We start from the raw sequence: 141781 nt of genomic DNA on the forward strand, positions 1-141781 counted from the left end.
ATTTTGTATTTCAATAAAACAAAAATTATTACTGGTATCCACACACCCAACCAATGTAAATGTCACGGACGGTGTTAATTAGCTCCTTAATCACCATTACTTATTATATTTATATTTCACTTCACTTTATGCAATATGGCTTGTGTATTTTGTTTGGTTCTATATTGCCATTATTTTGTGTGTTGATTATCTTTCACTTTATTGTTTAATTTGTTATTCACTTAGTATTATTTTGATTGTTTGCACGCGTGCCTTATTATTTTTGTTTCTTCTTTCTTTCACAACTCACCTGGGTCCACCTGCACTCTTCACACGCGTCCCCACTTAATCACCCTGCCCTGGGAGAGGAGAGGATTATCTGCTGTAGTCCACTTTCCAATGTGGGAGGTCTCTGCGGCTCATATCTCATTCAATTATTTATTCATTTATCCTACATCAAGTTTATTTATTTTCCCACGTTTCATTCAATCACCATCAGAAGCTCTCTGTGCTAAAAGTGGCAGCACATTTGTCTCACACACATCAAACTCACCTTTTCCTGCTTCCCAAGCCTTATCAACTTACTCAGACCCTCGTCAACTTACTCAAACCCTCTTCAACTTTGGTTAACATTGCTCTGCATTCTAACAGCTATTCTTTCTCCTATTCTTAATTTCTTACAAGAAATGTATTCAGGTTTTTTTATCAATATGTTTTATTTATATTTATACAGATGTCACTCCATTATTCGTTTATTGAAGTCATATATGTACCTAACAAAATATTAGCCAATAGGCCATTGATCTCAATAATGATTCCCATAATCCTAGGACACCTTCTCTTTTACTCTTCCTTTCCATTCTTACTTTTCTCCTGTAAAGCATTTTATATTACTTGAGCTTACTTATTCTATAGTTGTAATCTTATACTTCTGCGGTATCTTACCCTTTTCCTACATCACTCATCTTAAAACCATGGTCTACTTTGACTTTCATTTCAGGTATTATATGCTAGGCACCAATAACCAAACATTTTCTGAAAGACTGTAACATGTCACCAGACTGTTTACATTCTCCTGCTTTCACAGGCTGTCAGGGCTGCACCAGGCTCTCTTCTAGCCTTTCGTTTCCTTGAATTTGACTTTTGACAGAGCTTGTCCATAACATGATGTTTAACAAACAAATTCTGGTTCTTCTTGTGGAGACACCATGACTATTTATGTATTACTATTATTATCCATCTGTTTATTCAATGTATATTTTGGATTACTTTTCTTATAATAGTCTTTCTTTCTGATTTCTGATGCTTGAGGCACTCTGTATAGAGCCAAAGATCCTCATGAATATGATAAATCTGTTGTTACATTTTTAAATATAATTCTAAAATGATTGCCAAAACATAGACATTTACCTTATATCACCTTCAAACTATACATATTCATAAACACACAAAGCACATACACATTGATATCTAAAGATAATTCAGATATCCGATCTGTGGCATGTTTTATTGACCCTGCAGTGTCTCAAACAGCCCTTATAACTTATTATTTAAGCTTATGATTATTTAGAATAAAATGTCAAATAATCCCACTCGATTATTTCATTATTTCACTATCTCAGTTTTCTTGATCCATTGTGAAAAAGTTCTGTTATTTCCTCCTCATCTGTAGAGGCTACATTAGCCCACTCCCCGGTCTGATATTCTCGTAGTAACTGTATCCAAATGTTGGGCGGACATTTAGCCTTCACGATGATGTGTACATCGTGCGGGTGAAGGAGGTGAATAACCATCTTTTCATCTAAAATATCCCAAAAAGTTGTGTTACCCTGGTTTGGTTTTAATTTTGGGAGGGACACCCATATCATTTCTTTTTCTCCTGGGGAGAAGGGGACATGGGTTTTAGTCGTATAGACTATTGATTGACCTTCCTCTTTACTCTGTCTAGTTTTGACTTGCATGGGTGCAGCTGGGACCGTTTTCAGAGCGGTCAGATCTGGATACAATGTATTATTATAACCAAAATCAGTGATTGATTTATATTCCGGATTATATGGGGGAGGAGCGCTAGCAAAACCTCCTTTTTCATATTCCCATGCTTTGCGATCTAAATCATCCCAATCGGGCCTGTCGTCCTCGGAGTGATCTGTGTCGCGACGCGCTGCTAACACGGCAGCACATCGCGCACCTACACCTTCACCTTTTCTGACCACTTTTCTTGCCCTTCTAATTTGCCTTGTAGTTCTATTAATTCTATCGTATTTTTCACAACTTCTTCTCTCAATTCACATTACTGTTTATGATGATCTTCCATTTCTGTTATTTTCTTTTCTTGATTCTCACCAACCTGACACAATATCACAATTCCTTTCTCTGTCTTATCTGGTTGTTGTTGCTTCCACCAGTCCCAGTGCTCCTTCGGAGACCAGTCTTTCTCCCAACTTCCTTCCAACATTTTCTTCTCTACATTCTGTTTTTTTATTTCTCAAAAAACCAATAATGCTGGTGTCACTCACTGTGACGATTTATCTGAAATATTACATTATTATATATTATTTTATGTATATATATTATAATAAAAACAAACACTCCAGTAAGGTACGGACACCCGTACATGACACTGGCTAAGGTAAGGGAACCCATAAACAACCATAAGCACCCCCGGACCTAGGACAGACTGTAACTTGCTAACTTGCTAACTTGCTAACTGTTTTGTTTGCTTCACATCGTTTGCTGCTAGTTGCATGCCAAACGAGTTCGTTCTGTCCAAAATATAAGCTTTTTTCTTCTAATAAACTCAATAAAAATACAGTGCACTAGCAACTATTTCCCTTTCAAAAGTTGTAGTCCCGTTTCAGTTAAAACAAAATGTGTTCTTCAAACAAAGAAAATACTTGTGTTTCTTTTCCCTCTTTACCTGTTCTTATCACAAAGCTTCTCAACACAATCTCAGGTGCAGGTGCACTCTGCGCTATCCTTTGCCCGAGCTTTGTCCAGGAAAACTCACTGTAGCCATCTTAGTTCAACACGGGCTCTCCTTACCTGCGAGTCACACGGGTCCAGTTCACTTTGCAAGTGAACAGTCTCTTCTCAGAAACAATAAGGAAACTTGGAAAGAAACACAATCCCAGGTCGGTGTTAAAAAAAAGTTCTTTGTTTTCATATTAAAAGAAAACATTTGTATTTTCTCTGCACACTTCACAGCTCCAATTAGCACACTCAACTAATCCCTGCCCCCCTCAGAACCGTCACTAAAGAAAGGTACTCACAGTCATTTTAAATATGACATCCTGTAGTGTTTCATTTCAAAATATGATCTTATTATCACTTGAACCAAATAAATCCTTTGACCCACTAATACCAAATTACAGTTATGGGGGCCACAGATGTGATTTGAAAATACGATCTTCCATGTCTTTCTGTTGTGTTTTGACCTGGGGATCTGTAATTGTCCAAGTGGCTACTGCACATGTACTTATTTAATATTAAATGTGTTATTTAATTAGGCTTGGTTCTGGTGAGCATGTACAAGACGTCAGCTTTTTAAATAACTGTGTGTATTGGATCATACACATTTTAGAAATACTCTCTCAAACTTCCCGCATTGGTACCTCACCAGGGAGGTAGAAAACAGCAATAGCATTGAAAAAGTGTGATTGTAGTTCTGCTCTTCTGCAATATATTTCTACAATATCTTTAACATCTTCTTTAACATTGTTTTAAAGGCTGGGACCAATATGGTGGAATATCTCCAACACACGGACATTGAGAGACTCGACCCCTTTGTGCTGCTGCTCAGAGACCAACTCTCAGTTGTCTCTGAGTAGGCTATGGATCAACTTCCTTTCCTAATATGAAGGAGACCATGGATACAAAACCTATGAAAAACAGGTGATTATTGTTATTCTTCTCATTATAAACTACTTAATACATCTCTCCCATAAAGTACAACAGGATAGTGGTGACGTCATTCAGGATTGGATTGCCATTGGTCAAAAGCCCTCTGAGAGAAATTGTGTGGCGACACTCCACACTCTTAGAAGAAATTGTTCTGCACAGAACCATAAAGGGTTCCTCGAGTAATCGCTCTGGTGGATCCCTTTATGGTTCTATGTAGAACCCCTTCAAAGGGGTTACATGAAGAACCCCCAAACATAGCGTTCTACACAGAACCATTCGTTTTAAAATGTTATATATAGAACCCATTCAAAAGGGGGACACGTGCTATACCTGAATTTGTTTTCCAAATACAATCTTTAAAAAATGTATGAGTTCATATATACAAACACACATACACAACGTAGAAATCGCACTACTAGTGAAGTAACTTCATTTACATTATATGCCACAACTCCTCAATTTGGAACGCAAAAACAAGACATCTGATGTAAAAGTGTAAACTAATTACGAACAGCACTTTTGATTTTTATCTTCAATTCAGGGGCTACTTATTCGAACAGTAAACTGTATTCTCTCTTCAGAGTGACTGGAATGTTTTTGCCTACATTCAACTTAAATATGAAAGTTTCCAAAAACGGCATAGTTTTCTTTAAGGCTATTCAATGCCAAACACAAAATTCTCTCTGCTTTCAGTGCTTGTCCTTCAGCACAATTACACAGGTTCATGATGTTCTCATTTCAATACATTGTTTTCTTATTTAAACTATTTGACTTTGAGCTTACATTGAGAATAAAATCACTTTTGCAAGTAAAACCTGGCCAAGAAAGGAAGCAGCACTACAATAAAACAATACACAGAATACAAAGCAGTTCCTTCAAAAGTGAAAGTGATAAAGAGTGATGTCTGTCAGTAAATTACGTTGAGATACATATTGGTTATTTTGAATTAGGAGTCCAACTTCAATAACTTCTATTAACAAGCCAAAATACAGATCAGAATTACGGGTAATTGAAAATAATATGTAGCGCCTAGGTAAGCTTGGATGTGTTCAGAGAAACACTAAAAACGGACCTTCCTCACACCCGTCTTGTTGAGGTGGACGTGGTCATACAGGTGATGTGGCTGGATGTCTCAGTGGTGTGCCAGGTGGACGTTGGGGAGGAGGGCACATCTTCGGGATACTTCTGCGTTGATGGCCTGGATGATGTGCAGGGGCACGTCTGTGCGGGGCAGCAGTGTGGAGATGGTGATTTTGGCAGTTTGGAATTCCTCTGTGGCTTTCTTTGCCACCTGTCTCAGGGCTGAGGCCACATCGCCCCTGCGGGCACTCAGGTCGTTAGTGCCGGTGTGGATGAGGATGTGTTTGACCTGGCACAGCCTCCTCTTGGAGAGCAGCTCCAGGGCTCTCTGTGCTGTCGGGCACCAAAGCTTTTTCACTTTTCGCCCAGGGAAGAGGCGCCTCTCATCCAGGAACTTCCCATTGGAGTCGCTCAGAATGACCACCTCTGTGTTGACCTGCCACTCCGGGTTTTGCGTCGGGAGTGGTGGGGGCAGCGGGTGTGTTTTAGGGGAGTGGCGTTTCAGGGGTTTGTGTATTAGTGGCAGGTCTGGTGATAGTGGGGGTGTCAGGAGTGGTGGGGAGTGTGGGTGGATCAGTGGGTGCGTCAGTGGGTGCGTCAGGGGTTGTAGGTGTTGTGGGGTCAGTGCAGTGCAGTCTCTGTGCTCCTCTCTTAGCTTCTCCAGCTGGCTCTGCAGGCTCCTCAGCTGGCTGTGCTGGGGTGTCCTGGTCAGCTCCTCCCTCGCTCTGTGCAGCTCCGTCCTCAGGGTTTGGCTCTGCTCCTCCTGGTCTCTTACTGCTGCTCTCAGCTTATGGATCTCAGCCTTGTGGTGCATCTTTAGTCCCTGAACTCCGCAAACTTCAGCTCCAGCACTGATAGGCATTCCTTTAGTGTTTTAATGTTGCTGGAGAGTTTTGGGGAGACAGGGGGGCAGTCTGTGGGAGATGGGGCAATGTCTGGCTCCGTGTGGCTGGGGGCAGACTGCAGGGTGGCCGGCTCTGGCTCGTGTTTCTCTACCTCAGTCTGCTGCTTTGAGGTGTGGAAGCCGAGAGATAATTGGTCCAGGCTGCTCTCGCTGTCCTGCACCATGATGGTCCCGTTGTGGTATACATTAAAAGTGAGCATCACACTGTCTGTGTCTTTCTCTACCAGCACTGAGATCTGCCTGCCTCTGCTAATGCCCCTCTTGTTGTTATTGGGGTATGTCTGGCACAGGGTTTTGTGAAAGGCGGTGTAGAACAGTAGATTGTTCTTGACCCTGTTTTCTCCTTTACCGGTGTAGTCTAGGATGAGGGTCTCAGGAGATGCTCTCATCACAGCTTGTTTGTAGTCCTTCTTAGCCTGTGCAGAGCGAATGTCTTCAGGGTATCGGATTTCAAAAGGCAGCTCTGCAGTCAGACTGCTGTTCGATAGATTTCTATCAGTCTCAGTGGCAGTTGGGCTCTCTCCTACTGTCACTCTATTCAAATTGGAGCTCTGCATTTTCATTGGCTGAGTCAACTACTGAGAATGCTTATTTATTTTATTAATACATATTTTTTTGTTTAATTATTTGTCTCTATAGGTGAAAGGTCTTACCTCCAATTCTTGTCTTCAGCTTTTCTTTTCTGACTTTTCTTCCTGAACTGTCTCTCTGCTTTCTTCTTTTTGTGTTTCTCTTAAAATTAATATTTTTTGAATACTTTTTCTTCTGAATTTCTATTCCATGTCTTCTGTGTATGTTTATAGTGCTATATATTCATTTGTAAATGACAAATTAAATCCGCTTATGTATAAAAACAAATGTTTTTTAGGAGCTCATATTCCTCTCTCTCTCTCTCTCTCTCTCTCTTTCTCTCTCTCCCTCTCAATTCAATTCATTTGTATTGTCAAAGCAATTGGACATACATACATATACATACATACATACATACATACATACATACATACATACATACATCTACACGGAAAATAAATAATAGAATTATGAATCACAATAAGATGTAATGAAGTACAGAAAATGAAAATGTAAAAAAATGTGATCTTTAATACATACAAATAAAGAAAATAGGTTTACTATTTCCAGATTCCTTTTTTGAAATACAATGACATGCATAACAAACAAGTATTTACATTATATTTACAGCCGGTGCTCGTGTGTCACTGTGTCCCTCAGGCTGTGGTAGGCGCTGACATATTGGGCAGCCAGGGTGGCTGTGTGTCCCTCCCCCAGGAGGACTGGCGTTTTTCTTTTTTCTCAGTTTTGTCACAGGTTGGGTGGGCATCCATTATGTTGTTACAGAATTTGTCCCTTATTTTGGGCTAAAGCTTTCCGTGGAGGGGAACGTGGATCAGTTTGTACCATTTTTGGGAGAATCTGCCTTGTTGGGGCGGAGCTGTGACCAGGTGAACAGCAGATCGGGCATAGGTGGGCATGTGGGCAGAGGAGTTGGAAGGCCGGTCAAGCAAATAAGCTTGCTAAGGTACGCAGCAGCAGCAAGCATCCCCCACATCCAGCCAGCCAGCCAGTCTGGCTGGCGGTGACTGAGTGGTTGTCAGACGGCAAGCAACGGAATGTACGTGCTCTGTGATGTCATAGCAGTCAGCTGAGAGAGGCTCGTGATGTCATCGCTGAGCTGGCTGGCTGGCTGGCTCTGTGTGTGTGTGTGTATGTCTGTGTGTGTGTGTGTGTGTCTGTTTGTCTGTTTTTCAGTCTGTCTGTCTCTCTCTCTCTCTCTCTCTCTCTCTCTCTCTCTCTCCCTCTCAATTCAATTCATTTGTATTGTCAAAGCAATTGGACATACATACATTCATACATACATATATATATATATATATATATATATATATATATATATATATATATATATATATATATATATATATATATATATATACATACATACATGCATACATGCTAGAAAGTCATTACTATGTTATCTTAAAGGCTAACTAAGCAGAACATATATCATTATAGAACAGAGTCCATAGGTCTACACATGGTTTTAGGGAACAGGCACGTAGGTCATACCGTTTGACATTGTTTCCAAGGTTCTCATCGTAAATAACAAACAGAAATCAAACTAGCTTCTGGCCTGACCTTCTAGCTTGACTCTATCTTTCCGCCTTATATACTTGGTGAATAATTGAGGAAGTAGCACCAAGTGACCACATTAGGCTGCCTGAGGGTTTCTGGGGAGTGTAGTTGTCTAGGGTCGGTTTTCTTCCCTAGAGTGCAGACCTTGCAGCAGACCTGGCCTGACATGTCTGCCATGTATGACCCTGCCCCTTGGTTTGTCCCACATCCTCCCCCCCAGCTGCGACCCCATAGGTCGAGCGACAGCCGCAAAAAAGCATGCACCCGGGACAGCCCATCAACATTCCCCATGGCCTTCCCTGGCCTGTGCTGCAGGGTGAAATGAAAATGTTGGAGACTCAAAAACCACCTCATCACACGGGCATTCCTGTCTTTCGAACGATGCATCCAAGTGAGGGGGGCATGGTCAGTGATCAGGGTGAAGTGCCTGCCCAACAAATAGTATCGAAGACTGTCCAAAGCCCACTTCACTGCCAAACATTCTTCTTCAACTACCAAATAATTTATTTCATTGGATTCCAACTTTCTGCTAAGGAACAACACCGGGTGTTCGTGATCACCCATTCTTTGGGACAAAACCACTCCGATCCCCACCTCAGAGGCGTCCGTCTGGACTATAAATTCTTTCTGAAAGTCAGGTACCATTAAAACGGGGTTGCGGCAGAGCGCCTCCTGTAGGCTCCGGAAAGCCCGGTTTGCTGTATCACCCCATCTAACCATATTGGGTTCTGTAGCCTTAGTCATATCAGTCAGAGGGGCCGCTAAGGTAGCATAGTTGGGAATAAACCTCCGGTAATACCCAGTTAACCCTAAAAATGCCCTAACCTGCTTTTTATTGACAGGCCTAGGCCAAGAGTTTATGGCTTCAACCTTGGATATTTGGGGTTTCACCATACCCCTCCCTACTGTATAGCCCAAGTATTTGGCCTCTTCCAACCCCAAATTGCATTTGGTTGGATTAGCCATCAGGCCTGCTGCATGTATTGAATCCAATACCGCTTGGAGCTGAGACAAATGTGATTCCCAATCTGGACTGTGAATGAGCACATCATCTAAATATGCTGCCGCATACGTCCTGTGTGGTCTAAGTATGTGGTCCATCAACCTTTGAAAGGTGGCAGGAGCACCATGCAGGCCAAAGGGCATCACTGTGTAGTGAAACAGACCATCTGGGGTTGCAAAGGCTGTTTTTTCTTTGGCACCCGGGGTCAAGGGAATCTGCCAGTAGCCCTTGGCTAAGTCAATAGTTGAAATATAGCGAGCATTCCCAATATTCTCTAACAATTCATCTACTCGGGGCATTGGGTATGCATCAAACTTTGAAATTTCATTAACCTTTCTAAAATCATTACAGAATCTCCAGGAGCCATCAGGTTTGGAAACCATGACTATAGGGCTGGACCACTCACTGTGGGATTCTTCAATAACCCCTGCCTCCAGCATTTCCTTAACCTCATTTCTAATAGTGTTCCTGCGAGCTTCTGGTACCCTGTAAGGCCTCATATTTACCTTCTTTCCTGGGAGAGACACAATGTTGTGAGAGACTAAATGGGTACGCCCCGGTATGCCTGAGAAAACTTCCCTATTACGTATTATCAAGTCGTTCACCTCCTTCAACTGGTCAGGTGACAAGGCAGCTGCAATATTCACCTTCGGTGTCCCTAGTGGCTGAGGGGGGTAAGTCAACATCAACACTTCCCTGTCCTTCCAGGCTTTTATTAAGTTGACATGATATATTTGTTCTGGGGGTCGGCGGCCGGGTTGCTGAACCTTATAGTTCACTTCCCGTATTCGCTCTATAATCTCATAAGGTCCCATCCACGTAGCCAGAAATTTACATTCTACAGTGGGAACCAACACCAACACCCTATCACCAGGCTGGAACACCCTCAGTGTAGCCTGACGATTATAGGCGAATTGTTGGTGTTCCTGTGCCTGCCTTAGGTGCTCTCTCACAATGGGAGTGACTGTGGCTATTCTCTCTTGCATAGCATTGATGTGCTCGACTACACTCCGGAAAGGAGTGGAATCGTGTTCCCACGTTTCACGGGCTATGTCTAATATCCCCCTGGGGTGCCTCCCATATAACAGTTCAAAAGGCGAAAAGCCCAGGGAAGCCTGTGGGACTTCCCTAATGGCAGACATCAAGTAGGGCAGCATGAATTCCCAATTTTTCCCATCCTTATCGATTACCTTTCTTAGCATGGACTTCAGGGTCCTATTAAATCTCTCAACCAACCCATCTGTTTGTGGGTGGTAGACTGATGTTCTCAACTGCTTAACCTGCAACAATTTACACAGATCGGTCATAACCTTAGACATAAAGGGTGTGCCCTGATCTGTTAATATCTCCCTCGGTATCCCCACCCTACTACACATCAACATTAGCTCTTTTGCAATACCTTTTGAAGCCATGGTCCGCAGTGGAATGGCTTCTGGGTACCTGGTGGCATAATCCAAAATAACCAGTATATACTGATGCCCTCTGGCTGATTTCGGGAGAGGTCCCACCACATCCATAGCTATCCTAGCAAAGGGGGTCTCTATGATGGGCAAAGGGACCAGTGGGCTTCTGAAGGCTGGTTTAGGAGCATGTAGTTGACATTCAGGACATGAGCTACAATGTTCTGTCACGTCTGCATGTACGCCTGGCCAGTAAAACCTCCTCAGGAGTCTATCCTTGGTTTTGTCCATCCCCAGATGTCCCCCCAGGATATGCCCATGTGCCAGATTGAGAACTGTTCGTCTGAATGGGGTGGGAACTAGCAATTGCTCCACAATGTCCACCCCTATCTTATTTACACGGTACAATAGGTCATTTTTTACCATAAAATAAGGATAAGCTGTTGGCGGGTCTGCAGTAGTCATAGGGGTCCCATTTACTACCTTCACATTTTCTTTAGCATAGTGTAGAGTGAGATCTCGCACCTGTGCGCTGCCAAAATCAGTGGGGAGTCCCTCTAACACTGACACTTCTACATTGTCAGCTTCAGGGGTCTCTATGAATGGATTCTCACCCACCCTGCTAGTGCTGGGTTCCTCACCCTCCATAGGGTCATCTACGTCACTACATTCCACCCCTATGTTTTCAGTTTAATTTTCCCCAACCAAAACCTTCACTGTCGACTCAACTGGAACCAGGTCTACTTTTAGCTCTAGTTGTGGGATCGAGGCAACTTCTGGCTTACAGTTTTCAGTGTGCATTTCCAATTTACTATGTTTTCTATCTAGTTTTCCAAAATTAGGAAAATATCGTCCCAGTATCACATCATATGGCATGTTGGGTACCACACCGACTTCGTAATCTAGTTTCCCGGCCTCTGTCTGTATGTTTACAAGGGCTGTGGGATAGGGGCGTGTGTCACCATGTGTGCATGTGATACTGAGCTCCTGATGTCTATCCAGCTTGTTGGTCGCTACTAATTTTTCTGTGACCAGTGTAACCATACTGCCAGAGTCGAGTAGAGCAGCCACTTCTTTCTCATCGACTATCACTGTACACATGTGTTTTGGATTAGGTACTCCGCCTATGAAAACATCCGTCCCAACAGGGCAGGCATAAAATACCGGTTTCTCTTTCCCCATATCACACACATTACATTGCATTGGTTCCTCTCTACCTGGGCAGTGGGCCGCAATATGTCCTACTTTGTCACAATTGTAGCAGACAATTGGTTGTGATGGTGACCCCCTATAACCCTTAGTCTCGGCTTTAGGCCCCACCTTTGCCCCCCCCAGTCTTGCTCTTTTCTTCCAACCCAGCGCGTCATGTTTCCCAGAGTACTTTGGAACCATCTTACCCGGTCCGCTGGTTCGTCATGGCCTGGGGAACGAGTTTTTAACCTCCGGTACATGCTCTGCTGCTCCGGCTGTATAGAACCGCTCTACAATGGCCACCAAGGTGTCAGCGGACAGCACCTCATTCTGGCCAACCCAGCGTCGAACGTCCTTGGGCAAACAGCGTTGGTAGTTGTCAAGGACTATGGCCTCCACCACCTCGGCTGATGAATGGACCTCTGGCTGTAGCCATTTCCTGGCCAGATGGATCAGATCAAACATCTGCGTTCAGATTGGTTGTCCTGGTTGGTAGGCCCACTGCTGAAACCGATGTGCCCTCACTGCGGTGGTCACGCCCAATCGGGTCATTATCTCCGCTTTCAATTTATCATAGTCCTGGGCGTCCTTCAGCTCCAGATCAAAGTACGCTTTCTGTGCATCCCCTGCCAGATAAGGTGCCACAAGCCCTGCCCAGGAATCTTTTGGCCATCCCTCTCTCCGCTGTCCTCTCAAAGGTCATAAGGAAGGCCTCAACATCGTCCTGTTTTGTCATTTTCTGCAGAAAGTGATTGGTGCGGGGAGTGGAATGGGTTGCAGCCCCCTGTGGCCCAATCCTGGTTGCAAGTGCTTCAACACTCTCTTTCAGCTCTTTAGTCACCTTTTCCTGCTCTTCTCTAAACATTTTATTTGTATCATGCTGGACCTGCAGTGCTTCCTGATGCATCCGCATAGCATCCTGGTGAGCCACCTGCTGCACCCTGGTCGCTTCCTGTTGGGCTATTACAGCCTGTAGTTTTTTTTTTTTTGGATAAAAAAATTCACTCAGCCAGTCTGGGTTTCATGAGGTGCTGCCCGCATTCTACACCAAATGTGACAAAACGCCTTGGCTGTACACATGTGCGGGTCTTCTCTGTGATCTTCTTAGGAGTAAAAACCAGTCATGACCCAGGGAGGAGGTTGCAAATACAGGGCTGTGCCTGTATGTTTACTTCAAACAAAACAAATCTGAAAACAAAACCTAACTCACACTGGAGTTGTAACTAATCTTACATAATCATTCTATTTTAAACAAAGTCTGGAATAAATAAGTCTTGGCTTTCTCCTTATGAGCTACCTCTGTTTTCCAGATAACTCACCCTATTGTCTCTCACTTCTCTCTCTCTCAGGCCCGCCTTATATACCTGGTGAATAATTGAGGAAGTAACACCAAGTGACCACATTAGGTGCTAGAATGGCTGCCTGAGGGTTTCTGGGGAGTGTAGTTGCCTAGGGTCGGTATTCTACCCTAGAGTACACACCTTGCAGCAGACCTGGCCTGACATATCTGCCATGTATGACCCTGCCTCTTGGTTTGTCACAATACATACATACATACATATACACGGAAAATAAATAATAGAATTATGAATCACAATAAGATGTAATGAAGTACAGAAAAAGAAAATGTAATAAAATGTGATCTTTAATACATACAAATAAAGAAAATAGGTATACCATTTCCAGATTCCTTTTTTGAAATACAATGACATGCATTACAAACGAGTATTTACATTATATTTACAGCCGGTGCTCGTGTGTCACTGTGTCCCTCAGGCTGTGGTTGGCGCTGACATATTGGGCAGAATGTGTCCCTTATTTTGGGCTAAAGCTTTCTGTGGAGGGGAACGTGGATCAGTTTGTACCATTTTTGGGAGGATCTGCCTTGTTGGGGCGGAGCTGTGATCCAGGTGAACAGCAGATCGGGCATAGGTGGGCATGTGGGCAGAGGAGTAGGAAGGCCGGTCAAGCAAATAAGCTTGCTAAGGTACACAGCAGCAGCAAGCAGCCCCCCCATCCAGCCAGCCAGCCAGTCTGGCTGGCAGTGACTGAGTGGTTGACAGACGGCAAGCAACGGAATGTTCATGCTCTGTGATGTCATAGCAGTCAGCTGAGAGAGGCTTGTGATGTCATCGCTGAGCTGGCTGGCTGGCTGTGTGTGTGTCTGTGTGTGTGTGTGTGTGTGTGTGTGTCTGTTTGTGTTTGTCAGTCTGTCTGTCTCTCTCTCTCTCTCTCTCTCCCTCTCAATTCAATTCATTGTCAAAGCAATTGGACATACATACATACATACATACATGCTAGAAAATCATTACTATGTTATCTTAAAGGCTAACTAAGCAGAACATATTTCATTATAGAACAGAGTTCATAGATCTACACATGGTTTTAAGGAACAGGCACGTAGGTCATACCGTTTGACATTGTCTCCAAGGTTCTCATCGTAAATAACAAACAGAAATCAAACTACCTTATGGCCTCCTGACCTTCTAGCTTGACCTTATCTTTCTTAAGTATACAAGAGAGAAAAACAGGTTTGAGAAAATCATTTCTAACTTTCCTTCCATACAATAATACATACATACATACATACGGAAAATAAATAATAGAATTATGAATCTCAATATAATGTAATGAAGTACAGAAAAAGAAAATGTAATAAAATGTGATCTTTAATACATTCAAATAAAGAAAATAGGTTTACTATTTCCAGATTCCTTTTTGAAATACAATGACATGCATTACAAACGAGGCTTAGGTGGGCATTTGGGCATAGGAGTAGGAAGGCCGGTCAGGCAAATTAGCTTGCTAAGATACGCAGCAGCAGCAAGCAGCCCCCCCATCCAGCCAGCCAGCCAGTCTGGCTGGCAGTGACTGAGTGGTTGACAGACGGCAAGCAATGGAATGTACGTGCTCTGTGATGTCATAGCAGTCAGCTGAGAGAGGCTCGTGATGTCATGGCTGAGCTGGCTGGCTGTCTGGCTGGCTGGCTCTGTGTGTGTGTGTGTGTGTGTGTGTGTGTGTGCGTGTGTCTGTCTGTCTGTCAATTCATTTCAATTCAATTCAAAGGTTCTTTATTGGCATGATCTATCACAATATTGCCAAAGCAGATACAAATGTTCTATCAATCAAGACAAAACATTGCAATACAAGATTCAGTGGAACAAATATAGTACACATTGAAATAAAATTAAGTAGGATATAAACCATATTTGTTGTTTGTATCAAAATTTGTGTCATGACATCAGAAAAATCACTGTTTTTATTTTGTTTTGCACAGGCTGGTGTCTACACACTGTCTCGCAGGCTGTGGCAGGTGGATACATATTGCGCTGCTAAGAAGGCAGTGCGCTCCTCCTCTCCCAGCAGGACGGGGAGTTTGCAGCAATCGGGGATCATGCTGAACTCAGGGATATGCATTTTTAATATTTTAAAGTATGTCTCCCTGATTTTTGTGTATTTAGGGCAGGACAGCAGGAAATGCGCCTGTGTTTCGACCTCCCCTAGGTCACACTGGCTGCACAGCCGCTCTTCTCTGGCAACCCAGAATTTTCTGTAGCGGCCTTTTTCAATGGCGAGGCTGTGGTCACTGAGCCTGTATTTAGTTAGATTTTGTCTCTCTTTTATATTTTGGATTTTTAAGTATTCAGCCAATGTAATGTTTCTATTCAGGGCCCGGTAGCATTCCAATTTGTTTTGTAATTCTAATTCGTGTCTCTAATCTTTTGTGTATTTGCTTTTCAGGTACATGTCAATTTTCCCAATTGTTGTTGTTTTGGTCATTGTGTGTTCGGGCTCTGTGAGCCTCAGAGCCGTGGGGGCGTTTCTGTGTACGTGTAAGATGTTTTTATTAAATTCTAGGTGGAATATTTCCATGGGGCTTTTGTCCCAATTGTTGTTATTGAGGTTCATGAGGGGACCCCACACTTCGCTCCCATATAGCAGGATTGGTTGGATGATGGAGTTTAATATTTTAATCCAAATAGTTATTGGTATTGTTGTTTTCCCAAATTGTGTCTTTATGGCATAAAATGCCCGGCGTGCCTTGTCTTTTAATGCGTTTATAGCCAGGCTGAAGCTCCCTGACGCACTGATGGTCAGGCCAAGGTAGTTGTATCTGGTGCAGTGCTCTAATCCAGTGCTGCCCAGAGTGAAGCGGTACCTGTTTCCCTGAGATGGGGCTTTTTTCTGGAAAACCATAACTCTGGTCTTGTCCAGATTGACTGCCAGGGCCCATTTCTGACAGTACTGCTCTAGCAGCGCCAGGTTCTGCTGAAGCCCCTGCTCTGTGGGCGACAGCAGCACCAGGTCGTCTGCGTAGAGCAGGAACTTGATCTCTGTGTCATGGAGAGTTAGGCTGCGGGCGTCAGACTGCTCCAACACTGTGGCCAACTCGATGATGTAGATGTTGAACAGTGTTGGACTCAGACTGCAGCCCTGTCTCACTCCCCGCCCCTGAGTGAAGAACTCTGTTCTTGAGTTGCCAATTTGAACTCCGCATTTGTTTTCAGAATACATTGATTTAATGATGTCATAAACTTTACCCCCTACACCACTCTGTAGAAGTTTATAAAATAATCCCTTGTGCCAGATTGAGTCAAATGCCTTTCTAAAGTCTACAAAACAGGCAAATATTTTTCCTTTATTGTTTTGGGTATATTTATTTATGAGGGTGTGTAGAGTGTAAATATGATCGGTTGTGCGGTGTTTTGGTAGGAAGCCAATCTGACTCTTACTCAGGACACTGTGCTTGGTAAGGAAGGCCAGTATCTGGGCGTTGATGATACTGCAGAACACCTTCCCCAGGTTACTGCTCACACAGCTGCCCCAGTAGTTATTGGGGTCTAATTTGTCTCCACTTTTAAAAATCGGGGTGATCAATCCTTGATTCCCGACCTCAGGGAAACACCCGGCTCTCAGCACCAGGTTAAAGAGTTTGAGCAGAGCCTCCTGCAGCTGCGGGCTGCTGTGCTTCAGCATCTCAGGGCTGATGCTGTCGGGGCCGCTGGCTTTCCTGGGTTTGAGGATTTTGAGTTGATGTTTTAGTTCCTGTATTGTAAATGGGTTATCTAAGGGATTTTGGTTATTCTTAATGATTTCTTCCAATTTATTTAGGTTTTTTAATATTTTAACCTGTTCTGGCTTTGGATTGTTTTCAACATTTTGGTAAAGTTTTTCAAAGTGTGTTTTCCAGATTTCTCCATTTTGAATTGGTATTTCATTTTTTGTTTTTGGGGTATTTATTCTGCCCATATAGTGGTCTTTTTTCTTACTGAGGAGTTGCTTGTAGTGCCGCAGGGCCTGGCAGTAGCTGAGGCGAGCCTCCTGGTTGTCGGGCTCTCTGTGTTTAGTGTTGGAGAGATGTCTCAGGTGTTTCCTAGAAGTTTCACACTCCTGGTCACACCACTGTTCTTTTTTTCTTTTAGACGATTTCATATTTTGGTTTTTAATTGTTTTAATGTTTGATTTTAAAGCCAGTCTCTCAAATATTTCATTCAGTGTTTTGGTGGCTGAGTTTATTCCGTTTTGGTTTATTTGATAGTGTGAGGATTGATATCTGTCTAACATGTTTTCAATCTCATCACTATTCAGGGCTCTTGTGTAGTTCTCTGTGCTGGGCTCGGACCATCTCTAACTGGGTGGCAGGGAGACCAGTTTTGTGGGAAGTTTGGCTCTGACTTGTGGCTGCGCTGATCTTTTTAGGTAAAGTGTTATTTGGCTGTGGTCTGATAGTGGAGATTGTTGTCTGACTATAAACGCATTGTTGGCTTGTGGGTCCAGGTCAGTTATGGCGTAGTCCACCACACTGCTGCCCAGAGCCGAGCAGTATGTGAATCTCCCCAGAGAGTACCCCCTGGTCCTGCCATTGATGATATATAGACCCAGGCTTTTACATAGGCGCACTACCTGCTTCCTGCTCTTGTTTACCACGCTGTCGTGGCTGTGTCAGTGTGGAGGTGTGTGTGTGGCACAGCGGGGAGTCTCCGAACAGGTGTGTGTTCCCCTCTGTATTGATGTAGTCCATCTCTCTGCCAGTCCTGGCATTGAGATCGCCACACAGCAGTACAGAGCCCAGGGTCTGGAAGTGGCAGATTTCGTTTTGAAGCTCATGAAAGCCTTCCTCATTATAGTAGGGGGAGTCTGCGGGTGGCATATAAATTGCACATAGGTATATATCTGTGTTATTTTGTAGGGTGTCTTTTCTGATTTTCATCCACAGGTGTGTGTCTCCTCTCTGTACTGGGCATAGGGCTGCTCGGAGCTCCTCCCTGTACCACACGATAATCCCCCACGAGGCCCTGCCACACCTGACTTTGGGTTTTTTATAGGAGGGCACAATCAGCTCCCTGTATCCATTGTATCCATCCAGTGTATAGACATATCTGCACAGCACCAAGTCTCTACAAGAATGAAAACATCTGAACTATTTACAGTGTTGATCAGTTCAGGGCCTGTGCTCTTCATTCCAAAAGTTGAGGAGCGTAAACCCTGCATATTCCAACTGCTTATTTTAAAGGACATGTTAATATATTTTATTATACTTGTCTCTTCTACATAAGAAAGTTTAATTTGTGGTCTACAACTGATATTATATTACTACTAATAATTATACATGGATATACATAATAATCACTCAAAGATTTTATGTTTGCATCAAAATATCAGAATAATTAAATCACATTTTTTCTTACTCTCCATCTCCACAACCATATATATGTGTGTTGAGGCTCAGTTAACTCAGCAGTGTGGAACAGATGACACTGAGGAGTTGCCTTATCTGGGCCAGCTGGGCAGCATCGGGCCTCCAGGCTCTGGAAGCCGCTGCTGCGTGGCTGTGTGGCTGTGCTGGTCCCCGGCTGTCCGCTCTGCTGTGCTGGACGGGCCCTCTGGGGATGGGGGGGTGGGGAATGGGGCCGCGGGGTCTCAGGGGCTGGGGCTGGGGTGGAGCCGGTGGCTGGGGATGTGGCCGGGGGCTGGGGGGTTTGCTCCTGGTCTCGAGGTGGGGGTGTGTGGGGTTTCGGCCCAGGGTTGTGTCCTTGAGGACCTTTGAGATGATCCTCACACCCGTCTTGTTGAGGTGGACGTGGTCATACAGGTGATGTGGCTGGATGTCTCAGTGGTGTGCCAGGTGGACGTTGGGGAGGAGGGCACATCTTCGGGACACTTCTGCGTTGATGGCCTGGATGATGTGCAGGGGCACGTCTGTGCGGGGCAGCAGTGTGGAGATGGAAATTTTGGCAGTTGGGAATTCCTCTGTGGCTTTCGTTGCTACCTGTCTCAGGGCTGAGGCCACATCGCCCCTGCGGGCACTCAGGTCGTTAGTGCCGGTGTGGATGAGGATGTGTTTGACTTGGCAAAGCCTCCTCTTGGAGAGCAGCTCCAGGGCTCTCTGTGCTGTGGAGCACCAAAGCTTTTTCACTTTTCGCCCAGGGAAGAGGCGCCTCTCAACCAGGAACTTCCCATTGGATTCGCTCAGAATGACCACCTCTGCGTTGACCTGCCACTCCGGGTTTGCGTCGGGAGTGGTGGGGGCAGCGGGTGTGTTTTGGGGGAGTGGCGTTTCAGGGGGTTGTGTATTAGTGGCAGGTCTGGTGATAGTGGGTGTGTCAGGAGTGGTGGGGAGTGTGGGTGGATCAGTGGGTGCGTCAGGGGTTGGAGGTGTTGTGGGGTCAGTGCAGTGCAGTCTCTGTGCTCCAGTGATGTGTAGCTCCTCTCTTAGCTCCTCCAGCTGGCTCTGCAGGCTCCTCAGCTAGCTGTGCTGGGGTGTCCAGGTCAGCTCCTCCCTCGCTCTGCGCAGCTCCGTCCTCAGGGTTTGGCTCTGCTCCTCCAGGTCTCTCACTGCTGCTCTCAGCTCATGGATCTCAGCCTTGTGCTGCATCTTTAGTCTGTGCATCTCATCCCGGAGCTGATCACACAAGGAGGTCTGGGCCAGGGTGCTCAAGGTCTGCTCCCTGAACTCCGCAAACTCCAGCTCCAGCACTGATAGGCATTCCTTTAGTGTTTTAATGTTGCTGGAGAGTTTTGGGGAGACAGGGGGGCAGTCTGTGGGAGATGGGGCACTGTCTGGCTCCGTGTGGCTGGGGGCAGACTGCAGGGTGGCCGGCTCTGGCTCTTGTTTCTCTACCTCAGTCTGCTGCTTTGAGGTGTGGAAGCCGAGAGCTAATTGGTCCAGGCTGCTCTCGCTGCCCTGCACCATGATGGTCCCGTTGTGGTATACATTAAAAGTGAGCATCACACTGTCTGTGTCTTTCTCTACCAGCACTGAGATCTGCCTGCCTCTGCTAATGCCCCTCTTGTTGTTATTGGGGTATGTCTGGCACAGGGTTTTGTGAAAGGCGGTGTAGAACAGTAGATTGTTCTTGACCCTGTTTTCTCCTTTACCGGTGTAGTCTAGGATGAGGGTCTCAGGAGATGCTCTCATCACAGCTTGTTTGTAGTCCTTCTTAGCCTGTGCAGAGCGAATGTCTTCAGGGTATCGGATTTCAAAAGGCAGCTCTGCAGTCAGACTGCTGTTCGATAGATTTCTATCAGTCTCAGTGGCAGTTGGGCTCTCTCCTACTGTCACTCTATTCAAATCGGAGCTCTGCATTTTCATTGGCTGAGTCAACTACTGAGAATGCTTATTTATTTTATTAATACATATTTTTTTGTTTAATTATTTCTCTCTTACCTCCAATTCTTGTCTTCAGCTTTTCTTTTCTGACTTTTCTTCCTGAACTGTCTCTCTGCTTTCTTCTTTTTGTGTTTCTCTTAAAATTATTATTTTTTGAATACTTTTTCTTCTGAATTTCTATTCCATGTCTTCTGTGTATGTTTATAGTGCTATATATTCATTTGTAAATCACAAATTAAATCCGCTTATGTATAAAAACAAATGTTTTTTAGGAGCTCATATTCCTCTCTCTCTCTCTCTCTCTCTCTCTCTCTCTCTCTCTCTCTCTCTCTCTCTCTCTCAATTCATTTCATTTGTATTGTCAAAGCAATTGGACATACATACACATACATACATATACACTCACCTAAAGGATTATTAGGAACACCTGTTCAATTTCTCATTAATGCAATTATCTAATCAACCAATCACATGGCAGTTGCTTCAATGCATTTAGGGGTGTGGTCCTGGTCAAGACAATCTCCTGAACTCCAAACTGAATGTCTGAATGGGAATGAAAGGTGATTTAAGCAATTTTGAGCGTGGCATGGTTGTTGGTGCCAGACGGGCCGGTCTGAGTATTTCACAATCTGCTCAGTTACTGGGATTTTCACGCACAACCATTTCTAGGGTTTACAAAGAATGGTGTGAAAAGGGAAAAACATCCAGTATGCGGCAGTCCTGTGGGCGAAAATGCCTTGTTGATGCAAGAGGTCAGAGGAGAATGGGCCGACTGATTCAAGCTGATAGAAGAGCAACTTTGACTGAAATAACCACTAGTTACAAACGAGGTATGCAGCAAAGCATTTGTGAAGCCACAACACGTACAACCTTGAGGCGGATGGGCTACAACAGCAGAAGACCCCACCGGGTACCACTCATCTCCACTACAAATAGGAAAAAGAGGTGAGACATTCAGATGGTAGAGTCAGAATTTGGCGTAAACAGAATGAGAACATGGATCCATCATGTCTTGTTACCACTGTGCAGGCTGGTGGTGGTGGTGTAATGGTGTGGGGGATGTCTTCTTGGCACACTTTAGGCCCCTTAGTACCAATTGGGCATCGTTTAAATGCTACGGCCTACCTGAGCATTGTTTCTGACCATGTCCATCCCTTTCTGACCACCATGTACCCATCCTCTGATGGCTACTTCCAGCAGGATAATGCACCATGTCACAAAGGTCGAATCATTTCAAATTGGTTTCTTGAACATGACAATGAGTTCACTGTACTAAACTGGCCCCCACAGTCACCAGATCTCAACCCAATGGAGCATCTTTGGGATGTGGTGGAACGGGAGCTTCGTGCCCTGGATGTGCATCCCACAAATCTCCATCAACTGCAAGATGCTATCCTATCAATATGGGCCAACATTTCTAAAGAATGCTTTCAGCACCTTGTTGAAGCAATGCCACGTAGAATTAAAGCAGTTCTGAAGGCGAAAGGGGGTCAAACACAGTATTAGTATGGTGTTCCTAATAATCCTTTAGGTGAGTTCATCGTAGCTCTTAATACTCTCTTTCTGTCTGGAGGAGATATAATTGAAGTAATGTACACGTACCCGGCTACTTTCAACACCCATTGCTGCACTGATATTTTTCCCTCCATTTTTCTTTATCCATTTTTTTTTTGCTGGAAGTTCCGTCAATACCCGTCAGCCTTTAAGAGACATCATGCAGCCAGGCCTCTTGGCTTGCGGCCACACCGTCCTGAACGCGCCCAATCTCATCAGATCTCGGAAGCTAAACGGGGCAGGTCCTGGTCAGTACTTGGATGGGTGACCTCCTGGAAATACCAGGTGCTGCTAGCTTTTTCGTCTCCTGGGTAACTTTATCGTAGCTCTTAATACTCTCTTTCAGTCTGCAGGAGATATAATTGAAGAATTGTACACGTACCCGGCTACTTTCAACACCCTTTCCAGCACTGATATTTTTCCCTCCATTTTTCTATTTTTTTTTTTTTTTTTGCTGGAAGTTCCGTCAATACCCGCCAACCTTTAAGAGACATCATGCAGCCAGGCCTTTCGGCTTGTGGCCACACCGTCCTGAACGCGCCCGATCTCGTCAGATCTCGGAAGCTAAACGGGGCAGGGCCTGGTCAGTACTTGGATGGGAGACCTCCTAGAAATACCAGGTGCTGCAAGCTTTTTACGTCTCCTGGGTAACTTCATCGTAGCTCTTAATACTCTCTTTCTGTCTCCAGGAGATATAATTGAAGAATTGTACACGTACCCGGCTACTTTCAACACCCTTTCCTGCACTGATATTTTTACCTCCATTTTTCTATTTTTTTTTTTTTTTTTTGCTGGAAATTCCGTCAATACCCGCCAGCCTTTAAGAGACATCATGCAGCCAGGCATCTCGGCTTGCGGCCACACCATCCTGAACGCGCCCGATCTCGTCAGATCTCGGAAGCTAAACGGGGCAGGACCTGGTCAGTACATGAATGTGAGACCTCCTGGAAATACCTCGTGCTGCAAGCTTTTACGTCTCCTGGGTAACTTTATCGTAGCTCTTAATACTCTCTGTCTGGAGGAGATTTAATTGAAGTATTGTACACGTACCCAGCTACTGTCAACACCCTTTGCTGCACTGATATTTTTCCATCCATTTTTTTTTTTTTTTTTTGCTGGAAGTTCCGTCAATACCCGCCAACCTTTAAGAGACATCATGCAGCCAGGCCTTTCGGCTTGTGGCCAAACCGTCCTGAATGCGCCCGATCTCGTCAGATCTCGGAAGCTAAACGGGGCAGGGCCTGGTCAGTACTTGGATGGGAGACCTCCTAGAAATACCAGGTGCTGCAAGCTTTTTACGTCTCCTGGGTAACTTCATCGTAGCTCTTAATACTCTCTTTCTGTCTCCAGGAGATATAATTGAAGAATTGTACACGTACCCGGCTACTTTCAACACCCTTTCCTGCACTGATATTTTTCCCTCCATTTTTCTATTTTTTTTTTTTTTTTTTTGCTGGAAATTCCGTCAATACCCGCCAGCCTTTAAGAGACGTCATGCAGCCAGACATCTCGGCTTGCGGCCACACCGTCCTGAACGCGCCCGATCTCGTCAGATCTCGGAAGCTAAACGGGGCAGGACCTGTTCAGTACTTGAATGTGAGACCTCCTGGAAATACCTGGTGCTGCAAGCTTTTACGTCTCCTGGGTAACTTTATCGTAGCTCTTAATACTCTCTATCTGTCTGGAGGAGATATAATTGAAGAATTGTACACGTACCCGGCTACCTTCAACACGCTTTGCTGCACTGATATTTTTCCCTCCATTTTTCTATTTTCTTTTGTTTCTTGCTGGAAGTTCCATCAATACCCTCCAGCCTTTAAGAGACATCATGCAGCCAGGCCTCTTGGCTTGAGGCCACACCGTCCTGAAGATGCAAAATCTCGTCAGATCTCGGAAGAAAAACTGGGCAGGGTCTGGTCAGTAATTGGATGGGTGACCTCCTGGAAATACCAGGTGCTGAAAGCTTTTTACATCTCCTGGGTAACTTCAGCGTAGCTCTTAATACTCTCATTCAGTCTGGAGGAGATATAATTGAAGAATTGTACATGTACCCGGCTACTTTCAACACCCTGTTCTGCACTGATATTTTTCCCTCCATTTTTCTATTTATTTATTTTTTATTTTTTGCTGGAAGTTCCGTCAATACCCGCCAGGCTTTAAGAGACATCATGCAGCCCGGCCTCTTGGCTTGCGGCCACACCGTCCTGAACACGCCCGATCTCGTCAGATCTCGGAAGCTAAACGGGGCAGGGCCTCGTCAGTACTTGGATGGGAGACCTCCTGGAAATACCTGGTGCTGCAAGCTTTTTACGTCTCCTGGGAAACTTCATCGTAGCTCTTAATACTCTCTATCTGTCTGGAGGAGATATAATTGAAGTATTGTACACGTACCCGGCTACTTTCAACAGCCTTTGCTGTACTGATATTTTTCCCTCCATTTTCCATTTTTTTTTTTTTTTTTTTGCTGGAAGTTCCGTCAATACCCGCCAGCCTTTAAGAGACATCATGCAGCCAGGCCTCTTGGCTTGTAGTCACACCGTCCAGAACGCGCCCGATCATATCAGATTTCGGAAGCTAAACGGGGCAGGGCCTGCTCAGTACTTGGATGGGAGACCTCCTGGAAATACCAGGTGCTGCAAGCTTTTTACGTCTCTTGGGTAACTTCATCGTAGCTCTTAATTCTCTCTTTCTGTCTCCAGGAGATATAATTGAAGAATTGTACACGTACCCGGCTACTTTCAACACCCTTTGCTGCACTGGTATATTTCCCTCTATTTTTCTTTTTTTTTTTTGCTGGCAGTTCCGTCAATACCCGCCAGCCTTTAAGAGACATCATGCAGCCAGGCATCTCGGCTTGCGGCCACACCATCCTGAACGCGCCCGATCTCGTCAGATCTCGGAAGCTAAACGGGGCAGGACCTGGTCAGTACATGAATGTGAGACCTCCTGGAAATACCTCGTGCTGCAAGCTTTTACGTCTCCTGGGTAACTTTATCGTAGCTCTTAATACTCTCTTTCTGTCTGGAGGAGATATATTTGAAGTATTGTACACGTACCCAGCTACTGTCAACACCCTTTGCTGCACTGGTATATTTCCATCCATTTTTTTTTTTTTTTTTGTTTTTTGCTGGAAGTTCCGTCAATACCCGCCAACCTTTAAGAGACATCATGCAGCCAGGCCTCTCGGCTTGCGGCCACACCGTCCTGAATGCGCCCGATCTCGTCAGATCTCGGAAGCTAAACGGGGCAGGGCCTGGTCAGTACTTGGATGGGAGACCTCCGAGAAATACCAGGTGCTGCCAGCCTTTTACGTCTCCTGGGTAACTTCATCGTAGCTCTTAATACTCTCTTTCTGTCTGGAGGAGATATAATTGAAGAATTGTACACGTACTAGGCTACTTTCAACACCCTTTGCTGCACTGATATTTTTCCCTCCATTTTTCTTTTTATTTTATTTTTTTGCTGGAAGTTCCGTCAATATCCGCCAGCCTTTAAGAGACATCATGTAGCCAGGCCTCTCGGCTTGCGGCCACACCGTCCTGAATGCGCCCGATCTCGTCAGATCTCGGAAGCTAAACGGGGCAGGGCCTGGTCAGTACTTGGATGGGAGACCTCCTAGAAATACCAGGTGCTGCAAGCTTTTTACGTCTCCTGGGTAACTTCATCGTAGCTCTTAATACTCTCTTTCTGTCTCCAGGAGATATAATTGAAGAATTGTACACGTACCCGGCTACTTTCAACACCCTTTGCTGCACTGGTATATTTCCCTCTATTTTTCTTTTTTTTTTTTTGCTGGCAGTTCCGTCAATACCCGCCAGCCTTTAAGAAACATCATGCAGCCAGACATCTCGGCTTGCGGCCACACCGTCCTGAACGCGCCCGATCTCGTCAGATCTCGGAAGCTAAACGGGGCAGGACCTGGTCAGTACTTGAATGTGAGACCTCCTGGAAATACCTGGTGCTGCAAGCTTTTACGTCTCCTGGGTAACTTTATCGTAGCTCTTAATACTCTCTATCTGTCTGGAGGAGATATAATTGAAGAATTGTACACGTACCCAGCTACTGTCAACACCATTTGCTGCACTGATATTTTTCCCTCCATTTTTCTTTTTTCTTTTGTTTTTTGCTGGAAGTTCCATCAATACCCGCCAGCCTTTAAGACACATCATGCCGCCAGGCCTCTTGGCTTGCAGCCACACCGTCCTGAACGCCCCCGATCTCATCAGATCTTGGAATTTAAACGGGGCAGGGCCTGGTCAGTACTTGGATGGGTGACCTCCTAGAAATGCCAGGTGCTGCAAGCTTTTTACGTCTCCTGGGTAACTTCATCGTAGCTCTTAATACTCTCTTTCTGTCCGGAGGAGATATAATTGAAGAATTGTACACGTGCCCGGCTACTTTCAAAACCCATTACTGCACTGATATTTTTCCCTCCATTCTTCTTTTTCTTTTTTTTTTTTTTTTTTTTTTTGCTGGAAGTTCTGTCAATACCCGCCAGCCTTTAAGAGACATCATGCAGCCAGGATCTCGGCTTGCGGCCACACCATCCTGAACGCGCCCGATCTCGTCAGATCTCGGAAACTGAATGGGGCAGGGCCTGGTCAGTACTTGGATGGGAGACCTCCTGGAAATACCAGGTGCTGCAAGCTTTTTACGTCTGCTGGGTAAGTTTATCGTAGCTCTTAATACTCTCTTTCTGTCTGGAGGAGATAAAATTGAAGTATTGTACACGTACCCGGTTACTTTCAACACCCATTGCTGCACTGATATTTTTCCCTCCATTTTTCTTTTTCTTTATTATTATTTCTGGAAGTTCCGTCAATATCCGCCAGCCTTTAAGAGACATCATGCAACCAGGCCTCTCGGCTTGCGGACACACAGTCCTGAACGCGCCCGATCTCGGAAGATCTCGGAAACTAAACGGGACAGGACCTGGTCAGTACTTGGATGGGAGATCGTCTGGAAATACCAGGTGCTGCCAGCTTTTTACGTCTCCTGGGGAACTTCATCGTAGCTCTTAATACTCTCTTTCTGTCTGGAGAATATATAATTGAAGAATTGTACACGTACCCGGCTACTTTCAACACCCTTTGCTGCACTGGTATTTTTCCCTCTATTTTTCTTTTTTTTTTTTTTTTTTTTGCTGGAAGTTCCGTCAATACCCACCAGCCTTTAAGAGACATCATGCAGCCAGGCCTCTTGGCTTGCGGCCACATTGTCCTGAACGCGCCTGATCTCGTTAGATCTCGGAAGCTAAACGGGGCAGGGCCTGGTCAGTACTTGGATGGGAGACCTCCAGGAAATACCTGGTGCTGCAAGCTTCTTACGTCTCCTGGGAAACTTAATCGTAGCTCTTAATACTCTCTATCTGTCTGGAGGTGTTATAATTGAGGAATTGTACACGTACCCGGCTACTTTCATCAGCCTTTGCTGCACTGGTATTTTTCCCTCTATTTTTCTTTTTTTTTTTTGCTGGCAGTTCCGTCAATACCCGCCAGCCTTTAAGAGACATCATGCAGCCAGGCGTCTCGGCTTGCGGCCACACCATCCTGAACGCGCCCGATCTCGTCAGATCTCGGAAGCTAAACGGGGCAGGACCTGGTCAGTACTTGAATGTGAGACCTCCTGGAAATACCTGGTGCTGCAAGCTTTTACGTCTCCTGGGTAACTTCATCGTAGCTCTTAATATTCTCTTTCTGTCTGGAGGAGATATAATTCAAGTATTGTACACGTACCCGGCTACTTTCAACACCCTTTGCTGCACTGGTATTTCTCCCTCCATTTCTCTTTTTTTTATTGCTGGCAGTTCCGTCAATACCCGCCAGCCTTTAAGAGACATCATGCAGCCAGGCATCTCGGCTTGCGGCCACACCGTCCTGAACGCGTCCGATCTCGTAAGATCTCGGAAACTGAGTGGGGCAGGGCCTGGTCAGTACTTGGATGGGTGTCCTCCTGGAAATACCAGGTGCTGCCAGCTTTTTACGTCTCCTGGGGAACTTCATCGTAGCTCTTAATACTCTCTTTCTGTCTGGAGAATATATAATTGAAGAATTGTACACGTACCCGGCTACTTTCAACACCCTTTGCTGCACTGGTATTTTTCCCTCTATTTTTCTTTTTTTTTTTTTTTTTTTTGCTGGAAGTTCCGTCAATACCCACCAGCCTTTAAGAGACATCATGCAGCCAGGCCTCTTGGCTTGCGGCCACATTGTCCTGAACGCGCCTGATCTCGTTAGATCTCGGAAGCTAAACGGGGCAGGGCCTGGTCAGTACTTGGATGGGAGACCTCCAGGAAATACCTGGTGCTGCAAGCTTCTTACGTCTCCTGGGAAACTTAATCGTAGCTCTTAATACTCTCTATCTGTCTGGAGGTGTTATAATTGAGGAATTGTACACGTACCCGGCTACTTTCATCAGCCTTTGCTGCACTGGTATTTTTCCCTCTATTTTTCTTTTTTTTTTTTGCTGGCAGTTCCGTCAATACCCGCCAGCCTTTAAGAGACATCATGCAGCCAGGCGTCTCGGCTTGCGGCCACACCATCCTGAACGCGCCCGATCTCGTCAGATCTCGGAAGCTAAACGGGGCAGGACCTGGTCAGTACTTGAATGTGAGACCTCCTGGAAATACCTGGTGCTGCAAGCTTTTACGTCTCCTGGGTAACTTCATCGTAGCTCTTAATACTCTCTTTCTGTCTGGAGGAGATATAATTCAAGTATTGTACACGTACCCGGCTACTTTCAACACCCTTTGCTGCACTGGTATTTCTCCCTCCATTTCTCTTTTTTTTATTGCTGGCAGTTCCGTCAATACCCGCCAGCCTTTAAGAGACATCATGCAGCCAGGCATCTCGGCTTGCGGCCACACCGTCCTGAACGCGTCCGATCTCGTAAGATCTCGGAAACTGAGTGGGGCAGGGCCTGGTCAGTACTTGGATGGGTGTCCTCCTGGAAATACCAGGTGCTGCAAGCTTTTTACGTCTCCTGGGTAACTTCATCGTAGCTCTTAATACTCTCTTTCAGTCTGGAGGAGATATAATTGAAGAATTGTACACGTACCTGGCTACTTTCAACACCCTTTGCTGCACTGATATTTTTACCACCATTTCTCTTTTTTTTTATTTGCTGGATGTTCCGTCAAAACCCGCCAACCATTAAGAGACATCATGCAGCCAGGCCTCTTGGCTTGCAGCCACACCGTCCTGAACGCCCCCGATCTCATCAGATCTTGGAATTTAAACGGGTCAGGGCCTGGTCAGTACTTGGATGGGTGACCTCCTAGAAATGCCAGGTGCTGCAAGCTTTTTACGTCTCCTGGGTAACTTCATCGTAGCTCTTAATACTCTCTTTCTGTCCGGAGGAGATATAATTGAAGAATTGTACACGTACCCGGCTACTTTCAAAACCCATTACTGCACTGATATTTTTCCCTCCATTTTTCTTTTTCTTTTTTTTTTTTTTTTTTTTTTTTTGCTGGAAGTTCTGTCAATACCCGCCAGCCATTAAGAGACATCATGCAGCCAGGCCTCTCGGCTTGCGGCCACACCGTCCTGAACGCGCCCGATCTTGTCAGATCTCAGAATTTAAACGGGGCAGGGCCTGGTCAGTACTTTTATGGGTGACCTTCTGGAAATACGAGGTGCTGCAAACTTTTTACGTCTCCTGGGTAACTTCATCGTAGCTCTTAATTCTCTCTTTCTGTCTGGAGGAGATATAATTGAAGAGTTGTACACGTACCCGGCTACTTTCAACAGCCTTAGCCGCACTGATATTTTTCCCTCCATTTCTCTTTTTTTTTTTGCTGGCTGTTCCGTCAATACCCGCCAGCCTTTAAGAGACATCATGCCGCCAGGCATCTTGGCTTGCGGCCACACCGTCCTGAACGCGCCCGATCTCGTCAGATCTCGGAAGCCAAACGGGGCAGGGCCTGGTCAGTACTTGGATGGGTTTCCTCCTGGAAATACCAGGTGCTGCAAGCTTTTTACGTCTCCTGTGTAACTTCATCGTAGCTCTTAATACTCTCTTTCAATCTGGAGGAGATATAATTGAAGAATTGTACACGTACCCGGCTACTTTCAAAACCCATTACTGCACTGATATTTTTCCCTCCATTTTTCTTTTTCTTTTTTTTTTTTTTTTTTTTTTTGCTGGAAGTTCCGTCAATACCCGCCAGCCTTTAAGAGACATCATGCAGCCAGGCCTCTTGGCTTGCGGCCACATTGTCCTGAAAGCGCCCGATCTCGTCAGATCTCGGAAGCTAAACGGGGCAGGGCCTGATCAGTACTTGGATGGGAGTCCTCCAGGAAATACCTGGTGCTGCAAGCTTTTAACGTCTCCTGGGTAACTTCATCGTAGCTCTTAATACTCTCTATCTGTCTGGAAGAGATATAATTGAAGTATTGTACACGTACCCAGCTACTTTCAACACCCTTTGCTGCACTGGTATTTCTCCCTCCATTTCTCTTTTTTTTTTTTGCTGGCAGTTCCGTCAATACCCGCCAGCCTTTAAGAGACATCATGCAGCCAGGATCTCGGCTTGCGGCCACACCATCCTGAACGCGCCCGATCTCGTCAGATCTCGGAAACTGAATGGGGCAGGGCCTGGTCAGTACTTGGATGGGAGACCTCCTGGAAATACCTGGTGCTGCAAGCTTTTACGTCTCCTGTGTAACTTTATCGTAGCTCTTAATTCTCTCTTTCTGTCTGGAGGAGATATAATTGAAGAATTGTACACGTACCCGGCTACTTTCAACACCCTTTGCTGCACTGATATTTTTCCCTCCCTTTTTCTATTTTTTTTTTTTTTTTTTTTTTGCTGGAAGTTCCGTCAATACTTGCCAGCCTTTAAGAGACATCATGCAGCCAGGCCTCTCGGCTTGCGGCCACACCGTCCTGAACGCGCCTGATCTCATCATATCTCGGAAGCTAAACGGGGCAGGGTCTGGTCAGTACTTGGTTGGGTGACCTCCTGGAAATACCAGGTGCTGCAAGCTTTTTACGTCTCCTGGGTAACTTCATCGTAGCTCTTAATACTCTCTTTCAGTCTGGAGGAGATATTATTGAAGAATTGTACACGTACCCGGCTACTTTCAACAGCCTTTGCTGCACTGATATTTTTCCCTCCATTTTTCTTTTTTTTTTTTGCTGGCAGTTCGTCAATATCCGCCAACCTTTAAGAGACATCATGCAGCCCGGCCTCTTGGCTTGCAGCCACACCGTCCTGAACGCCCCCGATCTCATCAGATCTTGGAATTTAAACGGGGCAGGGCCTGGTCAGTACTTGGATGGGTGACCTCCTGGAAATGCCAGGTGCTGCAAGCTTTTTACGTCTCCTGGGTAACTTCATCGTAGCTCTTAATACTCTCTTTCTGTCTGGAGGAGATATAATTGAAGAATTGTACACGTACCCGGCTACTTTCAAAACCCATTACTGCACTGATATTTTTCCCTCCATTTTTCTTTTTCTTTTTTTTTTTTTTTTTTTTTTTTTGCTGGAAGTTCCGTCAATACCCGCCAACCTTTAAGAGACATCATGCAGCCAGGCCTCTCGGCTTGTGGCCACACCGTCCTGAATGCGCCCGATCTCGTCAGATCTCGGAAGCTAAACGGGGCAGGGCCTGGTCAGTACTTGGATGGGAGACCTCCTAGAAATACCAGGTGCTGCAAGCTTTTTACGTCACCTGGGTAACTTCATCGTAGCTCTTAATACTCTCTTTCTGTCTGGAGGAGATATAATTCAAGTATTGTACACGTACCCGGCTACTTTCAACACCCTTTGCTGCACTGGTATTTCTCCCTCCATTTCTCTTTTTTTTTTTTGCTGGCAGTTCCGTCAATACCCGCCAGCCTTTAAGAGACATCATGCAGCCAGGATCTCGGCTTGCGGCCACACCATCCTGAACGCGCCCGATCTCGTCAGATCTCGGAAACTGAATGGGGCAGGGCCTGGTCAGTACTTGGATGGGAGACCTCCTGGAAATACCAGGTGCTGCAAGCTTTTTACGTCTGCTGGGTAAGTTTATCGTAGCTCTTAATACTCTCTTTCTGTCTGGAGGAGATAAAATTGAAGTATTGTACACGTACCCGGTTACTTTCAACACCCATTGCTGCACTGATATTTTTCCCTCCATTTTTCTTTTTCTTTATTATTATTTCTGGAAGTTCCGTCAATATCCGCCAGCCTTTAAGAGACATCATGCAACCAGGCCTCTCGGCTTGCGGACACACAGTCCTGAACGCGCCCGATCTCGGAAGATCTCGGAAACTAAACGGGACAGGACCTGGTCAGTACTTGGATGGGAGATCGTCTGGAAATACCAGGTGCTGCCAGCTTTTTACGTCTCCTGGGGAACTTCATCGTAGCTCTTAATACTCTCTTTCTGTCTGGAGAATATATAATTGAAGAATTGTACACGTACCCGGCTACTTTCAACACCCTTTGCTGCACTGGTATTTTTCCCTCTATTTTTCTTTTTTTTTTTTTTTTTTTTGCTGGAAGTTCCGTCAATACCCACCAGCCTTTAAGAGACATCATGCAGCCAGGCCTCTTGGCTTGCGGCCACATTGTCCTGAACGCGCCTGATCTCGTTAGATCTCGGAAGCTAAACGGGGCAGGGCCTGGTCAGTACTTGGATGGGAGACCTCCAGGAAATACCTGGTGCTGCAAGCTTCTTACGTCTCCTGGGAAACTTAATCGTAGCTCTTAATACTCTCTATCTGTCTGGAGGTGTTATAATTGAGGAATTGTACACGTACCCGGCTACTTTCATCAGCCTTTGCTGCACTGGTATTTTTCCCTCTATTTTTCTTTTTTTTTTTTGCTGGCAGTTCCGTCAATACCCGCCAGCCTTTAAGAGACATCATGCAGCCAGGCGTCTCGGCTTGCGGCCACACCATCCTGAACGCGCCCGATCTCGTCAGATCTCGGAAGCTAAACGGGGCAGGACCTGGTCAGTACTTGAATGTGAGACCTCCTGGAAATACCTGGTGCTGCAAGCTTTTACGTCTCCTGGGTAACTTCATCGTAGCTCTTAATACTCTCTTTCTGTCTGGAGGAGATATAATTCAAGTATTGTACACGTACCCGGCTACTTTCAACACCCTTTGCTGCACTGGTATTTCTCCCTCCATTTCTCTTTTTTTTATTGCTGGCAGTTCCGTCAATACCCGCCAGCCTTTAAGAGACATCATGCAGCCAGGCATCTCGGCTTGCGGCCACACCGTCCTGAACGCGTCCGATCTCGTAAGATCTCGGAAACTGAGTGGGGCAGGGCCTGGTCAGTACTTGGATGGGTGTCCTCCTGGAAATACCAGGTGCTGCAAGCTTTTTACGTCTCCTGGGTAACTTCATCGTAGCTCTTAATACTCTCTTTCAGTCTGGAGGAGATATAATTGAAGAATTGTACACGTACCTGGCTACTTTCAACACCCTTTGCTGCACTGATATTTTTACCACCATTTCTCTTTTTTTTTATTTGCTGGATGTTCCGTCAAAACCCGCCAACCATTAAGAGACATCATGCAGCCAGGCCTCTTGGCTTGCAGCCACACCGTCCTGAACGCCCCCGATCTCATCAGATCTTGGAATTTAAACGGGTCAGGGCCTGGTCAGTACTTGGATGGGTGACCTCCTAGAAATGCCAGGTGCTGCAAGCTTTTTACGTCTCCTGGGTAACTTCATCGTAGCTCTTAATACTCTCTTTCTGTCCGGAGGAGATATAATTGAAGAATTGTACACGTACCCGGCTACTTTCAACAGCCTTAGCTGCACTGATATTTTTCCCTCCATTTCTCTTTTTTTTTTTGCTGGCTGTTCCGTCAATACCCGCCAGCCTTTAAGAGACATCATGCCGCCAGGCATCTTGGCTTGCGGCCACACCGTCCTGAACGCGCCCGATCTCGTCAGATCTCGGAAGCCAAACGGGGCAGGGCCTGGTCAGTACTTGGATGGGTTTCCTCCTGGAAATACCAGGTGCTGCAAGCTTTTTACGTCTCCTGTGTAACTTCATCGTAGCTCTTAATACTCTCTTTCAATCTGGAGGAGATATAATTGAAGAATTGTACACGTACCCGGCTACTTTCAAAACCCATTACTGCACTGATATTTTTCCCTCCATTTCTCTTTTTTTTTTTGCTGGAAGTTCCGTCAATACCCGCCAGCCTTTAAGAGACATCATGCAGCCAGGCCTCTTGGCTTGCGGCCACATTGTCCTGAAAGCGCCCGATCTCGTCAGATCTCGGAAGCTAAACGGGGCAGGGCCTGATCAGTACTTGGATGGGAGACCTCCAGGAAATACCTGGTGCTGCAAGCTTTTAACGTCTCCTGGGTAACTTCATCGTAGCTCTTAATACTCTCTATCTGTCTGGAAGAGATATAATTGAAGTATTGTACACGTACCCAGCTACTTTCAACACCCTTTGCTGCACTGGTATTTCTCCCTCCATTTCTCTTTTTTTTTTTTGCTGGCAGTTCCGTCAATACCCGCCAGCCTTTAAGAGACATCATGCAGCCAGGATCTCGGCTTGCGGCCACACCATCCTGAACGCGCCCGATCTCGTCAGATCTCGGAAACTGAATGGGGCAGGGCCTGGTCAGTACTTGGATGGGAGACCTCCTGGAAATACCTGGTGCTGCAAGCTTTTACGTCTCCTGTGTAACTTTATCGTAGCTCTTAATTCTCTCTTTCTGTCTGGAGGAGATATAATTGAAGAATTGTACACGTACCCGGCTACTTTCAACACCCTTTGCTGCACTGATATTTTTCCCTCCCTTTTTCTATTTTTTTTTTTTTTTTTTTTTTGCTGGAAGTTCCGTCAATACTTGCCAGCCTTTAAGAGACATCATGCAGCCAGGCCTCTCGGCTTGCGGCCACACCGTCCTGAACGCGCCTGATCTCATCATATCTCGGAAGCTAAACGGGGCAGGGTCTGGTCAGTACTTGGTTGGGTGACCTCCTGGAAATACCAGGTGCTGCAAGCTTTTTACGTCTCCTGGGTAACTTCATCGTAGCTCTTAATACTCTCTTTCAGTCTGGAGGAGATATTATTGAAGAATTGTACACGTACCCGGCTACTTTCAACAGCCTTTGCTGCACTGATATTTTTCCCTCCATTTTTCTTTTTTTTTTTTGCTGGCAGTTCGTCAATATCCGCCAACCTTTAAGAGACGTCATGCAGCCAGGCCTCTCGGCTTGTGGCCACACCATCCTGAATGCGCACGATCTCGTCAGATCTCGGAAGCTAAATGGGGCAGGGCCTGGTCAGTACTTCGATGGGTGACCTCCTAGAAATACCAGGTGCTGCAAGATTTTTACGTCTCCTGGGAAACTTCATCGTAGCTCTTTATACTCTCTTTCTGTCTGGAGGAGATATAATTGAAGAATTGTACACGTACCCGGCTACTTTCAAAACCCTTTGCTGCACTGATTTGTTTCTCTCCATTTTTCTTTTTTCTTATTTTTTTTGCTGGAAGTTCCATCAATACCCGCCAGCCTTTAAGAGACATCATGCAGCCAGGCCTCTTTGTTTGCGGCCACACCGTCCTGAATGCGCACGATCTCGTCAGATCTCGGAAGCTAAATGGGGCAGGGCCTGATCAGTACTTGGATGGGAGACCTCCTGGAAATACCAGGTGCTGCAAGCTTCTTACGTCTCCTGGGTAACTTCATCATAGCTCTTAATACTCTCTTTCTGTCTGGAGGAGATATAATTGAAGAATTGTACACGTACCCGGCTACTTTCAACTCCCTTCGCTGCACTGAAATTTTTCACTCCATTTTTCTTATTTCTTTTTTTTTTGCTGGCAGTTCCGTCAATACCCGCCAGCCTTTAAGAGACATCATGCAGCCAGGCCTTTTGGTTTGCGGCCACACCGTCCTGAACGCGCCCAATCTCATCAGATCTCGGAAGCTAAACGGGGCAGGACCTGGTCAGTACTTGGATGGGAGACCTCCTGGAAATACCAGGTGCTGCAAGCTTCTTACGTCTCCTGGGTAACTTCATCATAGCTCTTAATACTCTCTTTCTGTCTGGAGGAGATATAATTGAAGAATTGTACACGTACCCGGCTACTTTCAACTCCCTTTGCTGCACTGATATTTTTCCCTCCATTTTTCTTTTTTCTTCTTTATTTTGCTGGAAGTTCTGTCAATATCCTCCAGCCTTTAAGAGACATCATGCAGCCAGGCATCTCGGCTTGTGGCCACACCATCCTGAATGCGCACGATCTCGTCAGATCTCGGAAGCTAAACGGGGCAGGGCCTGGTCAGTACTTAGATGGGAGACCTCCTGGAGATACCAGGTGCTGCAAGCTTTTTACATCACTTGGGTAACTTCATCGTAGCTCTTAATACTCGCTTTCTGTCTGGAGGAGATATAATTGAAGTATTGTACACGTACCCAGCTACATTTAACACCCTTTGCTGCACTGATATTTTTCCCTCCATTTTTCTTATTTCTTTTTTTTTTGCTGGAACTTCCGTCAATACCCGCCAGCCTTTAAGAGACTTCATACATCCAGGCCTCTTGGCTTGCGGCCACACCGTCCTGAACGCGCCCGATCTCGTCAGATCTCGGAAGCTGAACGGGGCAGGGCCTGGTCAGTATTTGGATGGGTGACCTCCTGGAAATACCAGGTGCTGCAAGCTTTTTTCGTCACTTGGGTAACTTCATCGTAGCTCTTAATACTCTCTTTCTGTCTGGAGGAGATATAATTGAAGTATTGTACACGTACCCGGCTACATTCAACACCCTTTCCTGCACTGATATTTTTCCCTCCATTTTTCTATTTTTTAAAAAAAAAAATTTCTTGGATGTTCCGTCAATACCCGCCAGCCTTTTAGAGACATCATGCAGCCAGGCCTCTAGGTTTGCGGCCACACCGTCCTGAACGCGCCCGATCTCATCAGATCTCGGAAGCTAAACGGGGCAAGACCTGGTCAGTACTTGGATGGGAGACCTTCTGGAAATACCTGGTGCTGCAAGCTTTTTAGTCTCCTGAGTAACTTCATTGTAGCTCTTAATACTCTCTTTCTCTCTGGAGGTGTTATAATTGAGGATTTGTACACGTACCCGGCTACTTTCAACACCATTTGCTGCACTGGTATTTTTCCCTCCATTTTTCTTTTTTTTGCTGGAAGTTCCGTCAATACCCGCCAGCCTTTAAGAGACATCATGCAGCCAGGCTTTTTGGCTTGCGGCCACACCGTCCTGAACGCGCCCGATCTTGTCAGATCTAGGAAGCAAAACGTGGCAGGACCTGGTCAGTATTTGGATTGGTGACCTCCTGGAAAAACTAGGTACTGCAAACTTTTTACGTCTCCTGGGTAACTTTATCGTAGCTCTTAATACTCTCTATCTGTCTGGAGGAGATATAATTGAAGTATTGTACACGTACCCGGCTACTTTCAAAACCCATTACTGCACTGATATTTTTCCCTCCATTTTTCTTTTTCTTTTTTTTTTTTTTTTGTTTTTTGCTGGAAGTTCCGTCAATACCCGCCAGCCATTAAGAGACATCATGCAGCCAGGCATCTTGGCTTGCGGCCACACCATCCTGAACGCGCCCGATCTCGTCAGATCTCGGAAGCTAAACGGGGCAGGGCCTGGTCAGTACTTGGATGGGAGACCTCCAAGAAATACCAGGTGCTGCAAGCCTTTTACGTCTCCTGGGTAACTTCATCGTAGCTCTTAATACTCTCTTTCTGTCTGGAGGAGATATAATTGAAGAATTGTACACGTACTAGGCTACTTTCAACACCCTTTGCTGCACTGATATTTTTCCCTCCATTTTTCTTTTTATTTTATTTTTTTGCTGGAAGTTCCGTCAATATCCGCCAGCCTTTAAGAGACATCATGAAGCCAGGCCTCTCGGCTTGCGGCCACACCGTCCTGAATGCGCCCGATCTCGTCAGATCTCGGAAGCTAAACGGGGCAGGGCCTGGTCAGTACTTGGATGGGAGACCTCCTAGAAATACCAGGTGCTGCAAGCTTTTTACGTCTCCTGGGTAACTTCATCGTAGCTCTTAATACTCTCTTTCTGTCTCCAGGAGATATAATTGAAGAATTGTACACGTACCCGGCTACTTTCAACACCCTTTGCTGCACTGGTATATTTCCCTCTATTTTTCTTTTTTTTTTTTGCTGGCAGTTCCGTCAATACCCGCCAGCCTTTAAGAAACATCATGCAGCCAGACATCTCGGCTTGCGGCCACACCGTCCTGAACGCCCCCGATCTCATCAGATCTTGGAATTTAAACGGGGCAGGGCCTGGTCTGTACTTGGATGGGTGACCTCCTAGAAATGCCAGGTGCTGCAAGCTTTTTACGTCTCCTGGGTAACTTCATCGTAGCTCTTAATACTCTCTTTCTGTTCGGAGGAGATATAATTGAAGAATTGTACACGTACCCGGCTACTTTCAAAACCCATTACTGCACTGATATTTTTCCCTCCATTTTTCTTTTTCTTTTTTTTTTTTTTTTTTTTTTTTGCTGGAAGTTCCGTCAACACCCGCCAGCCATTAAGAGACATCATGAAGCCAGGCCTCTCGGCTTGCGGCCACACCGTCCTGAACGCGCCCGATCTCGTCAGATCTCGGAAGCTAAACGGGGCAGGACCTGGTCAGTACTTGAATGTGAGACCTCCTGGAAATACCTGGTGCTGCAAGCTTTTTACGTCTCCTGGGTAACTTCATCGTAGCTCTTAATACTCTCTTTCTGTCTCCAGGAGATATAATTGAAGAATTGTACACGTACCCGGCTACTTTCAACACCCTTTGCTGCACTGGTATATTTCCCTCTATTTTTCTTTTTTTTTTTTGCTGGAAGTTCCATCAATACCCGCCAGCCTTTAAGACACATCATGCCGCCAGGCCTCTTGTCTTGCAGCCACACCGTCCTGAACGCCCCCGATCTCATCAGATCTTGGAATTTAAACGGGGCAGGGCCTGGTCAGTACTTGGATGGGTGACCTCCTAGAAATGCCAGGTGCTGCAAGCTTTTTACGTCTCCTGGGTAACTTCATCGTAGCTCTTAATACTCTCTTTCTGTTCGGAGGAGATATAATTGAAGAATTGTACACGTACCCGGCTACTTTCAAAACCCATTACTGCACTGATATTTTTCCCTCCATTCTTCTTTTTCTTTTTTTTTTTTTTTTTTTTTTTGCTGGAAGTTCTGTCAATACCCGCCAGCCATTAAGAGACATCATGCAGCCAGGCCTCTCGGCTTGCGGCCACACCGTCCTGAACGCGCCCGATCTCGTCAGATCTCAGAATTTAAACGGGGCAGGGCCTGGTCAGTACTTTTATGGGTGACCTTCTGGAAATACGAGGTGCTGCAAACTTTTTACGTCTCCTGGGTAACTTCATCGTAGCTCTTAATTCTCTCTTTCTGTCTGGAGGAGATATAATTGAAGAGTTGTACACGTACCCGGCTACTTTCAACAGCCTTAGCTGCACTGATATTTTTCCCTCCATTTCTCTTTTTTTTTTTGCTGGCTGTTCCGTCAATACCCGCCAGCCTTTAAGAGACATCATGCCGCCAGGCATCTTGGCTTGCGGCCACACCGTCCTGAACGCGCCCGATCTCGTCAGATCTCGGAAGCCAAACGGGGCAGGGCCTGGTCAGTACTTGGATGGGTTTCCTCCTGGAAATACCAGGTGCTGCAAGCTTTTTACGTCTCCTGTGTAACTTCATCGTAGCTCTTAATACTCTCTTTCAATCTGGAGGAGATATAATTGAAGAATTGTACACGTACCTCGCTACTTTCAACACCCTTTGCTACACTGATATTTTTACCACCATTTCACTTTTTTTTTTTTTTGCTGGCAGTTCCGTCAATACCCGCCAGCCTTTAAGAGACATCATGCAGCCAGGCGTCTCGGCTTGCGGCCACACCATCCTGAACGCGCCCGATCTCGACAGATCTCGGAAGCTAAACGGGGCAGGACCTGGTCAGTACTTGAATGTGAGACCTCCTGGAAATACCTGGTGCTGCAAGCTTTTACAACTCCTGGGTAACTTCATCGTAGCTCTTAATACTCTCTATCTGTCTGGAAGAGATATAATTGAAGTATTGTACATGTACCCAGCTACTGTCAACACCCTTTGCTGCACTGATATTTTTCCATCCATTTTTCTTTTTTTTTTTTTTTTGCTGGAAGTTCCGTCAATACCCGCCAACCTTTAAGAGACATCATGCAGCCAGGCCTCTCGGCTTGTGGCCACACCGTCCTGAATGCGCCCGATCTCGTCAGATCTCGGAAGCTAAACGGGGCAGGGCCTGGTCAGTACTTGGATGGGAGACCTCCTAGAAATACCAGGTGCTGCAAGCTTTTTACGTCACCTGGGTAACTTCATCGTAGCTCTTAATACTCTCTTTCTGTCTGGAGGAGATATAATTCAAGTATTGTACACGTACCCGGCTACTTTCAACACCCTTTGCTGCACTGGTATTTCTCCCTCCATTTCTCTTTTTTTTTTTTGCTGGAAGTTCCGTCAATAACCGCCAGCCTTTAAGAGACATCATGCAGCCAGGATCTCGGCTTGCGGCCACACCATCCTGAACGCGCCCGATCTCGTCAGATCTCGGAAACTGAATGGGGCAGGGCCTGGTCAGTACTTGGATGGGAGACCTCCTGGAAATACCAGGTGCTGCAAGCTTTTTACGTCTGCTGGGTAAGTTTATCGTAGCTCTTAATACTCTCTTTCTGTCTGGAGGAGATATAATTGAAGTATTGTACACGTACCCGGTTACTTTCCACACCCATTGCTGCACTGATATTTTCCCCTCCATTTTTCTTTTTCTTTATTATTATTTCTGGAAGTTCCGTCAATATCCGCCAGCCTTTAAGAGACATCATGCAGCCAGGCCTCTTGGCATGCGGACACATTGTCCTGAACGCGCCCGAACTCATCAGATCTCGGAAGCTAAACGGGGCAGGGCCTGGTCAGTACTTGAATGTGAGAACTCCTAGAAATACCAGGTCCTGCAAGCTTTTTACGTCTCCTGGGTAACTTCATCGTAGCTCTTAATACTCTCTATCTGTCTGGAGGAGATATAATTGAAGAATTGTATACGTACCCGGCTACTTTCAACACCCTTTCCTGCACTGATATTTTTCCATCCATTTTTTTATTTTTATTTTTATTTTATTTTTCTGCTGGAAGTTCCGTCAATACCCGCCAACCTTTAAGAGACATCATGCAGCCAGGCGTCTTGGCTTGTGGCCACACCGTCCTGAATGCGCCCGATCTCGTCAGATCTCGGAAGCTAAACGGGGCAGGGCCTGATCAGTACTTGGATGGGAGACCTCCTGGAAATACCAGGAGCTGCAAGCTTATTACGTCACTTGGGTAACTTCATCGTAGCTCTTAATACTCTCTTTCTGTCTGGAGGAGATATAATTGAAGTATTGTACACGTACCCGGCTACTTTCAACACCCTTTGCTGCACTGAAATTTTTCCATCCATTTTTCTTATTTCTTTTTTTTTGCTGGCAGTTCCGTCAATACCCGCCAGCCTTTAAGAGACATCATGCAGCCAGGCCTCTTGGTTTGCGGCCACACCGTCCTGAATGCGCCCGATCTCGTCAGATCTCGGAAGCTAAACGGGGCAGGGCCTGGTCAGTACTCAGATGGGAGACCTCCTGGAAATACCTGGTGCTGCAAGCTTTTTACATCACTGGGGTAACTTCATCGTAGCTCTTAATACTCTCTTACAGTCTGGAGGAGATATAATTGAAGAATTGTACACGTACCCGGCTACTTTCAACACCCTTTGCTGCACTGATATATTTCCCTCCATTTTTCTTTTTTCTTTTCTTTTTTGCTGGAAGTTCCGTCAATACCCTCCAGCCTTTAAGAGACTTCATGCAGCCAGGCCTCTTGGCTTGCGGCCACACCGTCCTGAACGCGCCCGATCTCGTCAGACCTTGGAAGCTGAACGGGGCAGGGCCTGGTCAGTACTTGGATGGGTGACCTCCTGGAAATACCAGGTGCTGCAAGCTTTTTTCGTCACTTGGGTAACTTCATCGTAGCTCTTAATACTCTCTTTCAGTCTGGAGGAGATATAATTGAAGTATTGTTCACATACCCGGCTACTTTCAACACCCTTTGCTGCACTGATATTTTTCACTCCATTTTTCTTTTTTCTTTTTTTTTTTGCTGGAAGTTCCGTCAATACCCGCCAGCCTTTAAGAGACATCATGCAGCCAGGCCTCTTGGTTTGCGGCCACACCGTCCTGAACGCTCCCGATCTCGTCAGATCTCGGAAGCTAAACGGGGCAGGGCCTGGTCAGTACTTAGATGGGAGACCTCCTGGAAATACCTGGTGCTGCAAGCTTTTTACATCACTTGGGTAACTTCATCGTAGCTCTTAATACTCTCTTTCTGTCTGGAGGAGATATAATTGAAGAATTGTACACGTACCCGGCTACTTTCAACAACCTCTCCTGCACTGATATTTTTCCCTCCATTTTTCTATTTTTTTTTTTTTTTTTTTGCTGGAAATTCCGTCAATACCCGCCAGCCGTTAAGAGACATCAGGCAGCCAGGAATCTCGGCTTGCGGCCACACCGTCCTGAACGCGCCCGATCTGGTCAGATCTCGGAAGCTAAACGGGGCAGGACCTGGTCAGTACTTGAATGTGAGACCTCCTGGAAATACCTGGTGCTGCAAGCTTTTACGTCTCCTGGGTAACTTTATCGTAGCTCTTAATACTCTCTTTCTGTCTGGAGGAGATATAATTGAAGTATTGTACACGTACCCAGCTACTGTCAACACCCTTTGCTGCACTGATATTTTTCCATCCATCTTTTTATTTTTATTTTTATTTTATTTTTCTGCTGGAAGTTCCGTCAATACCCGCCAACCTTTAAGAGACATCATGCAGCCAGGCGTCTTGGCTTGTGGCCACACCGTCCTGAATGCACCCGATCTCGTCAGATCTCGGAAGCTAAACGGGGCAGGGCCTGGTCAGTACTTAGATGGGAGACCTCCTGGAAATACCAGGTGCTGCAAGCCTTTTACATCACTTGGGTAACTTCATCGTAGCTCTTAATACTCTCTTACAGTCTGGAGGAGATATAATTGAAGAATTGTACACGTACCCGGCTACTTTCAACACCCTTTGCTGCACTGATATATTTCCCTCCATTTTTCTTTTTTCTTTTCTTTTTTGCTGGAAGTTCCGTCAATACCCTCCAGCCTTTAAGAGACTTCATGCAGCCAGGCCTCTTGGCTTGCGGCCACACCGTCCTGAACGCGCCCGATCTCGTCAGATCTCGGAAGCTGAACGGGGCAGGGCCTGGTCAGTACTTGGATGGGTGACCTCCTGGAAATACCAGGTGCTGCAAGCTTTTTTCGTCACTTGGGTAACTTCATCGTAGCTCTTAATACTCTCTTTCAGTCTGGAGGAGATATAATTGAAGTATTGTTCACATACCCGGCTACTTTCAACACCCTTTGCTGCACTGATATTTTTCACTCCATTTTTCTTTTTTCTTTTTTTTTTTGCTGGAAGTTCCATCAATACCCGCCAGCCTTTAAGAGACATCATGCAGCCAGGCCTCTTGGTTTGCGGCCACACCGTCCTGAACGCGCCCCATCTCGTCAGATCTCGGAAGCTAAACGGGGCAGGGCCTGGTCAGTACTTGGATGGGAGACCTCCTGGAAATACCAGGTGCTGCAAGCTTTTTTCGTCTGCTGGGTAACTTTATCTTAGCTCTTAATACACTCTTTCTGTCTGGAGGAGATATAATTGAAGTATTGTACACGTACTCGGCTACTTTTAACACCCTTTGCTGCACTGATATTTTTCCCTCCATTTTTCTTTTTCTTTTTTCTTTTTTCTGGAAGTTCCGTCAATATCCGCCAGCCTTTAAGAGACATCATGCAGCAAGGCCTCTTGGCTTGCGGCCACACCGTCCTGAACGCGCCCCATCTCGTCAGCTCTCGGAAGCTAAACTGGGCAGGGCCTGGTCATTACTTGAATGTGAGACCTTCTGGAAATTCCAGGCGCTGCAAGCTTTTTTCGTCACCTGGGGAACTTCGTCGTAGCTTTTAATACTCTCTTTCTGTCTGGAGGAGATTTAATTGAAGAATTGTACACGTACCCGGCTACTGTCAACACCCTTTGCTGCACTGATTTTTTTCCCTCCGTTTTTCTTTTTTTCTTTTTTTTTTTTTATTTGCTGGCAGTTCCGTCAATACCCGCCAGCCTTTAAGAGACATCATGCAGCCAGGCCTCTTGGTTTGCGGCCACACCGTCCTGAACGCGCCCAATCTCATCAGATCTCGGAAGCTAAACGGGGCAGTGTCTATTCTGTACCTGGATGGGAGACCTCCTGGAAATACCAGGTGCTGCAAGCTTCTTACGTCTCCTGGGTAACTTCATCATAGCTCTTAATACTCTCTTTCTGTCTGGAGGAGATATAATTGAAGAATTGTACACGTACCCGGCTACTTTCAACTCCCTTTGCTGCACTGATATTTTTCCCTCCATTTTTCTTTTTTCTTCTTTATTTTGCTGGAAGTTCCGTCAATATCCTCCAGCCTTTAAGAGACATCATGCAGCCAGGCATCTCGGCTTGTGGCCACACCATCCTGAATGCGCACGATCTCGTCAGATCTCGGAAGCTAAACGGGGCAGGGCCTGGTCAGTACTTAGATGGGAGACCTCCTGGAGATACCAGGTGCTGCAAGCTTTTTACATCACTTGGGTAACTTGATCGTAGCTCTTAATACTCACTTTCTGTCTGGAGGAGATATAATTGAAGTATTGTACACGTACCCAGCTACATTTAACACCCTTTGCTGCACTGATATTTTTCCCTCCATTTTTCTTATTTCTTTTTTTTTTGCTGGAACTTCCGTCAATACCCGCCAGCCTTTAAGAGACATCATGCAGCCAGGCATCTTGGCTTGCGGCCACACCGTCCTGAACGTGCCCGGTCTCGTCAGACCTTGGAAACTAAACGGGCCAGGGCCTGGTTAGTACTTGGATGGGTGACCTCCAGGAAATACCAGGTGATGCAAGCTTTTTACGTCTCCTGGGTATCTTCATCGTAGCTCTTAATACTCTTTATCTGTCTGGAGGAGATATAATTGAAGTATTGTACACTTTGTCTTAGGGACAGTCTGGCTAGCAGTGACTGAGTGGTTGACAGACGACAAGCAACGGAATGTACGTGCTCTGTGATGTCATAGCAGTCAGCTGAGAGAGGCTCGTGATGTCATCGCTGAGCTGTCTGTCTGTCTGTCTGTCTCTCTCTCTCTCTTTCTCTCTCTCTCTCTCTCTCTCTCTTCCTCTCAATTCAATTCATTTGTATTGTCAAAGCAATTGGACATACATACATATGTATATATATATATATATATACATACATACATACATCCATACATGCTAGAAAGTCATTACTATGTTATCTTAAAGGCTAACTAAGCAGAACATATATCATTATAGAACAGAGTTCATAGGTCAACACATGGTTTTAGGGAACAGGCACGTAGGTCATACCGTTTGACAATGTCTCCAAGGTTCTCATCGTAAATAACAAACAGAAATCAAACTATCTTCTGGGCTGACCTTCTAGCTTGACCGTATCTTTCTTAAGTATACAAGAGAGAAAAACAGGTGTAAGAAAATAATTTCTAATTTTCCTTCTACACATATATACATACATACATACATATGTAGCGTTATGTTGGGTGTATTTGGATAAGAGCATTTGGGCTCTGAGCTGAAGCACTGATCTAAAGAAGACCTCTCCCCCCCCAAAGTTATCAGATTTCCTTAGCTCATCAGCTTGGAACTGGTTTGCATCAAAGTGACAGTTTTGGGGAGGATGGCACCGAGAAGAGGCCAAATAGTTTGGAATTCTGCTATGAGATGTCTGGAGAAAGGGGCCTGTAGGTGATAAAAACTCTTTGAAGTGGATGAGAGCCGAAATCCCGACATAGAGCTACGAACCCAGGCCAACCGGCGTTTCCAAAAGATGGCATGGATTGACATCAGTCATAAATAAAGCGAAATCCAATCTCAAGAACTCAGGGACCAATCACCTACTGATCTGACAGACTATAAGGAACAGCGGACAGTCTTTCTCTCTCTCTCTCTCTCACCTGAACCAGAAACTCGCTGCCACAGCTCAACCTGTAGCTCTGTTGCCAGAACCGGAATCAGAAACCAACCAAGTCTTTGCCGGCAACAGAAGAGTTAAACTATGAGAAGGAGATTGAGCGAAGAATTATTTTAAAGGACTTTATTAAATAAATAACTTCACAGACCCACCTGATCAGTGGAGTTTTACAGCTGGACAATTGACTAAGTCGACTGAATACGAAAGTGTCAGTCACTTAAATAGCTATTTGAGTCTTAAGAAACTTGACCCTTGGAACAAACAGGGCCCTGCTTTCCTCAAAGACTTCGTCTTCAAGTAACTACGGTGGAACCATGCTTACAAAGAAGATTTTGTGCACAACCTTGGAGCCTTCAAACCAATGGAAAATCTGTTTGGAAACGACTCTACATTCCCGAAACCCCAACTTCCAGGTGCATCGACTGAGTGGAAGTTCTTGGACAAAGCCGAACCGGACTGCCTTTGTTCCAAACCACACGGACCTCGTGCCGTGTGCTGTTATCTGAGCCCGAAGCCAGAGAGGCCTCTCTGCGACGAAGTTCACATAAGTTTAACAGTTTGGAGTTTGTGATTCATGACATTTGAGAAATCAATTAGAAATGTTAATCTGTGATTCATAACTCTAGAATGTGTAATATCATTTAGTTTTCTTAAATATAAATGTGAGTTGCATTAAACTGTTTTGTTGATAATTTTAGAAATAAAATCTGTCAACGCCGAGAAATATCTTCTCATTCCTGTTTAACTGTTTAGTCTGAAATTGACACAAGTTAATAGACATTAGATTATTGGTGGCCCTGCCTATCCTTAATCATTGAATAATAATCAGTTAAGGGAAATTGTGGTAACAAATAGGATCTTTCTCGGCACCTAAACGTAAATGAGACTGATATATATATAACGAGAAGTTACCTGACATAAATACTAACCTGCGTAGTTATTTAATGTCTGACTAATAATACTAACGAGAGACTCACCTTCGTCTTACTAACCGGTATTGTAGTCAATGTGTTTATAACCTTTTTTGTTTAACGATTTGTTAAACGGAATGTACGTGCTCTGTGATGTCATAGCAGTAAGCTGAGAGAGGCTCGTCATGTCATCGCTGAGCTGGCTGGCTGGCTCTCTGTGTGTGTGTGTGTGTGTGTGTGTGTGTCTCTCTGTCTGTCTGTCTGTCTGTCTCTCTCTCTCTCTCTCTTACTCTCTCTCTCTCCCTCTCAATTCAATTCATTTGTATTGTCAAAGCAATTGGACATGCATACATACATACATACATATATATGGAAAATAAACAATATGTGTACATCTCTTTCTGCATTAGTGGTGCCCTCACAGATGTGCAAGTTACATGACAGACAGACAGACAGACACACACACACTTTCACACACAGACAGACAGACACAGACACACACAGAAACACACACACATACTTTGACAGACAGACAGACAGACACACGCATATTATGGGTCTTTGTTGGGTAGTGAAATGGGTAGCATCAGTCGCAGTGTGGGTAATGTCAGGGAGCCAATCATAGTCCCCGTTCATATCGTGGCGCAAAGCATTCTGGGAAAAGCAACTAAACACGTTTAGTCATGTATTTGTCCATAGTTTACACATGAGATGAAAGAGACAGTATGACGTATTGAGCACCTGGGATGCCTCATGTGTATGTGAGGGGCAGAGGAACCGGATCCCAAGTGTGCGTCCCAGGTGCTATAGGTTTCAAAGCATGCAGGGGAATAGGCACCCCACCCTGACACATAAAGAAGACTGGATAGGGAGATATAAATAGCAATGGGGAGACTCTTGTACTTGGTGTGGCTCTATCCATATAGTGGGGCCAGCTGGTGCAGCAATAGAAGCTCAGCCTGGGGAGACTGGATTTAGCATTTCCTCTCCATTTTGATAACTATCCATAATCATTTCTGCAAAATACTTCTATGATACCTATGTATGTTTTTTACTTGTACTATATTATACTATCAAGTATCAGTGTACACATACAATGTGACCTGTTACATTAATACAGAGGCCACGGAAGGCCAGATCACTAATAGCCACTGTCCCCTGATATTACACTTTTTTACAATCACTTTGGCACTCATTTCAGAACCTTGATGTCATTTTTCAAAACTCTAGACACTAAACTCACACCCGATGATCAAAATGCACATTTTTCAAAACTCTAACACTTTTTTACAATTGCTTGGATACAATACACATCAACCTCAGATCATTTGTTCATTGAACTAAAATGACACAACTTAACATCAAAGTATTACCATTTCAAAATGCAATTCACACATTACATCTGAGATCACTGTCTATTCATTTCATTACAAAGATCTAACTATCAATTGATACAGCTGCTCAAAATGATAAGTGACTGTTGCATTACTCTTAATGCATAATTTTATGGAAACTGACAAACAATATTCCATGTTTCGATCATGAAAGTTTCAGGATAATGAGATCCATTGACATCAATAAACGAGGAGCATGAACCAGTTGGACTACATTATCTATGGATGTAATATTTCATCATCATTCATCATCATGTAGCACTTTTCCACACCATGTTTGCAGTGTGGAAGGAAAGTTAGAAATTCTTTCTCTAATACCTGTTTTTCTCTCTTGTATACTTAAGAAAGATAAGGTCAAGCTAGAAGGTCAGGCCAGAAGGTAGTTTGATTTCTGTTTGTTATTTACGATGAGAATCTTGGAGACAATGTCAAACAGTATGATTGAAGTGCCTGCTCCCTAATCCATGTGTTGATCTATGAACTCTGTCCTATAATGATATAAATTCTGCTTAGCTAACTTTTAAGATAACATAGTAATGACTTTCTGATTATAACCAGCTCTTTGATTTTTGTGTATAAAAGCTCTGACTGTTAAAATGAAGGCAGAGCGACTTTGGGATCTACTTGAGTCACTGTTCCTCTCCACGCTGCGTGTATTAAAGGCATTGCAACTAACGCTCCAACCTGGTTGAAGATGATTGTTCTTCCACATCAGATTTGACATTACTGTATGTATGCAGGCCCTTGTAATTGCTTTTCCAATACTGCCAACTGGTTATTGATGATTGATTTCACATTGTGGTACGAGTATCGAGTGAAATGAGTGCTATCCACCCCAGCAACACAGTGATAACATGGAGCCGGCAGGTCATCCAGGTCACAATAGAGGTCAAGCAGTGGGAGGAGGAAGACGTGGTGGTCAAAGGAATGGAAGGGGACATGCACCCCTTCTGAGAGGTGGTCGTGGGCCTCGTCATAGAGGAGGGCTTAGGCCTCACCAGAGAGGCAGCCATGGGCCTCATTTGAGAGGTGTTGGGGGAACGTGGTAGAGGACAAGGCCACGGACCAGACAGCGGCAGCAACAGCAAATAGTGTCCAGTGAAATCCGAGAAATAGTTGTAGAGCATGTTGTAAATCATGGCATGACCATGACTGAGGCAGCTACAATGATTCAATCAAACCTCAGAATCAACTCAGGATCAACTGTGGCCTCAATCATCAGAAATTTCCGTACTGAGAAGCGGCAAGTCTTCAGCATGCACTAAACATTAGGCTACTCTCAATTGTCAAATGACTGTATACTGCATACCAATGTGTAGCACAGAGTATAGTGTGCCTTTTGAAAGAAATGCAGACAGAGTGAAGCAGCTGATGACTGAGTATGTTCAGGTATGTTCAGTTTCAAGATGCCTCTTGTGAAAAATGGTTGTGAGAACCTGAACCTGAACACAGGGCTGATGGAAATTCAGAAGTACAGTAATCAATCCTTTGTTTTACACTAAGCCAGGTGAGGAACACTGCAGTTGACATTTTACTGTAGTTTTGTTCTTTTTTGTAGCTAATTATTGTTGCATGGATTCAAAGAAACCTATGGTGTGATTTGATTGTATTGCATCAATACATTTCAGATTTTGTTCAATGATTCCACTGTGTCTGTAGTATTCTCTCTACTAGTCCTTTTACAGTGATGTATTTATGTGTAGTACCATAATGAAACATGTATCACATATTTTGTACTACAATATTTAATGATTGTACGAACAACTACACAGTGAAACTATCGGTATCTTCTGTGTGGGTGATCTAAATAAATGTTACTATGGTATTTCATGATAAATGAATTATTTGAACCAACAAGTCTGCAAGTGCAAGGTTTCTTTAAAGATATGAATGCACAATGCAATGTTTTGAACATTGGACAGCCTGTGTTACAAGTGATGACCGTTTTGAGTTTTGTGTCTAGAGTTTTGAAAAATGACATCAAGGTTCTGAAATTAGTGACAAAGTGATTGTAAAAAACTGTATATTCATCCTATTTAATGTGCTCTTTTAAAATGTACTTTTCTTTTTTATGTTGCCATTTCTGTTCTACCAATGTTTCAGTTGTTAGCCAAAGATTGACAGAGTACATCTCATACACACAGGCCAGACAGCAAGGATTTCTTTTTGAAATTCAATTACAAATGCTGCATGAACTCATCAATACGATTAGAGCTCCTGAAAGCAATATAACTAACTCACTCTACAGCATCTCATTAGCAGTGAAAAGAAACCAAGAAAGTTGGGACAGTCGACTGTTTACCACTATGTAACATCACCTTTTCTTTTAATAACACTTATTAAGCACTTGGGCACTGAAGACACCACTTGGTTAAGTTTAGCAAGTGGGATTTCCCCCCATTCATCCATTATGCATTTCCTCAGCTGCGCAACTGCACAGGGCCTTCGTTGTCTTAATTTGCACTTCATAGTGCGCCACACATTCTCAATTCGGAGACAGGTCAGGACTGCAGGCAGGCCATGCTAGCACCCGCACTCTCTGCCTACGCAACCATGCGCTTGTAATCTGGGCAGAATGTGGTTTGGCGTTATCCTGCTGAAAAATGCAGGGATGTCCCTGGAAAAGACGATGTCTGGATGGCAGCATATGTTGCTCCAAAATGTGTACATCTCTTTCTGCAAAAATGGTGCCCTCACAGATGTGCGAGTTACATGACAGACAGACACTCATACACACTGTCACACCCACACACACACACACACTTTCACAGACAGACACACGCACACACACTCACTTTCACACAGAGACAGACACACAAACACAGAGACAGACACACACACACTCACTTTCACACAGAGACACACAAACACATACACTTTCACACAGACACACACACACATACATACATACATACATACATATATAAGGAAAAGAAACAATACATTTAAAAATCACAAAAAGATGTAATAAAGTACAGAAAATCTAAATGTAATAAAATGTGATCTTTAATACACACAAATATGTATGGCTGGTCGGATGCGTCTTGGACTCGGGTTCCTCTTCATTACGTATAATGCTTTTGCCTTTTGCTATAGCTTTCCGTGGAGGGGATCGTGGGTGAGTTTGTACCATTCTTGGGAGGCTCTGCCTTGTTGGGGCGGAGCTGTGATCCAGGTGAACAGCAGATCGGACATAGGTGGGCATGTGGGCGGAGGAGGAAGGCCGGTCAAGCAAATAAGCTTGCTAAGGTACGCAGCAGCAGCAAGCAGCCCCACCATCCAGTCAGCCAGCCAGTCTGGCTGGCAGTGACTGAGTGGTTGACAGACGGCAAGCAACGGAATGTACGTGCTCTGTGATGTCATAGGAGTCACCTGAGAGAGATGTTTGTGATGTCATCGCTGAGCTGGCTGGCTCTGTGTGTCTTGCTGGCTGTGTGTGTGTGTGTGAGAGAGAGAGAGACTTTTTGACTTTTATCAGACTTCATTGCCTGTTTGCAACACGCAATAATTCATACAAAAGAAAATAAATAAATAAATAAAAAATAGTGTTCCCCTTTGTTTGTCTCCCCCCAACAAGCATTAACTCCGCCACTGATCTGTACACTTTTAAAGAAAGCAACCCAATACACACAACAAAACAACCATCAAATACTAAACCCTATAAATGAATTACATAATAAAAACCAACTCCCCGTCATACAATTCACAAAGGGCATCATTAATACACCAGACCTGTTCAAAACTCTCCAAATCATTCATCAGCCTGTAATAGTTAAACTCTAGTCTGACTCTGCACTTGACCAGCATGGCAAACACTCTCACTGCATCCTCACTGCCCTCCCCACACACTCTGTTCTTCCTAGTCTTATAGACGGCCATTTTAGCCTGGCCCAGCAAGAAGTTTACCAGCTGGTCCACATGTTTGGTCCTTCTGGTGTATCGCGCCCCTAAAATAAAAACCTTTGTGTTAAAAATCAGGTTAAGATCAGTAAAAAGACGAGTTAAAAGACTAAAAATGGGTGACAACCGAGAGCAAGTGCTGAAACAGTGAAACACGGTCTCTCTCTGAGCACAGAATGGGCAGGCGTCGGACACAGCAGGGTTAAGAACAGTAATAAAAGAATTGACAGCAATAATGGTGTGTAACACCCTCCACTGCAGATTGCCAGCTCTCTTATTGAGGGGGGCTTGTACAGGCTTCTCCAGGCGGGCGCAGTGTCTTCCCCCAGCCCCAGCCTGTAAAGTAATTTTAGGAATCACAAAGAAACAGTTGAAAGTGCTAAATAAGTATTTTGATGCACCATATTAATTTAGGAAATTTACATGTTGTTTTTCATCAGCTTCTGTATCTGATGGCTCCACATCACTGGCTGGATTGACAGCAACGACACTCTAAAAAAAGAAGTGTTAAGTTTGAGCATTCAGGACTTGTTTTGAAGATCCTGAATATCACTGGTCCACAATTTATCTGTGAAACTATGGGTTAATCTCCATATACAAAATACTTTTCACACACACTTTAAATTTACAACTAAATTTACATGTTGATGTCTTTCGTCAGCTTCTGTATTTGATGGCTCAATATAACTGGTTGCATTAACAGCAACGGCACACTACAAGAAAATAACATTATATTTAAACATTCAGGACTGGTTTAGCATCACCTCGAATATCCCTAGCCCTTGAGGTCGATTGTTATTGTGGTCTTCAAGACCAGTGCTTCTCAACCTTAGTCCTGGAGGAGGCCCACTGTCTGCTGATTTTCATTACAACAACATTGTAGGTTATATCAGTGACTGTGGTCCTAAAGTACCCCTATGCCTGCTGTTTTTTTTCCAGTTGAGCTCTTAATTACCTAATTGGCTTAACTGAAGCCATTTAACCCTTTTCCCAGGTCTTTGGTTGTTGATGAGTTACAAAGAGCTGGATTGTGGCCCGCCATGACTGGAAGTGAAGAACACTCACTCTAGGCCTTTAACTTAATGTTCATATGTAGGGGCCTATCCATCTGATTTGTTTTTGCACATTTATTAACAGAAAAATTGATGGTACGTGAAATCATCTGAGCTGAAAAACATAATGTTCCACCAATAATAAAATAAATGTATTAATTAAAATTATAGAGATAATAGAATGTTCACAGATTATTAGTTCAGAAAATAAAATATTTTTTTATATCTTAAATAGAATTAACACTCAAATCAGTTGTAGGGTAAACAAGGTCTATTTTTTGGATTGATTTTATAATTATACATGTATGGCTGCATGAAGCTTACCTGAGAATCTGATATTTTAGTAACTTTGTTGCTTCTTGTTGGGTAGTCCACGTTTGCCGCCGTTCTTTTTCTGTAAATGTAAATCAAAAGGCAATAATTACATACTGTAATTAAAATACAAAAAGTATAAACATTGTATTATTATTTTTGTATCCTGTTTCTCCATCTCGATGCTGATCTTTTTGGAATTGCATATCTAGGTTTACTTAAATACTGTTTATAAGATTGTAAACTCATCATCCAAATTTCTTCATTTGCCAAACTTTATGTAGTGCGCTTGCAGTTTCAGAAGAAGAAAAAAAACTGTAACAGATGGGATATGTAGTACTTTATACTCGAGTGGTCTATGCGATTACACCCTGTTGGTGTTATTAAGAACGCCAAGTACCAGAATGCAGAGCGGGACTGTTTTTTGTGCCGTGACTTGTTGGGGGAAAAAGGCGCAGAAAAAACGGACGAGAAGGTGAAGGTAGTATGGCGGTGATGCACGCGTTGGTGAAGTGGGAAAGCGGGGTCGACAAAGACTCTTACAGCGTGATTCCCACTGCTTGCTTTCGCAATTTTGATTTATTCAGCATTGCTGATGATGACGAAGAGACGACTCGAAACTTCAGAGCAGAGTGGAGAGACACGAACAAACCTCCAAAAGGTGGATGGCCTGTCCATGAAGCGCAGATCATTATGACTGGTAACAATGTTTATTTAAAAAAAAAAACATTAAAGTCTTTACATGCTATTTGATATATACAATCACAGTATATTTGAAATGAATGTTTAAGTTATTAATGTGTTGTACGTCTAACATACTCTTATAACATGGTAGGTGGTGGTGAGGGCGCTAAAAACTCGTCATACTTGACTGGCATTTGTAAGAACGATTTATTGTGTGTTGTGCTTTACAATAAAATCCCCCAAATCACAAAATAAATTAAACCAGATATAATTTAACTTCAGTTTTGATTCAGTGTTGGCTGTTCATCTTAATTTGTATGGTCAAAGCACAGTATTTTTATGACAAATAAATATAATCCCCAAATATCTGTGGACATAATGCAGGGTTTTATTTATTTTATTTTTATTTTAGGAAAAGAAGGCGAACTAAGAAGAAAACTTAATGACCTAACAAAAATGCCCTGTCCTAAAATGAAGAGAGTACCTAAACCAAACAAAAAACTTCAAATTTCAGATGATAGTGACCTTGATGAACCACAGTTACCGGTGAGATAATTACTGCAAATATTAAATAAATGTATTGCAGGATTGTTTTTTTTTAATCATATTCATATATATATATATATATTTTCATTTTAAACTCTTTTCCTCTCTGAATACAGCACAAAATAAGAAAGAAAACCGATGGAGCTTCAAGAATTAGATCCCGTCATATTCTACAGACATTTAAAGAGTCCAGTGAAGTTGAGCTACAGCAAAACGTTAAGCAGCTCGAAAAGGAAAACACAAGACTTAAAAATGAAAACCAATGTCTTCGAAACCGTATGGTTGATGGTAAGTTTTTTTATTTATAGCAAATAATTCCTTACCTTGATAAATGTTATTCTTCAGTAATTTAGATTCCAGAGTAATGTATTATAGTTGATCATACTGAAGTAATCTAGAACCACAATACAGACTCTTAATGTGCACTGTCTAATAGTTTAATAATACTGATTATTAAATAAAGTTTTTCAACATAACTTCATAATCCTACATTAATGACTATATGCATTACATTAGACCTGGAAATTCTTGTATTTTATCTTTTTTATTTTTTTCGTAGCTAATGTTAATGACCCACAAAAAGGTCAGTTTGCCAATAACATAGAGCAAGTCTCTCAAGTATAATTGCAGGCATTGATGGTTTTGTTTTCACTTTGCATTAAATATATTACTAGAAATGATTATCATTTAATACTAAGGTTTTTTTCTCCAGAGATTCCAGACCTTTTGGACAATCTGAAAAAAATTGTAACAAAAGCCACATTTATCAGCAATGAAGACAAAAGTGTGTCACCATCAAGTGGTTCTGACAGCCCCACAGCAAATTGTTCTGAATCTGACAAAGAATCACCAAAACAGGTATAACACTCTTGGTCTACAATATTACAAAGACAAGGTAAAAATATATATATTGAAAACAAATATTGGTTGTAAACAATCTAATGATGCTACATTATCAGTTATATTCATAGTTATAGTTGATAATAAGAATGTAATTGAATTATGGGTGTCACAGATTCACTGACTTTATTATGTCTGTAAATTAATAAACTTAGAATTGAGACATACTGTGGTCTTTAATAACACATTTCTGTAACAAAATCACAGCCTTACTGATAATGTATTCCACTTAACATAATATAAGAATAGTTTGGGGATAAACTTGTTTTTTATTTACCATTGTCTTTTAGGTGGAAATATTCCCAGGCACTGGAGTTTACATTGACAAACTGTCCTGGATCCTTGCAGAGAGGTGCAGCACGAATACGTCATATGCAAGAACCCTGACGGTTGCTGTCTTTGACTTTCCAACATTACTAAAGAGCAATCTTCGTGGTGGTGGCAGCAAGAGAGATCCAACTTCGGAGACATTAAGATCCTCATTGATGTTATTGAGGATCATATACAGCTGCCTTCGGAAGGACACGACGTGTTTCAGTTGCGGGGCTTTGCAGCCCAGCGGGACCCTCTTAATGCCGGACATCAGCTGCCCGAGCCGGTGCGGATGAACGGAGGGACGTTAGACAGCGTTACCTTCCGGGCAGGAGCAGCGAGCGGCAACACCGGGGTGAAAGTGTCGTCTAACACTGTGCCATTAGCCACTAGCTGATTGAGCAGATCAGTGGTTTTTAAGAAGATAACAATGGCAGCAGACTTGATATTTTCACACCCTGCTACCTCCCCAACCGCTAACACACACTGCTCTAGGGGGCAGAACTGCACCGGAGCGATCTTGACTCCATGGCGTCGGGTCAGTTTTTCAAAAGACGCATTCAGGGGGTCCGACCCCCCGACCCGGGAAGAACTACCGGTACTCCCCCCTCCCCTCCCCTGTTCCCCCACAATAAGAAAAGCACTGAAAACAGAAGACAAAATAAACAAACTGAAAAAAGTAAAGCAACAAAAAAACGCAGCCAAAGGACAGAGCTCTCAGCAGCACTCCCGCTCACTGCAGACCCCTCCCACACACTCCCAGCTGAGAGAGAGAGAGAGTTAGTGTCTGTCTGTCTCTCTCTCTCTGTAGATGCATCATAGGGAACATATGTAACAATCTCTCTTTTTGTTTACCAAAAATGAGAATGAACGTATTTCAAGTGGGTGTTGCCTTGGTTGGAAACGTTTTAAGATTATTTATGAAGTGTAAAGTGGATTTGTCTCAGTTCTCCGTAGTTTTCAATGTATGTGCCATTCAGTAGCGTTCATGTTACAGATGTGCCCTATGCAGTGGTAGGGTCAATAAAATGTCAGTAAAACTTTATTTTAGCAATTATGGAGGGGAAGAACTGCAAATAGCGGGTCCCCACTAATTATGTAACTTACCAACAACGTTTCAAATTAGGTCTTGCGAAGCTGCCAAATAATGCTGTATAATCGTATGTGTCTTCATACACCGGCTGCTATAGTCTGATAGCTTTGATTATATATACATATTTTCTCGTGAACCACAAATGCTATTTTCTTGATTTTTACAGAGTATGTTATAAATACCATTGTTATGAAGCCTGACAAATTGTATGCTGTAATTATGAATATTTTCAAATCATTTGTTTGTTTTTCCTAACATGTTACAAATGTTCCCTATGTGAAAGATGCATTATATCTTAATAACGTCTAAACAATTAAAGATATACAGATTATTATTTTCGGTAAAGTTATAACACATTGCTATTAACTATGTGTGTCAGTAAAAGTTTAAAAAATCCTAATAATTTTTTATTGATCCTGCAAAATAGGTGTTTAGGGAACATTTGTAACATTAGGGTTACGATTTGCCATAGACGCGGAATGAGTTTGATTGTGATGTTAAATGGGGTTTAAAGACGCAGTCGCCTCGGTGCTGATTACTATTGCTGTGTTTCTCCACTTCTACTCCATGCTTGGGAACGCCCACATCCAGTGACGTCAAAACCGGTGGAAAAGCGGGCCGGTTCAAAAAAGATCAGCTGGATCCCAGGCCGAGCAGCAGCTCCGGCTCCAGCACCGGCACCATGTCGCTGGAAAAGCGCTAAGTGAGCTCACAGTGAGCTCAGTGTAATGTCTGCTCTGGTGAGCTCACAGTGTGACCTAGTCGTGAGTTCACGTCTTCACTGGGTAGTCCTTGACAACTTAATTGACTCAAATCTTGGGCTTAATTGGTCAAAATGACCATTGGTTGAAGGTACTCAGGGACTGATGTGTAGAGAGACTTATTAAACCTGCAGGATTGTGGTTTTCCCAGATCAGAATTAACCAGATCACCACAAAGGAACATGGTAGGTGCTATTGCAACACAGATTACACAAATACATTGAAATCCAAGTTTGCAGTGGTCCTTGGGCCATTGTGTGGTGATCCAGATCACTTCAGCAGGAATTTTGCAGTGGTCTGGACTACAACTCTCTCTCTCTCTCTCTCTCTCTCTCTCTCTCAATTCAGTGCATTTGAATTGTCAAAGCAATTGGACATGCATACATACATACATACATATACACTCACCTAAAGGATTATTAGGAACACCTGTTCAATTTCTCATTAATGCAATTATCTAACCAACCAATCACATGGCAGTTGCTTCAATGCATTTAGGGGTGTGGTCCTGGTCAAGACAATCTCCTGAACTCCAAACTGAATGTCTGAATGGGAATGAAAGGTGATTTAAGCAATTTTGAGCGTGGCATGGTTGTTGGTGCCAGACGGGCCGGTCTGAGTATTTCACAATCTGCTCAGTTACTGGGATTTTCAAGCACAACCATTTCTAGGGTTTACAAAGAATGGTGTGAAAAGGGAAAATCATCCAGTATGCGGCAGTCCTGTGGGCGAAAATGCCTTGTTGATGCTAGAGCTCAGAGGAGAATGGGCCGACTCGATTCAAGCTGATAGAAGAGCAACTTTGACTGAAATAACCACTCGCTACAACCGAGGTATGCAGCAAAGCATTTGTGAAGCCACAACACGTACAACCTTGAGGCGGATGGGCTACAACAGCAGAAGACCCCACTGGGTACCACTCATCTCCACTACAAATAGGAAAAAGAGGCTACAATTTGCACAAGCTCACCAAAATTGGACAGTTGAAGACTGGAAAAATGTTGCCTGGTCTGATGAGTCTCGATTTCAGAGTCAGAATTTGGCATAAACAGAATGAGAACATGGATCCATCATGCCTTGTTACCACTGTGCAGGCTGGTGGTGGTGGTGTAATGGTGTGGGGGATGTTTTCTTGGCACACTTTAGGCCCCTTAGTGCCAATTGGGCATCGTTTAAATGCCACGGCCCATTGTTTCTGACCATGTCCATCCCTTTATGACCACCATGTACCCATCCTCTGATGGCTACTTCCAGCAGGATAATGCACCATGTCACAAAGGTCGAATCATTTCAAATTGGTTTCTTGAACATGACAATGAGTTCACTGTACTAAACTGGCCCCCACAGTCACCAGATCTCAACCCAATAGAGCATCTTTGGGATGGGGTGTGTAGCGTTATGTTGGGTGTATTTGGATAAGAGTATTTGGGCTCTGAGCTGAAGCACGGATCTAAGAAGACCTCTCCCCCCCAAAGTTATCAGATTTCCTTTGCTCATCAGCTTGGAACTGGTTTGCATCAAAGTGACAGTTTTGGGGAGGATGGCACCGAGAAGAGGCCAAATAGTTTGTTATTCTGCTATGAGATGTCTGGAGAAAGGGGCCTGTGGTTGATAAAAACTCTTTGAAGTGGATGAGAGCCGAAATCCCGACATAGAGTTACGAACCCAGGCCAACCGGCATTTCCAAAAGATGGCATGGATTGACATCAGTCATAAATCAAGCCCCCCTCCAATAGGACACTGGGGGCTGAAACCGAAATCCAATCTCAAGAACTCAGGAACCAATCACCTATTGATCTGACAGACTATAAAGGACAAACACGGCCTTTCTTTCTCTCTCTCTCTCACCTGAACCAGTAACTCGCTGCCACAGCTCAACCTGTAGCTCTGTTGCCCGAACCGGAACCAGAAACCAACCAAGTCTTTGCCGGCAACAGAAGAGTTAAACTGGGAGAAGGAGATTGAGCCGTACAAAGAATTCTTTTAAAGGACTTTATTAAATAAAGAACTTTACAGACTGCGCTGCCCGCCTGTGCCCACCTGATCAGTGGAGTTTTACAGCTGGACAAATGACTAAGTCGACTGAATACGAAAGTGTCAGTCATTTAAATAGCTATTTGAGTTTTAAGAAACTTGACCCTTGGAACAAACAGGGCCCTGCTTTCCTCAAAGACTTTGTCTTCAAGTAACTACGGTGGAACCCTGCTTACAAAGAAGATTTTGTGCAAAACCTTGGAGCCTTCGAACCAGTGGAAAATCTGTTTGGAAACGACTCTACTTTCGCGAAACCCCAACTTCCAGGTGCATCGACTGAGTGGAAGTTCTTGGACAAAGCCGAACCGGACTGCCTTTGTTCCAAACCACACGGACCTCGTGCCGTGTGCTGTTATCTGAGCCCGAAGCCAGAGAGGCCTCTCTGCGACGAAGTTCAGATAAGTTTAACAGTTTGGAGTTCATGATTCATGACATTTGAGAAATCAATTAGAAATGTTAATCTGTGATTCATAACTCTAGAATGTGTAATATCATTTAGTTTTCTTAAATATAAATGTGTGTTGCATTAAACTGTTTTGTTGATAATTTTAGAAATAAAATCTGTCAACGCCGAGAAATATCTTCTCATTCCTGTTTAACTGTTTAGTCTGAAATTGACACAAGTTAATAGACATTAGATTATTGGTGGCCCTGCCTATCCTTAATCATTGAATAATAATCAGTTAAGGGAAATTGTGGTAACAAATAGGATCTTTCTCGGCACCTAAACGTAAATGAGACTGATATATATATAACGAGAAGTTACCCGACATAAATACTAACCTGCGTAGTTATTTAATGTCTGACTAATAATACTAACAATAGACTCACCTTCGTCTTACTAACCGGTATTGTAGTCAATGTGTTTATAACCTTTTTTGTTTAACGATTTGTGTTATCATATGCGATCCCATGGTCTTTGATTTGGTCACGGAAGTGATTTGTCTTTGATTTGTTGATATAGAGTTGAATTAATTTAATTAGTTTTTCCCTTTTGTATAATTAGTGTAGTGCTACATTTAGTCTTTGTTTTGAATAAATTTGACAATTTATATCTTTGGAATTGGTGTCTGCGTCCAATTATTACAGAAATTGAGTTCTACAAGATTCCAGGATTCGTGATAAGGTGATACTATAAATTCACTTCTTTAATTGAAATTTATAAGTGTACCTTACGCTACAGGTGGAACGGGAGCTTCGTGCCCTGGATGTGCATCCCACAAATCTCCATCAACTGCAAGATGCTATCCTATCAATATGGACCAACATTTCTAAAGAATGCTTTCAGCACCTTGTTGAATCAATGCCACGTAGAATTAAGGCAGTTCTGAAGGCGAAAGGGGGTCAAACACAGTATTAGTATGGTGTTCCTAATAATCCTTTAGGTGAGTGTATATGGAAAAGGAACAATATGTGTACATCTCTGCATATGGTGCCCTAACAGATGTGCAAGTTACATGACAGACAGACACTCACACACACTTTCAAAGACAGACAGGCAGACAGACACTCACACACACTTTCACACACTCACTTTCACAGACAGACAGACACAGACACAGACACACTCACTTTCACACAGAGACAGGCACATTTTCACACAGAGACAGACACACAAACACACACAAACAGACACAGACACACATACTTTGACAGACAGACAGACAGACAGACACATGCATATTATGGGTCTTTGTTGGGTAGTGAAATGGGTAGCATCAGTCGCAGTGTGGGTAATGTCAGGGAGCCAATCATAGTCCCCGTTATTTGCATATTGTGGCGCAAAGCATTCTGGGAAAAGCAACTTAACACGTTTAGTCATGTATTTGTCCATAGTTTACACATGAGATGAAAGAGACAGTATGACGTATTGAGCACCTGGGATTCCTCATGTGTATGTGAGGGGCAGAGGAACCGGATCCCAAGTGTGCGTCCCAGGTGCTATAGGTTTCAAAGCATGCAGGGGAATAGGCACCCCACCCTGACACCTATAGAAGACTGGATAGGGAGATATAAATAGCAATGGGGAGACTCTTGTACTTGGTGTGGCTCTATCCATATAGTGGGGCCAGCAGGTGCAGCAATAGAAGCTCAGCCTGGGGAGACTGGATTTAGCATTTCCTCTCCATTTTGATAACTATCCATAATCATTTCTGCAAAATACTTCTATGATACCTATGTATGTTTTTTACTTATACTATATTATACTATCAAGTATCAGTGTACACATACAATGTGACCTGTTACATTAATACAGAGGCCACGGAAGGCCAGATCACTAATAGCCACTGTCCCCTGATATTACACTTTTTTACAATCACTTTGGCACTCATTTCAGAACCTTGATGTCATTTTTCAAAACTCTAGACACTAAACTCACACCCGATGAACAAAATGCACATTTTTCAAAACTCTAACACTTTTTTACAATTGCTTGGATACAATACACATCAACCTCAGATCATTTGTTCATTGAACTAAAATGACACAACTTAACATCAAAGTATTACCATTTCAAAATGCAATTCACACATTACATCTGAGATCACTGTCTATTCATTTCATTACAAAGATCTAACTATCAATTGATACAGCTGCTCAAAATGATAAGTGACTGTTGCATTACTCTTAATGCATAATTTTATGGAAACTGACAAACAATATTCCATGTTTCGATCATGACAGTTTCAGGATAATGAGATCCATTGACACCAATAACCGAGGAGCATGGTTTCTTAGGGTTACCATAGACTTGACTGTGTCTTCTTGTTTGTGAAGGAACAGGACTGTGTTTTCCTGTCTGGGTTCCCGCAGGCTTAAGTGTGTTTGTAAACTGCAGCGTAGGTTTGACCTACTATTAGAAAAAAAAAAAAAAAGGAGTGCTAATTAATTGTTCAATATCTGATACGCCGGTGATAATATAAAATATCGTGTTTATAGTTTATAGAAGTTTATAGTGTTTATGGTAAATGAAGAAAAGTCATTAAGTTATATACAAGTTCTATAAATGCAAACATTGAAAAGCATGTTTGTTGTTATTCCTATATAGGATTTAGTATTATTTGTGTTTTCTTGTTTTTTGCTATGTTTTCTCCCCTGTCGTTTATTGTTATTTTGCGGGCTTGCACGCCTTGGTTGTTGTGTACAAAACGATACATAGAAAATGGGAAAACGTGTTACTGTGTGGGAACAGCTCTAGTAAGATGGGCGACCCGCCACTTAAAGGTACACATGTAAGGTACATGTATGATAACTATGGAGTGAAGCGGTGCGTTTGACTGGACAATAGGTGACAGAAAATTAAGGTTTCCAGAAGATGGGACTTTTGATTCAGATAGACTTGAGCACCTAAAAACGGTTTTGCAAAATAGGAATACAAAGCATTAAGAAATGAGAAACCAAAGCTAGCTATCTTAAAACATTTGTTAGAGAAAAGAAAGAAAAGACAACAGGCATAATTCAATCTGAATGGCCCGAAGACAAATTAAAAATATATATATATATATGTTTTTCAGTATAAATGACAGTCCTCAAGATACTGAAGGAAAATTACTAGATAAGTAATAAATAAGGGTAGTTTGAGACACTGCAGGTCAATATAACATGCCAACCAAAACCATGGTTTCTGAATTTACTATGGATATAAATTAATATGTGTCTCTTTGTATGTTTGTACGTTTTCAGTTTGCGCAAGGTAAATGTCCATATTTTGACTTTTTCATGTACTGTATAGTCCAGAATATGACTAAGAGAGTCATAAGTCACAAATAGTTACAGAATGATAGCTAAAAAACGCCAGTTAAATATGTTGTAATAACAGACCTACAAGAAAGTCAGCATTTAACTGTACACAGAATGCTATTGCAAACAGAAATAATAATACAAAATTAAGTTATTTAAATAGGTCTTACGAATACAGAAGTTAAAAGTAACATGTTAGAAATGGAATTAGAGCCAAATTTAGAAATAGGAATCCGAGGCAACCACAAACATTCGGTGAAGGTTTCTTACATATTGATAAATAGATAACCAGATACTCCAGGAAATTAACGATGTGCTCATTTGGAAGCTATGAGTTCCACAATGAAGAGTTTTTAAATCCCTAGAAATAGATCCCTAAATACAATGTGTAGGTAAGAAATTAACTATTGATCAGTTCAATCTGGATTCGGGAACAGTTCTTCTGAACCTGTACTGGTGTAGATTGGACTTCAATAGGAGGAAGTGACACAATAAAGACATGAGCCGCGCAGGAGGACAGTCTTAGTGCCCACGCAGGTTCTTAGTTGGGGAAATCATTGACTGGACACATTTTTTGAAAATGTGCTTTCCTGAAGTACCTGGACATCATTATTGAGATCAATGAAAAGGCTTATTTTCCAAAGATTAAATACATTCATTAACTACAATAATGTAGTGAAATGTATATAAATAGTAATAATACAAATCGATCAAATATAACTTGCATTTTCTTGTAAGAAATTAGGAATAGGAGAAAGAACAGCTGTTGGGATGCAGTGCGATGTTATCCAAAATTGAAAGCGGTTGAGAAAGGAGAGTTTGTTCTGTGTGAGACAAATGTACTGCCACGAGAGACTCTGATGGTGATTGACTGGAATATGAGGGAAAATAATGAAGTTACTACAGGTATAACTAAAGGTGTAACATAACTAATTTAATGAAACATAGTCATGGCAAGTTATAAAACTGTTTGGAAATAGTCCTTTCACAAACAGAAATACCCTATCAATTAGGAAGAGGGGGGCAGGGGGCAAGGGCCGTATGTGCTCCTCTGCTCCCCCTGTTCGCCTGAGCAGACAAGCAGCCTGAGATGAGAGAGAGAGAGAGAGAGAGAGAGAGAGAGAGAGAGAGAGAGAGAGAGAGAGAGAGAGAGAGAGAGAAGTCAGAGACAAGGCAGAGACTGTAAGTACGTGTAAGGGTTCATAACTTATTACAAACAGAGCAAGAGTGTAATGAATGGTAATTTACACTGCTTGTATTAATAATGATAATAATATTGATGTTGATACAGACGAATACATCACATACTAGATGACAACCGCATAAAACTAATAATAATGACAATAGGAATAATAGGAGTATGGAAATAATTTCAAATTATGGTTTATTGGTAAAAAATGAATTGAGAAACAAAGATTAATAACTGCCATCATTTACCCAACTACTATTAACTATGGTGTTGAAGGAGCTGCTGTAATAGTTATTGTAATGTTCTCAGGTATTTAAGTTAGATAAAAGGACAAAGATAAGCACATTGTTTTGAAACTTTGACAACTCCACACAAAAAGAGTATCTACACTAGGAAGTAAAGCTGATTCAATAAACACAGGAGATATGATGCTGCTGACGACAGCTGAGTGCTGTACTGAAATAATTTGATAAATGAGATAAATTGGAATCAAGATTATTATTATTTTGAATTGTCCCTTTACTAGAAACCTTATAGATTGTGCGAATGTCAACTAATGTGATAGAGATGCCTTTTATAAGGACGATCTCTGATGTTGTGTGAACCACACATTGTGTCTTCAGACTGATTTATTCCACATGGCAGATATGCATATTATGAATCGTGTCCTGAAGGAACCGATGTCTGACCCATATGGAGAAGATGCTGGTGTTCTTGTTGAGACACAGTAGGCCGAGGGCGCGGCTTTAAAGACAGCCTCACAGCAACTTGAACAGACCAATGCTGAGGTCCACTACGCTGAAGTGATGCTTGACTCAGTGGAGAAATAAGTTAAAATACTATAATTAAAGGTTTTCCAGATTATAGGAATCTACAATATATTGTGAAACTGCTCAGATGACGTCCGCAGTAGCACATATTCTTCTATTGATAGTTTAATTTATAATGTACTATTAGTGGAGATGTCACATTATTCAAATGAATAGAATGACAGCCATGAAGTCAGAATCAGTCCATTGCCCTTCACTTAAGATTTGTACAATGTATAATGTTTATAAATCAAAACGCAACAAATATATGTACAATACAGTTTACAAACTGAATTTGTAAAAAAGAATGTTTTGCTGACTTTTGTATTCTCTTTGAAGCAACAAAATGTATGTGTTATGTATGTCGTAACTAGGGTTTGACTTTTATGACCTGGGGCTGGATGAAATTTAATTTGAGATGCACTGTAAAAGCTCCAGGAAATTGCAACTGGCCACTGCACCTTCCATAAGAGAGCTCAAACATTTGCTAATGCATTGGTTGCCTCACAGGCACTCTTTCCCTGGTTTGCCCATGTGGCGCATGGTGTTGGCCACACGGGCAAAGGGGGGATGTGTGCATCAGTCTTTTAAATTGGTTTGCCCCAGGTTTTATAGTAACAGCTTAGCAATATTGTAGAACTTGCCACATTTGTCAAGCTCATAATCCTGCAATATGCAAATAGATTGTGTTCAAAAGCTTAAATGTTGTGGATATGAATATATACTTGTAATAATATATAGGTGTTCTAAATGGGTTGAAGCCTATCCCGTAGGAAGGCTGAAGTAGTAAAAGTAGCAAAAATACAGTTAAGGGATGTTATATGTAGATTTCGCATTCCAGGGAAATTTCCAGTGATAGGAACACTCACTTCACTGGGACAATAGTGCAGGAACTATGCAAAGCCCTGCGAGGTAAACAACATTTTCACTGCCCCATCAGGCTCAGTCAGCTGGAGCAGTGGAGAAACAAAATGGGATATTAAAGAATAAGCTGTCTAATATATGCAAACAAACAGGACTCAAACGTCCAGATCCCCTTCCTATAGTCCTAATGACAATGAAATCGTCAGCAAATTGAGAAAAACAGGTCTTTCTCCGTGTGAGATTATTATGGGATGACTTATGAGACTCTCCATCACTCCTCCATTGTCTGTAAGGGAAATGGACATCCACTTGATGGATGATGCTATGTTGTCTTTTTGTATGGGACTAACACGTGCTTTCGAAGCTGTCCATTCACAGATGAAAGCTGACCAGACTGAACCATCCCAGCAGGTTTACCACCCCTTCCAGCAAGGTGACTGTGTATATCAAAGCACACAAGAGAAAGTCCTCCCAACAGCCCAGGTGGACAGGGCCCTACCAGGTGCTCCTGACCACCCACACAGCTGTAAAGTGCCTAGGAACGACGACATGGATCCACTCCTCACACTGCATACTTGCCAATCGAGGCGATCAGCACAACCCTGGTGGAGAACAGAGGGATAAAGGAATTGTTCTTCCACATCAGATTTGACATTACTGTATGTATGCAGGCCCTTGTAATTGCTTTTCCAATACTGCCAACTGGTTATTGATGATTGATTTCACATTGTGGTACGAGTATCGAGTGAAATGCGTGCTATCCACCTCAACAACACAGCGATAACATGGAGCCGGCAGGTGATCCAGGTCACAATAGAGGTCAAGCAGTGGGAGGAGGAAGACGTGGTGGTCAAAGGTGTAGCGTAAGGTACACTTATAAAATTCAATTAAAGAAGTGAATTTATAGTATCACCTTATCACGGATCCTGGAATCTTGTAGAACTCAATTTCTGTAATAATTGGACGCAGACACCAATTCCAAAGATATAAATTGTCAAATTTATTCAAAAACAAAGACTAAATGTAGCACTGCACTAATTATACAAAAGGGAAAAACTAATTAAAATTCAACTCTAGATCAACAAATCAAAGACAAATCACTTCCGTGACCAAATCAAAGACCATGGGATTGCATATGATAACACACAAATCATTAAACAAAAAAGGTTATAAACACATTGACTACAATACCGGTTAGTAAGACGAAGGTGAGTCTCTCATTAGTATTGTTAGTCAGACATTCAATAACTACGCAGGTTAGTATTTATGTCAGGTAACTTCTCGTTATATATATATCAGTCTCATTAACGTTTAGGTGGAGAGAAAGATCCTATCATTACTTGTTACCACAATTTCCCTTAACTGATTATTATTCAATGATTAAGGATAGGCAGGGCCACCTATAATCTGGTGTCTATTAACTTGTGTCAATTTCAGACTAAACAGTTAAACAGGAATGAGAAGATATTTCTCGGCGTTGACAGATTTTATTTCTAAAATTATCAACAAAACAGTTGAATGCAACACACATTTATATTTAAGAAAACTAAATGATATTACACATTCTAGAGTTATGAATCACAGATTAACATTTCTAATTGATTTCTCAAATGTCATGAATCACAAACTCCAAACTGTTAAACTTATGTGAACTTCGTCACAGAGAGGCCTCTCTGGCTTCGGGCTCAGATAACAGCACACGGCACGAGGTCCGTGTGGTTTGGAACAAAGGCAGTCCGGTTCGGCTTTGTCCAAGAACTTCCACTCAGTCGATGCACCTGGAAGTTGGGGTTTCGCGAATGTAGAGTCTTTTCCAAACAGATTTTCCACTGGTTTGAAGGCTCCAAGGTTGTGCACAAAATCTTCTTTGTAAGCAGGGTTCCACCGTAGTTACTTGAAGACAAAGTCTTTGAGGAAAGCAGGGCCCTGTTTGTTCCAAGGGTCAAGTTTCTTAAGACTCAAATAGCTATTTAAATGACTTTCGTATTCAGTCGACTTAGTCAATTGTCCAGCTGGATGGCTGGGCACAGGCGGGCAGCGCAGTCTGTAAAGTTCTTTATTTAATAAAGTCCTTTAAAAGAATTCTTCGTACGGCTCAATCTCCTTCTCCCAGTTTAACCCTTCTGTTGCTGGTAAAGACTTAGTTGGTTTCTGGTTCCGGTTCTGGCAACAGAGATACAAGTTGAGCTGTGGCAGCGAGTTACTGGTTTAGGTGAGAGAGAGAGAGAGATGCCGTGCGTTACCCTTTATACGCCTGTCAGATCAATAGGTGATTGGTTCTTTAGTTTGTGAGATTGGATTTCGGCTTCAGCCCCCAGTGTCCTATTGGAGGGGGGCTTGATTTATGACTGATGTCAATCCATGCCATCTTTTGGAAATGCCGGTTGGCACGGGTTCGTAGCTCTGTGTCGGGATTTCGGCTCTCGTCCATTTCAAAGAGTTTTTATTTCCTACAGGCCCCCTTCCCCAGACATCTCACAGCAGGGATTCCAAGCTATTTGGCCCATTCTCGGTGCCATCCTCCCAAGACTGTCACTTTGATGTAAACCAGTTCACATGCTGATGAGTTAAGGAAATCTGATAAATTTGGGGGGGAGAGGTCTTCTTTAGATCAGTGCTTCAGCTCAGAGCTAAAATGCTCTTATCAGAATACACCCAACATAACGCTACACTGGTTAATTCTGTTCTGGGAAAAACACAATCCTGCAGGTTTAATAAGTCTCTCTACACATCAGTCCCTGAGTACCTTCAACCAATGGTCATTTTGACCAATTAAGCCCAAGAATTGAGTCAATTAAGTTGTCATGGACTACCCAGTGAAGACGTGAACTCACGACTAGGTCACACTGTGAGCTCACCAGAGCAGACATTACACTGAGCTCACTGTGAGCTCACTTAGCGCTTTTCCAGCGACATGGTGCCGGTGCTGGAGCCGGAGCTGCTGCTCGGCCTGGGATCCAGCTGATCTTTTTTGAACCGGCCCGCTTTTCCACCGGTTTTGACGTCACTGGATGTGGGCGTTCCCAAGCATGGAGTAGAAGTGGAGAAACACAGCAATAGTAATCAGCACCGAGGCGACTGCGTCTTTAAACCCCATTTAACATCACAATCAAACTCATTCCGCGTCTATGGCAAATCGTAACCCTAATGTTACAAATGTTCCCTAAACACCTATTTTGCAGGATCAATAAAAAATTATTAGGATTTTTTAAACTTTTACTGACACACATAGTTAATAGCAATGTGTTATAACTTTACCGAAAATAATAATCTGTATATCTTTAATTGTTTAGACGTTATTAAGATATAATGCATCTTTCACATAGGGAACATTTGTAACATGTTAGGAAAAACAAACAAATGATTTGAAAATATTCATAATCATACAATTTGTCAGGCTTCATAAGAATGGTATTTATAACATACTCTGTAAAAATCAAGCAAATAGCATTTGTGGTTCACGAGAAAATATATATATATAATCAAAGCTATCAGACTATAGCAGCCGGTGTATGAAGACACATACGATTATACAGCATTATTTGGCAGCTTCGCAAGACCTAATTTGAAACGTTGTTGGTAAGTTAGATAATTAGTGGGGACCCTCTATTTGCAGTTCTTCCCCTCCATAATTGCTAAAATAAAGTTTTACTGACATTTTATTGACCCTACCACTGCATAGGGCACATCTGTAACATGAACGCTACTGAATGGCACATACATTGAAAACTACGGAGAACTGAGACAAATCCACTTTACACTTCATAAATAATCTTAAAACGTTTCCAACCAAGGCAACACCCACTTGAAATACGTTCATTCTCATTTTTGGTAAACAAAAAGAGAGATTGTTACATATGTTCCCTATGATGCATCTACAGAGAGAGAGAGACAGACAGACACTAACACTCTCTCTCTCTCTCTCTCTCTCTCTCTCTCAGCTGGGAGTGTGTGGGAGGGGTCTGCAGTGAGCGGGAGTGCTGCTGAGAGCTCTGTCCTTTGGCTGCGTTTTTTTGTTGCTTTACTTTTTTCAGTTTGTTTATTTTGTCTTCTGTTTTCAGTGCTTTTCTTATTGAGGGGGAACAGGGGAGGGGAGGGGGGAGTACCGGTAGTTCACATAATTCACATAATAAAGTGAATCTGTGACACCCATAATTCAATTACATTCTTATTATCAACTATAACTATGAATATAACTGATAATGTAGCATCATTAGATTGTTTACAACCAATATTTGTTTTCAATATATATATTTTTACCTTGTCTTTGTAATATTGTAGACCAAGAGTGTTATACCTGTTTTGGTGATTCTTTGTCAGATTCAGAACAATTTGATGTGGGGCTGTCAGAACCACTTGATGGTGACACACTTTTGTCTTCATTGCTGATAAATGTGGCTTTTGTTACAATTTTTTTCAGATTGTCCAAAAGGTCTGGAATCTCTGGAGAAAAAAACCTTAGTATTAAATGATAATCATTTCTAGTAATATATTTAATGCAAAGTGAAAACAAAACCATCAATGCCTGCAATTATACTTGAGAGACTTGCTCTATGTTATTGGCAAACTGACCTTTTTGTGGGTCATTAACATTAGCTACAAAAAAAATAAAAAAGATAAAATACAAGAATTTCCAGGTCTAATGTAATGCATATAGTCATTAATGTAGGATTATGAAGTTATGTTGAAAAACTTTATTTAATAATCAGTATTATTAAACTATTAGACACATTAAGAGTCTGTATTGTGGTTCTAGATTACTTCAGTATGATCAACTATAATACATTACTCTGGAATCTAAATTACTGAAGAATAACATTTATCAAGGTAAGGAATTATTTGCTATAAATAAAAAAACTTACCATCAACCATATGGTTTCGAAGACATTGGTTTTCATTTTTAAGTCTTGTGTTTTCCTTTTCGAGCTGCTTAACGTTTTGCTGTAGCTCAACTTCACTGGACTCTTTAAATGTCTGTAGAATATGACGGGATCTAATTCTTGAAGCTCCATCGGTTTTCTTTCTTATTTTGTGCTGTATTCAGAGAGGAAAAGAGTTTAAAATGAAAATATATATATATATGAATATGATTAAAAAAAAACAATCCTGCAATACATTTATTTAATATTTGCAGTAATTATCTCACCGGTAACTGTGGTTCATCAAGGTCACTATCATCTGAAATTTGAAGTTTTTTGTTTGGTTTAGGTACTCTCTTCATTTTAGGACAGGGCATTTTTGTTAGGTCATTAAGTTTTCTTCTTAGTTCGCCTTCTTTTCCTAAAATAAAAATAAAATAAATAAAACCCTGCATTATGTCCACAGATATTTGGGGATTATATTTATTTGTCATAAAAATACTGTGCTTTGACCATACAAATTAAGATGAACAGCCAACACTGAATCAAAACTGAAGTTAAATTATATCTGGTTTAATTTATTTTGTGATTTGGGGGATTTTATTGTAAAGCACAACACACAATAAATCGTTCTTACAAATGCCAGTCATGTATGACGAGTTTTTAGCGCCCTCACCACCACCTACCATGTTATAAGAGTATGTTAGAAGTACAACACATTAATAACTTAAACATTCATTTCAAATATACTGTGATTGTATATATCAAATAGCATGTAAAGACTTTAATGTTTTTTTTTTTTTAAATAAACATTGTTACCAGTCATAATGATCTGCGCTTCATGGACAGGCCATCCACCTTTTGGAGGTTTGTTCGTGTCTCTCCACTCTGCTCTGAAGTTTCGAGTCATTTCTTCGTCATCATCAGCAATGCTGAATAAATCAAAATTGCGAAAGCAAGCAGTGGGAATCACGCTGTAAGAGTCTTTGTCGACCCCGCTTTCCCACTTCACCAACGCGTGCATCACCGCCATACTACCTTCACCTTCTCGTCCGTTTTTTCTGCGCGTTTTTCCCCCGACAAGTCACGGCACAAAAAACAGTCCCGCTCTGCATTCTGGTACTTGGCGTTCTTAATAACACCAACAGGGTGTAATCGCATAGACCACTCGAGTATAAAGTACTACATATCCCATCTGTTACAGTTTTTTTTCTTCTTCTGAAACTGCAAGCGCACTACATAAAGTTTGGCAAATGAAGAAATTTGGATGATGAGTTTACAATCTTATAAACAGTATTTAAGTAAACCTAGATATGCAATTCCAAAAAGAACAGCATCGAGATGGAGAAACAGGATAAAAAAATAATAATACAATGTTTATACTTTTTGTATTTTAATTACAGTATGTAATTATTGCCTTTTGATTTACATTTACAGAAAAAGAACGGCGGCAAACGTGGACTACCCAACAAGAAGCAACAAAGTTACTAAAATATCAGATTCTCAGGTAAGCTTCATGCAGCCATACATGTATAATTATAAAATCAATCCAAAAAATAGACCTTGTTTACCCTACAACTGATTTGAGTGTTAATTCTATTTAAGATATAAAAAAATATTTTATTTTCTGAACTAATAATCTGTGAACATTCTATTATCTCTATAATTTTAATTAATACATTTATTTTATTATTGGTGGAACATTATATTTTTCAGCTCAGATGATTTCACGTACCATCATTTTTTCTGTTAATAAATGTGCAAAAACAAATCAGATGGATAGGCCCCTACATATGAACATTAAGTTAAAGGCCTAGAGTGAGTGTTCTTCACTTCCAGTCATGGCGGGCCACAATCCAGCTCTTTGTAACTCATCAACAACCAAAGACCTGGGAAAAGGGTTAAATGGCTTCAGTTAAGCCAATTAGGTAATTAAGAGCTCAACTGGAAAAAAAACAGCAGGCATAGGGGTACTTTAGGACCACAGTCACTGATATAACCTACAATGTTGTTGTAATGAAAATCAGCAGACAGTGGGCCTCCTCCAGGACTAAGGTTGAGAAGCACTGGTCTTGAAGACCACAATAACAATCGACCTCAAGGGCTAGGGATATTCGAGGTGATGCTAAACCAGTCCTGAATGTTTAAATATAATGTTATTTTCTTGTAGTGTGCCGTTGCTGTTAATGCAACCAGTTATATTGAGCCATCAAATACAGAAGCTGACGAAAGACATCAACATGTAAATTTAGTTGTAAATTTAAAGTGTGTGTGAAAAGTATTTTGTATATGGAGATTAACCCATAGTTTCACAGATAAATTGTGGACCAGTGATATTCAGGATCTTCAAAACAAGTCCTGAATGCTCAAACTTAACACTTCTCTTTTTAGAGTGTCGTTGCTGTCAATCCAGCCAGTGATGTGGAGCCATCAGATACAGAAGCTGATGAAAAACAACATGTAAATTTCCTAAATTAATATGGTGCATCAAAATACTTATTTAGCACTTTCAACTGTTTCTTTGTGATTCCTAAAATTACTTTACAGGCTGGGGCTGGGGGAAGACACTGCGCCCGCCTGGAGAAGCCTGTACAAGCCCCCCTCAATAAGAGAGCTGGCAATCTGCAGTGGAGGGTGTTACACACCATTATTGCTGTCAATTCTTTTATTACTGTTCTTAACCCTGCTGTGTCCGACGCCTGCCCATTCTGTGCTCAGAGAGAGACCGTGTTTCACTGTTTCAGCACTTGCTCTCGGTTGTCACCCATTTTTAGTCTTTTAACTCGTCTTTTTACTGATCTTAACCTGATTTTTAACACAAAGGTTTTTATTTTAGGGGCGCGATACACCAGAAAGACCAAACATGTGGACCAGCTGGTAAACTTCTTGCTGGGCCAGGCTAAAATGGCCGTCTATAAGACTAGGAAGAACAGAGTGTGTGGGGAGGGCAGTGAGGATGCAGTGAGAGTGTTTGCCATGCTGGTCAAGTGCAGAGTCAGACTAGAGTTTAACTATTACAGGCTGATGAATGATTTGGAGAGTTTTGAACAGGTCTGGTGTATTAATGATGCCCTTTGTGAATTGTATGACGGGGAGCTGGTTTTTATTATGTAATTCATTTATAGGGTTTAGTATTTGATGGTTGTTTTGTTGTGTGTATTGGGTTGCTTTCTTTAAAAGTGTACAGATCAGTGGCGGAGTTAATGCTTGTTGGGGGGAGACAAACAAAGGGGAACACTATTTTTTATTTATTTATTTATTTTCTTTTGTATGAATTATTGCGTGTTGCAAACAGGCAATGAAGTCTGATAAAAGTCAAAAAGTCTCTCTCTCTCTCACACACACACACACAGCCAGCAAGACACACAGAGCCAGCCAGCTCAGCGATGACATCACAAACATCTCTCTCAGGTGACTCCTATGACATCACAGAGCACGTACATTCCGTTGCTTGCCGTCTGTCAACCACTCAGTCACTGCCAGCCAGACTGGCTGGCTGACTGGATGGTGGGGCTGCTTGCTGCTGCTGCGTACCTTAGCAAGCTTATTTGCTTGACCGGCCTTCCTCCTCCGCCCACATGCCCACCTATGTCCGATCTGCTGTTCACCTGGATCACAGCTCCGCCCCAACAAGGCAGAGCCCCCCAAGAATGGTACAAACTCACCCACGATCCCCTCCACGGCAAGCTATAGCAAAAGGCAAAAGCATTATACGTAATGAAGAGGAACCCGAGTCCAAGACGCATCCGACCAGCCATACATATTTGTGTGTATTAAAGATCACATTTTATTACATTTAGATTTTCTGTACTTTATTACATCTTTTTGTGATTTTTAAATGTATTGTTTCTTTTCCTTATATATGTATGTATGTATGTGTGTGTGTGTCTGTGTGAAAGTGTATGTGTTTGTGTGTCTCTGTGTGAAAGTGAGTGTGTGTGTGTGTGTCTGTAAGTGTGTGTGTCTGTCTCTGTGTTTGTGTGTCTGTCTCTGTGTGAAAGTGAGTGTGTGTGCATGTGTCTGTCTGTGAAAGTGTGTGTGTGTGTGTGGGTGTGACAGTGTGTATGAGTGTCTGTCTGTCATGTAACTCGCACATCTGTGAGGGCACCATTTTTGCAGAAAGAGATGTACACATTTTGGAGCAACATATGCTGCCATCCAGACATCATCTTTTCCAGGGACGTCCCTGCATTTTTCAGCAGGATAACGCCAAACCACATTCTGCCCAGATTTCAAGCGCATGGTTGCGTAGGCAGAGAGTGCGGGTGCTAGCATGGCCTGCCTGCAGTCCTGACCTGTCTCCGAATTGAGAATGTGTGGCGCACTATGAAGTGCAAATTAAGACAACGAAGGCCCTGTGCAGTTGCGCAGCTGAGGAAATGCATAATGGATGAATGGGGGAAAATCCCGCTTGCTAAACTTAACCAAGTGGTGTCTTCAGTGCCCAAGTGCTTAATAAGTGTTATTAAAAGAAAAGGTGATGTTACATAGTGGTAAATAGTCGACTGTCCCAACTTTCTTGGTTTCTTTTCACTGCTAATGAGATGCTGTAAAGTGAGTTTTCAGGAGCTCTAATCGTATTGATGAATTCATGCAGCATTTGTAATTGAATTTCAAAAAGAAATCCTTGCTGTCTGGCCTGTGTGTATGAGATGTACTCTGTCAATCTTTGGCTAACAACTGAAACATTGGTAGAACAGAAATGGCAACATAAAAAAGAAAAGTACATTTTAAAAGAGCACATTAAATAGGATGAATATACAGTTTTTTACAATCACTTTGTCACTCATTTCAGAACCTTGATGTCATTTTTCAAAACTCTAGACACAAAACTCAAAATGGTCATCACTTGTAACACTGCACAATACAATGTTTTGAACATTGGACAGCCTTTCATATCTTTAAAGAAACCTTGCACTTGCAGACTTGTTGGTTCAAATAACTAATTTATCATGAAATACCATAGTAACATAGTAACACAGAAGATACCGATAGTTTCACTGTGTAGTTGTTCGTACAATCATTAAATATTGTAGTACAAAATATGTGATACATGTTTCATTATGGTACTACACATAAATACATCACTGTAAAAGGACTAGTAGAGAGAATACTACAGACACAGTGGAATCATTGAACAAAATCTGAAATGTATTGATGCAATACAATCAAATCACACCATAGGTTTCTTTGAATCCATGCAACAATAATTAGCTACAAAAAAGAACAAAACTACAGTAAAATGTCAACTGCAGTGTTCCTCACCTGGCTTAGTGTAAAAAGCAAAACAAAGGATTGATTACTGTACTTCTAAATTTCCATCAGCCCTGTGTTCAGGTTCAGGTTCTCACAACCATTTTTCACAAGAGGCATCTTGAAACTGAACATACCTGAACATACTCAGTCATCAGCTGCTTCACTCTGTCTGCATTTCTTTCAAAAGGCACACTATACTCTGTGCTACACATTGGTATGCAGTATACAGTCATTTGACAATTGAGAGTAGCCTAATGTTTAGTGCATGCTGAAGACTTGCTGCTTCTCAGTACGGAAATTTCTGATGATTGAGGCCACAGTTGATCCTGAGTTGATTCTGAGGTTTGATTGAATCATTGTAGCTGCCTCAGTCATGGTCATGCCATGATTTACAACATGCTCTACAACTATTTCTCGGATTTCACTGGACACTATTTGCTGTTGCTGCCGCTGTCTGGTCCGTGGCCTTGTCCTCTACCACGTTCCCCCAACACCTCTCAAATGAGGCCCATGGCTGCCTCTCTGGTGAGGCCTAAGCCCTCCTCTATGACGAGGCCCACGACCACCTCTCAGAAGGGGTGCATGTCCCCTTCCATTCCTTTGACCACCACGTCTTCCTCCTCCCACTGCTTGACCTCTATTGTGACCTGGATGACTTGCCGGCTCCATGTTATCACTGTGTTGCTGGGGTGGATAGCACTCATTTCACTCGATACTCGTACCACAATGTGAAATCAATCATCAATAACCAGTTGGCAGTATTGGAAAAGCAATTACAAGGGCCTGCATACATACAGTAATGTCAAATCTGATGTGGAAGAACAATCATCTTCAACCAGGTTGGAGCGTTAGTTGCAATGCCTTTAATACACGCAGCGTGGAGAGGAACAGTGACTCAAGTAGATCCCAAAGTCGCTCTGCCTTCATTTTAACAGTCAGAGCTTTTATACACAAAAATCAAAGAGCTGGTTATAATCAGAAAGTCATTACTATGTTATCTTAAAAGTTAGCTAAGCAGAATTTATATCATTATAGGACAGAGTTCATAGATCAACACATGGATTAGGGAGCAGGCACTTCAATCATACTGTTTGACATTGTCTCCAAGATTCTCATCGTAAATAACAAACAGAAATCAAACTACCTTCTGGCCTGACCTTCTAGCTTGACCTTATCTTTCTTAAGTATACAAGAGAGAAAAACAGGTATTAGAGAAAAAATTTCTAACTTTCCTTCCACACTGCACACATGGTGTGGAAAAGTGCTACATGATGATGAATGATGATGAAATATTACATCCATAGATAATGTAGTCCAACTGGTTCATGCTCCTCGTTTATTGATGTCAATGGATCTCATTATCCTGAAACTTTCATGATCGAAACATGGAATATTGTTTGTCAGTTTCCATAAAATTATGCATTAAGAGTAATGCAACAGTCACTTATCATTTTGAGCAGCTGTATCAATTGATAGTTAGATCTTTGTAATGAAATGAATAGACAGTGATCTCAGATGTAATGTGTGAATTGCATTTTGAAATGGTAATACTTTGATGTTAAGTTGTGTCATTTTAGTTCAATGAACAAATGATCTGAGGTTGATGTGTATTGTATCCAAGCAATTGTAAAAAAGTGTTAGAGTTTTGAAAAATGTGCATTTTGATCATCGGGTGTGAGTTTAGTGTCAAGAGTTTTGAAAAATGACATCAAGGTTCTGAAATGAGTGCCAAAGTGATTGTAAAAAAGTGTAATATCAGGGGACAGTGGCTATTAGTGATCTGGCCTTCCGTGGCCTCTGTATTAATGTAACAGGTCACATTGTATGTGTACACTGATACTTGATAGTATAATATAGTACAAGTAAAAAACATACATAGGTATCATAGAAGTATTTTGCAGAAATGATTATGGATAGTTATCAAAATGGAGAGGAAATGCTAAATCCAGTCTCCCCAGGCTGAGCTTCTATTGCTGCACCTGCTGGCCCCACTATATGGATAGAGCCACACCAAGTACAAGAGTCTCCCCATTGCTATTTATATCTCCCTATCCAGTCTTCTATAGGTGTCAGGGTGGGGTGCCTATTCCCCTGCATGCTTTGAAACCTATAGCACCTGGGACGCACACTTGGGATCCGGTTCCTCTGCCCCTCACATACACATGAGGAATCCTAGGTGCTCAATACGTCATACTGTCTCTTTCATCTCATGTGTAAACTATGGACAAATACATGACTAAACGTGTTAAGTTACTTTTCCCAGAATGCTTTGCGCCACGATATGCAAATAACGGGGACTATGATTGGCTCCCTGACATTACCCACACTGCGACTGATGCTACCCATTTCACTACCCAACAAAGACCCATAATATGCGTGTGTCTGTCTGTCTGTCTGTCAAAGTATGTGTGTGTGTGTCTGTGTGTGTCTGTGTCTGTCTGTCTGTGTGTGAAAGTGTGTGTGTGTCTGTCTGTCTGTCTGTCATGTAACTTGCACATCTGTGAGGGCACCACTAATGCAGAAAGAGATGTACACGTATTGTTTATTTTCCATATATATGTATGTATGTATGTATGCATGTCCAATTGCTTTGACAATACAAATGAATTGAATTGAGAGGGAGAGAGAGACAGACAGACAGACAGACAGAGAGACACACACACACACACACACACACACACACAGAGAGCCAGCCAGCCAGCTCAGCGATGACATGACGAGCCTCTCTCAGCTTACTGCTATGACAGCACAGAGCACGTACATTCCGTTTAACAAATCGTTAAACAAAAAAGGTTATAAACACATTGACTACAATACCGGTTAGTAAGACGAAGGTGAGTCTCTCGTTAGTATTATTAGTCAGACATTAAATAACTACGCAGGTTAGTATTTATGTCAGGTAACTTCTCGTTATATATATATCAGTCTCATTTACGTTTAGGTGCCGAGAAAGATCCTATTTGTTACCACAATTTCCCTTAACTGATTATTATTCAATGATTAAGGATAGGCAGGGCCACCAATAATCTAATGTCTATTAACTTGTGTCAATTTCAGACTAAACAGTTAAACAGGAATGAGAAGATATTTCTCGGCGTTGACAGATTTTATTTCTAAAATTATCAACAAAACAGTTGAATGCAACTCACATTTATATTTAAGAAAACTAAATGATATTACACATTCTAGAGTTATGAATCACAGATTAACATTTCTAATTGATTTCTCAAATGTCATGAATCACAAACTCCAAACTGTTAAACTTATGTGAACTTCGTCGCAGAGAGGCCTCTCTGGCTTCGGGCTCAGATAACAGCACACGGCACGAGGTCCGTGTGGTTTGGAACAAAGGCAGTCCGGTTCGGCTTTGTCCAAGAACTTCCACTCAGTCGATGCACCTGGAAGTTGGGGTTTCGCGAATGTAGAGTCTTTTCCAAACAGATTTTCCATTGGTTTGAAGGCTCCAAGGTTGTGCACAAAATCTTCTTTGTAAGCAGGGTTCCACCGTAGTTACTTGAAGACAAAGTCTTTGAGGAAAGCAGGGCCCTGTTTGTTCCAAGGGTCAAGTTTCTTAAGACTCAAATAGCTATTTAAGTGACTGACACTTTGGTATTCAGTCGACTTAGTCAATTGTCCAGCTGTAAAACTCCACTGATCAGGTGGGTCTGTAAAGTTATTTATTTAATAAAGTCCTTTAAAATAATTATTCGCTCAATCTCCTTCTCCCAGTTTAACTCTTCTGTTGCCGGCAAAGACTTGGTTGGTTTCTGATTCCGGTTCTGGCAACAGAGCTACAGGTTGAGCTGTGGCAGCGAGTTTCTGGTTCAGGTGAGAGAGAGAGAGAGAGAAAGACTGTCCGCTGTTCCTTATAGTCTGTCAGATCAGTAGGTGATTGGTCCCTGAGTTCTTGAGATTGGATTTCGGTTTCAGCCCCCAGTGTCCTATTGGAGGGAGGCTTTATTTATGACTGATGTCAATCCATGCCATCTTTTGGAAATGCCGGTTGGCCTGGGTTCGTAGCTCTATGTCGGGATTTCGGCTCTCATCCACTTCAAAGAGTTTTTATCACCTACAGGCCCCTTTCTCCAGACATCTCATAGCAGAATTCCAAACTATTTGGCCTCTTCTCGGTGCCATCCTCCCCAAAACTGTCACTTTGATGCAAACCAGTTCCAAGCTGATGAGCTAAGGAAATCTGATAACTTTGGGGGGGGAGAGGTCTTCTTTAGAACAGTGCTTCAGCTCAGAGCCCAAATGCTCTTATCCAAATACACCCAACATAACGCTACATATGTATGTATGTATGTATATATGTGTAGAAGGAAAATTAGAAATTATTTTCTTACACCTGTTTTTCTCTCTTGTATACTTAAGAAAGATACGGTCAAGCTAGAAGGTCAGCCCAGAAGATAGTTTGATTTCTGTTTGTTATTTACGATGAGAACCTTAGAGACAATGTCAAACGGTATGACCTACGTGCCTGTTCCCTAAAACCATGTGTTGACCTATGAACTCTGTTCTATAATGATATATGTTCTGCTTAGTTAGCCTTTAAGATAACATAGTAATGACTTTCTAGCATGTATGGATGTATGTATGTATGTATATATATATATATATATATATATATATGTATGTATGAATGTATGTATGTCCAATTGCTTTGACAATACAAATGAATTGAATTGAGAGGAAGAGAGAGAGAGAGAGAGAGAGAGAAAGAGAGAGAGAGAGACAGACAGACAGACAGACAGCTCAGCGATGACATCACGAGCCTCTCTCAGCTGACTGCTATGACATCACAGAGCACGTACATTCCGTTGCTTGTCGTCTGTCAACCACTCAGTCACTGCTAGCCAGACTGTCCCTAAGACAAAGTGTACAATACTTCAATTATATCTCCTCCAGACAGATAGAGAGTATTAAGAGCTACGATAAAGTTACCCAGGAGACGTAAAAGCTTGCAGCACCAGGTATTTCCAGGAGGTCTCACTTTCATGTACTGTCCAGGTCCTGCCCCGTTTAGCTTCCGAGATCTGACGAGATCGGGCGCGTTCAGGATGGTGTGGCCGCAAGCCAAGATGCCTGGCTGCATGATGTCTCTTAAAGGCTGGAGGGTATTGACGGAACTTCCAGCTAAATAAAAAAGAAAAAAGAAAAATGGAGGGAAAAATATCAGTGCAGCAAAGGGTGTTGAAAGTAGCCGGGTATGTGTACAATTCTTCAATTATATCTCCTCCAGACAGAAAGAGAGTATTTAGAGCTACGATAAAGTTACCCAGGAGACGAAATAACTTGCAGCACCTGATATCTCCAGGAGGTCACCCATCCAAGTACTGACGAGCCCTTGCCCCGTTTAGCTTCCGAGATCTGATGAGATTGGGCGCGTTCAGGACGGTGTGGCCGCAAGCCAAGAGGCCTGGCTGCATGATGTCTCTTAAAGGCTGACGGGTATTGACGGAACTTCCAGCAAAAAAAAAATGGATAAAGAAAAATGGAGGGAAAAATATCAGTGCAGCAATGGGTGTTGAAAGTAGCCGGGTACGTGTACAATACTTCAATTATATCTCCTCCAGACAGAAAGAGAGTATTAAGAGCTACGATGAACTCACCTAAAGGATTATTAGGAACACCATACTAATACTGTGTTTGACCCCCTTTCGCCTTCAGAACTGCTTTAATTCTATGTGGCATTGCTTCAACAAGGTGCTGAAAGCATTCTTTAGAAATGTTGGCCCATATTGATAGGATAGCATCTTGCAGTTGATGGAGATTTGTGGGATGCACATCCAGGGCACGAAGCTCCCGTTCCACCACATCCCAAAGATGCTCTATTGGGTTGAGATCTGGTGACTGTGGGGGCCAGTTTAGTACAGTGAACTCATTGTCATGTTCAAGAAACCAATTTGAAATGATTCGACCTTTGTGACATGGTGCATTATCCTGCTGGAAGTAGCCATCAGAGGATGGGTACATGGTGGTCAAATAGGGATGGACATGGTCAGAAACAATGCTCAGGTAGGCCGTAGCATTTAAACGATGCCCAATTGGCACTAAGGGGCCTAAAGTGTGCCAAGAAGACATCCCCCACACCATTACACCACCACCACCAGCCTGCACAGTGGTAACAAGACATGATGGATCCATGTTCTCATTCTGTTTACGCCAAATTCAGACTCTACCATCTGAATGTCTCACCTCTTTTTCCTATTTGTAGTGGAGATGAGTGGTACCCGGTGGGGTCTTCTGCTGTTGTAGCCCATCCGCCTCAAGGTTGTACGTGTTGTGGCTTCACAAATGCTTTGCTGCATACCTCGTTTGTAACGAGTGGTTATTTCAGTCAAAGTTGCTCTTCTATCAGCTTGAATCAGTCGGCCCATTCTCCTCTGACCTCTAGCATCAACAAGGCATTTTCGCCCACAGGACTGCCGCATACTGGATGTTTTTCCCTTTTCACACCATTCTTTGTAAACCCTAGAAATGGTTGTGCGTGAAAATCCCAGTAACTGAGCAGATTGTGAAATACTCAGACCGGCCCGTCTGGCACCAACAACCATGCCACGCTCAAAATTGCTTAAATCACCTTTCATTCCCATTCAGACATTCAGTTTGGAGTTCAGGAGATTGTCTTGACCAGGACCACACCCCTAAATGCATTGAAGCAACTGCCATGTGATTGGTTGATTAGATAATTGCATTAATGAGAAATTGAACAGGTGTTCCTAATAATCCTTTAGGTGAGTGTATATGTATGTATGTGTATGTATGTCCAATTGCTTTGACAATACAAATGAAATGAATTGAGAGAGAGAGAGAGAGAGAGAGAGAGAGAGAGAGAGGGAGAGGAATATGAGCTCCTAAAAAACATTTGTTTTTATACATAAGCGGATTTAATTTGTGATTTACAAATGAATATATAGCACTATAAACATACACAGAAGACATGGAATAGAAATTCAGAAGAAAAAGTATTCAAAAAATAATAATTTTAAGAGAAACACAAAAAGAAGAAAGCAGAGAGACAGTTCAGGAAGAAAAGTCAGAAACGAAAAGCTGAAGACAAGAATTGGAGGTAAGAGACAAATAATTAAACAAAAAAATATGTATTAATAAAATAAATAAGCATTCTCAGTAGTTGACTCAGCCAATGAAAATGCAGAGCTCCGATTTGAATAGAGTGACAGTAGGAGAGAGCCCAACTGCCACTGAGACTGATAGAAATCTATCGAACAGCAGTCTGACTGCAGAGCTGCCTTTTGAAATCCGATACCCTGAAGACATTCGCTCTGCACAGGCTAAGAAGGACTACAAACAAGCTGTGATGAGAGCATCTCCTGAGACCCTCATCCTAGACTACACCGGTAAAGGAGAAAACAGGGTCAAGAACAATCTACTGTTCTACACCGCCTTTCACAAAACCCTGTGCCAGACATACCCCAATAACAACAAGAGGGGCATTAGCAGAGGCAGGCAGATCTCAGTGCTGGTAGAGAAAGACACAGACAGTGTGATGCTCACTTTTAATGTATACCACAACGGGACCATCATGGTGCAGGGCAGCGAGAGCAGCCTGGACCAATTAGCTCTCGGCTTCCACACCTCAAAGCAGCAGACTGAGGTAGAGAAACAAGAGCCAGAGCCGGCCACCCTGCAGTCTGCCCCCAGCCACACGGAGCCAGACAGTGCCCCATCTCCCACAGACTGCCCCCCTGTCTCCCCAAAACTCTCCAGCAACATTAAAACACTAAAGGAATGCCTATCAGTGCTGGAGCTGGAGTTTGCGGAGTTCAGGGAGCAGACCTTGAGCACCCTGGCCCAGACCTCCTTGTGCGATCAGTTCCGGGATGAGATGCACAGACTAAAGATGCAGCACAAGGCTGAGATCCATGAGCTGAGAGCAGCAGTGAGAGACCTGGAGGAGCAGAGCCAAACCCTGAGGACGGAGCTGCGCAGAGCGAGGGAGGAGCTGACCAGGACACCCCAGCACAGCCAGCTAAGGAGCCTGCAGAGCCAGCTGGAGGAGCTAAGAGAGGAGCTACACATCACTGGAGCACAGAGACTGCACTGCACTGACCCCACAACACCTCCAACCCCTGACGCACCCACTGATCCACCCACACTCCCCACCACTCCTGACACACCCACTATCACCAGACCTGCCACTAATACACAACCCCCTGAAACGCCACTCCCCCAAAACACACCCGCTGCCCCCACCACTCCCGACGCAAACCCGGAGTGGCAGGTCAACGCAGAGGTGGTCATTCTGAGCGAATCCAATGGGAAGTTCCTGGTTGAGAGGCGCCTCTTCCCTGGGCGAAAAGTGAAAAAGCTTTGGTGCTCCACAGCACAGAGAGCCCTGGAGCTGCTCTCCAAGAGGAGGCTTTGCCAAGTCAAACACATCCTCATCCACACCGGCACTAACGACCTGAGTGCCCGCAGGGGCGATGTGGCCTCAGCCCTGAGACAGGTAGCAACGAAAGCCACAGAGGAATTCCCAACTGCCAAAATTTCCATCTCCACACTGCTGCCCCGCACAGACGTGCCCCTGCACATCATCCAGGCCATCAACGCAGAAGTGTCCCGAAGATGTGCCCTCCTCCCCAACGTCCACCTGGCACACCACTGAGACATCCAGCCACATCACCTGTATGACCACGTCCACCTCAACAAGACGGGTGTGAGGATCATCTCAAAGGTCCTCAAGGACACAACCCTGGGCCGAAACCCCACACACCCCCACCTCGAGACCAGGAGCAAACCCCCCAGCCCCCGGCCACATCCCCAGCCACCGGCTCCACCCCAGCCCCAGCCCCTGAGACCCCGCGGCCCCATTCCCCACCCCCCCATCCCATCCCCAGAGGGCCCGTCCAGCACAGCAGAGCGGACAGCCGGGGACCAGCACAGCCACACAGCCACGCAGCAGCGGCTTCCAGAGCCTGGAGGCCCGATGCTGCCCAGCTGGCCCAGATAAGGCAACTCCTCAGTGTCATCTGTACCACACTGCTGAGTTAACTGAGCCTCAACACACATATATATGGTTGTGGAGATGGAGAGTAAGAAAAAATGTGATTTAATTATTCTGATATTTTGATGCAAAGATAAAATCTTTGAGTGATTATTATGTATATCCATATATAATTATTAATAGTAATATAATATCAGTTGTAGACCACAAATTAAACTTTCTTATGTAGAAGAGACAAGTATAATAAAATATATTAACATGTCCTTTAAAATAAGCAGTTGGAATATGCAGGGTTTACGCTCCTCAACTTTTGGAATGAAGAGCACAGGCCCTGAACTGATCAACACTGTAAATAGTTCAGATGTTTTCATTCTTGTAGAGACTTGGTGCTGTGCAGATATGTCTATACACTGGATGGATACAATGGATACAGGGAGCTGATTGTGCCCTCCTATAAAAAACCCAAAGTCAGGTGTGGCAGGGCCTCGTGGGGGATTATCGTGTGGTACAGGGAGGAGCTCCGAGCAGCCCTATGCCCAGTACAGAGAGGAGACATACACCTGTGGATGAAAATCAGAAAAGACACCCTACAAAATAACACAGATATATACCTATGTGCAATTTATATGCCACCCGCAGACTCCCCCTACTATAATGAGGAAGGCTTTCATGAGCTTCAAAACGAAATCTGCCACTTCCAGACCCTGGGCTCTGTACTGCTGTGTGGCGATCTCAATGCCAGGACTGGCAGAGAGATGGACTACATCAATACAGAGGGGAACACACACCTGTTCGGAGACTCCCCGCTGTGCCACACACACACCTCCACACTGACACAGCCACGACAGCGTGGTAAACAAGAGCAGGAAGCAGGTAGTGCGCCTATGTAAAAGCCTGGGTCTATATATCATCAATGGCAGGACCAGGGGGTACTCTCTGGGGAGATTCACATACTGCTCGGCTCTGGGCAGCAGTGTGGTGGACTACGCCATAACTGACCTGGACCCACAAGCCAACAATGCGTTTATAGTCAGACAACAATCTCCACTATCAGACCACAGCCAAATAACACTTTACCTAAAAAGATCAGCGCAGCCACAAGTCAGAGCCAAACTTCCCACAAAACTGGTCTCCCTGCCACCCAGTTAGAGATGGTCAGAGCCCAGCACAGAGAACTACACAAGAGCCCTGAATAGTGATGAGATTGAAAACATGTTAGACAGATATCAATCCTCACACTATCAAATAAACCAAAACGGAATAAACTCAGCCACCAAAACACTGAATGAAATATTTGAGAGACTGGCTTTAAAATCAAACATTAAAACAATTAAAAACCAAAATATGAAATCGTCTAAAAGAAAAAAAGAACAGTGGTGTGACCAGGAGTGTGAAACTTCTAGGAAACACCTGAGACATCTCTCCAACACTAAACACAGAGAGCCCGACAACCAGGAGGCTCGCCTCAGCTACTGCCAGGCCCTGCGGCACTACAAGCAACTCCTCAGTAAGAAAAAAGACCACTATATGGGCAGAATAAATACCCCAAAAACAAAAAATGAAATACCAATTCAAAATGGAGAAATCTGGAAAACACACTTTGAAAAACTTTACCAAAATGTTGAAAACAATCCAAAGCCAGAACAGGTTAAAATATTAAAAAACCTAAATAAATTGGAAGAAATCATTAAGAATAACCAAAATCCCTTAGATAACCCATTTACAATACAGGAACTAAAACATCAACTCAAAATCCTCAAACCCAGGAAAGCCAGCGGCCTCGACAGCATCAGCCCTGAGATGCTGAAGCACAGCAGCCCGCAGCTGCAGGAGGCTCTGCTCAAACTCTTTAACCTGGTGCTGAGAGCCGGGTGTTTCCCTGAGGTCGGGAATCAAGGATTGATCACCCCGATTTTTAAAAGTGGAGACAAATTAGACCCCAATAACTACTGGGGCAGCTGTGTGAGCAGTAACCTGGGGAAGGTGTTCTGCAGTATCATCAACGCCCAGATACTGGCCTTCCTTACCAAGCACAGTGTCCTGAATAAGAGTCAGATTGGCTTCCTACCAAAACACAGCACAACCGATCATATTTACACTCTACACACCCTCATAAATAAATATACCCAAAACAATAAAGGAAAAATATTTGCCTGTTTTGTAGACTTTAGAAAGGCATTTGACTCAATCTGGCACAAGGGATTATTTTATAAACTTCTACAGAGTGGTGTAGGGGGTAAAGTTTATGACATCATTAAATCAATGTATTCTGAAAACAAATGCGGAGTTCAAATTGGCAACTCAAGAACAGAGTTCTTCACTCAGGGGCGGGGAGTGAGACAGGGCTGCAGTCTGAGTCCAACACAGTTCAACATCTACATCATCGAGTTGGCCACAGTGTTGGAGCAGTCTGACGCCCGCAGCCTAACTCTCCATGACACAGAGATCAAGTTCCTGCTCTACGCAGACGACCTGGTGCTGCTGTCGCCCACAGAGCAGGGGCTTCAGCAGAACCTGGCGCTGCTAGAGCAGTACTGTCAGAAATGGGCCCTGGCAGTCAATCTGGACAAGACCAGAGTTATGGTTTTCCAGAAAAAAGCCCCATCTCAGGGAAACAGGTACCGCTTCACTCTGGGCAGCACTGGATTAGAGCACTGCACCAGATACAACTACCTTGGCCTGACCATCAGTGCGTCAGGGAGCTTCAGCCTGGCTATAAACGCATTAAAAGACAAGGCACGCCGGGCATTTTATGCCATAAAGACACAATTTGGGAAAACAACAATACCAATAACTATTTGGATTAAAATATTAAACTCCATCATCCAACCAATCCTGCTATATGGGAGCGAAGTGTGGGGTCCCCTCATGAACCTCAATAACAGCAATTGGGACAAAAGCCCCATGGAAATATTCCACCTAGAATTTAATAAAAACATCTTACACGTACACAGAAACGCCCCCACGGCTCTGAGGCTCACAGAGCCCGAACACACAATGACCAAAACAACTACAATTGGGAAAATTGACATGTACCTGAAAAGCAAATACACAAAAGATTAGAGACACGAATTAGAATTACAAAACAAATTGGAATGCTACCGGGCCCTGAATAGAAACATTACATTGGCTGAATACTTAAAAATCCAAAATATAAAAGAGAGACAAAATCTAACTAAATACAGGCTCAGTGACCACAGCCTCGCCATTGAAAAAGGCCGCTACAGAAAATTCTGGGTTGCCAGAGAAGAGCGGCTGTGCAGCCAGTGTGACCTAGGGGAGGTCGAAACACAGGCGCATTTCCTGCTGTCCTGCCCTAAATACACAAAAATCAGGGAGACATACTTTAAAATATTAAAAATGCATATCCCTGAGTTCAGCATGATCCCCGATTGCTGCAAACTCCCCGTCCTGCTGGGAGAGGAGGAGCGCACTGCCTTCTTAGCAGCGCAATATGTATCCACCTGCCACAGCCTGCGAGACAGTGTGTAGACACCAGCCTGTGGCACTCCATTTGCAAAACAAAATAAAAACAGTGATTTTTCTGATGTCATGACACAAATTTTGATACAAACAACAAATATGGTTTATATCCTACTTAATTTTATTTCAATGTGTACTATATTTGTTCCACTGAATCTTGTATTGCAATGTTTTGTCTTGATTGATAGAACATTTGTATCTGCTTTGGCAATATTGTGATAGATCATGCCAATAAAGCACCTTTGAATTGAATTGAAATGAATTGACAGACAGACAGACACACGCACACACACACACACAGAGCCAGCCAGCCAGACAGCCAGCCAGCTCAGCCATGACATCACGAGCCTCTCTCAGCTGACTGCTATGACATCACAGAGCACGTACATTCCGTTGCTTGCCGTCTGTCAACCACTCAGTCACTGCCAGCCAGACTGGCTGGCTGGCTGGATGGGGGGGCTGTTTGCTGCTGCTGCGTATCTTAGCAAGCTAATTTGCCTGACCGGCCTTCCTATTCCTCTGCCCAAATGCCCACCTAAGCCCAATCTGCTGTTCACCTGGATCACAGCTCCGCCCCAACAAGGCAGATCCTCCCAAAAATGGTACAAACTGATCCACGTTCCCCTCCACGGAAAGCTTTAGCCCAAAATAAGGGACACATTCTGTAACAACATAACGAATGCCCACCCAACCTGTGACAAAACTGATAAAAAAGAAAAACGGTCAGTCCTCCTGGTGGAGGGACACACAGCCACCCTGGCTGCCCAATATGTCAGCGCCTACCACAGCCTGAGGGACACAGTGACACACGAGCACCGGCTGTAAATATAATGTAAATACTCGTTTGTAATGCATGTCATTGTATTTCAAAAAGGAATCTGGAAATAGTAAACCTATTTTTTTTATTTGAATGTATTAAAGATCACATTTTATTACATTTTCTTTTTCTGTAATTCATTACATTATATTGAGATTCATAATTCTATTATTTATTTTCCGTATGTATGTATGTATGTATTATTGTATGGAAGGAAAGTTAGAAATGATTTTCTCAAACCTGTTTTTCTCTCTTGTATACTTAAGAAAGATAAGGTCAAGCTAGAAGGTCAGGAGGCCATAAGGTAGTTTGATTTCTGTTTGTTATTTACGATGAGAACCTTGGAGACAATGTCAAACGGTATGACCTACGTGCCTGTTCCTTAAAACCATGTGTAGATCTATGAACTCTGTTCTATAATGAAATATGTTCTGCTTAGTTAGCCTTTAAGATAACATAGTAATGATTTTCTAGCATGTATGTATGTATGTATGTATGTCCAATTGCTTTGACAATACAAATGAATTGAATTGAGAGGGAGAGAGAGAGAGAGAGAGAGAGACAGACAGACAGACAGACTGACAAACACAAACAGACACACACACACACACACACACACAGACACACACACAGCCAGCCAGCCAGCCAGCCAGCCAGCTCAGCGATGACATCACAAGCCTCTCTCAGCTGACTGCTATGACATCACAGAGCATGAACATTCCGTTGCTTGCCGTCTGTCAACCACTCAGTCACTGCCAGCCAGACTGGCTGGCTGGCTGGATGGGGGGGCTGCTTGCTGCTGCTGTGTACCTTAGCAAGCTTATTTGCTTGACCGGCCTTCCTACTCCTCTGCCCACATGCCCACCTATGCCCGATCTGCTGTTCACCTGGATCACAGCTCCGCCCCAACAAGGCAGATCCTCCCAAAAATGGTACAAACTGATCCACGTTCCCCTCCACAGAAAGCTTTAGCCCAAAATAAGGGACACATTCTGCCCAATATGTCAGCGCCAACCACAGCCTGAGGGACACAGTGACACACGAGCACCGGCTGTAAATATAATGTAAATACTCGTTTGTAATGCATGTCATTGTATTTCAAAAAAGGAATCTGGAAATGGTATACCTATTTTCTTTATTTGTATGTATTAAAGATCACATTTTATTACATTTTCTTTTTCTGTACTTCATTACATCTTATTGTGATTCATAATTCTATTATTTATTTTCCGTGTATATGTATGTATGTATGTATTGTGACAAACCAAGGGGCAGGGTCATACATGGCAGATATGTCAGGCCAGGTCTGCTGCAAGGTGTGTACTCTAGGGTAGAATACCGACCCTAGGCAACTACACTCCCCAGAAACCCTCAGGCAGCCATTCTAGCACCTAATGTGGTCACTTGGTGTTACTTCCTCAATTATTCATCAGGTATATAAGGCAGGCCTGAGAGAGAGAGAAGTGAGAGACAATAGGGTGAGTTATCTGGAAAACAGAGGTAGCTCATAAGGAGAAAGCCAAGACTTATTTATTCCAGACTTTGTTTAAAATAGAATGATTATGTAAGATTAGTTACAACTCCAGTGTGAGTTAGGTTTTGTTTTCAGATTTGTTTTGTTTGAAGTAAACATACAGGCACAGCCCTGTATTTGCAACCTCCTCCCTGGGTCATGACTGGTTTTTACTCCTAAGAAGATCACAGAGAAGACCCGCACATGTGTACAGCCAAGGCGTTTTGTCACATTTGGTGTAGAATGCGGGCAGCACCTCATGAAACCCAGACTGGCTGAGTGAATTTTTTTATCCAAAAAAAAAAAACTACAGGCTGTAATAGCCCAACAGGAAGCGACCAGGGTGCAGCAGGTGGCTCACCAGGATGCTATGCGGATGCATCAGGAAGCACTGCAGGTCCAGCATGATACAAATAAAATGTTTAGAGAAGAGCAGGAAAAGGTGACTAAAGAGCTGAAAGAGAGTGTTGAAGCACTTGCAACCAGGATTGGTCCACAGGGGGCTGCAACCCATTCCACTCCCCGCACCAATCACTTTCTGCAGAAAATGACAAAACAGGACGATGTTGAGGCCTTCCTTATGACCTTTGAGAGGACAGCGGAGAGAGGGATGGCCAAAAGATTCCTGGGCAGGGCTTGTGGCACCTTATCTGGCAGGGGATGCACAGAAAGCGTACTTTGATCTGGAGCTGAAGGACGCCCAGGACTATTATAAATTGAAAGCGGAGATAATGACCCGATTGGGCGTGACCACCGCAGTGAGGGCACATCGGTTTCAGCAGTGGGCCTACCAACCAGGACAACCAATCCGAACGCAGATGTTTGATCTGATCCATCTGGCCAGGAAATGGCTACAGCCAGAGGTCCATTCATCAGCCGAGGTGGTGGAGGCCATAGTCCTTGACAACTACCAACGCTGTTTGCCCAAGGACGTTCGACGCTGGGTTGGCCAGAATGAGGTGCTGTCCGCTGACACCTTGGTGGCCATTGTAGAGCGGTTCTATACAGCCGGAGCAGCAGAGCATGTACCGGAGGTTAAAAACTCATTCCCCAGGCCATGACGAACCAGCGGACCGGGTAAGATGGTTCCAAAGTACTCTGGGAAACATGACGCGCTGGGTTGGAAGAAAAGAGCAAGACTGGGGGGGGCAAAGGTGGGGCCTAAAGCCGAGACTAAGGGTTATAGGGGGTCACCATCACAACCAATTGTCTGCTACAATTGTGACAAAGTAGGACATATTGCGGCCCACTGCCCAGGTAGAGAGGAACCAATGCAATGTAATGTGTGTGATATGGGGAAAGAGAAACCGGTATTTTATGCCTGCCCTGTTGGGACGGATGTTTTCATAGGCGGAGTACCTAATCCAAAACACATGTGTACAGTGATAGTCGATGAGAAAGAAGTGGCTGCTCTACTCGACTCTGGCAGTATGGTTACACTGGTCACAGAAAAATTAGTAGCGACCAACAAGCTGGATAGACATCAGGAGCTCAGTATCACATGCACACATGGTGACACACGCCCCTATCCCACAGCCCTTGTAAACATACAGACAGAGGCCGGGAAACTAGATTACGAAGTCGGTGTGGTACCCAACATGCCATATGATGTGATACTGGGACGATATTTTCCTAATTTTGGAAAACTAGATAGAAAACATAGTAAATTGGAAATGCACACTGAAAACTGTAAGCCAGAAGTTGCCTCGATCCCACAACTAGAGCTAAAAGTAGACCTGGTCCCAGTTGAGTCGACAGTGAAGGTTTTGGTTGGGGAAAATTAAACTGAAAACATAGGGTTGGAATGTAGTGACGTAGATGACCCTATGGAGGGTGAGGAACCCAGCACTAGCAGGGTGGGTGAGAATCCATTCATAGAGACCCCTGAAGCTGACAATGTAGAAGTGTTAGTGTTAGAGGGACTCCCCACTGATTTTGGCAGCGCACAGGTGCGAGATCTCACTCTACACTATGCTAAAGAAAATGTGAAGGTAGTAAATGGGACCCCTATGACTACTGCAAACCCGCCAACAGCTTATCCTTATTTTATGGTAAAAAATGACCTATTGTACCGTGTAAATAAGATAGGGGTGGACATTGTGGAGCAATTGCTAGTTCCCACCCCATTCAGACGAACAGTTCTCAATCTGGCACATGGGCATATCCTGGGGGGACATCTGGGGATGGACAAAACCAAGGATAGACTCCTGAGGAGGTTTTACTGGCCAGGCGTACATGCAGACGTGACAGAACATTGTAGCTCATGTCCTGAATGTCAACTACATGCTCCTAAACCAGCCTTCAGAAGCCCACTGGTCCCTTTGCCCATCATAGAGACCCCCTTTGCTAGGATAGCTATGGATGTGGTGGGACCTCTCCCGAAATCAGCCAGAGGGCATCAGTATATACTGGTTATTTTGGATTATGCCACCAGGTACCCAGAAGCCATTCCACTGCGGACCATGGCTTCAAAAGGTATTGCAAAAGAGCTAATGTTGATGTGTAGTAGGGTGGGGATACCGAGGGAGATATTAACAGATCAGGGCACACCCTTTATGTCTAAGGTTATGACCGATCTGTGTAAATTGTTGCAGGTTAAGCAGTTGAGAACATCAGTCTACCACCCACAAACAGATGGGTTGGTTGAGAGATTTAATAGGACCCTGAAGTCCATGCTAAGAAAGGTAATCGATAAGGATGGGAAAAATTGGGAATTCATGCTGCCCTACTTGATGTCTGCCATTAGGGAAGTCCCACAGGCTTCCCAGGGCTTTTCGCCTTTTGAACTGTTATATGGGAGGCACCCCAGGGGGATATTAGACATAGCCCGTGAAACGTGGGAACACGAGTCCACTCCTTTCCGGAGTGTAGTCGAGCACATCAATGCTATGCAAGAGAGAATAGCCACAGTCACTCCCATTGTGAGAGAGCACCTAAGGCAGGCACAGGAACACCAACAATTCGCCTATAATCGTCAGGCTACACTGAGGGTGTTCCAGCCTGGTGATAGGGTGTTGGTGTTGGTTCCCACTGTAGAATGTAAATTTCTGGCTACGTGGATGGGACCTTATGAGATTATAGAGCGAATACGGGAAGTGAACTATAAGGTTCAGCAACCCGGCCGCCGACCCCCAGAACAAATATATCATGTCAACTTAATAAAAGCCTGGAAGGACAGGGAAGTGTTGATGTTGACTTACCCCCCTCAGCCACTAGGGACACCGAAGGTGAATATTGCAGCTGCCTTGTCACCTGACCAGTTGAAGGAGGTGAACGACTTGATAATACGTAATAGGGAAGTTTTCTCAGGCATACCGGGGCGTACCCATTTAGTCTCTCACAACATTGTGTCTCTCCCAGGAAAGAAGGTAAATATGAGGCCTTACAGGGTACCAGAAGCTCGCAGGAACACTATTAGAAATGAGGTTAAGGAAATGCTGGAGGCAGGGGTTATTGAAGAATCCCACAGTGAGTGGTCCAGCCCTATAGTCATGGTTTCCAAACCTGATGGCTCCTGGAGATTCTGTAATGATTTTAGAAAGGTTAATGAAATTTCAAAGTTTGATGCATACCCAATGCCCCGAGTAGATGAATTGTTAGAGAATATTGGGAATGCTCGCTATATTTCAACTATTGACTTAGCCAAGGGCTACTGGCAGATTCCCTTGACCCCGGGTGCCAAAGAAAAAACAGCCTTTGCAACCCCAGATGGTCTGTTTCACTACACAGTGATGCCCTTTGGCCTGCATGGTGCTCCTGCCACCTTTCAAAGGTTGATGGACCACATACTTAGACCACACAGGACGTATGCGGCAGCATATTTAGATGATGTGGTCATTCACAGTCCAGATTGGGAATCACATTTGTCTCAGCTCCAAGCGGTATTGGATTCAATACATGCAGCAGGCCTGATGGCTAATCCAACCAAATGCAATTTGGGGTTGGAAGAGGCCAAATACTTGGGCTATACAGTAGGGAGGGGTATGGTGAAACCCCAAATATCCAAGGTTGAAGCCATAAACTCTTGGCCTAGGCCTGTCAATAAAAAGCAGGTTAGGGCATTTTTAGGGTTAACTGGGTATTACCGGAGGTTTATTCCCAACTATGCTACCTTAGCGGCCCCTCTGACTGATATGACTAAGGCTACAGAACCCAATATGGTTAGATGGGGTGATACAGCAAACCGGGCTTTCCGGAGCCTACAGGAGGCGCTCTGCCGCAACCCCGTTTTAATGGTACCAGACTTTCAGAAAGAATTTATAGTCCAGACGGACGCCTCTGAGGTGGGGATCGGAGTGGTTTTGTCCCAAAGAATGGGTGATCATGAACACCCGGTGTTGTTCCTTAGCAGAAAGTTGGAATCCAATGAAATAAATTATTTGGTAGTTGAAGAAGAATGTTTGGCAGTGAAGTGGGCTTTGGACAGTCTTCGATACTATTTGTTGGGCAGGCACTTCACCCTGATCACTGACCATGCCCCCCTCACTTGGATGCATCGTTCGAAAGACAGGAATGCCCGTGTGATGAGGTGGTTTTTGAGTCTCCAACATTTTCATTTCACCCTGCAGCACAGGCCAGGGAAGGCCATGGGGAATGTTGATGGGCTGTCCCGGGTGCATGCTTTTTTGCAGCTGTCGCTCGACCTATGGGGTCGCAGCTGGGGGGGAGGATGTGGGACCAACCAAGGGGCAGGGTCATACATGGCAGACATGTCAGGCCAGGTCTGCTGCAAGGTCTGCACTCTAGGGAAGAAAACCGACCCTAGACAACTACACTCCCCAGAAACCCTCAGGCAGCCTAATGTGGTCACTTGGTGCTACTTCCTCAATTATTCACCAAGTATATAAGGCGGAAAGATAGAGTCAAGCTAGAAGGTCAGGCCAGAAGCTAGTTTGATTTCTGTTTGTTATTTACGATGAGAACCTTGGAAACAATGTCAAACGGTATGACCTACGTGCCTGTTCCCTAAAACCATGTGTAGACCTATGGACTCTGTTCTATAATGATATATGTTCTGCTTAGTTAGCCTTTAAGATAACATAGTAATGACTTTCTAGCATGTATGCATGTATGTATGTATATATATATATATATATATATGTATGAATGTATGTATGTCCAATTGCTTTGACAATACAAATGAATTGAATTGAGAGGGAGAGAGAGAGAGAGAGAGAGAGAGAGAGAGAGAGAGAGAGAGAGACAGACAGACTGAAAAACAGACAAACAGACACACACACACACACACACAGACATACACACACACACACAGAGCCAGCCAGCCAGCCAGCTCAGCGATGACATCACGAGCCTCTCTCAGCTGACTGCTATGACATCACAGAGCACGTACATTCCGTTGCTTGCCGTCTGACAACCACTCAGTCACTGCCAGCCAGACTGGCTGGCTGGCTGGATGTGGGGGATGCTTGCTGCTGCTGCGTACCTTAGCAAGCTTATTTGCTTGACCGGCCTTCCAACTCCTCTGCCCACATGCCCACCTATGCCCGATCTGCTGTTCACCTGGTCACAGCTCCGCCCCAACAAGGCAGATTCTCCCAAAAATGGTACAAACTGATCCACGTTCCCCTCCACGGAAAGCTTTAGCCCAAAATAAGGGACAAATTCTGTAACAACATAATGGATGCCCACCCAACCTGTGACAAAACTGAGAAAAAAGAAAAACGCCAGTCCTCCTGGGGGAGGGACACACAGCCACCCTGGCTGCCCAATATGTCAGCGCCTACCACAGCCTGAGGGACACAGTGACACACGAGCACCGGCTGTAAATATAATGTAAATACTTGTTTGTTATGCATGTCATTGTATTTCAAAAAAGGAATCTGGAAATAGTAAACCTATTTTCTTTATTTGTATGTATTAAAGATCACATTTTTTTACATTTTCATTTTCTGTACTTCATTACATCTTATTGTGATTCATAATTCTATTATTTATTTTCCGTGTAGATGTATGTATGTATGTATGTATGTATGTATGTATGTATGTATGTATGTATATGTATGTATGTCCAATTGCTTTGACAATACAAATGAATTGAATTGAGAGGGAGAGAGAGAAAGAGAGAGAGAGAGAGAGAGAGAGAGAGAGAGAGGAATATGAGCTCCTAAAAAACTTTTGTTTTTATACATAAGCGGATTTAATTTGTCATTTACAAATGAATATATAGCACTATAAATATACACAGAAGACATGGAATAGAAATTCAGAAGAAAAAGTATTCAAAAAATTATAATTTTAAGAGAAACACAAAAAGAAGAAAGCAGAGAGACAGTTCAGGAAGAAAAGTCAGAAAAGAAAAGCTGAAGACAAGAATTGGAGGTAAGACCTTTCACCTATAGAGACAAATAATTAAACAAAAAAGTATGTATTAATAAAATAAATAAGCATTCTCAGTAGTTGACTCAGCCAATGAAAATGCAGAGCTCCGATTTGAATAGAGTGACAGTAGGAGAGAGCCCAACTGCCACTGAGACTGATACAAATCTATCGAACAGCAGTCTGACTGCAGAGCTGCCTTTTGAAATCCGATACCCTGAAGACATTCGCTCTGCACAGGCTAAGAAGGACTACAAACAAGCTGTGATGAGAGCATCTCCTGAGACCCTCATCCTAGACTACACCGGTAAAGGAGAAAACAGGGTCAAGAACAATCTACTGTTCTACACTCAGTACCCCACCGCCTTTCACAAAACCCTGTGCCAGACATACGCCAATAACAACAAGAGGGGCATTAGCAGAGGCAGGCAGATCTCAGTGCTGGTAGAGAAAGACACAGACAGTGTGATGCTCACTTTTAATGTATACCACAACGGGACCTTCATGGTGCAGGACAGCGAGAGCAGCCAGGACCAATTAGCTCTCGGCTTCCACACCTCAAAGCAGGAGACTGAGGTAGAGAAACACGAGCCAGAGCCGGCCACCCTGCAGTCTGCCCCCAGCCACACGGAGCCAGACAGTGCCCCATCTCCCACAGACTGCCCCCCTGTCTCCCCAAAACTCTCCAGCAACATTAAAACACTAAAGGAATGCCTATCAGTGCTGGAGCTGGAGTTTGCGGAGTTCAGGGACTAAAGATGCACCACAAGGCTGAGATCCATGAGCTGAGAGCAGCAGTGAGAGACCAGGAGGAGCAGAGCCAAACCCTGAGGACGAAGCTGCACAGAGCGAGGGAGGAGCTGACCAGGACACCCCAGCACAGCCAGCTGAGGAGCCTGCAGAGCCAGCTGGAGAAGCTAAGAGAGGAGCACAGAGACTGCACTGCACTGACCCCACAACACCTACAACCCCTGACGCACCCACTGACGCACCCACTGATCCACCCACACTCCCCACCACTCCTGACACCCCCACTATCACCAGACCTGCCACTAATACACAAACCCCTAAAACGCCACTCCCCTAAAACACACCCGCTGCCCCCACCACTCCCGACGCAAAACCCGGAGTGGCAGGTCAACACAGAGGTGGTCATTCTGAGCGACTCCAATGGGAAGTTCCTGGATGAGAGGCGCCTCTTCCCTGGGCGAAAAGTGAAAAAGCTTTGGTGCCCGACAGCACAGAGAGCCCTGGAGCTGCTCTCCAAGAGGAGGCTGTGCCAGGTCAAACACATCCTCATCCACACCGGCACTAACGACCTGAGTGCCCGCAGGGGCGATGTGGCCTCAGCCCTGAGACAGGTGGCAAAGAAAGCCACAGAGGAATTCCAAACTGCCAAAATCACCATCTCCACACTGCTGCCCCGCACAGACGTGCCCCTGCACATCATCCAGGCAATCAACGCAGAAGTATCCCGAAGATGTGCCCTCCTCCCCAACGTCCACCTGGCACACCACTGAGACATCCAGCCACATCACCTGTATGACCACGTCCACCTCAACAAGACGGGTGTGAGGAAGGTCCGTTTTTAGTGTTTCTCTGAACACATCCAAGCTTACCTAGGCGCTACATATTCTTTTCAATTACCCGTAATTCTGATCTGTATTTTGGCTTGTTAATAGAAGTTATTGAAGTTGGACTCCTAATTCAAAATAACCAATATGTATCTCAACGTAATTTACTGACAGACATCACTCTTTATCATTTTTACTTTTGAAGGAACTGCTTTGTATTCTGTGTATTGTTTTATTGTAGTGCTGCTTCCTTTCTTGGCCAGGTGTTACTTGCAAAAGTGATTTTATTCTCAATGTAAGCTCAAAGTCAAATAGTTTAAATAAGAAAACAATGTATTGAAATGAGAACATCATGAACCTGTGTAATTGTGCTGAAGGACAAGCACTGAAAGCAGAGAGAATTTTGTGTTTGGCATTGAATAGCCTTAAAGAAAACTATGCCGTTTTTGGAAACTTTCATATTTAAGTTGAATGTAGGCAAAAACATTCCAGTCACTCTGAAGAGAGAATACAGTTTACTGTTCGAATAAGTAGCCCCTGAATTGAAGATAAAAATCAAAAGTGCTGTTCGTAATTAGTTTACACTTTTACATCAGATGTCTTGTTTTTGCGTTCCAAATTGAGGAGTTGTGGCATATAATGTAAATGAAGTTACTTCACTAGTAGTGCGATTTCTACGTTGTGTATGTGTGTTTGTATATATGAACTCATACATTTTTTAAAGATTGTATTTGGAAAACAAATTCAGGTATAGCACGTGTCCCCCTTTTGAATGGGTTCTATATATAACATTTTAAAACGAATGGTTCTGTGTAGAACGCTATGTTTGGGGGTTCTTCATGTAACCCCTTTGAAGGGGTTCTACATAGAACCATAAAGGGATCCACCAGAGCGATTACTCGAGGAACCCTTTATGGTTCTGTGCAGAACAATTTCTTCTAAGAGTGTGGAGTGTCGCCACACAATTTCTCTCAGAGGGCTTTTGACCAATGGCAATCCAATCCTGAATGACGTCACCACTATCCTGTTGTACTTTATGGGAGAGATGTATTAAGTAGTTTATAATGAGAAGAATAACAATAATCACCTGTTTTTCATAGGTTTTGTATCCATGGTCTCCTTCATATTAGGAAAGGAAGTTGATCCATAGCCTACTCAGAGACAACTGAGAGTTGGTCTCTGAGCAGCAGCACAAAGGGGTCGAGTCTCTCAATGTCCGTGTGTTGGAGATATTCCACCATATTGGTCCCAGCCTTTAAAACAATGTTAAAGAAGATGTTAAAGATATTGTAGAAATATATTGCAGAAGAGCAGAACTACAATCACACTTTTTCAATGCTATTGCTGTTTTCTACCTCCCTGGTGAGGTACCAGTGCGGGAAGTTTGAGAGAGTATTTCTAAAATGTGTATGATCCAATACACACAGTTATTTAAAAAGCTGACGTCTTGTACATGCTCACCAGAACCAAGCCTAATTAAATAACACATTTAATATTAAATAAGTACATGTGCAGTAGCCACTTGGACAATTACAGATCCCCAGGTCAAAACACAACAGAAAGACATGGAAGATCGTATTTTCAAATCACATCTGTGGCCCCCATAACTGTAATTTGGTATTAGTGGGTCAAAGGATTTATTTGGTTCAAGTGATAATAAGATCATATTTTGAAAACAAGCACTACAGGATGTCATATTTAAAATGACTGTGAGTACCTTTCTTTAGTGACGGTTCTGAGGGGGGCAGGGATTAGTTGAGTGTGCTAATTGGAGCTGTGAAGTGTGCAGAGAAAATACAAATGTTTTCTTTTAATATGAAAACAAAGAACTTTTTTTTAACACCGACCTGGGATTGTGTTTCTTTCCAAGTTTCCTTATTGTTTCTGAGAAGAGACTGTTCACTTGCAAAGTGAACTGGACCCGTGTGACTCGCAGGTAAGGAGAGCCCGTGTTGAACTAAGATGGCTACAGTGAGTTTTCCTGGACAAAGCTCGGGCAAAGGATAGCGCAGAGTGCACCTGCACCTGAGATTGTGTTGAGAAGCTTTGTGATAAGAGCAGGTAAAGAGGGAAAAGAAACACAAGTATTTTCTTTGTTTGAAGAACACATTTTGTTTTAACTGAAACGGGACTACAACTTTTGAAAGGGAAATAGTTGCTAGTGCACTGTATTTTTATTGAGTTTATTAGAAGAAAAAAAGCTTATATTTTGGACAGAACGAACTCGTTTGGCATGCAACTAGCAGCAAACGATGAGAAGCAAACAAAACAGTTAGCAAGTTAGCAAGTTACAGGCTGTCCTAGGTCCGGGGGTGCTTATGGTTGTTTATGGGTTCCCTTACCTTAGCCAGTGTCATGTACGGGTGTCCGTACCTTACTGGAGTGTTTGTTTTTATTATAATATATATACATAATATAATATATAATAATGTAATATTTCAGATAAATCGTCACAGTGAGTGACACCAGCATTATTGGTTTTTTGAGAAATAAAAAAACAGAATGTAGAGAAGAAAATGTTGGAAGGAAGTTGGGAGAAAGACTGGTCTCCGAAGGAGCACCGGGACTGGTGGAAGCAACAACAACCAGATAAGACAGAGAAAGGAATTGTGATATTGTGTCAGGTTGGTGAGAATCAAGAAAAGAAAATAACAGAAATGGAAGATCATCATAAACAGTAATGTGAATTGAGAGCAGAAGTTGTGAAAAATATGATAGAATTAATAGAACTACAAGGCAAATTAGAAGGGCAAGAAAAGTGGTCAGAAAAGGTGAAGGTGTAGGTGCGCGATGTGCTGCCGTGTTAGGAGCGCGTCGCGACACAGATCACTCCAAGGACGACAGGCCCGATTGGGATGATTTAGATCGCAAAGCATGGGAATATGAAAAAGGAGGTTTTGCTAGCGCTCCTCTCCCATATAATCCGGAATATAAATCAATCACTGATTTTGGTTATAATAATACATTGTATCCAGATCTGACCGCTCTGAAAACGGTCCCAGCTCCACCCATGCAAGTCAAAACTAGACAGAGTAAAGAGGAAGGTCAATCAATAGTCAGGGTCAATAAAACATGCCACAGATCGGATATCTGAATTATCTTTAGATATCAATGTGTATGTGCTTTGTGTGTTTATGTATATGTATAGTTTGAAGGTGATATAAGGTAAATGTCTATGTTTTGGCAATCATTTTAGAATTATATTTAAAAATGTAACAACAGATTTATCATATTCATGAGGAACTTTGGCTCTATACAGAGTGCCTCAAGCATCAGAAATCAGAAAGAAAGACTATTATAAGAAAAGTAATCCAAAATATACATTGAATAAACAGATGGATAATAATAGTAATACATAAATAGTCATGGTGTCTCCACAAGAAGAACCAGAATTTGTTTGTTAAACATCATGTTATGGACAAGCTCTGTCAAAAGTCAAATTCAAGGAAACGAAAGGCTAGAAGAGAGCCTGGTGCAGCCCTGACAGCCTGTGAAAGCAGGAGAATGTAAACAGTCTGGTGACATGTTACAGTCTTTCAGAAAATGTTTGGTTATTGGTGCCTAGCATATAATACCTGAAATGAAAGTCAAAGTAGACCATGGTTTTAAGATGAGTGATGTAGGAAAAGGGTAAGATACCGCAGAAGTATAAGATTACAACTATAGAATAAGTAAGCTCAAGTAATATAAAATGCTTTACAGGAGAAAAGTAAGAATGGAAAGGAAGAGTAAAAGAGAAGGTGTCCTAGGATTATGGGAATCATTATTGAGATCAATGGCCTATTGGCTAATATTTTGTTAGGTACATATATGACTTCAATAAACGAATAATGGAGTGACATCTGTATAAATATAAATAAAACATATTGATAAAAAAACCTGAATACATTTCTTGTAAGAAATTAAGAATAGGAGAAAGAATAGCTGTTAGAATGCAGAGCAATGTTAACCAAAGTTGAAGAGGGTTTGAGTAAGTTGACGAGGGTCTGAGTAAGTTGATAAGGCTTGGGAAGCAGGAAAAGGTGAGATTGATGTGTGTGAGACAAATGTGCTGCCACTTTTAGCACAGAGAGCTTCTGATGGTGATTGAATGAAACGTGGGAAAATAAATAAACTTGATGTAGGATAAATGAATAAATAATTGAATGAGATATGAGCCGCAGAGACCTCCCACATTGGAAAGTGGACTACAGCAGATAATCCTCTCCTCTCCCAGGGCAGGGTGATTAAGTGGGGACGCGTGTGCAGGTGGACCCAGGTGAGTTGTGAAAGAAAGAAGAAACAAAAATAATAAGGCACGCGTGCAAACAATCAAAATAATACGTGAATAACAAATTAAACAATAAAGTGAAAGATAATCAACACACAAAATAATGGCAATATAGAACCAAACAAAATACACAAGCCATATTGCATAAAGTGAAGTGAAATATAAATATAATAAGTAATGGTGATTAAGGAGCTAATTAACACCGTCCGTGACATTTACATTGGTTGGGTGTGTGGATACCAGTAATAATTTTTGTTTTATTGAAATACAAAATAATTCTATTTTTCCGAAGTGCTGAACTTTAATACAATCTAGAAAGATTAATATTTTTTGTCTTGGGCTATATTATTATTACCATAGTTTTTCTATTGTATAAGTATCTTGGAGTAGAGGCATAGGTGGGCATGTGGGCAGAGGAGTAGGAAGGCCGGTCAAGCAAATAAGCTTGCTAAGGTACGCAGCAGCAGCAAGCAGCCCCCACATCCAGCCAGCCAGCCAGTCTGGCTGGCAGTGACTGAGTGGTTGACAGACGGCAAGCAACGGAATGTACGTGCTCTGTGATGTCATAGCAGTCAGCTGAGAGAGGCTCGTGATGTCATCGCTGAGCTGGCTGGCTGGCTGGCTGGCTGGCTGGCGGGCTGGCTGGCTCTGTGTGTGTGTGTGTTTGTGTGTGTGTCTGTTTTTCTGTTTGTCAGTCTGTCTGTCTGTCTGTCTCTCTCTCTCTCTCTCTCCCTCTCAATTCATTTGTATTGTCAAAAGCAATTGGACATACATACATTCATACATATATATATATATATATATATATATATATATACATACATACATACATGCTAGAAAGTCATTACTATGTTATCTTAAAGGCTAACTAAGCAGAACATATATCATTATCGAACAGAGTTCATAGGTCTATACATGGTATTAGGGAACAGGCACGTAGGTCATTCTGTTTGACATTGTCTCCAAGGTTCTCATTGTAAATAACAAAGAGAAATCAAACTACCTTATGGCCTCCTGACCTTCTAGCTTGACCTTATCTTTCTTAAGTATACAAGAGAGAAAAACAGTTGTGAGAAAAGAATTTCTAACTTTCCTTCCACACATACATACATACATACATACATACATACATACATACATACATACAAACCAGAGGCATGCAAAAAAATATAAAGAGGAAGAAAATGTTGTATAGCACATACAAAAGGGATGGTGATGAAACAAAATACATAGAATATGTTGAGCTGCAAAGAGATCTTAAGAAAGGGATCAGGAAAGCAAAGAGGGAAATAGAAAGAAACATAGCTCTTGGAGCTACAACCAATGCAATGAGCTTTTTTCAAAATTACAACAGCAAGCGGTCAATTAAGGAGGAGGTGAAACAGATAAAGGGCAAAAATGGAGGTATCTTGGAAAACGAACAAGATGTGGCAAATATTCTAAATGAGTATTTCACAGAGGTTTTTACAAAAGAAAAAACAGATGACATGCCACAGGTTGACAATCAATCCAGTCAAACCCTAAGAGAGATCAGGATAAATGAGGAGGAGGTACTAAAGGGACTAGCAGAATTAAAATCAAACAAATCACCTGGGCCAGATGGGATATTTCAAACAGTACTTAAAGAAATGAGGGAAATTATGTATAGGCCGTTAACTCGATTATTTCAAATGACACTTAGAACAGGGGATGTTCCCACTGACTGGAAGACAGCAAATTTCATACCAATCCACAAGAAAGGGGACAAAACTGAGCCAGGAAATTACAGACCAATCAGTCTCACCTGCATCACCTGTAAAATGTTGGAAAAAATGATTAGACAGAAAATAGAGGAGCATCTCAATGAAAACCATATTCTTGGAGATAGTCAACATGGGTTTAGACGAGGCAGATCATGTCTTACTAACTTAATACATTTTTTTGAACATGCAACTGCAGCTGTAGATCACGTGAAAGCATATGATATGATATACTTAGATTTCCAAAAAGCTTTTGATAAGGTTCCACACCAAAGACTGATCCTCAAATTGGAAGCTGTAGGCATTCAGGGTCATGTAAGTAGATGGATTATGAACTGGTTGATGTATAGGAAACAGATTAGAGGAGTCACTTCTAACTGGAGTGAGGTTGTTAGTGGAGTTCCACAGGGATCAGTACTAGGGCCTTTGCTTTTTCTAATCTATATTAATGATCTGGACTCTGGGATACTTAGCAACCTTGTCAAATTTGCAGATGATACTAAAATAGGTGGCTTAGCAGATACAATCTTGGCAGCACATGCTATTCAGAGGAACTTAGATAAATTCAGTTGTGGGCTGACACCTGGCAAATGAAATTCAATGTGGACAAGTGCAAGGTAATACATGCAGTAAAACAAAAATGTCCACTATAATTACACTATGGGAGGTACAGATCTAGATGAAGTAATGCATGAGAAAGACCTAGGAATCTATGTGGATTCACTTTCTCCATCCAAACAATGTGGGGAAGCAATACAAAAGGCATACAGAATGCTAGGGTATATCGTCAAAAGTGTAGAATTTAAGTAATGTTAAGACTGTACAATGCGCTAGACCTCATCTGGAATACTGTGTACAGTTCTGGGCACCACACTTCAAGAAGGATATTGCTGCTTTAGAGACAGTTCAGAGGAGAGCAACCAGACTTATTCCAGGTCTGAAGGGAAAGTCCTACTCGGAGAGACTGAGGGAACTGAACCTTTTCACCCTGGAACAGAGGAGATTACGTGGGGACTTGATCCAAGTCTTCAAAATCATGAAAGGTTCCTCAAACCAGAGGAGCTTTTCCAGATCAGCAGGGACACACGCACCAGGGGACAACAAATGGAAATTGGGCTTCAAGGCATTCAAGATGGAAAGTGGTAGAAGCTGAAAGTTTGGGAACATTTAAAAATAGACTGGATAGGATCCATGGATCACTTAGATATTAATGGACACCAAACGAGCATGATGGGTCGAATGGCCTCCTCTCGTTTGTAAACTTTCTTATGTTCTTATGTTCTTATGAATGTTCCCTAAGCATGTTTCAAATGTTCCCTAATTTATGTTACAAATGTGCCTTAGCACCTCTCTCTCTCTCTCTCTCTCTCTCTCTCTCTCTCTCTGTCTCAATTCAGTGCATTTGTATTGTCAAAGCAATTGGACATGCATACATACATACATACATATATATGGAAAATAAACAATATGTGTACATCTCTGCATTAATGGTGCCCTAACAGATGTGCAAGTTACATGACAGACAGACAGACACTCACACACACTTTCACACACACACACACACACACTTTCACAGACAGACAGACAGACAGACACACACACACACACACACACACACTTGTATACCTGACACGTATAGAAGACTGGATAGGGAGATATAAATAGCAATGGGGAGACTCTTGTACTTGGTGTGGCTCTATCCATATAGTGGGGCCAGCAGCCACTTAGCAGGTGTAGCAATAGAAGCTCAGCCTGGGGAGACTGGATTTAGCATTTCCTCTCCATTTTGATAACTATCCTTAATCATTTCTGCAAAATACTTCTATGATACCTATGTATGTTTTTTACTTGTACTATATTATACTATCAAGTATCAGTGTACACATACAATGTGACCTGTTACATTAATACAGAGGCCACGGAAGGCCAGATCAGTAATAGCCACTGTCCCCTGATATTACACTTTTTTACAATCACTTTGGCACTCATTTCAGAACCTTGATGTCATTTTTCAAAACTCTAGACACAAAACTCACACCCGATGATCAAAATGCACATTTTTCAATTGCTTGGATACAATACACATCAACCTCAGATCATTTGTTCATTGAACTAAAATGATACAACTTAACGTCAAAGTATTACCATTTCAAAATGCAATTCACACATTACATCTGAGATCACTGTCTATTCATTTCATTACAAAGATCTAACTATCAATTGATACAGCTGCTCAAAATGATAAGTGACTGTTGCATTACTCTTAATTCATAGTTTTATGGAAACTGACGAACAGTATTCCATGTTTCGATCATGAAAGTTTCAGGATAATGAGATCCATTGACACCAATAACCGAGGAGCATGAACCAGTTGGACTACATTATCTATGGATGTAATATTTCATCATCATTCATCATCATGTAGCACTTTTCCACACCATGTTTTCAGTGTGGAAGGAAAGTTAGAAATTCTTTCTCTAATACCTGTTTTTCTCTCTTGTATACTTAAGAAAGATAAGGTCAAGCTAGAAGGTCAGGCCAGAAGGTAGTTTGATTTCTGCTTGTTATTTACGATGAGAATCTTGGAGACAATGTCAAACAGTATGATTGAAGTGCCTGCTCCCTAATCCATGTGTTGATCTATGAACTCTGTCCTATAATGATATAAATTCTGCTTAGCTAACTTTTAAGATAACATAGTAATGACTTTCTGATTATAACCAGCTCTTTGATTTTTGTGTATAAAAGCTCTGACTGTTAAAATGAAGGCAGAGCGACTTTGGGATCTTCTTGAGTCACTGTTCCTCTCCACGCTGCGTGTATTAAAGGCATTGCAACTAACGCTCCAACCTGGTTGAAGATGATTGTTCTTCCACATCAGATTTGACATTACTGTATGTATGCAGGCCCTTGTAATTGCTTTTCCAATACTGCCAACTGGTTATTGATGATTGATTTCACATTGTGGTACGAGTATCGAGTGAAATGAGTGCTATCCACCCCAGCAACACAGTGATAACATGGAGCCGGCAAGTCATCCAGGTCACAATAGAGGTCAAGCAGTGGGAGGAGGAAGACGTGGTGGTCAAAGGAATGGAAGGGGACATGCACCCCTTCTGAGAGGTGGTCGTGGGCCTCGTCATAGAGGAGGGCTTAGGCCTCACCAGAGAGGCAGCCATGGGCCTCATTTGAGAGGTGTTGGGGGAACGTGGTAGAGGACAAGGCCACGGACCAGACAGCGGCAGCAACAGCAAATAGTGTCCAGTGAAATCCGAGAAATAGTTGTAGAACATGTTGTAAATCATGGCATGACCATGACTGAGGCAGCTACAATGATTCAATCAAACCTCAGAATCAACTCAGGATCAACTGTGGCCTCAATCATCAGAAATGTCCGTACTGAGAAGCGGCAAGTCTTCAGCATGCACTAAACATTAGGCTACTCTCAATTGTCAAATGACTGTATACTGCATACCAATGTGTAGCACAGAGTATAGTGTGCCTTTTGAAAGAAATGCAGACAGAGTGAAGCAGCTGATAACTGAGTATGTTCAGGTATGTTCAGTTTCAAAATGCCTCTTGTGAAAAATGGTTGTGAGAACCTGAACCTGAACACAGGGCTGATGGAAATTTAGAAGTACAGTAATCAATCCTTTGTTTTGCTTTTTACACTAAGCCAGGTGAGGAACACTGCAGTTGACATTTTACTGTAGTTTTGTTCGTTTTTGTAGCTAATTATTGTTGCATGGATTCAAAGAAACCTATGGTGTGATTTGATTGTATTGCATCAATACATTTCAGATTTTGTTCAATGATTCCACTGTGTCTGTAGTATTCTCTCTACTAGTCCTTTTACAGTGATGTATTTATGTGTAGTACCATAATGAAACATGTATCACATATTTTGTACTACAATATTTAATGATTGTACGAACAACTACACAGTGAAACTATCGGTATCTTCTGTGTTACTATGTTACTATGGTATTTCATGATAAATTAGTTATTTGAACCAACAAGTCTGCAAGTGCTAGGTTTCTTTAAATATATGAATGCACAATGCAATGTTTTGAACATTGGACAGCCTGTGTTACAAGTGATGACCGTTTTGAGTTTTGTGTCTAGAGTTTTGAAAAATGACATCAAGGTTCTGAAATGAGTGACAAAGTGATTGTAAAAAACTGTATATTCATCCTATTTAATGTGCTCTTTTAAAATGTACTTTTCTTTTTTATGTTGCCATTTCTGTTCTACCAATGTTTCAGTTGTTAGCCAAAGATTGACAGAGTACATCTCATACACACAGGCCAGACAGCAAAGATTTCTTTTTGAAATTCAATTACAAATGCTGCATGAACTCATCAATACGATTAGAGCTCCTGAAAGCAATATAACTAACTCACTCTACAGCATCTCATTAGCAGTGAAAAGAAACCAAGAAAGTTGGGACAGTCGACTGTTTACCACTATGTAACATCACCTTTTCTTTTAATAACACTTATTAAGCACTTGGGCACTGAAGACACCACTTGGTTAAGTTTAGCAAGCGGGATTTTCCCCCATTCATCCATTATGCATTTCCTCAGCTGCGCAACTGCACAGGGCCTTCGTTGTCTTAATTTGCACTTCATAGTGCGCCACACATTCTCAATTCGGAGACAGGTCAGGACTGCAGGCAGGCCATGCTAGCACCCGCACTCTCTGCCTATGCAACCATGCGCTTGAAATCTGGGCAGAATGTGGTTTGGCGTTATCCTGCTGAAAAATGCAGGTACGTCCCTGGAAAAGACAATGTCTGGATGGCAGCATATGTTGCTCCAAAATGTGTACATCTCTTTCTGCAAAAATGGTGCCCTCACAGATGTGCGAGTTACATGACAGACACTCATACACACTGTCACACCCATACACACACAAACACACACTTTCACAGACAGACACACGCACACACACACACACACACACACACACACTTTCACAGACAGACAGACAGACAGACACACTTTCACACACAATCACTTTCACAGACAGACACACACACACACTTTCACACAGAGACAGACACACACACACTTACATACATACATACATACATACATACATACATACATACATACAGTGAGGGAAAAAAGTATTTGATCCCCTGCTGATTTTGTACATTTGCCCACTGACAAAGAAATGATCAGTCTATAATTTTAATGGTAGGTGTATTTTAGCAGTGAGAGACAGAATAACAACAAGAAAATCCAGAAAAACGCATTTCAAAAAAGTTATGAATTGATTTGCATGTTAATGAGGGAAATAAGTAATAAGGGAAATAATAAGGGAAATAAGATGCACGGCATCTCTCTCTCTCTCTCACCTAAACCAGTAACTCGCTGCCACAGCTCAACTTGTATCTCTGTTGCCAGAACCGGAACCAGAAACCAACTAAGTCTTTGCCAGCAACAGAAGGGTTAAACTGGGAGAAGGAGATTGAGCTGTAGGAAGAATTCTTTTAAAGGACTTTATTAAATAAAGAACTTTACAGACTGCGCTGCCCGCCTGTGCCCAGCCATCCAGCTGGACAATTGACTAAGTCGACTGAATACGAAAGTCATTTAAATAGCTATTTGAGTCTTAAGAAACTTGACCCTTGGAACGAACAGGGCCCTGCTTTCCTCAAAGACTTTGTCTTCAAGTTTGTGGTTAAAATACTTAATTTAATCCCTGTATTGTATGGAATAATAATAACAACTGTAAAACATAAGAGAAGGGCCTAATAATAAACACAATACACAATAGACTAGAACCCTTAGAATATAATAATACGAACATCTTCATGATTAGTATGATTGTACTTTGGATAATATATTAATGCAAGTTGATAACATATTTTACAGAAAATGGGTTTTAGGAATTGTGACCAAAAAACTAAAATAATTGCTTCAGGGACCACTGCTCCTTTTATCAAGACCAATGTATAGCCCACTTTTCTTTTAAATTATGTTTAAAACAAAATTGAAGAAGCAGTGGTTAGTTCTGAATCAAACATATTGACCCCCTCACTCAATCTGTAAGTCCTGCAGCAAACATTGGAATATGCATAGATATTTGCACAGACTGGTATAAATGTCCCTTATAACTAACCAAATGCCATTTTTGTTGTTTGAAAAGTGCCCAACATCTTACCAGTATGTCCTTTTAGTATGTCACAAAGGTTCCCTAAGGCACAGAAACTTAGAATACAGAGCAAACACAAGTTTCAACCATTGAAATACTTACTAATTTGATTGTTTCACGGACATCAATATCTGGACAATCATAAATATCAAGACTGGCCGTTTCTGGTGCACCTCCAAGCAGCACATGGATCATTGCAGGACTTCCGATATGGAGGGAATTAAGTGGTCAGGTTCTCCTTCAAATAACAATGTTTTATCAGTGATTCCTGAGGAGGGAGGAAATCAAATAAGAATACACATCAAATCACATATATATATATACAGTGAGGGAAAAAAGTATTTGATCCCCTGCTGATTTAGTATGTTTGCCCACTCACAAAGAAATGATCAGTCTATAATTGTAATGGTAGGTGTATTTTAACAGTGAGAGACAGAATAACAACAAAAAAATCAAGAAAAACGCATTTCAAAAAAGTTATACATTGATTTGCATGTTAATGAGGGAAATAAGTATTTGACCCCTTCGACTTAGTACTTGGTGGCAAAACCCTTGTTGGCAATCACAGAGGTCAGACGTTTCTTGTAGTTGGCCACCAGGTTTGCACACATCTCAGGAGGGATTTTGTCCCACTCCTCTTTGCAGATCCTCTCCAAGTCATTAAGGTTTCGAGGCTGACGTTTGGCAACTCGAACCTTCAGCTCCCTCCACAGATTTTCTATGGGATTAAGGTCTGGAGACTGGCTAGGCCACTCCAGGACCTTAATGTGCTTCTTCTTGAGCCACTCCTTTGTTGCCTTGGTTGTGTGTTTTGGGTCATTGTCATGCTGGATTACCCATCCATGACCCATTTTCAATGCCCTGGCTGAGGGAAGGAGGTTCTCACCCAAGATTTGACGCTACATGGCCCCGTCAATCGTTCCTTTGATGTGGTGCAGTTGTCCTGTCCCCTTAGCAGAAAAACACCCCCAAAGCATAATGTTTCCACCTCCATGTTTGACGGTGGGGATGGTGTTCTTGGGGTCATAGGCAGCATTCCTCCTCCTCCAAACACGGCGAGTTGAGTTGATGCCAAAGAGCTCGATTTTGATCTCATCTGACCACAACACTTTCACCCAGTTCTCCTCTGAATCATTCAGATGTTCATTGGCAAACTTCAGACAGGCCTCTACATGTGCTTTCTTGAGCAGGGGGACCTTGCAGGCGCTGCAGGATTTCAGTCCTTCACTGCATAGTGTTACTAATTGTTTTCTTGGTGACTATGGTCCCAGCTGCCTTGAGATCATTAACAAGATCCTCCCATGTAGTTCTGGGCTGATTCCTCACCGTTCTCATGATCATTGAAACTCCACGAGGTGAGATCTTGCATGGAGCCCCAGACTGAGGGAGACTGACAGTTATTTTGTGTTTCTTCCATTTGCGAATAATCGCACCAACTGTTGTCACCTTCTCACCAAGCTGCTTGGTGATGGTCTTGTAGCCCATTCCAGCCTTGTGTAGGTCTACAATCTTGTCCCTGACATCCTTGGACAGCTCTTTGGCCATGGTGGAGAGTTTGGAATCTGATTGATTGATTGCTTCTGTGGACAGGTGTCTTTTATACAGGTAATGAGCTGAGATTAGGAGCACTCTCTTAAAGGGAGTGCTCCTAATCTCAGCTCGTTACCTGTATAAAAGGGGACAATATTAGGTATAGATATCCTTAGAGAAGCCGGCGCACTAGTGGATGCTAATAATAATTGCATAATATGGACCAATACACACGGGAATAAAAAGAATACACAAAGATACGCAACAAATTGTGCTAGTATCTCACTCACACCGTCAACACCTCATATATGGCCAGACACACCACTTGGACACGTATGTCAGGAATTTCCTGATGTTTGGGCAACACATAAACTAGATTGTGGTCTGGCACAAATTGAACCTATAGTAATCCCAGGTCCAGTACACAAAGCACATAAACAGTATCCTATTAAACCAGAAGCTTTTACAGCAGTTCAGACAATTATTCAAACATTGCAAAATGAAGGAATAATACGTGAAACGCATTCAACCACTAATTCTCCAATCTGGCCAGTGGCAAAACCAGACGGCTCATGGTGACTCACAATTGATTACACACAATTGAATAACGTTACACCCCGGTTACACCCGATTGTAGCCAATCCCAACACTATATTAAATGATTTGAAACCTGAACACTCTATTTTTACCATCCTGGATATTAGCAATGGATTTTGGAGCCTGCCACTCCACTCTGATTCCCAAGATAAATTTGCGTTTACTGTATGTGACAAACAGTACACATGGACTAGAGTGCCACAGGGATTTCACAACAGTCCGACACTCTTTCACCAGGCAATGGCCAAGACCTTAGAAGGAATGGATCTGACACCCTGGAATAGTTTAATCATCCAGTACGTGGATGATCTTTTGATTGCGTCTCCTGATGAGTCCTCGGTGTCTTACAAAAGGCAGGATTTAAAGCAAGCCCTAAGAAAGCACAAATAGGCTTAACTAAGGTTCAATATCTCGGACACAACATTTCACAAGGACAAAAATCTATGACGCATAATAGGCAAGAAGCCATTCTAAATATGCCAAAACCACATAATGTTAGGGCTGTGCGTAAAGTTATGGGGCTCCTTAATGATTGCCGCACTTTCATCCCTAATTTCACACAAGCCACAGGTCCGATACAGGCGTTAATCAAAGGGAGCCCGGCTCCCTTGGACCCCATAGACTGGGGACATGAACAGGAAATAGCCTATCGTGTAATAAAACAGGCTCTCAGCAATGCCCCCGCCCTCGGGTTACCAGATCATACTAAACCATTTCACCTCTACTGTTCCCAAGATGGGATCTATTATACAGCAGTTCCGACACGTCCCGTCGCCTATTACTCCACAAAGCAACCTACGGTAGCAGCAGGCATGCATCGCTGTATGGCAGCAGTAGACTGCGCCTCTTGGGCAGTGCAGGCATGCGATTCGATTGTAATGAACACACAGTTGATTCTGCACACAGGACACACGTTAGTTGAATTATTACACACCGGCAAATTGCGTTCAGTCTCCGATAGTAGACGAGCTAGATGGGAAGCTGTTTTGCTCCCCAGAGATAAATCCATACAAATAATAAAAGACACACGAGTAAACCCAGCAGATGGGATGTTAGGGGAGGGAGAAGAGCATACATGCTCTGAGCTGGTTCTCCAGGAGGACCACAGTCGCTTCCTAGAAAACCCCCTCACAGACCCTGACTTGGAACTATATGTTGATGGATCCAGGAAAATAAAAGATGGAATTCCCCACACTGGGTGGGCGGTGGTATTGGATGATAGCACCGTCGTAAAAACAGGATCCCTGCCAGGACACTGTTCAGCCCAAGTGGCAGAACTCGTGGCGCTGACTGAGTCATTAAAAATAGCGAAAGACATTAAAGTTAACATTTTCACTGACAGTCACTATGCATTTGGAGTAGTACACGACTATATGGCAACCTGGGAACGTAGAGGGTTTATAACAACAGCAGGAGAAGTAATCAAAAATTATGAGTATGTCCTTAGTTGAATCATGGACAGATAACAAATGTATCCAAATGACACGCACCTATGAAAATGCCCTTAATAAAACAAAATGTTGGGTTTGTTCCCACATTCCACACGACACTAAGAAAGGGGTTCCAATGATCCCCATTCCAATTCCAGGATTTTCTGATTATTCACAACTTAGAGTTGCCTCTAATGTACGGTATGCATATGATTATGCCTTAGGCATCACAGGAGAATGGTACTTTAGACCGAAGATGGATCAGAATAATCAAAGCAACTACAAAGATACACCAGTCCTCCGGAGGAAAAACCCTCTGGGGATGGCTTGCTGATACCTTTGGTAATCTGGGTATGATTGTGTTACATGGATTGATATCGGTAGTTACTATTCTGCTATGTCTGTATGTTTCTTTTTTATGTCTTAAATACACTGTTCAAAGAGCATCTCAACAACTTTGTAAACCTCATAATGTATCTACTATGGTTACAGCTGCAATTAAAACACCCTCGTTGGCAGACTTTCTCTAAATTTCTACTAAACGACACCGTCCCTCACTCGGGAGGAGCAAAACTCACACACCCATTGACACAAATCTTATTCTATCCCCTTGGTTCTGGAGGCTCCATGTGACTGAGGACAAATGGATTTAGTATCAAAGGCAATAAACCTCATGACTCAAGGAAAACCAAAGGATGCATTGGAAAGATACTATTACAAAGGTCACTCTGCTCCATGAGACACCTTCAGGACATTCTGTACATTCACATTTAGGGACACACACTTATCGCTCTCCCAGACAGCAGGGACACCCTTACACTCGCCGTACACACATATACACCCCACGGGGAAGGGTTGGGATGAAGGAGCTGAAAACGCAGCGTCAAATCTTCCTAACCCCTAAGGGGATTTGCTTGTAACTGACAAACATAACTTTTTGGCTTCTTTCTGCTTTGCTCTATTGCCAAACAGCAGAGAATGAAGACTCTGTATAGGAAGTTGAAGAAAGTGTTTTGTGATAACTATATAATGTTTTATATTAATACTAGCATTAGAAGTAGTTTGTATACAGACTGAGCAGATTAGATTTAGCAGCACAAGTAAAGGGTCAACAAGGTTGGTTTGTTAGAAACTCCTGTCAGTAATGAAAGATCACACAGTGCCGAAATAGCCTACAGATGTCTGCTGAGAATTTGTTTATGACTTAATCGTTTCTCCAGATAGGCAGGAATTGTTTCTGTTAACGAGCGATTGACACTAGGTAAATGACGACCGTGGGATCGCATCTTCCTAGTGCACATCAAAGACGGACATCTGCTTTGGATCCATCACCTCTTCACGGGAGGACAGATCATAAAACGGACCCGGACCTGTATCTTCTGATTGGATGAACGGCCATAAGATGTTACGTCATTTTCCTATAAAGCTGCACTCATGTTGGTAAACATTAAGTCTCACTGAAGGAATTATTCCTGACGTGGGGCTTCCGAGCGGCTCGATTAAAGTTCTATTTGCTTTATCTCCACGATTTCTCCACTTATTTCCCACACGGTTCTACACCATATAATCACAGTTTAAACGATATTAAATCAAATCGCAGCCAATCAGCTTTTCTTCATTTTGAAATCATTTAATGAGAGCATTACATTTATTTTGGTAAGACTAAATTAGAATGCATATTTCCTGTAACCAACTAAACACATTTATACATTTTGCTACAAGTAAGACTTTAAAAATAGATCATGTAGTACTGTATACCCGCTGCTACAGCCATCACTGTGATTCTCTCTCCGTCACAAGAGGCACGTCATCAGGGGCCCAGTTGATAAGGACAGTACAGGAACCTAAAACATGCACTGCAGCAGTCACATGATTCACAGCAAAAAAAATGTTACAATACAGCTTCATGTGAAACCCTCAAAACCCAGCACAGAAGACTGGTGAATAATCATGTACTGGCACTAGGAAACACATGAAAACAAAAAACAATAAGCTCGTACCTTATCCATATTAAGATCTCTTTGTAGTGGCCTTACATAGATCATGGCAGAGCCAATGTGGATTTCTGGGTCCCTTCAATATTTCATGAGTACCCCTCATCAGGGCAAGGAATAACATCCAAGATCCTGAAATCTTCATGAGTTCAAATCCAGCCCCTCACTCAGTTTAGGATACGATTCCAAGAACTGATTTCTGAATCCTTCACAACTGCGCTCACATCCTGACATGAAATACAACTCAAATGTGAATCTAATGAACATCTTACTCACTAATAGACAACCTTGGATTCACAATAGGTTTCTATTCTTTTCATTTGTATAGCATGTGCACGTAGAACAAGCGAATGGATCACAAACGGGCAAATATTCCCGATCTGAATTCCACACATTTCATTAGGAGAGGCATCTGAAAGGATTTGGGGAGCTTTCAAATTGTAATAGTTGATGATATTTCAGTAGCACAGGACAGTGCTTTAATAAAACGTCTAAAATATCCAAGGTACATATAACATTACATGTCACTCATATAGCTGTCTTGTTTTCCCAATGTTTCTTGTGCTGTGCAGTATATGTACAACTAAATAACACTTTATAAGATCTGTCTTCTAGTTGTTTTACGGTGCTGCTCCGGTTGCGCTGCGGGTTAAACGCCCAGAGCATCAGAGCGGCGGCGTCGGAGCAGCACTGGGCCCCCAAACAGCGCGGCTCGAAACCTACATAGAGCCAAACATTTTAACCTTTTGACTTGTCCATTATAACCTCAATTAAATCATTAATATCATATATAACTCTTTTAATAATCATTATTGTAATCATCGCTTCACTGCACCGGCTCTTTTCATGCTGTATTACAGCAGTGCTCTGTTCACACAATCTCTCTCTCTCTCTCTCAATTCAATTCAATTCAATTCAAGGGTGCTTTATTAGCATGACAAACAGTTTCGTAGTGTTGCCAAAGCAGTTAATATTATATACATAAATTGAAAAATAATAAAAGGTAAGAAAAATAATGTATAAATAAAATCTTAATAGACATGTACATTTACTTTATTTATACTTAACAAGTTTACAGCTGGTGCTCCTGTATGTTTTCACAGTGAGCCCCTCAGGCTGTGGCAGGCGGCTACATATTGGGCGGCCAGGGGGGCAGTGTGTTCCTCCCCCAGGAGGATAGCTATTTGTTTTTCATGTATCAATTCAGAAAATGATTTTACAATATTTATGAATTTATTAAAGAATGTGTCCCTTATTTTGGCATATTTATTGCAGTGGAGGAGGAAGTGCATCTCTGTCTGGACCTCTCCTGTCTCGCAGTGACCACAGCGCCGCTCCTCTCTGGGCAGCCAGCTCTGCCTGTGTCGGCCTGTCTCTATGGCCAGGCTGTGGTCACTGAGCCTGTACTTGGTCAGGATGCGTCTCTGCTTCGTATCTCTGACAGTGAAGAGATACTCTGTCAGGGTGTTTTCTCTGTTTAGGGCCCGATAGCAATCCAGTTTACTTTGGGAATTTGGTTTCATTGTTCCAATGTTCCAGATAGGAGGTTTTGATTATCTTTATGATTTGGTTGACTCTAATTGGGGGCAGGTAAGCAGTGCTGACCTGAAGCTGGTCTCTGTTCGCAGTATTAGCGGGGGTCAGTGCCGTGAGCTTCAGGGCCAGCTGACTCAGGGGACTCTTTTCAGGGCTGAACTCTTGGGTTTGGAGGACCTTGTACTGCAGTGAGTCTGACTCACTTTTCTTCAGGTGCACCAGAATTGCAGTGCTCTTTTCTTTATATTAATGAGAGTTGGGTAGCGGCCTTATTCTGCCCTGCATGCGTGGTTTGGTGTGTTCTTCTTCTGATTGTGTAGAAAGCTCTTCTTGTTTTGTCTTTGAGTGCCTTCACTGCCAGGTTAAAGTCAGGGGTGCTGAGGACCATGTTGAACAATTTAAGCTCAGCCTCCTGCAGTTGTGCGCTGCTGTGTTTGAGCATCTCAGTGCTGATGCTGTCCGGGATGCAGGCTTTTCTGGGTGGAAGTGCCTGGAGCTTTTTAGATATTTCCTGTAGGGTGATTGGAGCATCAGTTGGGTTTTGATTATTTTTAATTGATTGTTCGAGTAATTTCAGTTTTTCCCTGGGTTCAATTTGTTTGTGTGTCAGATCATTTTGTTGGATATCTTTATAAAGCTTTTCAAAGTATTTTTTCCAAATGGTTCCATTTTGTATTGCCAATTCTTGTTGTTTTGTTGAATTTAAATTGTTCCACATTTCCCAGAACTGGATGTTTTTGATTGGATAGGTGCCTTAAATTTGTTCGTATTGATTTACACTCATCATCAAACCATGTCTGTGTGTGTGTGTGTGATTCTGGTTTATCTTTTTCTTTGTCTTTTTAAGATTTGCCATTGTGGCTGCAATTTTAAATATTTGATTGATATCATTTATGGCCAGATTTAGTCCTGAGATGTCAGGCTGATACTGTGAGCTGAGGAAAGAGTTGATGATGTTGGTTATTTCTGTAGAACTGATTGCTTTGTTAAATTCCTCTGTGCTGTTTGGAGCCCATCTGTATGTTTAATTAAGGTTGTACAGCTTACCGGGCTGTGTCTGTGTGTTGCTGGCCTGACTTCTGCTTTTCAGAATCGATTTGCAATGGTCATTTTGACCAATTAAGCCCAAGAATTGAGTCAATTAAGTTGTCAAGGACTACCCAGTGAAGACGTGAACTCACGACTAGGTCACACTGTGAGCTCACCAGAGCAGACATTACACTGAGCTCACTGTGAGCTCACTTAGCGCTTTTCCAGCGACATGGTGCCGGTGCTGGAGCCGGAGCTGCTGCTCGGCCTGGGATCCAGCTGATCTTTTTTGAACCGGCCCGCTTTTCCACCGGTTTTGACGTCACTGGATGTGGGCGTTCCCAAGCATGGAGTAGAAGTGGAGAAACACAGCAATAGTAGTCAGCACCGAGGCGACTGCGTCTTTAAACCCCATTTAACATCACAATCAAACTCATTCCGCGTCTATGGCAAATCGTAACCCTAATGTTACAAATGTTCCCTAAATATGTGTTTTGCAGAATACACAAGCAAACGTTATGGAATATCAGCATTTTATCGACACACATGATAGAACTTATTGTTCTTTAACATTGATGAGAATAATTAACATGAATAAACTTACTGCTGAAGATGTAACCCTTACCCAGTGGCTAACCCTAACTATGTTACAAATGTTCCCTAAACACTTATTTTGCAGGATCAATAAAAAATTGTTAGGATTTTTTAAACTTTTACTGACACACATAGTTAATAGCAATGTGTTATAACTTTACCGAAAATAATAATCTGTATATCTTTAATTGTTTAGACGTTATTAAGATATAATGCATCTTTCACATAGGGAACATTTGTAACATGTTAGGAAAAACAAACAAATGATTTGAAAATATTCATAATCATACAATTTGTCAGGCTTCATAAGAATGGTATTTATAACATACTCTGTAAAAATCAAGCAAATAGCATTTGTGGTTCACGAGAAAATATATATATATAATCAAAGCTATCAGACTATAGCAGCCGGTGTATGAAGACACATACGATTATACAGCATTATTTGGCAGCTTCGCAAGACCTAATTTGAAACGTTGTTGGTAAGTTAGATAATTAGTGGGGACCCTCTATTTGCAGTTCTTCCCCTCCATAATTGCTAAAATAAAGTTTTACTGACATTTTATTGACCCTACCACTGCATAGGGCACATCTGTAACATGAACGCTACTGAATGGCACATACATTGAAAACTACGGAGAACTGAGACAAATCCACTTTACACTTCGTAAATAATCTTAAAACGTTTCCAACCAAGGCAACACCCACTTGAAATACGTTCACTCTCATTTTTGGTAAACAAAAAGAGAGATTGTTACATATGTTCCCTATGATGCATCTACAGAGAGAGAGAGAGAGAGAGAGAGAGAGGTGCTAAGGCACATTTGTAACATAAATTAGGGAACATTTGAAACATGCTTAGGGAACATTCATAAGAACATAAGAACATAAGAACATAAGAACATAAGTAAGTTTACAAACGAGAGGAGGCCATTCGACCCATCATGCTCGTTTGGTGTCCATTAATATCTAAGTGATCCATGGATCCTATCCAGTCTATTTTTAAATGTTCCCAAACTTTCAGCTTCTACCACTTTCCATCTTGAATGCCTTGAAGCCCAATTTCCATTTGTGTCCCCTGGTTCGTGTGTCCCTGCTGATCTGGAAAAGCTCCTCTGGTTTGAGGAACCTTTCATGATTTTGAAGACTTGGATCAAGTCCCCACGTAATCTCCTCTGTTCCAGGGTGAAAAGGTTCAGTTCCCTCAGTCTCTCCGAGTAGGACTTTCCCTTCAGACCTGGAATAAGTCTGGTTGCTCTCCTCTGAACTGCCTCTAAAGCAGCAATATCCTTCTTGAAGTGTGGTGCCCAGAACTGTACACAGTATTCCAGATGAGGTCTAGCGCATTGTACAGTCTTAACATTACTTCCCTTGTTTTAAATTCTACACTTTTGACGATATACCCTAGCATTCTGTATGCCTTTTGTATTGCTTCCCCACATTGTTTGGATGGAGAAAGTGAATCCACATAGATTCCTAGGTCTTTCTCATGCATTACTTCATCTAGATCTGTACCTCCCATAGTGTAATTATAGTGGACATTTTTGTGTCCTGCATGTATTACCTTGCACTTGTCCACATTGAATTTCATTTGCCAGGTGTCAGCCCACAACTGAATTTATCTAAGTTCCTCTGAATAGCATGTGCTGCCAAGATTGTATCTGCTAAGCCACCTATTTTAGTATCATCTGCAAATTTGACAAGGTTGCTAAGTATCCCAGAGTCCAGATCATTAATATAGATTAGAAAAAGCAAAGGCCCTAGTACTGATCCCTGTGGAACTCCACTAACAACCTCACTCCAGTTAGAAGTGACTCCTCTAATCTGTTTCCTATACATCAACCAGTTCATAATCCATCTACTTACATGACCCTGAATGCCTACAGCTTCCAATTTGAGGATCAGTCTTTGGTGTGGAACCTTATCAAAAGCTTTTTGGAAATCTAAGTATATCATATCATATGCTTTCACGTGATCTACAGCTGCAGTTGCATGTTCAAAAAAATTTATTAAGTTAGTAAGACATGATCTGCCTCGTCTAAACCCATGTTGACTATCTCCAAGAATATGGTTTTCATTGAGATGCTCCTCTATTTTCTCCACTTTCTTGTGGATTGGTATGAAATTTGCTGTCTTCCAGTCAGTGGGAACATCCCCTGTTCTAAGTGTCATTTGGAATAATCGAGTTAGCGGCCTATACATAATTTCCCTCATTTCTTTAAGTACTGTTGGAAATATCCCATCTGGCCCAGGTGATTTGTTTGATTTTAATTCTGCTAGTCCCTTTAGTACCTCCTCCTCATTTATCCTCATCTCTCTTAGGGTTTGACTGGACTGATTGTCAACCTGTGGCATGTCATCTGTTTTTTCTTTTGTAAAAACCTCTGTGAAATACTCATTTAGAATATTTGCCACATCTTGTTCGTTTTCCAAGATACCTCCATTTTTGCCCTTTATCTGTTTCACCTCCTCCTTAATTGACCGCTTGCTGTTGTAATTTTGAAAAAAGCTCATTGCATTGGTTGTAGCTCCAAGAGCTATGTTTCTTTCTATTTCCCTCTTTGCTTTCCTGATCCCTTTCTTAAGATCTCTTTGCAGCTCAACATATTCTATGTATTTTGTTTCATCACCATCCCTTTTGTATGTGCTATACAACATTTTCTTCCTCTTTATATTTTTTTGCATGCCTCTGTATGTATGTATGTATGTATGTATGTATGTATGTATGTATGTGTGGAAGGAAAGTTAGAAATTCTTTTCTCACAACTGTTTTTCTTTCTTGTATACTTAAGAAAGATAAGGTCAAGCTAGAAGGTCAGGACAATGTCAAACAGAATGACCTATGTGCCTGTTCCCTAATACCATGTGTAGACCTATGAACTCTGTTCTATAATGATATATGTTCTGCTTAGTTAGCCTTTAAGATAACATAGTAATGACTTTCTAGCATGTATGTATGTATGTATATATATATATATATATATATATATATATATATATATATATATATATATATGTATGAATGTATGTATGTCCAATTGCTTTGACAATACAAATGAATTGAGAGGGAGAGAGAGAGAGAGAGACAGACAGACAAACAGACACACACACAAACACACACACACACAGAGCCAGCCAGCCAGCCAGCTCAGCCATGACATCACGAGCCTCTCTCAGCTGACTGCTATGACATCAGAGAGCACGTACATTCCGTTGCTTGCCGTCTGTCAACCACTCAGTCACTCCCAGCCAGACTGGCTGGCTGTCTGGATGGGGGGGCTGCTTGCTGCTGCTGCGTACCTTAGCTAGCTTATTTGCTTGACCGGCCTTCCTACTCCTCTGCCCACATGCCCACCTATGCCCGATCTGCTGTTCACCTGGATCACAGCTCCGCCCCAAAAAGGCAGATCCTCCCAAAAATGGTACAAACTGATCCACGTTCCCCTCCACGGAAAACTTTAGCCCAAAATAAGGGACACATTCTGTAACAACATAATGGATGCCCACCCAACCTGTGACAAAACTGAGAAAAAAGAAAAACACTCAGTCCTCCTGGGGGAGGGACACACAGCCACCCTGGCTGCCCAATATGTCAGCGCCTACCACAGCCTGAGGGACACAGTGACACACGAGCACCGGCTGTAAATATAATGTAAATACTCGTTTGTAATGCATGTCGTTGTATTTCAAAAAAGGAATCTGGAAATAGTAAACCTATTTTCTTTATTTGTATGTATTAAAGATATTAAAGATTAAAGATTAAAGATCACATTTTATTACATTTTCTTTTTCTGTACTTGATTACATGATTCATAATTCTATTATTCATTTTCCGTGTATATGTATATATGTATGTATGTGTGTGTATATATATATATGTATATGTATGTATGTCCAATTGCTTTGACAATACAAATGAATTGAATTGAGAGGGAGAGAGAGAAATAGAGAGAGAGAGAGAGGAATATGAGCTCCTAAAAACATTTGTTTTTATACATAAGCAGATTTAATTTGTCATTTACAAATGAATATATAGCACTATAAACATACACAGAAGACATGGAATAGAAATTCAGAAGAAAAAGTATTCAAAAAATAATAATTTTAAGAAAAACACAAAAAGAAGAAAGCAGAGAGACAGTTCTGGAAGAAAAGTGAGAAAAGAAAAGCTGAAGACAAGAATTGGAGGTAAGACCTTTCACCTATAGAGACAAATTATTAAACAAAACAATATATATTAATAAAATAAATAAGCATTCTCAGTAGTTGACTCAGCCAATGAAAATGCAGAGCTCCGATTTGAATAGAGTGACAGTAGGAGAGAGCCCAACTGCCACTGAGACTGATACAAATCTATCGAACAGCAGTCTGACTGCAGAGCTGCCTTTTGAAATCCGATACCCTGAAGACATTCGCTCTGCACAGGCTAAGAAGGACTACAAACAAGCTGTGATGAGAGCATCTCATGAGACCCTCATCCTAGACTACACCGGTAATGGAGAAAACAGGGTCAAGAACAATCTACTGTTCTACAGCGCCTTTCACAAAACCCTGTGCCAGACATACCCCAATAACAACAAGAGGGGCATTAGCAGAGGCAGGCAGATCTCAGTGCTGGTAGAGAAAGACACAGACAGTGTGATGCTCACTTTTAATGTATACCACAACGGGACCATCATGGTGCAGGGCAGCGAGAGTAGCCTGGACCAATTAGCTCTCGGCTTCCACACCTCAAAGCAGCAGACTGAGGTAGAGAAACGTGCCAGAGCCAGCCACCCTGCAGTCTGCCCCCAGCCACACGGAGCCAGACAGTGCCCCATCTCCCACAGACTGCCCCCCTGTCTACCCAAACTCTCCAGCAACATTAAAACACTAAAGGAATGCCTATCAGTGCTGGAGCTGGAGTTTGCGGAGTTCAGGGAGCAGATCCTGAGCACCCTGGCCCAGACCTCCTTGTGCGATCAGCTCCGGGATGAGATGCACAGACTAAAGATGCAGCACAAGGCTGAGATCCATGAGCTGAGAGCAGCAGTGAGAGACCTGGAGGAGCAGAGCCAAACCCTGAGGACGGAGCTGCGCAGAGCGAGGGAGGAGCTGACCAGGACACCCCAGCACAGCCAGCTAAGGAGCCTGCAGAGCCAGCTGGAGGAGCTAAGAGAGGAGCTACACATCACTGGAGCACAGAGACTGCACTGCACTGACCCCACAACACCTCCAACCCCTGACACCTCCAACACTGATGCACCCACTGATCCACCCACACTCCCCACCACTCCTGACACCCCCACTATCACCAGACCTGCCACTAATACACAAACCCCTGAAACGCCACTCCCCCAAAACACACCCGCTGCCCCCACCACTCCCGACGCAAACCCGGAGTGGCAGGTCAACACAGACGTGGTCATTCTGAGCGACTCCAATGGGAAGTTCCTGGATGAGAGGCGCCTCTTCCCTGGGTGAAAAGTGAAAAAGCTTTGGTGCCCGACAGCACAGAGAGCCCTGGAGCTGCTCTCCAAGAGGAGGCTGTGCCAGGTCAAACACATCCTCATCCACACTGGCACTAACAACCTGAGTGCCCGCAGGGGCGATGTGGCCTCAGCCCTGAGACAGGTGGCAACGAAAGCCACAGAGGAATTCCCAACTGCCAAAATCACCATCTCCACACTGCTGCCCCGCACAGACGTGCCCCTGCACATCATCCAGGCCATCAACGCAGAAGTGTCCCGAAGATGTGCCCTCCTCCCCAACGTCCACCTGGCACACCACTGAGACATCCAGCCACATCACCTGTATGACCACGTCCACCTCAACAAGACGGGTGTGAGGATCTTCGCAAAGGTCCTCAAGGACACAACCCTGGGCCGAAACCCCACACACCCCCACCCCATATCTTGTTCATTTTCCAAAATACTTCAATTTTTGCCCTCTATCTGTTTCACTTCATCCTTTATTGACCTCTTGCTGTTGTAGTATTGAAAAAAGCTCTTTGCATTCGTTATAGAGCTATGTTTCTTTCTATTTCCCTCTTTGCTTTCCTGATCCCTTTCTTAAGATCTATTTGCAGTTCACCATATTCTTTGTATTTTGTTTAGTCTCTATCCCTTTTGTATGCGCTATACCACATTTTCTCTCTCTTCAAATTTTTTTGCATACTTCCATTAAACCATTTTGGCCAATGTTTTTTGGTCCTCAATTTGCTAAGTTTTGGTATAAATTTCTCCTGAGCCTCAAGTAGTATATTCTTAAATATACCCATCCATTTTCAACTGAATCTGATCCAGTGTGCTCCAGTCTACCTCTTCCAAGTGTCGCCTCATACCTTCAAGGTTTGCTTTTCTAAAATTGTAGACCATTGCTTTAGACTTGGGCCTTGTTTCTAGAAAGAATGCCTCAAAGATGACCATATTGTGATCACAGTTTGCTATTGATTCTATAACTAATGTCCCTCTGACTCTATCTAACATCTCGGTTATTTGAAGGGAAATCTGTCAAGGTCACTGTTAAGGTACAACGCTTCAGTTGAAGCAGCCCTTCGGATCCCAGTGAATCGGGCAGTCAGGCCAGTCAGCGTTTCAGCTACAGGGGAGACTTTTCAGCAGGAGACGAGCGCTCGGGAAGAAAAATGCACAGACACAGAAGTAGTCCGTTCGTTTATCTTCAGTTTATTTAAAGTTTCACACAGCCTTTATACAGTCTAACAAACATCTTCAGTGATAGTTACGGGGCAGTCCCGATATGTAGTTACACACCATAATAGTACTGATTTTGCAGTGTTCCCACAAGCAGGTACACATGTCATGCCTCGTGGGAATGTTATTGTCCGAGGATGTGTGTAACCCATAATATATTTGTGTTTCGGGAAGGGGAAAATGTAGCACATACTGTACGAACAACATGTTTTGTGTCTGCCACAGCTGCTTGGATTACAAGCAGTTCTGCAAGCTATTTCAGCAGTGTGCATAAGACATAGATAATAAGTAAAGTTATGAATAACTCACAGTTCCTAACTAGTAACTTACTGGAAAGTTTCCTATATTTTCTAACAGTTATACAGTGGGTATATACAATACATAGGAGGCAATTTTACCCCAACAGTCACCGTTGACAATTGGAAACAGCTCCTCAGTGGAATATGCCAGTAATGAGGACATAAGTGTACAAACATAAAGAAAGTCCTGCTATTACAAACTGCCAGCAAATGCATGTAATGCATTACTCATCTATTCAAAATACCTAGTTTACTGCATTACTATGATTATTATTATCCAATATAGAAATATATTAACACATTAGTCTCAGTAACGTGCATTTTTCACCTTTAATTGTGTGTAATTTCCAGGAAAATAGTGTTGATACATTTTGAATAGTCAGTGAAACATATCAAGACTTCATGTCCCTCTTAACAGCCCTAGCAAACAATGCATTTACAGCATATTAATAAATAAAGAATACTTTAAGGGGGATGGTGTAAAACATCCATAGGAACAGCAGAGAAACTGTAAGTTAAACATGAACCTGAGATATTTCCACAATGTTTCTGGGTTAAAAAATAGGATCACCAAATAAATAAGCAAGTAAATCTTAAAGTACAGCTATAGATAATTCATTTTTGTAAGGATATTATACATTATTGACAATGTTTTCTGTATCAGTTGTTAAAACCCCTAAAAAGAGCACATTATAAATGGTCAATGTGATATATTTCCAGCACACAATCCCCAAAGAAATGACAGGAATTTAGGACTGTGTTGTGGAAATACCATTTTAACTTGTATAAAAGGAAAGCTTTAAAGTTAATCTCTACTTTCTTTGGGTCTCAAATATTTAATTCTTAATTCCCCTAACTGGTCTTGGTTTGTATCGTTGAAATGCAATTTGATCAAAGAATTTATCTATTTAACATGTCAAACAGTAGGTGGCAGAGTTTACATTACATTATTTGTCATTTAGCAGACGCTCTTATCCAGGGCGACTTACATTTATTATTATTATTATTATTATTATTATTATTATTATTATTAATATTTTTATTTCTTGGCAGACGCCCTTATCCAGGGCGACTTACAACATAACTGCAAAAATACAGTGAAGTACAATCAATCAATCAATCCATTTTTATTTGTATAGCGCCCTTCGCAGGGTAGCCACAGAGTGCTTTACAGACTGGTAAACATACAACAAACGTACAGCAAAATAAAAAACATAAATACAATAAAATCAAATATAGACCTGTAAACATTTTACATGATCTAGAATAAAGTGAGTGAACATTTAAGTAAATAAAGCATTTAGGAACGGAGGAGAGAAAAACAAGAAAACTCCTAAGGATGGCATGTAGGAGAAAATGAATCTCTGGGGGTCCACGGCCTAGGGCCTAGGCCTAATGGTTGCCTCCCCTCCAGGCAGTATACTTATTACAGCAGCAAGGAGATCAGAAAGTTCTTTATCGGTGCTGCTGGCTGTGGTCTTCCCTGTGGAGGAGGCCTTTTGCTGGCCATCGGGGGTGGAGGGTTTGGACCATCAATAGGCTTTGGGTTGCGATGGCTCATCAAACCTTGGGTGTGGATGCCCCGTTGACCCTCCATTGTGAGGTGCTTCTGGGATGGGTCGTGCCTCATCAGACAGGTAGGGAGGTGCCAGTCCCTTTAGTGCTTTAAATGTTAATAAGAGCACTTTAAAGTCTATCCTGTAGTGCACGGGCAGCCAGTGAAGAGAAGCCAATACTGGAGTGATGTGTTCATGTTTTTATGTTTTTGTTAGGATTCTTGCAGCAGCATTTTGGACTGAAGTGCACAAATAGCTCTGTTTGTGCTGCCTGACAGAATGGCATTACAGTAGTCCAATCTAGATGTAACAAATGCGTGTATCAATTTCTCAGTGTCCTGTAACGAGAGGAATTGTCTTAGTCTAGCATTGTTTCTAAGCTGGAGGAAGGAAGATCTCGACACATTCTGAATGTGTGATTCAAAAGATAGATTATGATCACAGATGACACCCAGGTTTCATGCCATCCCCTTAGGGGAGAAATTAAAGTTATCATTACTCAGTTTTGTTAGTGAATGATGAACAGTTCGATTTTTGTCTCCTAAAATTATGACTTCTGTTTTGTCAGAATTAAGCATAAGATTTTTTTTTCTCATCCATGTTTTAATCTCAGACCGACAGCAGATTCGTTTTTCTAGGTCTATGGTGTTGTTAGGATTTACTGACAGATATAATTGTGTGTCGTCTGCGTAACTGTGAAAGTTAATATTATGTCGTCGAATGATATCACCTAAAGGGAGCATGTACAATGAAAAAAGTATAGGTCCGAGGACTGAGCCCTGTGGGACTCCGTACTTAACCTCAGTTAAATTTGAGTGGTTCTCGTTAATCTGTGCATATTGGAGTCTGTTTGACAGATATGATTTAAACCATGAAAGCACATTGCGAGATAGGCCAATACGGTTTTCTAAGCGGTGTATCAAGATTTTGTGGTCGATTGTGTCAAAAGCCGCACTTAAGTCTAATAAAATAATAACACTGGTGTGCCCTACATTGGAGGACTGAAACACGTCATTCAATACTTTTAACAGGGCCGTTTCTGTACTAAGGCCGGAACGGAAGCCTGATTGAAATTCTTCATAAAGATGATTATCGGTTAAAAAAGCTTGCAGTTGGTTTTCAACTACTTTCTCTAGAACCTTAGAAAGGAAGGGAAGGTTTGAGATAGGTCGATAGTGTTTAAGTTGGTTAGGGTCGACACTGGGTTTCTTAAGAAGTGGTTTAATTACAGCTATTTTAAATGATTCAGGAACAGATCCTGAGAATAAAGAGACATTGATAATATTGTGTATTCTGTGAATAATTCATGGCAGAGATTGTTTTAGCAGTTTAGTGCGTATAGGGTCTAGTGCGCAGGTTGTTGTTTTCATTTTAGTAATTAAGGAGACCAATTCCTGGTGATTTACTACGTTAAACGAGTCCAAGGTAGGCAGGGGCTGTGAAGGACTGCATGTGTCAGCTATAGTATCTGTGTATGTTTCCTGTTCTATCTGTTTTCTAATGCTGTTAACTTTGCTATTGAAATGATCCATGAAGTCACTACAGGTGAAATTGGGGGGGATGACCTCTGAAGGCTTTACCTTCTGGTTAGTAAGTGTCGCTATTGTATTAGAAAGAAAACGCGGGTTATTCTTATGCGTCTCTATTAAATTGGAGTAGTAGGCAGACCTAGCAGAGGACAGGGCCTGCTTGTATCTTATTATACTGTCATTCCATGCCATGTGAAGACCTCTAGTTTTGATTCTCTCCATTTACGCTCACATCTACGGCATTCTGTTTTAAGTGAGCGAGTGTGTTCGTCAAACCACGGTGAGTGTTTTGTTGGTTTTTATTTGTCGTGTCCTTAATGGGGCTACTAAAGCAGTGCTTAGTGTATTGTTGAAATTATTTAATAATTCATCTGCAGATCCTTCTTTTGATAAAGCTAGCATTTGGCAACAGGGTAGTGAATTTATGAATAGCAGTGGGATTTAGGCAGCGAGTTTCTATGTTCCTTTCCGTGTGTCTAATTCTACTCCTCCTACAAGGCAATCAATCATTACAAATTAAATTTAGCTAAAACAGCAATTCAAAATAATACATTTTACAATTTTCAATTTACAATTTACACAAGTACAGTAAGTGACATCCTACATCCTTGACAGTGAAAGCTAAGTGCTGTCAAGATGTAGGGTCACAGTCAAGGGCTACGGGAAAGGGAGCAAGGAGGAAAACAATCAAGAACGCGAGAAGCATAATACAACTGTGAAGTGCTATCTAGCAGGGATAGAGGACTAATATTACAAGTGCTGTCGGAAGAGATGCGTCTTGAGTAAGTGCCGGAATGAGGTCAAGGACTCTGCTGTTTTGACTTCGGTGGGCAGGTCGTTCCACCATTTAGGTGCCAGGGATGAGAAGGAGCGGTTCTGGAGGAGGCAGAGTTGGTCTATACAACTGGGTATTTTACTGGAGCAATCTAAGTGAAGTACCTTGCTCAAGGGTACAACAGCACTGCCCCACCTGGGATTTGAACCCAAAACCCACAATATGAGTCCAGAGCCCTAAGCACTACTCCACAGTGTTGCATTAATCACAGACTGTACCAAGGCTCCATGTGATTCTTTATTGCACTTATACTGTTATTATTGTTTATTTGATTTAATTTTAATTATTCACTGATTGAGTCGTGTTCTCAAATTGTTTGTTTTCATTGATTGTATTCACTGATTGATTGACTTTAATTGATATTCACTATTATTGAACAGGCAGAAGCTTTGATCCCCGATGCGGCGCACCTGTATCACTGAGCAGCGGCCGCCTTCCCTCATGGCCACTACACCTGTGGACACTCAGCTGGAGATAAAGGCTGCCCTGCCAGAACAAAGGGGCACGGCGGAGCACCAGCAGGGACAGTGACTGCGGGACGGGTTACAGAGGAGAGGATATCGGCTGTGAGGGTGCCAGCCGGTAGGCACTAACTCCTCGCAGGGTCGGAGCGGGTCCCTGCAGATCGGGAGCTGCCTGGAGAAACATTAGCCGCTGGACGCAGTGACTCGACAGCGACAAGAGGATCTAAGGGACTATTACTGGCCAGAGACATTGACTTGGCTTCTACAAGACTGTATTCCTGGACTTGCCTTCTTGGCTCTGCGGTTTCCAGCTTCTTGGCGATAGACGGCACTTTGGGGCTCCGGACCAGCAGCCGGAGGGAGAAGCACATAGCGGACGGGTGAGAGGGACGCGCTCAATATCCCTGTGAGCTTGTGATCGCAGCACTTGCCAGTGAGCGAGCGTGTCCTCCTCCCGAGACTGCTCTTTGTCCTGGATTGGGGCTGCTTGTGCGGACGAGCTGCTCGTTTGTGAGGATCTCTAGCCTGGGACGGAACCGGAGGCCGAGCCGGGTTGGGACTGTGTAATTGAGACCATTCTCTCGCCATTCTCCATCGTTTCATACATACGTTTTTTGATTGTGAATATAGGGGGTATTGTCTGGGCTTAGTTTTATTTGGGAATTTAGTATAGTTTATTATATTTTCAGCTTTTGTATAGGTTTCTGTATTTTTATTTTTGCCCAGGTGATTAAAGGCAATTTTAATTGTAAAAAAAACATTGAGAGAACGGTCAGATTTCGTGCCCTGCTAGTTGCCCCTGTTGTATTGTACATGGTGAATTTTATTTAATGGACTAGAATAAGACCTTTCTTATTTACTGGTGACGTCTGTCCTGGGACCTTACCTGCAGGGGGAAATAAGTGAGTGGGAGCGAGTCCCCACCTCGCGTAACTCAGTTGGGATGGCGTAGCTAGACTTCATGCGACCCAGTCAGAGGTGATTCTAGGGTATGTGGGGGCCCCAGGCAAAATAAATCCTGATGGTGAAGCCAGGGAGAGCATGGTGTGGGGTTTCCCATTTGCGACACCCCTGGACCCACTGTTCACTGCCACTCGTGACAATTTTCAGGTTTTTCTGAATGCTTAAACACTAACAGTGATTCTTGAAGTACTATCTCTGAAATAATTAACACTTTTAGGCAATGTATTTAACAAGTGAGCAATGGGTTCAATCAAATATGAGCTGTTATACTGTTGCAGGTATAATTGGGATATTTTGAGATGGAAACCGGTAAGTGCTGTAGTCTTACTGGTACAGTAATATGTACTGTACTTTCATAATGAGAAGGATCTCTCACTACAGTTTCTCAGTCGTTTATACACTGTGACCGAAAGCATGCACAGAGTGATCCGAGGTTCAAGCTAACATCCCAGAACCACTTCTGCAGGACTATGCACACCTTCACCTTGCTTCAACTCAATTGGTGAGTCCAGTTCACTCATGTTGCAAAACATTACTCGCAACTCTCAATGTGTTGGCACAATTGTCATTGAGAAAACACCTGTACCTTTTGTGCAATACATGAGTCATCAGACAAAACTCAAAGTGCTAATGTACTACAACACACTTCACGTCTGCAAACCCATCCATCCATTTTCAAAACACACAATTCCTGTGAGGGTCGCGGGGCAGCCAGAGCCGATCCCGGCAGTGATAGGGCACAAGGCAGGAATACAACCAGGACAGGATGCCAGGCCATCGCTGGGCAACATATACACAGCAATTTAACATAACCTAAACTGCATGTCTTTGGACAGTGGGAGGAAACTGCAGAGCCTGGAGAAAACCCACACGGCACATGGCAAATAATGCGATTAGACTCAGAGAAATCCAAACGTGTATAATAGAGGATAATGGGATGTTTCAGAACATAGACCATGTTTCAATATCCACTATTGATCGTTTGCTGAGAAGGCACAGGATGAGCATGAAGCAAATATATCGTGTACCATTTGAGAGGAACTCTGATCGTGTGAAAGAGATGTGCTACTTTTACATGCAAGTGAGTATGAAACTGTTTCCAGTACTATTGTGCACTTAGAAGAGACAGAGGTCCAGGAAGTGCAGTAATGCACCATGTTCTAATCACTGTTCCTACATGGTCAGAGAATACTCAAGCTTGATGCCAGCGATGACCACATTGAGTTCATCTATGTGGACGAGGTAGGATTCAAGAGGCGGTGCTGGGGAAGGAACATCATTGGCCAGCGAGCAGGTCCCTGGCCAAAGGGGTGGAAACATAACCATGTGGGCTGCTATCAGTCATTGCATTTTGTTGCTTGTTATATATAAATACATTGATAATTTTTGGGTAGGCAGGATCATCCATGCATCCATCCATTTTCAAAACCACTTAGGGTCGCAGGGAAGCTGGAGCTGATCCTAGCACGCATAGGGTGCAAGGCAGGAACACACCCAGGGCAGGATGCCAGGCCAGCACTGGGCAACACACACACACACACACATACAGGGCAATTTAGTATGGCCAATTAAGCTAACCCACATGTCGTTGGACGGTGGGAGGAAACCCACATGTACCCGGGGAAAACATGCAAACTCCATACAGACAGGCAACCCAAGCTGGGTCTTGAACCTGGGACCCCTAGAGCTGTAAGGCAACACACCACTGTGCCACGACTGGCCAGGATCAAACATTGTATAATATAAAGTTCTTTACTGTCTGTGTTGATGGATTCTTTTTGTTTTCCTACATGAATCTTCCATTTTGAGGAGAGAGTTTTATTTTTCTAAACACAGTGTATTCTTAATGCTCAGTGTGAGAAACAGATATGATGTATGTGTGTGTGATTCTGACCCAATTCTTTGATTTTGAGGGCTGTGTATATAGTTTTTAGGCCAGAATTTTCCCCTGTGTGTGTTTAGCAGATGTGACTTTTTATTATGGGCATTGTGTTAACAGTTTAGGAGTATTGTGGTATAATAGTGTGTATGCAATTGGGAAAAACTATAAAACCATTCAAATGTTTTTAGAGAACTGCAAGAAAACCAGTATCTGGTCGACTGTTCACCCCAGAGCAGGAAACGCACATTGTAAATATAAAATAACTGCATCACACTCAGAGAACTGCAGGACCACATAATGGCAGATAACACACATTCCACAACATCAACAGAGTGAGTCTCTCGGCACTCTCTCGTCTACTGAAACTTAATAGAATTGGGATGAAGCAGCTATACAGAGTTCCTTTCGAACAAAACTCAGACCGTGTAAAACAACTGAGATATGAATATCTGCACGTAAGCTATACTATCCTATCATTGGTACTGGATCTGGAAGTGCACGGTGCTACATCATATTGACTGATCCCTGTCTTTTCATACTGTGCTACATTGTTTTGTCATGGAGCTAGAAGCAGATTCAGTGCATCGTGAGCTAATATATGTGGACGAGGCAGGTTTCAATCTTGCAAAAACAAGCGGCCACGGCAGAAATATCATCGGACACCGTGCAATCATCAACATCCCAGGACAACGTGGTGGCAACGTAACAATGTGTGCGGTCCTTCACCATCATGCAATCCTTGGCCCATACAACACTGCACACATCATCACATTTCTGGACACCCTCCACAAACAGACTAATCCCTAATGACTGGGTGCCAGAAAAGCCCAGGTACGTTATCATCTGGGACAATGTTAGTTTCCACCGGGCTGCTGTGGTCCGCAATTGGTTCACAGGTCACCCACTTTTCATCAAACTCAATCGCCCCCATAATCTGCGTTCTTGAATCCTATTGAAGAATTCTTCTCTGTATGACGTTGGAAGGTGTATGATCGCCAGCCCCACCAACGCATACCCCTTCTACAGGCAATGGAGGAGGCTTGTGGAGACATCGATCAGGGGTCATGCCAGGCCTGGATATGGCACTCCAAGCGATACTTTCCATGCTGCCTGGCTCAAGACAACATCGCATGTGATGTGGATGAAGTCTTATGGCCAGACCCACAAAGAAGGTGAGATGTAGCCTAATTTTTTCTGTTCTTTTTCCTAGCACAAATGTCTTTTCTTCTACTGCATTTTGTTGTTTGAGGAGTGTTAGAACATTGAGAGAAAGAAAAAAAAACATTCCCCTTATTTGTATTGATAATGGGTTACAGTGAGGGAAAAAAGTATTTGTTTCCCTGCTGATTTTGTACGTTTAAGAGAGTGCTCCCTTTAAGAGAGTGCTCCTAACCTCAGCTCATTACCTGTATTAAAGACACCTGGGAGCCAGAAATCTTGCTGATTGATAGGGGATCAAATACTTATTTCCCTCATTAACATGCAAATCAATTTATAACTTTTTTGAAATGCGTTTTTCTGGATTTTTTTGTTGTTATTCTGTCTCTCACTGTTAAAATACACCTACCATTAAAATTATAGACTGATCATTTTTTTGTCAGTGGGCAAACGTACAAAATCAGCAGGGGATCAAATACTTTTTTCCCCTCACTGTATGTTCGGGAATACACATTATTAGTATTATTTTTATTTCTTGGCAGACGCTCTTATCCAGGGCGACTTACAAAATAGAAGCGCAATACAAAGTGCAAGAATACAATTCAGTACAAGGCATCAAACATTACAAATTCAAATTTACATTATACAAGGCAATTCAAAACATAATACATTTTACAACTTCCAATTTACACAAGTAAATACAATAAGTAAAGTCATACATTCTGGAAAGTGAAAGCTAAGTGCTGTCATGATGTTAGGTCCCAGTCAAGGGCTACGGGAAAGGGAGCAAGGGGGAAATCAATAATACAAGTATTAGTAATACAAGGCAAGAAGCATGGTAAAATGTTGTGAAGTGCTACCTTACAGGAGAGTAAAGGGACTAATATTACAACTAATATATCCTTCCTGCGCTAACTCAAGACATCTTTTCAGACAGTACTTGTAATATTAGTCCCTTTAATCCCCGTTAGATAGCACTTCATAGCATTTTGTCATGCTTCTTGGATTATTGATTGATTTTCCTCCTTGCTCCCTTTCCTGTAACCCTTGACTGTACCTTACATCTTGACAGCACTTAGCTTTACTTTCCAGGATGTATGTCCGCACTTACTGCACTTAACTGTATAAATTGGAAGTTGTAAAATGTATTATATCTTGAATTGCTTTGTTTAATGTAAATTTGAATCTGTAATGTTTGATGCCTTGTATTTAACTGTATTCTTGCACTTTGTATTGCACTTATTTTATAAGTCGCCCTGGATAAGGGCGTCTGCCAAGAAATTAAAAAAATAATAATAATATTGTGTCGGTATCGGGAGCCAGTGGCGGGAGCGGAGCAGTGGAGTAGTGTGTGCGAGGGAAAGAGATTACCAGGCGAGCCGCAGAGTTCTGGATGAGCTGGAGCGGCGGGTAGTAGTTGCAGGCAGGCCGGCCAGGAGGGAGTTGCAGTAGTCCAGGCGGGAGAGGACCAGTGACTGGACGAGCAGCTGAGTCAAGAAGTTGGTGCGGAAGGGACGGATTCGGCGTATGTTGCTCAGGAAGAATCTGCAGGTGCCTGTCAGTGTGGTGATGTGCTGGGTGTAGGAGAGCGCAGGATCAAGAATGACTCCTAGATTTTTAGCGGAAGAAGCAGGAGAAAGTGTAGTGGATTCCAAGGGGATTGAGATGGGGAGATCAGCAGAAGGTGAGGAAGAGTGGGGGAAAAAGAGGAGATCCGATTTAGAGAGGTTGAGCTTGAGGTGGTGTGACTGCATCCAGGCGGAGATAGCAGACAAACAGGAAGAGATGCGAGAAGGGATGAGAGGGTCAGAAGAGGGAAAAGACAGGAAGATCTGGGCATCATCTGCATAGAAGTGGTAGGAGAAACCATGGGATGCGATGAGGGGGCCCAGGGAGCGAGTGTAGAGAGAGAACAGGAGCGGGCCCAGGATGGAGCCTTGGGGTACGTCTATGAGGAGAGGTTGGGGGGTGGATGAGGAACCTTGCCATGTCACTTGGTAGGTCCAGTCGTTGAGGTAGGAGGAGATCCAGGTGAGAGCAGTTCCAGAGATACCGAGGTCAGCGAGGTAGGAGAGGAGGATGGAGTGATCGACAGTGTCAAATGCTGCAGAGAGATCAAGGAGGATGAGGACTGAGGAGAGGGAGGCCGCCCGAGCACACCGGGGGGAGTCAGTGACTGCCAGGAGAGCCGTCTCGGTGGTGATTCTGAGTCTGACATGTCCAGGGGTGTCACGAAGAGTTGCGAAGGGGAACAGTCTCTAGACAAGATGAGGTCTAACTGGCAGCCTGCTCTGTGAGTGGGTGGAGACGGAGAGAGAGAAGTTAAAGGAGTAAAAGAGAGGAAGAAATCCGGCAGAGTGGGAGGGTTTGGAGAGGATGGTAGGTGAGGACAGCGAGGGGAGGGAGGAGAGAAGAAAGTCGAGTTCATCCAGGAAGGTGGTGAGTGGACCAGGAGGACAGTAGAGAACTAGAAGAAAGAGGTGAGAGGGAATTCAAAGCTGTTGGAGGCGATAGAGGAGAGAGAGGGGGGTGGCACAGAGAATAGCAGAGAAGGGGAGAGCAGGAGCCCTATTCCCCCCCCACCCAGTAAGACAGGGGGAGTGGGACAGGACAAACACAGAGGATAAGGCAGCAGGGGTGGATGAGTTCTCCGGGGAGATCCATGTCTCAGTCAGAGCGAGGAAATCCAGAGAGTGGTGGGAGGCGAAGGCGGAGATGAAGTCGGCCTTGTTGGAAGCATACTTTACACATTTGGATGCCTGTGTGTATGTGTGTTTACTACATGTATGAATAAACTTTATTGCAAACTGCTATGCCCTGTACATGAAAGAGCAAAAGCCACAAGTGTTTTTCATTTATACTATCATTCATGCTTAGTTGGCGCTTTGTGTGCCTATTCAAATAATGGTTTGTGTGTACTGTATTGCATACGCAACCTATCGTTATCTTTCAAGTCGGAAGCACTGCCCAAGGGGGAGGGGTTGCTGTATAACAAAGCCGTCGCAGGGGCGGAGGCAGCGAGCTGATAAGGGAGCCTGCCACGAGGTGCACCGCAAGGGTGCCTAGGCAACACAACTCCAGACAGTTACCTCAGGGATCCCGTAGGGCCGCACCTGAGCCGTCCAGGAGCGAGGACCATAGTCACGCTCTACCGGGAGCTGTCTGCTATCAGCATATACAAAGCGGGGCTACAGAGGTTAACTCTTATGCCCTCCACTTACAAGAACAAGGCCGGCTGCTCTACTAGTGCAGCTAGGAGCGAGGCCGTAATCTACTTGCACAATGTCTGGTGTAGGCAATCAAGCACTTGTGCGGCCTCCGCGCAATATCATGGCAGTGGACCCCTGATCCAATAGGAGCGGGTCACAGACCCAATGAGAAAAATACAATATAATACATAGCTGGCTAATCAGAAAGAGTAGCCGAGCTGAACAATATACAATATAAACATATCGCATGACAGGAAGACAGGACAGGAAAACTTCGGAGGTTTCAGGAGAAGCATGCAATCTGCCTTAATGTTTCAAAATAGCCCTATTGTAAATATAAACCAAAGATATTAAATGTTGTAATTTCCAAAACAGGGCAGTTGCCATAATATCAGGTACTGTCAAATGTTCTCTAGCCGAAAACTGTTTTTTTCAGTTTGTTACGCCATGGCGTCCAACTCGTAACACCTTTTTTCACTATGTCACCATAGAGACATTTCAAGCCAGGCAGTTTATTAGGTTTACAAATAATAATAAATAATCTAACTGCTGTTTGACGTCTCCCATGTCAGCTTCTCCTTGTACTGCTTCGAGACAGGACAGAAGATTGCTTTAGTTTCTATGTCGCCACAGTTTCAATGAAGGCACTGTTCCTCGGAAGATGTCACAGAAAATATACAGTATCCTCTTGGACTGGGGCTGGTATTGCGAGACTATGACCGTGCAGGCCCCACACCCCCATCTCCACAGCCATACTTCGTCCCAGTCAGCCTCACTGACCTCACTATTAAACAACTAAAAACATGATCCTAAGTCAAACTCACTAACAAGCCATTCAGCGGTGGTTCTAGCCCCTTTCATCTCGGGGGGCATGGCTGGGGCCAGTTGTAATCGTAGCGGGGCCATCATCGGGGGGGTGTATTGTCCATGATGTTAGTGGTGGGGGGGGTGCTGACAGTGTTTTGTCCACGGTGCCAGTTAGGGGGGCCACAGGGGGTATGTGCCAAATTTGAGGTATGTGCCTATCCTGCGTTTTCTTTTCTATTTCTTTTTTTTTTTACATACCAAAGTAAAGCTGTGACCTTATTTGGCAAAGTAGGGTTCAGGATTTAAATTCACAGTGGCTACCTGAACTAACAGTAATGGGGCACACAACAAGTAAACAGAGAAAATAACTACACTATTCCTACCCTCCCAAATCTTACAGGACAGGTGAGATGCCCCTACTCCAAGATACTTATACAATAGAAAAACTATGGTAATAATAATATAGCCCAAGACAAAAAATATTAATCTTTCTAGACTGTATTAAAGTTCAGCACTTCGGAAAAATAGAATTATTTTGTATTTCAATAAAACAAAAATAATTACTGGTATCCACACACCCAACCAATGTAAATGTCACGGACGGTGTTAATTAGCTCCTTAATCACCATTACTTATTATATTTATATTTCACTTCACTTTATGCAATATGGCTTGTGTATTTTGTTTGGTTCTATATTGCCATTATTTTGTGTGTTGATTATCTTTCACTTTATTGTTTAATTTGTTATTCACTTAGTATTATTTTGATTGTTTGCACGCGTGCCTTATTATTTGTGTTTCTTTGAGCCAATCACCACCGCACAACTCACCTGGGTCCACCTGCACTCTTCACACGCGTCCCCACTTAATCACCCTGCCCTGGGAGAGGAGAGGAGGGAGCGTCTGATACGAGCCGCAGAGACCTCCCACATTGGAAAGTGGACTTCAGCAGACAGGAGGGGAGGTGGCAGACCTGGGAGCAGGACCCAGATCAACACGGCGCACAGGGACAGAATAGTGATGTCGTTCGCGAATGTGCCGGGTCCCGTCTGAGAAAGGATGTCTGTTCTTATGTTTTTATTTCTTATAAATGAATACAAGACAGAATAAAAGTATGAATGTTGTGTTGATGTGCTGCGTATGATGACATTGTCCCGGTGCTCCCGTTTGGTGCAGCACACACACCTCAACACAACATTCAGTCAGTGCGAGTGGTGCGGCCGAGCAGTGTGGCGAAAAGTTCATCTTTAATTACGGGTCAGAAAACAAGATGAGTGACAGGCACAAACGAAGTAGCATTTGGATGCATTTTGATAATATAAACAACAAAGGCAGAATGTAAAAATTGTAAAGTATCATATCAAGCAGGGTCTACTAACAACCTTCACAGACACATTAGAATTATAAATCCATCAATGCAGTTGGAAGAAAACAGGCAAGCTAGCATGCCTGCTACTGAAAATGAAAATACCTGTGCGATTACTGGAACCATTGCTGCTGCAGTGCTCACAGCCACCCCTCAGGCATCAGGTACTGCGACCTATTGCAACCCATAGTTCTATAAGCCAATTTATGCCGAAGGCCATGACCCCAGCAAGACCAAACACAATTGATGAGGTATTGGCTAAAATTATTGCAAGGGAATTCCAACCATTCTCAGTCGTGGAGGACAAGGGATTTAGAAGCTACACCCATGCTCTCAATCCAATGTATGTTCTTCCAAGCAGGAAAACACTCTCCCAAACAACTATTCCAAGACTGTATGACAGACAATGTGCTTCACTGCAAGAAAGGGTTAAAAAGGCTACAGCAGTTTGCCTGACAACTGACTGCTGGACATCCAGAGCCACCACTTCCTTCATGTCTGCTACATGTCACTTCATTGAAAATTATAAAAAATGGTGTCCAATCTTCTGGACTGTTTTGAGTTTAGTGGCAGACACACTTCAGATAACTTGGCAGAGGGACTGCTAAGAGTGCAAAAAAAGGGTGGCAAGTAGAAAACAAAGTGGATTGCTGTGTTACTGACAACGCAGCTAACATCACCAAAGCTTTTTAACATCTTGAAATGGACCCACCACCCATGTCTCGTGCACACAATCAACCTGGTTGTAAGAGATGCCCTGAAGGTGATGAAGCCCACTGTGAACAAAGTGAAGGCGATGCGGGAATTCTTCCATAAGAGCACACGAGCCACAGAGAAGCTGAAGTCTTCTCAACGCCAGATGGGTATGCCTGAGCTGAGGTCCAAACAAGAAGGTGGAATTCAACATTTCATATGCTGAAACGGGT

At 42.9% G+C, this 141781-nt stretch overlaps 23 non-coding genes and 49 pseudogenes across 23 annotated transcripts; 69 read left to right on the forward strand and 3 right to left on the reverse strand.

The window, feature by feature from the left end:
* Positions 1-21951: 21951 nt before the first annotated feature.
* Positions 21952-22070, forward strand: LOC136742688 (uncharacterized; annotated as a pseudogene).
* Positions 22071-22286: 216 nt separating this feature from the next.
* On the forward strand, positions 22287-22405 carry LOC136742963 (5S ribosomal RNA). The gene has a single exon (XR_010815084.1). It is a non-coding gene; the product is annotated as a 5S ribosomal RNA (ribosomal RNA).
* A 218-nt stretch (positions 22406-22623) lies between these two features.
* LOC136742832 (uncharacterized) lies at positions 22624-22742 on the forward strand (annotated as a pseudogene).
* A 205-nt stretch (positions 22743-22947) lies between these two features.
* LOC136742960 (5S ribosomal RNA) lies at positions 22948-23066 on the forward strand. The gene has a single exon (XR_010815081.1). It is a non-coding gene; the product is annotated as a 5S ribosomal RNA (ribosomal RNA).
* A 219-nt stretch (positions 23067-23285) lies between these two features.
* Positions 23286-23404, forward strand: LOC136742727 (uncharacterized; annotated as a pseudogene).
* Positions 23405-23959: 555 nt separating this feature from the next.
* On the forward strand, positions 23960-24078 carry LOC136742651 (5S ribosomal RNA). The gene has a single exon (XR_010815022.1). It is a non-coding gene; the product is annotated as a 5S ribosomal RNA (ribosomal RNA).
* A 218-nt stretch (positions 24079-24296) lies between these two features.
* Positions 24297-24415, forward strand: LOC136742785 (uncharacterized; annotated as a pseudogene).
* Positions 24416-24625: 210 nt separating this feature from the next.
* Positions 24626-24744, forward strand: LOC136742833 (uncharacterized; annotated as a pseudogene).
* A 215-nt stretch (positions 24745-24959) lies between these two features.
* LOC136742657 (5S ribosomal RNA) lies at positions 24960-25078 on the forward strand. Its single transcript, XR_010815027.1, has one exon. It is a non-coding gene; the product is annotated as a 5S ribosomal RNA (ribosomal RNA).
* A 216-nt stretch (positions 25079-25294) lies between these two features.
* LOC136742749 (5S ribosomal RNA) lies at positions 25295-25413 on the forward strand. The gene has a single exon (XR_010815044.1). It is a non-coding gene; the product is annotated as a 5S ribosomal RNA (ribosomal RNA).
* Positions 25414-25624: 211 nt separating this feature from the next.
* LOC136742693 (uncharacterized) lies at positions 25625-25743 on the forward strand (annotated as a pseudogene).
* A 215-nt stretch (positions 25744-25958) lies between these two features.
* On the forward strand, positions 25959-26077 carry LOC136742709 (uncharacterized; annotated as a pseudogene).
* Positions 26078-26303: 226 nt separating this feature from the next.
* Positions 26304-26422, forward strand: LOC136742714 (uncharacterized; annotated as a pseudogene).
* A 216-nt stretch (positions 26423-26638) lies between these two features.
* LOC136742928 (uncharacterized) lies at positions 26639-26757 on the forward strand (annotated as a pseudogene).
* Positions 26758-26975: 218 nt separating this feature from the next.
* On the forward strand, positions 26976-27094 carry LOC136742711 (uncharacterized; annotated as a pseudogene).
* A 210-nt stretch (positions 27095-27304) lies between these two features.
* LOC136742682 (uncharacterized) lies at positions 27305-27423 on the forward strand (annotated as a pseudogene).
* A 208-nt stretch (positions 27424-27631) lies between these two features.
* On the forward strand, positions 27632-27750 carry LOC136742857 (uncharacterized; annotated as a pseudogene).
* Positions 27751-27968: 218 nt separating this feature from the next.
* Positions 27969-28087, forward strand: LOC136742712 (uncharacterized; annotated as a pseudogene).
* A 210-nt stretch (positions 28088-28297) lies between these two features.
* On the forward strand, positions 28298-28416 carry LOC136742683 (uncharacterized; annotated as a pseudogene).
* Positions 28417-28624: 208 nt separating this feature from the next.
* LOC136742793 (uncharacterized) lies at positions 28625-28743 on the forward strand (annotated as a pseudogene).
* A 211-nt stretch (positions 28744-28954) lies between these two features.
* On the forward strand, positions 28955-29073 carry LOC136742723 (uncharacterized; annotated as a pseudogene).
* A 229-nt stretch (positions 29074-29302) lies between these two features.
* LOC136742899 (uncharacterized) lies at positions 29303-29421 on the forward strand (annotated as a pseudogene).
* A 209-nt stretch (positions 29422-29630) lies between these two features.
* On the forward strand, positions 29631-29749 carry LOC136742627 (5S ribosomal RNA). The gene has a single exon (XR_010814998.1). It is a non-coding gene; the product is annotated as a 5S ribosomal RNA (ribosomal RNA).
* Positions 29750-29976: 227 nt separating this feature from the next.
* Positions 29977-30095, forward strand: LOC136742687 (uncharacterized; annotated as a pseudogene).
* Positions 30096-30304: 209 nt separating this feature from the next.
* Positions 30305-30423, forward strand: LOC136742720 (uncharacterized; annotated as a pseudogene).
* A 221-nt stretch (positions 30424-30644) lies between these two features.
* On the forward strand, positions 30645-30763 carry LOC136742734 (uncharacterized; annotated as a pseudogene).
* Positions 30764-30972: 209 nt separating this feature from the next.
* Positions 30973-31091, forward strand: LOC136742674 (uncharacterized; annotated as a pseudogene).
* Positions 31092-31320: 229 nt separating this feature from the next.
* Positions 31321-31439, forward strand: LOC136742957 (5S ribosomal RNA). Its single transcript, XR_010815079.1, has one exon. It is a non-coding gene; the product is annotated as a 5S ribosomal RNA (ribosomal RNA).
* A 209-nt stretch (positions 31440-31648) lies between these two features.
* On the forward strand, positions 31649-31767 carry LOC136742716 (uncharacterized; annotated as a pseudogene).
* Positions 31768-31983: 216 nt separating this feature from the next.
* Positions 31984-32102, forward strand: LOC136742929 (uncharacterized; annotated as a pseudogene).
* A 218-nt stretch (positions 32103-32320) lies between these two features.
* Positions 32321-32439, forward strand: LOC136742713 (uncharacterized; annotated as a pseudogene).
* Positions 32440-32649: 210 nt separating this feature from the next.
* Positions 32650-32768, forward strand: LOC136742684 (uncharacterized; annotated as a pseudogene).
* A 208-nt stretch (positions 32769-32976) lies between these two features.
* On the forward strand, positions 32977-33095 carry LOC136742795 (uncharacterized; annotated as a pseudogene).
* A 211-nt stretch (positions 33096-33306) lies between these two features.
* LOC136742724 (uncharacterized) lies at positions 33307-33425 on the forward strand (annotated as a pseudogene).
* Positions 33426-33634: 209 nt separating this feature from the next.
* LOC136742628 (5S ribosomal RNA) lies at positions 33635-33753 on the forward strand. The gene has a single exon (XR_010814999.1). It is a non-coding gene; the product is annotated as a 5S ribosomal RNA (ribosomal RNA).
* Positions 33754-33962: 209 nt separating this feature from the next.
* On the forward strand, positions 33963-34081 carry LOC136742654 (5S ribosomal RNA). Its single transcript, XR_010815025.1, has one exon. It is a non-coding gene; the product is annotated as a 5S ribosomal RNA (ribosomal RNA).
* Positions 34082-34290: 209 nt separating this feature from the next.
* LOC136742721 (uncharacterized) lies at positions 34291-34409 on the forward strand (annotated as a pseudogene).
* Positions 34410-34630: 221 nt separating this feature from the next.
* On the forward strand, positions 34631-34749 carry LOC136742735 (uncharacterized; annotated as a pseudogene).
* Positions 34750-34958: 209 nt separating this feature from the next.
* On the forward strand, positions 34959-35077 carry LOC136742758 (uncharacterized; annotated as a pseudogene).
* Positions 35078-35293: 216 nt separating this feature from the next.
* Positions 35294-35412, forward strand: LOC136742675 (uncharacterized; annotated as a pseudogene).
* Positions 35413-35627: 215 nt separating this feature from the next.
* LOC136742658 (5S ribosomal RNA) lies at positions 35628-35746 on the forward strand. The gene has a single exon (XR_010815028.1). It is a non-coding gene; the product is annotated as a 5S ribosomal RNA (ribosomal RNA).
* Positions 35747-35962: 216 nt separating this feature from the next.
* On the forward strand, positions 35963-36081 carry LOC136742703 (uncharacterized; annotated as a pseudogene).
* Positions 36082-36296: 215 nt separating this feature from the next.
* Positions 36297-36415, forward strand: LOC136742681 (5S ribosomal RNA). The gene has a single exon (XR_010815037.1). It is a non-coding gene; the product is annotated as a 5S ribosomal RNA (ribosomal RNA).
* Positions 36416-36635: 220 nt separating this feature from the next.
* Positions 36636-36754, forward strand: LOC136742664 (5S ribosomal RNA). The gene has a single exon (XR_010815034.1). It is a non-coding gene; the product is annotated as a 5S ribosomal RNA (ribosomal RNA).
* A 205-nt stretch (positions 36755-36959) lies between these two features.
* Positions 36960-37078, forward strand: LOC136742938 (uncharacterized; annotated as a pseudogene).
* Positions 37079-37305: 227 nt separating this feature from the next.
* LOC136742961 (5S ribosomal RNA) lies at positions 37306-37424 on the forward strand. The gene has a single exon (XR_010815082.1). It is a non-coding gene; the product is annotated as a 5S ribosomal RNA (ribosomal RNA).
* A 216-nt stretch (positions 37425-37640) lies between these two features.
* LOC136742760 (5S ribosomal RNA) lies at positions 37641-37759 on the forward strand. The gene has a single exon (XR_010815045.1). It is a non-coding gene; the product is annotated as a 5S ribosomal RNA (ribosomal RNA).
* Positions 37760-37969: 210 nt separating this feature from the next.
* LOC136742743 (uncharacterized) lies at positions 37970-38088 on the forward strand (annotated as a pseudogene).
* Positions 38089-38316: 228 nt separating this feature from the next.
* Positions 38317-38435, forward strand: LOC136742694 (uncharacterized; annotated as a pseudogene).
* Positions 38436-38645: 210 nt separating this feature from the next.
* Positions 38646-38764, forward strand: LOC136742752 (uncharacterized; annotated as a pseudogene).
* A 227-nt stretch (positions 38765-38991) lies between these two features.
* On the forward strand, positions 38992-39110 carry LOC136742856 (uncharacterized; annotated as a pseudogene).
* A 209-nt stretch (positions 39111-39319) lies between these two features.
* Positions 39320-39438, forward strand: LOC136742629 (5S ribosomal RNA). Its single transcript, XR_010815000.1, has one exon. It is a non-coding gene; the product is annotated as a 5S ribosomal RNA (ribosomal RNA).
* Positions 39439-39650: 212 nt separating this feature from the next.
* LOC136742744 (uncharacterized) lies at positions 39651-39769 on the forward strand (annotated as a pseudogene).
* A 213-nt stretch (positions 39770-39982) lies between these two features.
* LOC136742958 (5S ribosomal RNA) lies at positions 39983-40101 on the forward strand. Its single transcript, XR_010815080.1, has one exon. It is a non-coding gene; the product is annotated as a 5S ribosomal RNA (ribosomal RNA).
* A 209-nt stretch (positions 40102-40310) lies between these two features.
* LOC136742717 (uncharacterized) lies at positions 40311-40429 on the forward strand (annotated as a pseudogene).
* A 216-nt stretch (positions 40430-40645) lies between these two features.
* LOC136742867 (uncharacterized) lies at positions 40646-40764 on the forward strand (annotated as a pseudogene).
* Positions 40765-40988: 224 nt separating this feature from the next.
* On the forward strand, positions 40989-41107 carry LOC136742621 (5S ribosomal RNA). Its single transcript, XR_010814992.1, has one exon. It is a non-coding gene; the product is annotated as a 5S ribosomal RNA (ribosomal RNA).
* A 214-nt stretch (positions 41108-41321) lies between these two features.
* Positions 41322-41440, forward strand: LOC136742866 (5S ribosomal RNA). The gene has a single exon (XR_010815057.1). It is a non-coding gene; the product is annotated as a 5S ribosomal RNA (ribosomal RNA).
* A 216-nt stretch (positions 41441-41656) lies between these two features.
* LOC136742671 (uncharacterized) lies at positions 41657-41775 on the forward strand (annotated as a pseudogene).
* Positions 41776-41991: 216 nt separating this feature from the next.
* Positions 41992-42110, forward strand: LOC136742817 (5S ribosomal RNA). The gene has a single exon (XR_010815050.1). It is a non-coding gene; the product is annotated as a 5S ribosomal RNA (ribosomal RNA).
* A 219-nt stretch (positions 42111-42329) lies between these two features.
* Positions 42330-42448, forward strand: LOC136742764 (uncharacterized; annotated as a pseudogene).
* A 223-nt stretch (positions 42449-42671) lies between these two features.
* LOC136742953 (5S ribosomal RNA) lies at positions 42672-42790 on the forward strand. The gene has a single exon (XR_010815075.1). It is a non-coding gene; the product is annotated as a 5S ribosomal RNA (ribosomal RNA).
* A 216-nt stretch (positions 42791-43006) lies between these two features.
* On the forward strand, positions 43007-43125 carry LOC136742964 (5S ribosomal RNA). The gene has a single exon (XR_010815085.1). It is a non-coding gene; the product is annotated as a 5S ribosomal RNA (ribosomal RNA).
* A 216-nt stretch (positions 43126-43341) lies between these two features.
* Positions 43342-43460, forward strand: LOC136742672 (uncharacterized; annotated as a pseudogene).
* A 216-nt stretch (positions 43461-43676) lies between these two features.
* On the forward strand, positions 43677-43795 carry LOC136742921 (uncharacterized; annotated as a pseudogene).
* Positions 43796-44018: 223 nt separating this feature from the next.
* On the forward strand, positions 44019-44137 carry LOC136742894 (uncharacterized; annotated as a pseudogene).
* A 216-nt stretch (positions 44138-44353) lies between these two features.
* On the forward strand, positions 44354-44472 carry LOC136742705 (uncharacterized; annotated as a pseudogene).
* A 215-nt stretch (positions 44473-44687) lies between these two features.
* Positions 44688-44806, forward strand: LOC136742766 (uncharacterized; annotated as a pseudogene).
* A 6451-nt stretch (positions 44807-51257) lies between these two features.
* LOC136742949 (U5 spliceosomal RNA) lies at positions 51258-51372 on the forward strand. Its single transcript, XR_010815071.1, has one exon. It is a non-coding gene; the product is annotated as a U5 spliceosomal RNA (small nuclear RNA).
* A 23517-nt stretch (positions 51373-74889) lies between these two features.
* LOC136742952 (U5 spliceosomal RNA) lies at positions 74890-75004 on the reverse strand. Its single transcript, XR_010815074.1, has one exon. It is a non-coding gene; the product is annotated as a U5 spliceosomal RNA (small nuclear RNA).
* A 6477-nt stretch (positions 75005-81481) lies between these two features.
* Positions 81482-81600, reverse strand: LOC136742787 (uncharacterized; annotated as a pseudogene).
* A 215-nt stretch (positions 81601-81815) lies between these two features.
* LOC136742900 (uncharacterized) lies at positions 81816-81934 on the reverse strand (annotated as a pseudogene).
* Between the last annotated feature and the right edge of the window lie 59847 nt (positions 81935-141781).

The sequence above is a fragment of the Amia ocellicauda genome, unplaced genomic scaffold (assembly GCF_036373705.1).
Source record: "Amia ocellicauda isolate fAmiCal2 unplaced genomic scaffold, fAmiCal2.hap1 HAP1_SCAFFOLD_75, whole genome shotgun sequence".
Lineage (NCBI taxonomy): Eukaryota > Metazoa > Chordata > Actinopteri > Amiiformes > Amiidae > Amia > Amia ocellicauda.